At 45.6% G+C, this 133,313-nt stretch overlaps 6 protein-coding genes and 1 long non-coding RNA gene across 14 annotated transcripts in view; 3 read left to right on the top strand and 4 right to left on the bottom strand.

Moving 5' to 3' along the window:
• LOC142055521 (uncharacterized) overlaps nucleotides 1-14,440 on the top strand; it is a 17,360-nt gene extending 2,920 nt beyond the window's left edge. Inside the window, exons 2-5 of one of the 2 annotated variants that reach the window (XR_012659964.1) lie at nucleotides 622-2,633; nucleotides 11,928-12,190; nucleotides 12,466-12,641; nucleotides 13,160-14,440. This is a non-coding gene — a long non-coding RNA (uncharacterized LOC142055521). Of the gene's footprint in view, nucleotides 2,634-11,927; nucleotides 12,191-12,465; nucleotides 12,642-13,159 lie in introns of both variants that reach the window. The other variant, XR_012659963.1, reaches the window with a different exon arrangement.
• Nucleotides 14,441-30,735: 16,295 nt separating this feature from the next.
• PSMB1 (proteasome 20S subunit beta 1) lies at nucleotides 30,736-37,646 on the bottom strand. The gene is made up of 6 exons (XM_075089547.1): nucleotides 37,393-37,646; nucleotides 36,250-36,357; nucleotides 34,717-34,798; nucleotides 34,154-34,283; nucleotides 32,483-32,589; nucleotides 30,736-31,002 (listed from the first exon to the last, which is right to left on the bottom strand). The coding sequence occupies exons 1-6, from the start codon at nucleotides 37,521-37,523 to the stop codon at nucleotides 30,817-30,819; spliced, it is 744 nt and encodes a 247-aa protein (XP_074945648.1). The 5' UTR covers nucleotides 37,524-37,646; the 3' UTR covers nucleotides 30,736-30,816.
• A 249-nt stretch (nucleotides 37,647-37,895) lies between these two features.
• Nucleotides 37,896-48,241, top strand: TBP (TATA-box binding protein). Of its 4 annotated transcripts, none has more exons than XM_075089543.1 (8): nucleotides 37,896-38,032; nucleotides 40,111-40,354; nucleotides 40,977-41,308; nucleotides 42,711-42,798; nucleotides 44,842-44,933; nucleotides 46,128-46,295; nucleotides 46,587-46,681; nucleotides 47,576-48,241. In XM_075089543.1, exons 2-8 carry the CDS (start codon nucleotides 40,301-40,303, stop codon nucleotides 47,653-47,655), a joined length of 909 nt encoding a protein of 302 aa, XP_074945644.1. In that variant the 5' UTR covers nucleotides 37,896-38,032; nucleotides 40,111-40,300; the 3' UTR covers nucleotides 47,656-48,241. The 4 variants fall into 4 exon arrangements, with proteins under 4 accessions (XP_074945644.1, XP_074945646.1, XP_074945647.1 ...); XM_075089545.1 differs by lacking the exon at nucleotides 37,896-38,032 and adding an exon at nucleotides 38,376-38,458; XM_075089546.1 differs by lacking the exon at nucleotides 37,896-38,032 and adding an exon at nucleotides 38,946-39,093.
• Nucleotides 48,242-50,209: 1,968 nt separating this feature from the next.
• Nucleotides 50,210-55,921, bottom strand: PDCD2 (programmed cell death 2). The gene is made up of 6 exons (XM_075089542.1): nucleotides 55,597-55,921; nucleotides 55,262-55,513; nucleotides 53,758-53,943; nucleotides 52,598-52,713; nucleotides 51,272-51,388; nucleotides 50,210-50,609 (listed from the first exon to the last, which is right to left on the bottom strand). The coding sequence occupies exons 1-6, from the start codon at nucleotides 55,892-55,894 to the stop codon at nucleotides 50,412-50,414; spliced, it is 1,167 nt and encodes a 388-aa protein (XP_074945643.1). The 5' UTR covers nucleotides 55,895-55,921; the 3' UTR covers nucleotides 50,210-50,411.
• A 352-nt stretch (nucleotides 55,922-56,273) lies between these two features.
• GNPAT (glyceronephosphate O-acyltransferase) lies at nucleotides 56,274-79,940 on the bottom strand. Of its 3 annotated transcripts, none has more exons than XM_075089538.1 (16): nucleotides 79,511-79,940; nucleotides 75,863-76,054; nucleotides 73,232-73,408; nucleotides 72,265-72,394; nucleotides 69,556-69,683; nucleotides 69,027-69,102; nucleotides 68,285-68,436; nucleotides 68,063-68,193; nucleotides 67,165-67,388; nucleotides 64,427-64,672; nucleotides 63,660-63,739; nucleotides 61,008-61,148; nucleotides 59,410-59,509; nucleotides 59,225-59,318; nucleotides 57,049-57,110; nucleotides 56,274-56,749 (listed from the first exon to the last, which is right to left on the bottom strand). In XM_075089538.1, exons 1-16 carry the CDS (start codon nucleotides 79,922-79,924, stop codon nucleotides 56,706-56,708), a joined length of 2,391 nt encoding a protein of 796 aa, XP_074945639.1. In that variant the 5' UTR covers nucleotides 79,925-79,940; the 3' UTR covers nucleotides 56,274-56,705. The 3 variants fall into 3 exon arrangements, with proteins under 3 accessions (XP_074945639.1, XP_074945641.1, XP_074945642.1); XM_075089540.1 differs by having other exon boundaries at nucleotides 75,863-76,051; XM_075089541.1 differs by lacking the exon at nucleotides 79,511-79,940 and adding an exon at nucleotides 78,391-78,628.
• Nucleotides 79,898-87,280, top strand: FSAF1 (40S small subunit processome assembly factor 1). The gene is made up of 6 exons (XM_075089548.1): nucleotides 79,898-80,032; nucleotides 82,801-82,857; nucleotides 84,361-84,456; nucleotides 85,160-85,246; nucleotides 86,237-86,286; nucleotides 86,940-87,280. Exons 1-6 carry the CDS (start codon nucleotides 80,015-80,017, stop codon nucleotides 87,067-87,069), a joined length of 438 nt encoding a protein of 145 aa, XP_074945649.1. The 5' UTR covers nucleotides 79,898-80,014; the 3' UTR covers nucleotides 87,070-87,280.
• Nucleotides 87,281-95,196: 7,916 nt separating this feature from the next.
• TRIM67 (tripartite motif containing 67) lies at nucleotides 95,197-131,316 on the bottom strand. 2 transcript variants are annotated; one of them, XM_075089537.1, is made up of 10 exons: nucleotides 130,106-131,316; nucleotides 123,743-123,838; nucleotides 120,094-120,216; nucleotides 118,673-118,783; nucleotides 116,271-116,430; nucleotides 109,524-109,669; nucleotides 106,493-106,631; nucleotides 105,130-105,433; nucleotides 99,004-99,166; nucleotides 95,197-97,702 (listed from the first exon to the last, which is right to left on the bottom strand). In XM_075089537.1, exons 1-10 carry the CDS (start codon nucleotides 131,009-131,011, stop codon nucleotides 97,637-97,639), a joined length of 2,214 nt encoding a protein of 737 aa, XP_074945638.1. In that variant the 5' UTR covers nucleotides 131,012-131,316; the 3' UTR covers nucleotides 95,197-97,636. The 2 variants fall into 2 exon arrangements, with proteins under 2 accessions (XP_074945638.1, XP_074945637.1); XM_075089536.1 differs by having other exon boundaries at nucleotides 116,277-116,430; nucleotides 130,106-131,044.
• Nucleotides 131,317-133,313: the final 1,997 nt, after the last annotated feature.

Raw genomic sequence — 133,313 nt, 5'->3', positions numbered from 1 at the left:
CATCTCCGTACAAGCACAAAGTACCTTGTCACACTGTCTCATAAAGATTTGAAAGATGGTTTTGGTACTTGAAACTTCCTCTGTCTTCAAAGAACAACAAGGCTTCGAGACAGATACGTGGGAATTCGCTTAGCCAAGTATTGCAATTTTAGTTCATCTGCAACAATCTGCAAACCACAGACTCTGAAACGAGCAAGGGGTTATGTGAATGTTCCGTATAATATTTATTTTTATTTTCTTTAGCAGAAGCTGTCAAATAAAGCATCTCCTGCCCTTCAGAGCTTTTGCAGTCTGTGCAGAGCTTCTGCAAGCCAGGGCTTTGCTTAGTACACTTAATTAGAGTTTGCTTATTATAACAGTGCAAGATACAAGCTGGTTTTACTCTGGGAATTAAATTTTGCTGCATTTTCTTCTCGGTTAGCGTCAGTTGCTTCCTAGTATTGGCAAGGATGCTCATGAAATCTGGGCATGTCTGGTGCAGGAAAGGTTAGTAGATTTAACAAGGAGGCATTAAAAACTGATTTAATAGAGTAGTAGCCTGGACTTCAGTATGTAGCATAATTTCAGCATTGCTCCAGGGTAAGTATTAAATTTTGACTTTTTTTTTTTTTTTCGTTCCAGATTAAATGAAACAGATGCCTCACTGTAGTCCTGTGTACCACTTCTTTGGTAAACAGGCGCTGAGAATCTTCCATCCAATTGTAAGTGATTATATGGCTAAAAATGCAGTCTGTAATAGAGAAAACAGATGCAGAGATAATTATGCCAGTGCCCTGCATATCAAACATTCACTATTGGTGGTGGAAAAAGAGAGGCTGAAGTCAAAACAAAGTGGCATTTGCTGCACCAGGGCAGACTACCAGTTCAGGCTGCCTGAGACTATCTTTAGATATGGGCTGAGCTTGATAATTTATAAAGAAATCGGGAATGCTTCTTTATAACATTGCAAAGAATGTATAATGCTTCTTAGGTTCTCTATCGGTTGTTTGCATCTCATTCTTGCTAGTCAGGCATGGAACTCAGAGGGTCTTGGGGCTTCCAATTATAATTATTTGAGTATTTTAAATCTACAACCTGAATTTTCCATGCAGTTTTACTTCCCCCAAAACCAGTAGCCAGCTGTGCTCTGTCTTCAGTAATACGGGAATTGAAATGCCTTGATAGGAAGTTTGAGGTTGGATCACTGAAACAAGTTTTGCCTGTGGCTGTTGCGGAAAATTCCATGTGGATGTGCAAGCTTATCTTCTGGTCTTCCAAGCTGCTGGTGAGTATAGCAGTAGCCAGAGCAACCAGCGTGTATGCGAGACCTTAGCCCAGGCTGGAAGGTTTAGTCCTTTGACTAAAATCATTGCAGCTGTTTCTGATTGCTCTTGTTTTGCCATCACATAGCTAAAGATGATTCCGTTTCAAAATACGTGTCCAATAAATAGCCTGCAATATGATCTAACCTCTTCTGCTATTTCTTTCTGATTCTTTTTAAAAGGGTTTCAATACTGAAAATGTGAAACTCCTCTTTGAAGCTGACAAAGGTATTCGGCCCAGATTCCCGTCAACTAACTGGAGGCATCAAACCGAGGATGCCTGAGGGCACTCACCCAGCATTAGCTGTCTGAAAGCTGGGCTGCGGCAGACCCAAGCTGATGGTCTGCCTTCCTTCACTTGCCAGTCAGGACATGACAGAGGGCTGTTCAGCCCCTCCTAAAACAGGTGGGAGAATTGTCTCCCACAGGTACCTGTTTTCTCTCTGGCTGTAAAGGGAGCCCAAAGTGCTGACACGAGCCAGAAGCCTGATTTTTGGTGGCTTGTTTACCTGAGGTGAGCGTTACTCCAGTTAGCCCCATCGTTCCCTTCACTTCTGCTCAAGATAGAGGAATGGCAGTCTCTACCAGAGGGTTATTCAGTTCACATGAGACTCAAATCTGCCCTTGGGAAGTGCTGTTTTTCCTTTGAAATGGCAGCTGAGAGAGTGTTATTTTGAAGCCAGATTGTCTTTTCCTGCAGTCTTATTCTGGAGGAGAGGGAGAGGGGGCTTGTTGCAGAGCCCCGGAACTCTGCCAGTTCACGGGAAATCTCTCTGGGACCTGTTGCTTTTCCGAATAAGGAAGCCTGTAAGTGTTACCATCTATGGGACACAAATGCCTTACCAAAAACTTTTGACTTACCAAGCTGGTTTTCTTCATGAAGTGAAGATATGTGCTAGAAAATAGTCTGCTGTGACATCTGAACATGGACGTTTACGCCTGTGAACTCAACAAAGCGGGCTGCCTTTATTTGGAGAGCTAAATATAACAATAAATTGTCACTTGCTAGCACATTGCTCCATAGAAGTGGCCTTGCTCATGTTAGTCCTAGTCACGTTAACACAACTTAGAAGTATGTGCCACCATCTTTTGATGTACAGATGGATATGTTCATCTCATCCAGTTGTCCTAAAAGGTTGGGAAATCAGATGAAGCTGCTGTGCTAAGCCTGTTACTTCAGTTCCTCCTGAGCTGGTCCAGCTTTGGTCAGAAGCACGCTTGTGGGATGGACTCACTGACTACTGGAGTAGAGAGGCACGACTCTGTAACGCAAGGTAGCCAGAGGCTGGTGGTTCAAAGAGGAAACTAATGTAAACTGCGTCTCATTGACAGGTGGGTAAACTTTAGAAACCGGTGAACTCACCTGTGTGAAATGTATGAGAAATAGGTCAAGGCCATGCTGTCTGTTGACTTGCTTATAATCTCCACCAGGGCACAGCAATTTATCATCTTTCCGAAGTGAAAGCCCTGCTCAGTACAGAGGAATGGGCTGAAGTTCCATGGACGCTTAGGACACACAAGTGTTCAGCTCAGAAAAATCTAATGGGCTTCCTGGGTTTGAAATATGCCTGTCTAGATACGGTTTGTTCCGATTATGTTTGATTCTACATATGTCAAATATACTTACAGGATGGTCTTCTAAGGGATGTTGTGGGGTCAGAAGAGGCTTGGTTTTTTGCAAAACTCTCCTAAAGTTGGAAAAAAATACTTAGAAATATCCTCTGATCCAGGAGAAAGGTGTGATATGTTAATGTGAAAAGCCATGTACCCTGCTCTTGTTATAGAGGGAAGACGAGAGAGAGGGGGGCTGTTGGCAGCTGAAGGCAGCTCCCAGGGCACAGCTGAGGCCAGGTCAGGCTGGACCCGCACACAAGACCCTTCTCTGCATTCTCCTGCACCGTGCGCTGAGCAGCAGCAGGAGCAGTCAGGGCTTTGCTTCGGCAGTAATCACTGGCTGGCCTTTCATTAGTGCCTGACACTAATTAATATGCCATGTGCTCTTTCAAGAGCACCAGATAAGTACTCACAGCTTTTGCTGGGCAGATGGTAACTTTCATGACTTGACCAGATTTGCTGATCTCCTGTTAGATATCTCAGCCCTTGCACAGCTCTGCGGCCATACTGTGTCAGGCTGCTGAGAGTTGTCAGCACAAACAAGAAGGATCCTGTTTGATTTTGAAAGCCTTGGCCTGGGTAAAGTCCCTTTGCTCTTTTCTGATACATCTTCTACCGACATCAACTTTTTGCCTGATTTTTGCCTGAGTACAGAAGAATAAGCTGCAGGTTTAAGCTCACTGTGGGCTGCCAATTCCCTCCCTCATCTGAAAAGCCTTTTGTTTTTCCACAACTTCGTAGCATCTTTTAGGTCTCGGGAGGGGAATTACAAGTTGTAAATTTCTTTACGTGTCCTCCTTTCACACTCCTAGGAGCGAAAAATAAAATGCTGCCCAGCGAGGCCATCCCTCTGCCTCTGAATAAACATTTGTGTGAGGGCTCCCATTCTTGCCAAGGTGTTAAGATAACATTCTCATGCTGATTCTTCTGCCCTCCTTCAGCATCCCAGTGCTGGAGGTCCATTTCCGAGGCTTTGAAATGGCCATGCTCTCACCTCATCTCATACACATGGAAATCAGATCACCAGAAGGATCGAGCTTGTAAATCCCACCGAAGCCAACAGGGCAGTTTAGGAAATTATGACCTTTACTATATTAACGGTTGAGTGAAGAGCTCCGTGCAGCCAAAGAGGCTGCAATGAAAATGGAGGAGACGGGGTTGGTAGGTGGGTGAGGGCACAGCTGAAGGACCCTTCAAAGGGTCTCTCATCGTTAGCAGCTCCTGGTGTAAGGGTTCAGAAACCACAGCTGATAGGGGAGCCCTGTTGTACCAGGCACCACACATGCCCAGATTGCCCTTGCCACAGACTTGACCGACAAGAGACAGAGGGCTACAGCATACGAGTGGCGTGGGTATTGCAGCAACACATTTCTGGCAAGACGGGCCAGTGCCATCAACCACAAGACCAACATGTCTCCTCAGTAGCTGTATAAGGCACGGAGGGGGGGCTGACGGGGTGTACAAACATCTCCTGCTTCTGCTGCTTCTAATTAACCAGAGGAACTTGCTGCCGTGTGGTGCCAGGGAGGCAGATGATAACTCCTGCGACAGCACAGCGAGGAGAGCAAGGCTTTGTCTGTGCCTCAGAGGGGATCTTGGTGTAGTTATTCCCCGAACCGTGTTTGCAAGCCCTTCAGCTCCTGCCTGTCGTGTCCTCTGGCTGGTATTGATCCTGTTAATTTTCTGAGCAGAATTAGCGATGAACATTTCTGCTGGTTTAGTTGTACCTAAACAAGGGCTTTTCCTGGCAAAATGGTGGTGGTAAGAGAAGGAATATTCTCCAATGCCTGGCTGCCATAGCTGGTCTAGGAGGAGCTTCCAGTGCAGACCTGGAAACAGGTCTGCAGGCAGCAGAGTTGTGTCGGGCCTCAAGTTTCACAGCTGGGATCCAGAAACAATTTTCCTCTTTGTTAGCTAATTGCACAGGTAGCTTAATTTGTGGAAGGGATCTTTCTTGTTTCTTTCATTTAAATTTCCTTCACTTGTGCACTTCAACCACGTCCAGGGAAGCACCTAGACTTTGGTTTGGTTGCAATGTCAGTGCCGCTGTTTTGTTTTCTGTAGATGCAAAGCAGCTCAGAAGGAGCTTATGTGTGAACAGATAAGTGCATCGCGAAACCCACACCTCTGAGAGCTTAACTGAACACTTCTGTTCGCTCCTGACCTGTAACCCAGAGTGAGTAACTCAGGTTTGAAGTGTCTCTCTGGTGACAGTAGATAAGGTCAGCCTTGCTTGTTTAGGGTAAGGCAAATCAGGGACAGTGAAAGGCCTGAAGGGAAGGAGGGAAGGCTATTGTGAGAAAGACAATACATTCAGAATTGTTCTGTCCCCCGTAAAAGAGAAAGGGAACAGCGACCAAAGCCCTGATCTAGATTAGATCCAGAGGTCTTCTTGGGACTGCAATAAGGTCATCTTCAAAGCTAACTTAAGTATTTGTTTTCTGATCTCGAGTAGGAGCTGGTTTGAGGATACTGCTTCAGGCACATCTTGAATACAAAATACCCTGAAATTCATATTTATCAATGATGAAAGAAACAGATAGAAATAAGCTGATTTGGACTTTAACCAACACTGAAAGAAATCATACAGAAATCCCAAGGTTAGTCGAGTAGGGTATCTTAACATACTTTAACACGGTTAAATGCCTATTAGTGTGGACCTTTGGAACAAGTCTCTTGGAAAAAAATCAGCAAAGGAACAGTTCTCATGGCTCTTTGAAAAACTCCTGGTTTTTTAAAGCTGAAGTAAGAGTTGGATTTCTGCCTGAAATCCTGTATGACAGACTGCGTCTCCCAGGTGAAACTGTGTTGAAAGATAAACATGTGCACACCTTTGCTATACCCAAGCCCTTTATGGTTATGGATTATTTGTTTTAGAGGTCCCTGAGGACTTTTAAGTCATTTTCTTATAATCAGGGGGACACAGTGAAGCATGTGCAACAGCACTCAAAATGGGAGTGTTCCTCATTCTGTATTAGCTGTCACACTCCTTCCGAGGGGCATCTGGTTTGGGCTGTAGGGTTTTTTCTAGTTCGTGTTTGTAGAGCTGTCTTACATCAAAAGAGAACCAAGAGAAAAGGGAACAAAATCTTAAAACCGTTCTCTTTCCTCTGCCACTACCGTGAAATATGCTCCCAAGAATGAGAGCAGGTCAAATTATTCAGCGTTGGTATATAAGTGTTTTGGGAAGGGTTGCTAGGGCATTTCCATTATTTGCTGTGGTTGTTTGGTGGTTGTGACATTTAGAGGGTACTTTGAAGAAACTAGCCCGGCTGGTAAATGACAGCAGAGAAAGGGGAAGGAAAGCAAATGGAGAGGAGGGAAGTTCACAGAGATTTCCTGACAAGATGAAAGGGTAAAGAAAACCCAGTGAGTTTTTATTCAAAAACCATTTTGGTGGCCTCTGTTTGAATGAGAGAACAGTTTCTTAATGTGCTTAACAACTACTTGGTCCTGTCCAGGAGTACACTTCACCAAATGTCTGCTGTGTTTAACACCACAGTCAACTTCATAATGTGTGATGAGAATTATTTTTACAGCTGAGCTTCTTAAGGGGCCCACATGTGGTGTGTAAATCCTGGTGGGTTTTAACACACCTCGGTTGCAGTAAAGAAGGAAATGCTGACCTTCACTGGAATTAATAAGGTACACAAAAGTATTAGCATACAATGTTTAAACCAAATGAAAAGCAGCCTGGGAACCTTGTGTCCTCTACAGGGAACCCAGGGTGAGCATAAGGGGGGACAGGGACAATAACAGGACTTTCCCTGCTGATTCTTAGCATGGTTTTGGTCATGTCATCTTTCCTATATGCCCTCTAGTGTCACGGCCTGCAGAGGAGACAATATAGTGACCGCTACTCCAGAAGGACCCAGTGATAATTCAGTGTTTGCTCACGGCTTTAATGAAAGGTTCAGTAAGTCTCAGTGCTTTGGTATCAGGTAAAGGCACAAATATTGTTAGGTACTTAGCTAAAAATGATTGAGCTTGAGGATAAAGTATTAGTCTAGCATGAGAGGGAGTCTCGTGGGGGAGCACATTTCTATTTTGAGTGTGATCTTGGGAAAATTGCTTAACCTGTCCTCTGTGTCTTTATTGCCCAGCTCTAAGCCGGAGTTGATACGTTACTGCCTTGTTTGCAGGATTGCATGAGCAAATTAATCAGCCTCTGAGAGACACTCAGCTACTACAGTGATATAAATACAGCTGGGCATGAAACTCGTCTCAGATCCTTCAACTTTATTGCACATCAAGATAAAACAATCTTTCAAAGGTTAATGGCTGGATTGCTAATTGAAACAAATACCTACATAAAGCAGACATCATTTTGGTGGTGAGCATGCTTCTATGGGATGTGGCCTCACATTCAAATTGCCATTAACTCATTTCATAGATGGCCTTGATCATGGGGCTTTCCTTCCCTGGAAAACTGTTCAGAAGTGGGGGGTTTGGTTAAAAAAAGCTGTTGGTGTTGAAAAAAAAAAAAAAGAGGAAAAATTGACTGGCTCTGCACATAGTAAGAACAGGAGGAATGTTATGCAGAAGTGCAAAATTTAAATATGGACCAATTCTTATAGAGAAAGCAAGGCATGAGGGGGACAAAGAGAAGAAAAAACAAAGAGAATATAAAAAGGCCTGCATATCTATCACCAAATGTGCCTTTTTCAAAACATGTGGAAAAAAGCATCGCGAAGAGTGCAACACAGCAGGCGAGGTGTAGACTGAATGCATAAACCTGTTCCCAAAGTACTGAATAGCTCAACGATATGGGATCGTGAGGTGTGAAACAGGGCAAATTTAGAGAAAGGAGAGCTACGTCAGCAGCAGCATCAAAACGTAGAGACTAACATAGCCTTGTTTAAGAGAAATTAGAGGCTGGGAGAGAGGGGAGGGAGAAAGTGTTGATGCACTATAAGATTATCACACATTTCTAAAAAGGTCTGAAAGAGCTGCCTTCCTGCTGTGGGGTTCCTCTCATATTGGTGTGAACAAGCATTGCACCATCACCTGCAAAGTCTTTAAGTGCAAGTGGTGACACTTCAGTATTCACAGCCTGCCTTAGAAAATCCAAGGGAAGCAAAAGAAAGATGAAAACCATGCAAGTCAAAAGGATGCTGCTCCCATTGTTCCTCTTGCTGCTTGGTTAACTGGGAATCCCTTTGAGCAACAGAGAGGTCACATCTCCCCAGGTGCGCTCTGCCCATATCCTAGGGCAGGGCAGCGCTGCCAGTGTGGAAGCAGCTCCCCACGAACAACTTTCATGGTAACAATACAATGAAATCACCCTGCTAGGCAGGACACAAGCTCTCACTATGAAAGCCTGGTTTTAGCAGAATATATATCCGCAAGCACAACCACCAGTGGAAGGTGATTACCCTGTGACATGGCAGCACAGCCCCTTTTACAGAAGAGGCAGGACTGAAACCCCTCAGGACTGTCTTGAACTGAACTAGGACTTTGTGGGTGCTTGAGACTGGGTCTGACTTACCAAAGGCAAAAATGGATGCATTTAGACCCTCTCCAGCTATATCCTCGGGGATGACTGCCGCGTCCCCCAGCCATGAGGTCCTGCTGGTGCCGGCCCACTGGCTCGAGGACTGAATGTGCTGTCGAGTACATGAAAACCTGAAGCTGAACGAAGCCACTGTAGCTGTGACAGGAAGGAGTGGGAGCTTCACAGACAAGTATAATAGAAATGAACAGGTCATGCACCAGAAACTGAGGGGAAACGAAAATTAGCCTGAGTTTCTGATACCAGGTAAAATGGTCAATGTGGTCGCTGGAGGACCATGCTGGACTCAAGCAAGATGTTAGGCATGTCCGTGTGCTTTGCTTAATGAGTTTTATACCTCTCCGGAGGAGAGGCTCAAGGGGCTCTCTGCTATCTCCAGCATGAAGCAACGGATTGCAGTGCAGGCTTGTTGTACTGCATTACAAATGTGCAACGAGACCCTGGAAAAAATGGGGCTAATCAAAGTCCTTTATTTAGATGATACAATAGGAATAATGAAGCCTGGCTTATTTTCCAGGAAGGGATATGTGGGAGGGTTTATTTCGGGGGTAGGGGGCGTGTGCTCTGAGTATGCTTGTCTGGTTTTAATGCTTATTTCTTGTTTGGATAACCTCACTCATTTGATGTCCGGTCCTATAAAAAGGGCACAAATAAGGATGAGAACTAACTTTCTGATCTGCAACCCTACAACATCCCACAGGCATTTTCAGCAGTGAAGAAGCTGTTCATGTTCTTGATTCCTTGTGGGAGACACGACTTTGTCTATAACCACCACCAAAAAGACCTAAGCAAACTGCAAATGCTTTATTTTTCACTATTCTTAACCCTCCTCAGCAAGTCAATCTATTTCTCTCTTGAAACAGTGAGGTAGTGTTACTGGCTCACACATACTTGATCTTGCCTTCCCGCATTTCAAGAAAAAGTTTTTTTTTCTCCTTTTAATGAAAATTCACTTTTTTTTTTGTCCTCCTGTATTCCTTTATTTTTGTGGCCTTCCACCTCTGTTAACTGTGGGAAAAGGCTTCACTTTGCTAGGGTACAGCACGCATTGTAAAAGTAATTCAATTTTACACCATAGCAATGACATGATCAAGGGAACTTTGAGCAGGCTTTGTGACCAAGAGCATTTAACAAGTATGTGAAAAGCTTCCAAAGGGCCTTCATGAAAGAAAGAAAGGTTATAACAATAGGAGAGGTAGTTTGATAGCGGTAAATTAAGAGTCATAGGAGTGACTCTAATCAGGTTAGACTTTAAAGAAAGAGAAGCACCTTTATACCTCTCCGGTATAGGCCTGAGTGCATTAAGAACTGTTGGATTTGTGTTGGGAAGTACACAAATAAATCCCTGTGGCACTCAGCACTTGCTCCTCCTTGGGCCGAAGAATTCAGCTCTGCAAGGACAAAGACTTCCTAGGCAAAATAAATAAAATTGCAGATCTGGGCCAAGTACCCTGGAAGAATCTGTTGGATCTCTGTTGGGTTTAGTCAATATCTAACCTCTTTAGAGGTTGTTATCTTCCATTCTGCTCCCTGTGGAAACCTCTTGGCAGTTCCAGTGCAAGCATGGAAACAGTCTTGTATTTTCCATAAAGGCAATGATGAGCCACTCACGCGTGTTACTAGTTTATAAGGTCTTGCAGCCTGAGCCAGATTCTCCTGAGCTATACCCCAGTGAAGTACATCAAGCACCACCTGCAAGAAAGGCCGTGCAAATACCAAATAATTATATATACTGTGCGTATTTGTATGCGCGCTAGGGAGACCGGTTCTGGGCATATCACTAAAACTTAGGGTTGGTAAGGAACTTGTATAGAGATTAATGTATTCAAGGAGAATCCAGCTATCTAAAAAGGCAACACATATACAAACAGCCTATCAAGCCGTTAGGGCTGGTTTTGTTGTTTCTCACAGGTGGCTTAATCGACACCTTTTGTATATGTGTTACTGTGAAAAATGGTCAGAGTTTATTTTGCACAGGAAAAAGGTTATAAGTTGTCTTTTTTTCTGTCAGTGAAAAATAAGCAACAAAAAAGTTGGGCCTGCCTCGTTTTTGCAATCGACAGGGACACCTACAGGAAGACAAAATTAACACATTGGCATATTGGGTGTTTTCTGCTTTATTTGTTCACAGCTTGAGCCTATTACCTAATAGAGACACAAGAAAATGGCCCATCTGTTTGCAGTGGGCAAATGTGTGAGTACTACTCTCTGGGGCTGCATGGGAGAAGGGTTGCTTTTCAAGAACGTATTTACTTTACTCTCTGTTTTCTTAACGGTGTGTATAACTCAATACTAAAAGGCTAATTTGTTTAAGAAAACCAAACCTGACTTCTTCAGTTAATTGCTTACAGAAAAGCTGTAGGTATTGCATGGGTTCTGTGTGCTTTGCTGAGTGCGCTGGAGTGGCCTCTGCTACGCGACCAGCGAGGAAGCAGAAAAGCCAGCTCGATGGCAGCAAACCGCTCATTGTTCCCAGCCTGCTTGCTCTGGCGGGGCTGCAGCTCTTGGGAAAGATCAAGGATGTGTAAGGAGTGGGAGAGAGATGAAAGTCTGTCTATCAAGGAATGGGGAAGAGGCAGCTGGGAGGGAAAGCCTGCTCAGGGGCACGTGGGATTTGAGATATGATTAATGCTTTGGCAACACGTTAATGAGAACAGGATCTGGCAACTGAGAGGAAATGCCTATGTGTTTGCTTGCCACCAGCCTTGAGCCGGAATAGGAGCCTACGCTCGCGCCAAAGTGAACCCAAGCTTTTGCATGTACATGTGTGGAATCAGGCTGTTACAGAACAATGTGGAATTTGGAGACCTTGATCCTGCAGGGCCCATTCCATCAGTGGGAGCTGGGTCTGCTTTGTAGCCTCTTTTATCAGCAGAGGGACAGGGGTCGTTTTGGTAAACAGCAGCACGCTCTCTAAACAACGTCAGCGGTCACTGCGTCTTCTCCCCAGCTCCCTTGCTGCTCAGGCTTTTAAAACAATCTTGAAAACTCCTAGACTCAAACCCAGTGATGACAGAGGTAGCCTTCACTTCTCTATAGTCTGCAGGGACAGAACTGCTTGAAGGTATTAGCTATGCTAAGCCTCTTAAATAACTATTAAACACATAAAACTCTTAAATGCACACAAATCCTGTGTAACAAATGGCAAACAATAAGGAAAAGCTGATCAACCATTATACAGCAATTTAATCTATGCAATTTGCATAATTTTGTCTAACAGAAGGAGGCTATAGCAGAACTGCTTTCTTAAGAAAGGCAGAGATGTTGTACAAAACAGGTAAACAATTGGCAATGAGGATTTTGCAAGTCCTCGGCAAATTCTTGGCATACGGACAAAGGGAGTGTGATATAATTGCAAGGGATGCGATGTAGATGGATTGGAAGAGACAAAAGACAACTTGGGAGCATGAAAAAAGGTCAGTTTTGCAACCAAATTGGGAAATTTAGAGCAAAGATTGAATATGTACCTTTAACTCTGCCCCTCTGTATCATTTCAGTAGACTTGTGTGTCAGCATCCGGTACCTGAGCTACAGTACTCTTTACTACGACAGGCAAACTGCAGTTACCTGCAACGTTTGTGCACGTGTAGCACCTTCGCCTTTGGAGAGATCAAAGAGTGGTGACTTCTGAGCAGCCCGTTTTACAGATGGCCACAAGGCAAACGAGCCACTGGTACCAGGACTCGGGGCTGCTCCGTGAAATAGCCTGTGCCTCCTCTGGGGCTCTTACAGAAGCAGTTTCTTCCAGTTTACAGGCTGCAAGGTGGGCCCATATTTCTGGAAATACACCTAGCACATTGTGGACTCTGTAACACTAAACTCGCATACTAAGGATGGAGGTATTTCAGGGTCAGGAGCCATACAACCTACTCATAAGTAGGTAACTGGGGGCTGCCTGACACTGCAGAGCCACCTGCTTAGGTACAGCCCCTGCACCCTACGAATTTACACCAGGAGCTCATTAACAACTTAGTGCTGGGCTGCAAAGTGTCTTTTTTTTCCTCCCCCGCTCAGGAATGTCCTCTATTATGTTCCCAGCAATCTGGTGGCCATCAACACCTTGCTGATAAACTGGAAATCTTCGCCTTCTTCCATCCTCACCTCTCAAACGACCCATGAAAGAGTCTCGGAGATCAAAGAAATCCCCTTCCATCCTTATCCTTCTGACAGAGAGACTGATGGGATTTAGCACCCATGTGGGAATATGAGCATTGGTAAGTAGGGAGTGGTAAGGGTGGAAAATGACTGGGGAGGGTGGAAGAGCCCAGAAGATAAATTACCTGGGGAGGAGGTGCATACTGAATTGTGGTCTCCATAGCAAGTGTGAGAAGATAGAAGAGACATGACTTCCTCTGCCCCAAATAAAGATCAAGGAGTATTTGCATTCAAAGGGGTCGGATTTTGCACATATCTGATCTCTTCGGTCACTTTCTTTTAACTGGAAATCCTCACTAATTAATTGTTCTGCAAATTCTGCTCCTGCACATCATATATCTGAAGAGCTTGCTTGTTTCTCCAGTGCTGACTGCCTGTGTTCCTTGCCCTCGTGTTTTGCTGTCCAAAACCAAATAAAAATCAGAAAGGCGTTAGAATGAGGGGATTCTATGAGATTTTTTGAAAAGATCCTGCAATTCCACTATGTTAAAATATAGGCCTATATGCTACAGATAACCAAACAGAATAGCCAGTGAGAGTTATCCATTATTTATCCTATTTTTTTCAACAATTTCAGGCTTTATCTTGAATTTATGTTAGCAAACTCAGCAACCTGGGGGCTCTTCACAGCACCTTAAGCAGACTGAAGTGGAGCTGATGAATAATCAGTGATGGAACAGCTGTTATCCAGAGATAACAGAGGACTTCAGGCTGCAGATGTGCATGGGGTCAAGGGAGACAATGTTGTGCATGAAAAAGTCATACAATGGAGTTCTGTGTATTTTCTTCAGAGTTGAAGAACAAAGAGGCAACGACCTTTTGTCTGCTGCTGTCATTCCCTGCTTCACCATTAAGGTAGTTTTCTTTTTTCCCCCCCCTCTAATGGCAAGTATTTTGAAATAGACCCCTGTCAATCATGCCCTGAAAAAATGAGCCCATCCATGAGCAGAATCCTTTTTAGAAGTTTAAATAGTCTGGATGTCAAAACATGTGGTGGTCAGGTTAACGCAGCGCTTTGGATACCTGTGATTTGGATATATTTGTTTCAATGGCAGGTTCATTTTTAATCAGCGAGTATGCCAGGTTTCAAAGGGCAAATGAAAAATACAAGAAAAACAAGGCTATACTTATGGGTTCAGTAAAGATCTTTCCAGCCTGGTATCCAGCCTCCAACAGCGGTCAACAGCGGTGTGTAAGAACAGGCTAGCAAAGAGAGACAATTCTTTTTGTGTATCCTGAGAGGTGGTAGGCTGTGATTTAAGATCTTTTGAGTTGAGGTTGTATCTATGTCTTTGTGTTGAATTGTATTTATGGACTATTCTAAACAGATTTGTCTTGATTTTTTATTTTTTTTATTTGTTTGGAGTTTTTTGGTGGGGTTTTTTGTTTGGGTTTTTTTGTTGTTGTTGTTGTTTTTTGTTAATCAATCCAGAGTTTCATAATTGGTACTTTATAGGAAGAGGTACTTCCTCTGTTTGTTTTGAACTTGTCATCAGATCATTTCAGGCGAAGCCCATTAATATTTGTATTGTGAGAAATAGTGCATAACCGTTCCCTTGATGCCTCTCCATATCCTTCACAATGTTGCCTGTTGCTCTTGTTCCTCAGTTAGAGTCTTCATCTGCTTAATCTCTCCTTCCTCAGAAATCATGTCCTGCGTTTAAGCATCTTTGCACAGTATGTCACCTGGCTTCCAGCAAGCTTAGAGCAAGCGCTGTGCTGCACCGCCGTCCTGCAGCACGTGCCGAGCTCGCCTCGGCCGTGCCAGGTCCCCGGCCCCCGGAGGGGAGCAGGCGGCTCCTCCCAGACCCCGCTGCGGAGGTGCCCGAACCTCTGAGGCACTGCCATGCCAGGGGAAGGCGGGCAGGGACGAACCCTGTATAGCGGTGGCTCATGGGGCCAGCTTGCCAGGAAAGTCAGCGTGCCTCGCCTGAGGCTGAGCGCAAACCTCGTCCTCCTGGCGGGAGCAGAGCTGTGAGAGGACGGGAGCCCCGGGGTGGAGCTCCGTGCCAGATGCGTGCCCGGGAGCAGGGCGTGCTGCCGCCTGCCACCACCCCGGCCCAACCGTCGCCCGCGGAGCTGGCGGCAGCCAGCAGGCTGCATCGCGTGTTTGGCTGCGGGTTCCTGCCCTGCATGCCCACCGTGGGGACGTTATTTATTCCTCACCCGAGAGCCTTAATCAACTGACTACGGTCGTTACGGACACTTAGCTGTTGGGATTTTTTTTTTAAGGAAGGTGAGTGTTCGCAGATCATCCTCTCTGCAGCATCCCTCGCATTCAGCAGAGAGAGTTGTGTCGGGGTTAGGCGAGAAATGCGAGTGAGAGCACGCCGCAGTTATGCTCCCAGCCCAGCTTGTTATTTTTTTATGGTTCCCATCCCCAACAGAGGACAATGGCTTCTGTTGCTCTTACAGTCCATGGGAGGCTGGTGTTCGACAGTACACTCCCAACGGTTCTGTTTTGTTTTTCTGTTTGGGTTTTTATTTTGCTGTTGAAGTTAGGATTTTAGCTCTTTTTTGTTGTTGGCCTTTTTTTTTTTTTTACTTGCTTTCTCCCCTCCTCCACACATCATTCTTTTGGCATAGGGCTGCCACTCACCAGCTGTTCACAATTCCTTCAGCCCTTCTGTTTTTCAGTACCACACAACCACAACATAGACTCAAAGGACAATTTCTTCCTTGCAGGAGGCTTCCCATGCCCATTGAATACATTTAATAAAAATACTTTTCTCTCTCTTTTCTACCTTGGAGGAAACTTATTATATCTGTACTCCTCACATAATACAGATTGGCTAGTCTGTCATCCTCAGATTTCCTGAGCTTGATTCCTCAACTGTTTGTAGATCCTAGGATGACTGATCTTCCTCTCTCCTTGATAGAGCAAGCTCGTCCACAAAGTCACTACTCAATAATTACTTTTCAACAAAAAGTTCACTCATCAACTCATAAATCTGGTCTTTTCTCCCCTGCCCTTTTCATTTTGTTTTGTGTAGTTAGATTTTTTTTTTTTTCCCTAGTCTGAAACGTAACCAAAAATCAGCACATTCCCACATATGAGTGAATGGTCCCCAAAAGAGGCAAACTGGAATGACGTTGTGAAGCAAGTGGTTACAGCAGAGTCATCTTCTGAAGGGAGGGAGAACAGCTATCGCTAGGCGAGGGGCAGAGCATGGCAACTCCCACTGTCGCTGATGGGAGAAAGGGCTGCTGAGCTCCTCTCAGGAATGTGCTATTTAATTTCTAATTGAGTTACTTGTTCACTTGTTAAAGAGCTCATCTCTTCGGGCAGTGACTCTCAAAGGCAATAATAGTGGCCGCGTGCAGCCACCAGGGAATTCATTGCAGCCACAAGACAAAAACTTGCTCTCATTCTTCAGTTCTGTTTTGACTTAAACTGTCAAAACCGTGGCCACCATTAATTTACTGTGATGGCACATGTCACAGCTGCGTGTCTGAGAGTTACTGGTTAGTCCTGTCTCTCTTGTAGGCACTTGGAGCAGGAGTTCCCAAGCTGCAGCCTAATGGACCATGACAAGTAGTCTGCAAAGCCGTACTAACATTGCACATTGGCATTGCCTCTCCAATGTTTCAGGTAAAAGCACTTTGAGGAGTGTGACAGGCTGCAGGAAACACCAGGGTGCTCTGTGGCTTTGGAGGAAACAAGGACCATCAAACTGACAGGTTAGGTTTGCCCTCAGAGCGCCTCTGCCAGTCTCCACTCCCAGGTAACCAGTGCCTTCTGCTGGCCAGGCTCCCTGTCCCTGGCTTGTGTCTTCCAGATCTATCCTTTGCCTGTGGAGCAACCTCACAGGCATCAACCCAACCCCAAAACCTGTTTTCCTAAGAAACCGGCCATGCATTGTGCATAAAAAAAGATGCCCCCAAAGGCTTCTAATCCAAAAGCCTCTCTCAGCCAGATTGGCTCAAACTCAATCCCCTCCAAAAAAAAGATCCTACTGATGAGATGGCTTGCTGGTAGGCCAGGACAAAATTAAACAGATCAAACATGCTTGGTTTCCAAAGGCAAAGCTGCAAAATGTCGCACAAAAGATATACTATATCCATCACTTGTACTACTTCTACTACCTTCCCTTCTCGTCTTTTTTCCCTTCTCGTCTTTTTTCCCTTCTCGTCTTTTTTCCCTTCTCGTCTTTTTTCCCTTCTCGTCTTTTTTCCCTTCTCGTCTTTTTTCCCTTCTCGTCTTTTTTCCCTTCTCGTCTTTTTTCCCTTCTCGTCTTTTTTCCCTTCTCGTCTTTTTTCCCTTGGTCCTTATCCAGCTTCTGGAGGAGCTGTTGTGCAGGGAGAATCAAGAGCAGATTTCAGTGGTAGGAAGTAAAGGACAAAATTTGCACTGTTTTATTGCATAATATACTATACTGTTCCCTTACTATAAAACCTTTTATGAGGATACTGTTCCTCATATGAAACAGTTTTCTCTCCTGTAAATGATGAGCTTAGTATTTTGTATTTTTTAAAAATTATTTATCAACATAGCATCAAACCCCTTGTTTCAACACCCTCCCCCTAAAGCCCAGCTTTACAGAAGTATTTGCTTGTACAGCTTAGGACAGTACCTGCATGTGCTTCAGGGCTTGCAAAAAATAACCGAAAAGAGCAAAAGAAACTCGAGTGCTTTGGCTTTAAGGAAAAACATTGGCCGTGGACAAATGTTAGTAATATCCTAACCATGAGATAAGAAGGTATTGATTTGCTATTGATGGTCTATATGAGAACTGCTTGCCAAAGGTAAATAGGGGACCCCTGAAATTCCTGAGACGTGCCCAAGCAATCGGTTAGAAATACTTCTTACAAAACGCTGCCGTGCGAGCAGAGCGGGGTCATCCAGGAAAGGCTGCAGGTCAGCTGAGTAACTGCTGGCCACGGGAAGTCAGCAGCGACCCAGGTAGGTCAAGAGCAGCAGTGGGAAGCAGCGTCTGCTCCTGGCGTTGGGTCTCTCCCCAGGGAGAAGCTGGGCTAGACTCCCTGTAGCCCTGCAGAAGAGGTGATAGCTCAGGACTGGTGAAGCTTGGATGAGGAGACACCAAAGGCTGGCGTATGAGTTACTTTGTTTTATGAACAGATTTGACCTTTCTGGCCATGTGAGCCCTTTCAGTAACTCTGTATCTCTATATCTGACTACCTCTATACAGTCAGGGTATGTGTGCATGACCTGCGTAGGACACGTGCAGGGTGCTGGATATGCTCTCCATCCACAGACCTGCGGTGTAGCACGAAGGCTATGTCTGTTGCTGCTTGAACTTCTCTTTGTCTTCTGCATGAATGCTGGGGAGTCTCCAGGGGTATGTGCGGTGAAGGTACCTGGGTCTGCAGCATCTGCAGTGGCTGGTGGAGGTTACTGTCCTGCCTACGAGCTATGAAATGCTCGTGGTCTGCCTGAGCAAAACTCCTGGGAAAAAGAGGTGGTGTGTCTATGGCAGATGCTCTCGTTTGCCAGTGAGGGAGGAACACGCTGCTGGCACCAGGCTGCTGCGCCTGTCCCCGGCTGCTGACAGATCCCCTCGTCTGCTGCCTCTGGTTCCTCTCAGATCAGTATGAGTAAAATACACAGTGGTGTAAGTCCCTCAAAGCCTTACTTACTCCTCCCTCACGTGTAGAGGCTGGGTTCAAGAGGTCCAAGAAGCTGCCTGTAGCCAGCTGGGACTGAGAGCGTGGAGCCGTTCCAGGGATGGGGAAGGCAGTCCTTCCCTCTCCTTCACTCTCTCAAGCAAAACAAAACCCAGGGCTTACTCTTTTTAAGGGTCATTCTGGCACTCTCACTGAGGCAGCCCACCCAGTTGTGTCTGGCACTGTAAATTATGCAAAGAAATTTAGGCACTTCTAAGATAAGGCAGCAGGTAAGTATGTGGTTTGGGGTTTTTTCCGGTCATTACTTTGGGATTTTTTTTTTTAATGCAGGTGCCTGTTTTCCCTAAGTCAAAACCTGTTCCAGTTCACGTCCCTCCCCCACCCCAAACACAATGTAATAAAATCAAGCTGGCTCAAAATACCTATGTAATACTCCCTAAAATGCCAGTAAGACCCCATGTCTTCTATGGCAAGCCACGTTCAAGGCAGAGACATATACCTGTTTTGCGCGATGCTGTGGGCTAGCATGTGACGGGTGCATGCATCCATGGGCGTGGAGCTGCAAGGTCAGAGCGCGTATCTTCCAGCTAAGCAAGTTCACCTTTATCCAGAACAGCTCCTGCCTTCAGCAATGAGGGCAGCTTACCTACTGTGAAACCGTTGAAGGAAACCGAAAACCTAGAGGGTGTTTTTCCCTAATAGAAATTAAGTTTGAACGTGTACCAAGCCAGCAGCGGCATGAGGGCATAGAGCAGCAGCACGTGAATGCAGCACGGGGAGTTCTCAACTGCAAAATAATTTGGAGGACAAAAAGTCTTCTCTTTCAGAAAGGATGAAGGCTTCTGACATTTTAAGCCCAAATCTGATCTTACTTAATCTGTTTCACCACAAATTTACTTTTTTGCGTCTATTTCTAGCTTGTATATGACACGCCGATTAGAAGAGACAGCTGTGCTGGAGAAACCAAGCTGCAAAGTGACCGTGTCAGCTGCCTAACGCCGAGCACAAGGGAGAGGCATGGTAGCTTGTTTCTGAGCTTATCCTAAATCCTTCACTCCCTTAGAAGTGCAGGGGGGCAAAGCTGGGACCCCTCCAGGTGAGGGGGGCATCGGGGAGCGGGCCAGGTCTGCAGCGACTCTGCCATTCCAGGTGAGGGAGGAAACCGGGGGTGCAGCCTCAGAGCTTGTGAATCCGTAGCTGTGCGCCAGCAGTTTGTGCTTCTGTGGCACGTCTGATATGATCAGCTTTGTTTTCAAGGGCTGCTGTGGAGATTTGTCATCAACTCCTTCGGCGCGTCGTCACGCTGTCCTCCCCTCCCCTCCCCTCCCTGCCCTCCACCCCCTTATCGGTGCCCCCTCCACCCTCCCCCTGCTCGATCGCACTCAACAAGACAGTCTGAATTTTCCATATCTACTTTTTTTTTTCTTTTTTTTCTTTTCCCCCCTCTTTTGTCTTCTGGTAACAGCGTTTGGCATTTCCCGGACAGCCCGTACTCCATAAGGCCTCAGTGTCTGAATACGAGGACGGCTTGAACGTTGCCTGCTGAGACTGAAGAAGAACTTGAGTGAAAATAATCCTCTCTTTTGTTCCGCTTGGGTTGCTTTTTGTTTGCCTGACAGATGTTCGGCCCCTGTGCGTGTGCACGGAGCGGCTCCTCCGCCGGGCCCTCTGATCCGCCAGCTTATTGATTTCTGCCTATCTGTGCGGCTTGTCTCCGGCCCTTACAGATGCGAGGGCTGCGGCCCCGGCGGCAGCCCCTCTCCTTTGCACACAAATAGGGTGATCCTCTATTGTGAGGGGGCCGGCGGAGGAGAGCTGGCCTCGCTCCCTCTTGAGCCGTTGTGACAAACTCGAGCGGGTTTGGGGGGCAGAGGGGAGATGGGCATCAGGCGCTGAGCTGCGATGTTGTGTTGTGACATGTCGTGACGTGCTGTCGCCCAGGTGCCCAAGTAAATGGGAAGGAAGAGGCTGTGGGCAGAAAGGCCTCGGAGCCTTGCATCGTGCCTGCGTGTTGGCTCAGGTTCGTATTTCAGTCACTTGACTGATGGACATAAGGATCAAAGCTGTCGCCGGGGAAAGCCTCGTAAACCACAGTACTTGCTATTGCCCCGCTCCGCCTCCATGCCATCGCTGCCCGCTGCTCCGAGTTTCGCTGACTGGCCCGGCCACGCAGTCGCTGCGTCCCAGACTTTCATCTTGCAATTAACAGACCTGTAAAGCCACTTGTAAAGCTTTTCTTCAGTCTTGCTTTTTTTTGTTGGTTTTGGTTTGGTTTTTTTGGGGGGTTGATTTTCTGTCTGCTGAGCATCGGCACAAGAACACTGTCAGCAGAAAGGTGTCGGGGTGCTCTGCGAGGGAGGCACGCTGCAGACCTGCGGCTGCTTTTTGGCATACAGTTGGAGGCTTACTTTGTTGCTGACAGCAGTTTGGCTTTTATTTGCCCCCTGACATATGTCTGGCAGAGGCCTGACCTGCCGCTGGCCCCAGTGCTCTGGATGGAGTGTGGAAAACGAGGCGGTGGTCTTGCTGCTCTCGGCTGTCTCCCCTCCGTCAGCCCGTGCCCCTAGAGAGCAGTCGTTGCGCGCTGCCCACTGCATCCCCGTGACGGCAGCTCTTCGCTGGTGTCTGTAAGGCACGTGCGGAGCAGAGGGACTCTCAAGGTGCGTCCCTTTGGGGCTGGGACAAGGGCTACAGGGGCAGCTCCGGGGCGGGTAGCTCCCACCCTGCAAACGAGTTACATGCCTTGCACCTACGGTGAGCTTGCTTTCTGCAGACCAGCTTTTCTGCTCTGTATCGCATTGCCCTGCCTCACGTCCCCTCTCCCTAAAGCGTATCACGTATCGCCGTGCTCGCCAGAGCCTCCAGAGCTATGACTGCGTGGTGCCTAGGAGAGGGACGTGCTTTGACTTCACTGATGCTATTAGGCATTGGGTTGTCATTTAATACCACAGTAGTTGGGCACCAGCTTATTGAAAACTTGGCTAGCTGTGTGTTAATGACCTGTTGCTTGACAGGATATTTTTACCCCAGAGAAACAAATACGGGCACGTTTATAGTGCTGCAGAGTTCATCTGTTCTTTTCTTGAAGTGTTGCTCTTCGCTTGCAAGGGTTGGGGTAGCTTGGTTTGGACTTGTTAATGCAGAACTCCCACTGACATGCAGTAGTCTGTTGGATCTTCCCGAGAGGCTGTCAGAGCTGGCAGCAATACTTCACGTGGTGTCAAGTGATTTATAAAGCAGGCAGGGAGGGAAACTGAGTTTGCAGCCTGTGGTGGCCTGCGTTGCAGCTCCAGCTGCGTTACGGTTACTGGCTCTGAGGCTGAAACCACAGTATGGTGCCTCCCAGTCCTCAGTGGTTGCTTCCTATCAACAGCTTACTGGGACAGTCAGAGCTGATGGCAAAGGAGATGTCTCTGGGTAATATTTCTTTGAACAGCATTTAGCAGTAGGCTGGGAAAGACTCGGACAGCATCTGTAGGGCAGAGCAGATGTTCCACGCAGCTGCTGCCTGCATCTCTCTCAGAGCACTATGGAAGCACCATAATGGTTGCCTTCACTTTCATGGGAAAGAGAAATAACTGCTCCTCTCAGCGTCAGCTCAGGTGTTGAGAGTTCCTTCTCTGCTGCACGTGTCAGGCAGTTCAAGCAGGGATGTGTGTATGGGTCTTTTATTTTAGGGGAAATAACATTGACAAGCCACGGCAGTATCAGTAGCCAGGAGCTTTCGTTACCCTCGGTGTCAGTCTTGGACCTTCCTTGACACAGACGTAAAAAGGAGCAAAAGGGGCTCATGTGGAAAGGAGAAGAGCTCTGTAAAATGCTCTCTGCTTTGACAAGTGGGGCCTTGCTGAGCCTGCTGGACCTTGGCCTCTCTTTTGGTCAAAAGAAGAGGACTGTAACTGAGAATCACTTAATGCGAAGGGAATTTTGTCCTGGGAGTGTCACCCGAACACTCTGTTAGCTGGCTTGTGGCTTGGTGACATTTAAGGTGTCGAGCTCAATCTGGGAAAACCAGGGGTTTGGGGCTAGGCAGTCACAGAGCTTACCTGTAGCCGGTTGTGGGGATGCCCAGCCTCCCAGTTCAAGCCAGGAGGGACTGTGGGTGATGTATGAATGATTCCTGACTGGAGGATGAAGGGGAGAAAAGAATTCCCAAATCCACATCTATTGATCCTCTGAAGTCGGGGCGGGGGGGTCGAGAAAACTTGCTCCAGTTTTGGGGTAGGAAATGCCTTGTGGGTGTGGGAGGATCAGTGAATGCAGCCCTGGGCATCAGTCGGTACCTGCAGGACCACGTAATGCGCTGCCTGGCACAAGTGATTTGGTACATGCGTGTTTTTTTGCAAAAGCCACGTTATAACTCTCTGTAGGTACCATTAAACCAATACAGTGGGAGTTACCTAAAGCAGTTATACTCCGAGGTGGTACCTGAAACCCAAGCTGCACCCATGCTGAGTGTTAGAAAGGGAAAAATCAGTATTTGGATTAATTCCTTTGACTTGTCTTGTTTCTGCCTTTCCTCTCACAGCCCTTCCCCTTGCTCTGCACAGCCTGTGGGTGATGTTGTTGTTTGCAGGGCTGCGTGCGAGCTATTCTGTGACTTTTCTTTTAAAGCAGTTCTTTGGAATTCTGCTGCTTCTGTAATGGGGTTTGAGCGCGCTTGCGTCACTGTTGTGACGGTCTGTCAAGCCATCTAATTGGGTTGTCTCATTAAAACTTACAATTAGCACTTATAAGGCAGCAGTCCTGTAGTCCAACACTGTAGCTAGAGCCACACTGGCTGACCAAGCGCCTGCTCGTGGGTTGGGATGTGGATGCAGAGGTCGACGGGAACCTGCGTCTCTCCGAACTCATCCCACATCTTCTAAGATGAAGCTTGAATGTACCGGACAGCCTCCGACTTTACCTTCTCTGCGATGAGACTAACTGGAGCAATTCAGTTAAAAATCAACAAATAGGTGGGTTTTAGTCTCCAGTTCAGAGACAAGACTACTGGGATCTCAAACGGGATGCTCAAGGACCATCCCGCGACTCTCTGCTGGATAACTTGGCCATGATGTCTCTTTTTGTTAGCAAGACTATGAGGAAGAAATGGTGCAAGAAAAAGCCAGATCTGTGTAGTGGCTAATAGAAACTAAATTCTTGGAGTAGCTCCAAAATACATTTTGGCTTTGAAGAGAAACAGTTTATGAACCTATGCAGGTCAAGATATTAGCTACACCGCTGCAACCGCATTCTCTTATGCGAGGTCGTGTTTTCTTTTGTGTTTTGTTTTTTTAAAAAAATCTGAGCCAACTGGGACAAAGGCCCTCACTTATTTCAGGAGCCTGATTCACTGACCTTTTTTAACTGCAATAATGACTTCTAGCACCATAGTTGAACACAACTGGGAGCATGAGTTGGAGCTCAGAGCTCCAGGTCTGGGCACAGAGTGAAAATGAAAGCAGCTTTCCTGCCAACACCAGACTTACTTAAACTGAACATGGTGTTTAAACTAAACTGCTAGAAACCACTCTTAAATGTTCATGCAGGAGTTTTATGGGTTAAATTAGGCATGTGAATGCCTGCATGTAGGTGCTGCTTTGGCCACTGTCACGCCCCAGATGCTCAGAGAAAAGAGTGTCTCGGCTATTTAGTGCTTCATTAAGTTTGATGCCGTGTCTCTTTGATAGAGAAGCATCATCACTAAAGCATCATCACCAACAGAGGTGAAGGGCACTGCAGCCCCTGACTCATAGAGCCAAAAAAAATACATTTGATGGTTTAGATTTAATAGCCTGCATGGAACCAAGACCTTGGACTGCATGTCCGAGGCCATAAGCTCAACAGCTCTGCACTAAGGGTCTGGAGAAATGAGTGGGAATTGTATTCCTGCAGAAATGCTTTTGGCTGTGACCAAGTACATGCCCTGGCTGAACCAGGACAGCAGGCCAGCAGAAATGCGATGCCTTTAGAAAGTTAAGGAGTGTTGATAAACTTTGTTATGCATCAGGCTAACAAATGTGTAGCCCAGACTGAGCCATGTATCACACCGGTCTTCACGTAAACTTCTGTGAATTCTGTTCAGCATCACTTACCATGCAAAAGGGTGTGGATAGCAAAGTTTTCCTTTGCCTACCTTACGTGGTGATCCCCATAGAATCACAGCATCCCAGAGTGGCGGGGGTTGGGAGGCACCTCTGGAGCTCATCCCGTCCCACCCCTGCTGGAGCAGGCACCCCCAGAGCAGGGGCACAGGGCCGCGTCCAGGCGGGGGGTGAATGTCTCCAGGGAAGGGACCCCACAGCCTCTCTGGGCAGCCTGTGCCCCTGCTCTGGCACCCGCACAGGGAAGGGGTTTGTCCTCATGTTCAGGTGGAGCTTCCCGTGTTCCAGCTTGTGCCCGTGGCCCCTTGGCCTGGCGTTGGGCACCGCTGAAAAGAGCCCGGCCCCATCCCCCTGACACCCGCCCTTCAGGTATTTACAGGCATTGATGAGATCCCCCCTCCAACTCCATGTTGGAGTTGTATGAGAAAAATCTAAGTGCCACCACTGAAATCGTGTTTGGTTGTGTTTTTTAAAGAACAGTTTAATGTAAAAGCCTCACTAAGTACCAGATGAAAACACTTTGCATAACTCTTTAAAATGTTTTGACTTCAGATTTTTTGGGTTAGCTCTGGGTGAGCGCTTCTCTTGGCTTTTGTGAAAAGCCATAAAACCCAAACTTTGTGGCTTATTTTAAATCGGAGAATGAAAACACACTGCACGGCGCTTCCAAAGACAAATTATCTTTCATTTTTAAAAATCCCATCTAAGTGTCATTACTCAAGCCATCCCCTGCACTAATACGACGGAGGCGGGGAATGGAATGCCATTCCGGCTCGGGCAGCTGTTGCGCGTGTCAACCAGTTTCAAAACGTTTGGCAAAAGTTGTAAATGCAGTTCTAATGAGATCGCCTTGTCTGCAGCTAGCAAACAAATACCAGCCGCACCAAAATGTTTGTTTGCCGTGGGACTCAATGGAGATTGTGTTAACCGTTCTGCATTCAAGGGTACGTGTCAAGGAAAGTTCAGATCAAGCATAAGGCAGTGACACTGGAATGCAGCTTTCTCCAAAATGGTTGCATATATAAGACCTGAGGAAAAGCCTCCCTCTTCTCTTGTTTTCCTCACCTACCACCCATCAGGCCTCTTAACTTTCTGCTATCTCAGTGCATGAGGTTCTTTGCAAAGGCTGCATGAACGAGCTACAAGCAGAAATACTTTTCCTACTGGCATATTTAAGGATGGGCTCCCGGTAGGGGACAGGCTTCTGAGGCACTCTGCAGCACCTCTCACCTCCCAGGTACCCCTAGCTGGGTACAGCTCCATCAGCAGCCCAGGTTGGTTGTGGAGGAGAAGAGGCACCCAGCTGAGGCACCCAAGGCCTCCAGTACAAGAGCAAAACGTCGAGAGACCAATAAACAGCTTGATCACCCACCGGACCCAACTGCCAAGCTGACTACGGACGGTTTCCACAAAGCCTGGTTAAACAGAGCATTGCTCCAGTGGGGTTGTAATCCTGTTCGGCCAAGCCACCCTAGTGGGCCGGGCGCTGCAGGTGCCACGTACCCACACCTGGGTGAGCACCAAGTAACTCAGCACATCAGTGACTTCTCGTAGAACCACCAAGGAGATCACCAAACTTGCGTGGCTGGAGAAAGCCAAGCAATGGAAATACCTAAATTTCAGGGAAGTCGGGTCTCAGGTAAGCTGAAAGCACTTTACCCCGATCACGATCTGTAACCCTGCAGTACAACTTGCAGTCCTCCACACCTCATTCCTCTTCCTCAGCAAAAAAATGGGAATCCTGGGTTTTAATTTTCCTTGTAGCTCTTTGATCTGAAGTGCAGAGGACTGGTTGAATTTTTGGTGCCGTGACTACTCTCTTGCCAGTACCCCTTTAATGTGTGTCGTGTGCCAAAGAATATTAATTATTGTAGGCTACAGCGAAGTCCATCCCTGCCCCCACTTGAGCCTCTGGAATGAACAGTGAAGTTGAACTTTGCCAGCAACTGTTAGGAAAAGGGCCAAGAACAGCCTAACAGGGATGATACTGAGCATTTTTTTGTTTTTCTGCGAAACCATGTTTCTGTAATTATGAATACTTTGTTGAAACTGCTTAGAAAAGGAAGAGCACATAAAACGGTCCATAGAATTAAACTAAGTACACATTAGAGTTGAAAGACTGTAAGGCTGGTCTCACTCTGTTGCATTCACACAGACAAAACCTCTTCTCAAAAGGAATTTGGCTTGAGAAGGCAAATCTGGAGACAAATCTTGGTTAACTTCAGGCCCATGTGCCATATTGTCTGGTTTACGACTGCCCCAAACGGCCTGAAAGCAAAGGACATTCACACTACACAAAAGCAACGGCTGAAAGGAAGAGAAGGAAGAATCGGAAAGCTGTCATTTCCAAACCCCTTCTACTTAAAAGTTGGTTCCTGAGTCTAGATCAGAAACCCTGAACAAGACAGCAGTTACTTTATGCTCCTAAAACTATCTTCTGCTGGACCGAGGAGAAAGAGGACTACTTTGTTTTGCTCAGATTCACACCAATGCTGCTTTAATCAGTCCCCACTTGCTCCCACCCGTCAAGCTTAGGTTTGTAAAATCCTGAATTGCTAAACTGAGATCACTCCCCAAGGCAGCTTCCTCTTGCTTTCCAGGATAGATGATGCTGGGGTATCAAAGTTTTTCAAGTAGGGAACAAAGTTGTAATTTCCCGCAAGGAAATAAATAATGTAAAAGGAGTAAGTTGCAGTAGGACCATTTCAACTGCTGTACTTCAAATAGTGTTTTATAATTTCTATTTAAATCGTTTTCTCTAGGAAACGGCAATAAAACAGAAGCTGCCCGGCCCCGACTCCCAGCACACGGTGGCATAGGTGGTGTTACAGGCATATCTCACTGTAAGAGGAAAAATGTCACCCTAGAGTGAGAAACCTCAGTATTTCCTTTATAAAACAACATTTTATGATTCAGCCTTAAGAAAGTCTTGGGTTTAGTTAAAGGAAAATTAAGCTTATCCTTGACTGATATAGCGAATGATATAGTGAACTAAACTTTCAGAAGCATATACGCAATAGATATGTCCTGTTAAGCACTTTCACTTTCCCTAGTAACAACCCCCCTCCCCTGTACACAAAATGGATTTGATGCATAAACAATATAGCTGAAAACATGTCCAAAAATAAAGCAAGGTCTACTTTATTACAAACCTAGTTTTTAAGGCCGATTCTGACCTTATACGGTCCCATATATGAGCAAGAGTATGCTGCCGTTTGGCTGAGATCAAAATAAAGCCTCCCATCTCCTCAATAAACAGTACGGCAAAGCACATTGTAGTGGGAAACTGGTAACGCGTGTATGACTATTTTTACCCAGACCGTGTGTAACGGTGTTGAAGCCGGTGATGGCAACTAACTATTGCCATCTCACGGTGGCCCTTGGAACGGCTGCAGATGACGTCGAGCTAGCTGTTGCTGCTGCTCTGCCCTGTTCTTGTCGCATACCCGCCACCTGCAAGTTCTTGAAGGAGGTGGTAGAGAAGTGCCCGCGCCAAGGTCAGTCAAATCCTGCAGCGCACCTCGCTTTTGAAATACACAGGTAACGTGTTTAGTATTAAGAGAAAGTATTGCAAGGTAAACATTTTCCCTCTCCCTCCTTTCTCTTACATACAATTGTATTAAAGACATCTAATCCCTGGCCAAGTAGATCTGCCAAACCCAGACCCCTGCCTCTAAGAGCCCTACATAGTGGTGTTGCACGTGTTTTGCCTAGCTGCGCCTCTGTAGCCTTCCTGCCTAGACAGTTCTGTAACCAGATAGTGCTCAAAGTGCTTCATAAACTATTAATTTACATTGCAGAGACGGTGCGAGATGACTACAGACCTGATTTATACATAGGAAGTACAGGAACCAAGGAGAGTTGCGGGCAAGCAGGCCATTCCTACCTTCCAGCCCTGGGTGACAACAATCTTCGCAAACAAAGCTACGTAACGTGGTGGATTAAAAGACAAACCAAACCCTCTTGGTGCCTTTTATCTGTAAGACACATCTGACATCTCTAATTTTGGAACGTTTTAATGCTAATTAGCAAGAACGTAACTTCTAGCTGGGCAGCCCGTGAACGCTTCTGTACTCGCACATCATCTGTCACTCCTGCACCTCCTGACTCGGAGCACGAGTGGTGATGTCATCAGGGAAGGGCATAAACGGGAAGTTAAAAACAAATTGGGCAACAAAACTGCCACGTTACTGGTCCCAAACCCAACCAGAGAGGGAGTGAATGCAATGCTACCTTCTGTAAAAGAAATTTGGTGTTTTCAGCCCAAAGGGCCTGTGAAAATGCTGCCACTCCCTGCTGGTTCTTCAGCCAGGCGTACTCTGCAGGGAAATGGAAAACTGAAACGGATACAAAAATGGCCATCTCAAATGCAGGAGTGCTCCAACAGGACAGCGCCGACACACGGCGGCAGGAGAACCTGCACCCTTGGTACCTGCCCTTACATCTCTTCTGAGATTGCAAGTGAGACCTGAACGCTCTCATCACCGTCTATTTCTCCTAAAACAACTTACAGAGGCAGGCCTAGATGCCTCAACCTATGCCTCATTCCTAAAACCTGGTGGACGTGCATTGACTTTGGATGTCAGATTTAGCCTTAAATATAAAAGCATCCAAATTTATCAAAATTTTTTCTTAAATCAAATCAATGCAACTGTCCTACACACTTGGCATCCTGTAAGAACATTAAACTAATCCCGGTACAAATTAGATTGCTCCCCTTGTTTGTTGCCCTTCCCTTCACCGTCTAGACCTCGCACGCTGCCAGCAGACCCGTCCCAAAGGCAGGCACGTCAGGCCCGTTCCCCTCAGCTGCTTTTCTTTGCAACTTAAATTCTACTCAGTTTCACCGGACTTCACATGGCTACACGGTTTAGGAGGCATGCTGGTGTTGGGGAGACGCTTGGACGCGATGATCTTGGAGGTCTTTTCCAACTGTAATGATTCTATGATTCTAACAATCTATTGTGAAACGCTTGAGCAATTCAACAAAACCTGGTATCACAGACAGCCGAGCTTGAAGTGCTTTAATTGACTTCTATAGACGTTGCAGGGCACGTTTTCAATTTGGCGTTGCTGATTTGTACTTTAAACATACACAAGCTTTCTGTTCTTACAATTATTGCACCATGTGCAGTTTGCTCAGTACAGAACAGCGCGTAGCTACAATCCTTCGTACAACTAACCTCGTCCACATAAGATGACTTTTGTAAATAATGTTATTCGTCGCCTTAAGCTACCCGAACCTGTCTGGAAGTTCCGACTCGCGTAACCAAGTGACTTCGGCCGCGGTGTTACTCCGAGCGGGACGCCGTGCTCCTGCCGTACTGCCTCACCACCCCGGGATGAGGCGCTCCCTCCATGCTCTGCCCAACAGTGGCACCCAGCGGTCAAGCGTTTTCATGAACACTTTGGGAAACCTAAGCACAGCCAGAGTCAGTTTAAAAGCGCTAGCTGTTTGAGGTTCAAAACGCTACCCGCTATTTAAACTGTCTAGAAAGCCTGAGACTGGTGAAGACTAACCAGAGCTAGGAAAAACACGCAGCACCTGAAATGCTGCGCAGAAGGCAGTCAGCCACGTCCAAACAGGAGACAAGGTTACTCTACGGTCAAACACATGAGCAAAAGTGTTCATTTTAAAAAACAAGTATGCCACCTCAAGCAACAAGGTATTTTATATGCCCTTTTCTAAATAGCTCCAGACTGTGAAAGGATTCCTGGGCAAGAGAAGATTATTTTGCCCTTGATGATGCAGCTCTGCTTTTCTAAAGGTCCTAGTACTCAAGCCAATTTCCAGGAGCGCTATATAGGACATCAGACAAACAGCCTACACTTGATGCAATTTCCTAAAAATCAAAAGCAGTAGTAGGGCTAACAAAGCCCCCAGACATTAACAGGCATTCAGGAATCTCCGTACTAATTTATTTTCCATCAGTAGCCAGAAAAAGGATGATGCTTCAGATTTGGGGCATTAACCGAATAGAAACACGTAGAGGTGAGCCCCGAAGCAGAGCCCAGGACTAAACTCTGGAAGATTCCATTTAACATTCTTCCCTCTGACACAGAGAAACTGGTTTCAGGTGACTCATATTTTAGTCTCTGTAAGTAAGTACAGGGAGGTCAAATGCCAGGACAGCGTGTCAGAGAGATAAAGGAGAAGACAGGAAAAGCAAGCTATGAAGAGCAGAGCAGGCAGCAGGAACACAACAAATGCTTTTCTCACTAAACCAAGGCAGAACTGAAAGCATTATCAGAAAAGCCTGTGAACCTAAATTTTAACAAGTTTAAACTCCTCTATATTGTAGCATAAGGGACTGCAAGACGGGGATTAAACTGACATTGGAATTAGACTGAGCAATAGATTAAGACAAGATGAACGAAACTCACTTGTAACTCTTCGCCGCTTCCTTACCATGAACTGCTCTGATTTCTAAAACACTCTATCGCTTCTAACAAAGGTAAAAAATATTCAGCATTAGTCAAGTTTCTTGAAAAAATTTAATAAGCGTATTCACAACACAAGTAAATTGTACATGACAGATTATGCCTTTAGAAGTGAACTGAATTAGTCTTTTCGTAACTGGACAGTTTCCTCTTTAATTCCATCTTTTGAGACAATGCAAATCTTAAGCGCGTCCCCAGTGTACACGTCTCTCTCAGCAGCAGACGTAAAGACATCCTTAACCAGCTGCAAAGCCTTCTCCAGGGTCAGAGGTACATGCTCCACGTTTTGCATATTCTTGAAGCCAATCTAATAAAAGACAAAAATGCATTTTAAAGGAAGTACGGCCCATCTAGCACAAAAGCCGTTTCAGTCTCTGCACGAGAACGAGCAGATTTAGACAACTTCAAAAGAAGAAATGGTTGGTCTGCTTTAGAAACCCAAAGCTGGCAAAAGTACTCCGCCACACAGTTTACAGCTGCGTGATCAGAACTTTGCCAATGCTGATCCTCTTACAAAAGTAACTAGCCGCAGGCGCAGTACAGAGCCAGCACGGCTCCCTGCACCCAGTCAGCACATACAAGATCGCAATGAACACACAGGTCTGAACTGATCTAATTCTTCATAAACTTCTCACCGGGTGAGCAGTACCAGAACTGCACACAAGCCTTTTCTCTAGTCATTCTGTAGTCAGGAACATCTCTTAAATGCAAATGTTCCTAAACATACCTAGGATTCAAAAATAACAGTCTATACTGGAGCATATCCGGGTCCTATCAAATAATGTATTTTAGCTGATAACCTGAAGCGTCCAGTTAAGCATCAGAACTGGAAAAGGAGGGGAAGAGTCACTTACTATGCCTCAAACTTGTAAGTGTTAAAAAGGCACCTTATGACAACTTTGTTCCTGCAGAAGATATTTTCTTCAGTTAAGAGAGTTCAAAACTAAGTGAAAGCTGAGAACCTGGAGTTGTTTTTTTTTTAAAAAAAAAAAAAAAAAAAAGGAAAGACTGTTCCTTTCTCAGCTGATAAGAACTAAGAGTGCTTGTGGCTTTTTAAGCACAAAAGCTGTGCTGACACCAGGCTCAACTGACTAAATAATAGTTTAGTGTAAACAGTGCCAATATGGGAGAATGAGAGAAATACCACAGCACGCTTTACTCATTCAGCAATTAACACCTTCAATTAAATATGAAATATTCTTAAGTATTTTTAGACAGATTTAGTTGAATAAGTTTCCAGCAGTTTTATGTAAGAACATTCTCAGAAAATGGTTGTACAAAACCTTTGTATACGGAGTTGTACAAACTCTAAGACTTTTAAACAAGTGTATGTTAAGTGATAGAATTAGTAGGTGTATGTAATGCATTTTATCTTCTTAATTTAGTACAACTTCATGCTAAGTGACAGGCATATTTATGTTATCAGCTGGCGGGGGGGGGGAACCAAACAGGGAAAAAAAAAAAAAAACCCCAAACAGCTTCTATGGGAAATGTAATTCCCTGATGAAAACATTTACCTATACTTTAAACAGGCAGTCCACTGTTTGTAGCATATTAAAAACCTGAAGTGATTCTAAAGCAGAACTTTGATTTCTCCTGAGAAGGTAGAGCCACACAATTTATAAAATGTATGGATTAACAGTCCTACCTGTAATACATTTAAAATTCTCTCAAAAGTAATATTCCCCAAAAGTCGAGCTACTTTATTTTGAATGTCAGAAATATTTGCTGAGATCATTAAAAATACAAAAAAGAGAGAGAACAAAAAAACCAAAGAATTATTTCACCTGGTTATCAAGCAAGGGCTGCAGCATGGCACTTGCTGATCCACCTGCTTTGAATGAATCTCTCTGGTATGAGCCCACTGGATCAAAGCTATACACTGCTCCCTTCCCTGAAAAAAAAAAAAAAAAGTAGTATGCAATCACAATCCAGAAGGATTCTCAGCACAGGTAAGCATTTAAATCAAAAACTAGCTTTTTCCATAAGTGGTCTCTGGAGCACCAGAGAACCCAGCAAACCTTTACCAGATAATACTGCAGTATGTTCAGACAACGCTTTGCACAGTAGGCTCGCTATGGTTGCGGCCTGGTACTACACGCAAGGTTATTTTTGATATCTAAGCTATAACCATACTCTAACAGACGTTTTCTACAGTACTTACCGCAGAAAAAGCACTGATGCAGAATAATCAAAGCAGGAGAATGTGCTAGAGTGCAGTGCTGCACAAAGAGCTCTGCTGGTTCTAAAGCTAGCACAAAGAGGCAGTCCAGCCATCGTTCTTGAACAACACAGTTCTTGAACTGCCTCCAGAGAATGTGCTTGGATGCCTCTGCATCGCCCTCCCAGAACCAGGGATGATGCTCTCATCTCTGACACGCTTCTCTCTGGAGTCAGGCCAGGTTGTGCAAAGCTTTTAGCTCACGCCAGCATCAGAGACACAGGCATACAGTACCTCTGAAGCATCAGCATTTGATGGGGACATACTAGTCAAAACGCAGCACCTGGCCAAGCTCAGCCTTTCTGTTGAGACAGGCTGCAGCTGATTTACTAAACTGGCCAGGGCACTTGGTGGCACAGCACAGGTAACTGAGCAGCCTTTAGAAAGCCAGCAGAGATTCAGGAAGTAACACTAAATCAGAACAAATCAATCTTGCTGCACCCAAATTAAGCCCCTGCACGCAAGCCTGCACTCTTATCAACTTCTACAGCACCCTCATAATCTGAGATTTGCCATTATTCAGGGCAGACTAATCCCTTTCCAGACTCTACATATCATAGACATGTCTTAGCAAGACTGGGAAAGCAGTATAACTTAATGGTAAAAACAAACTGTGGGGAACGGTTGAAATTATCCAAACAAGGCCACCTCTGAGCTCCTGCTCAAAGCCAGAGAACACAGTATTTTAGCAACCCAACCAAACCATTGGACAAGAGCCCAGTAAGCCCTGGAAGGGCTACACGTTAAACTACAGCTTCCATGTAGAAGTCATGATTTTCATTAGAGATTAGTTAATGATTCAAAACCTCTTTGTAGAAACCTGTCTCTTCATATTTAATAACCTCCACCACACTGACAGGCTAGAGTAAAATATATGCAACTTTACTGCTAATGTCTCCTTTAAAGACACAAATAATAACTCCAGCAAAGCTGTTTTAAAGTGCTCCAGTCTACAGTGAAGTATGAAGGGTAAGCGTTAGCAGATTTCACTTGTAATCAAATAATTGTAACATAGTTTTTAGACTTTCAGACCTTCAGAAATGGAAGATCGAGTTAGTAGCAGAAACTAGGAAACAAGTCAGATGCATTTAACCTGTGTAAGTACCTTAATGCCTAAAGGTAGGTGTTAGGAATAGGAGAACAGACTGTGTTACTCCATCAGTACACCCCAGATGTAAAACAATAGCTATTTACCTACAGAAATTTAGCCCCTCTTATTTTTTGTTTAAAGTCTTACCTTCTTCATCAAGCCCACCAATTATGTTGTAAACGTAGTAAGGAAAGAAACGTCGAGAATACAGAATTGTAGAGAGCATTGCTGCAATAGCCCCAGTAGTCATGGTCTTGTTGTTGGAATGCTTGTACATCTGCAAATGGTACCGCGTGGCCAAGAAGAGAGTCAAACGCTACATTTTACACTCAATCAGAATTACATTTTCTGCAACCTTACTACAGTAGAATCTGACGCTAGACAAGATTATTAAATAGCATGATCACTGAAAACACACTGGTCTAAAAGTAAAGCCTTCTTACAAGCCAAAAATAAACATTTCCCCAAAGTTTTGCAAAGAATATATGTTGCCTCATTAACATTACCCTCTTTACATTTGTGATGTTACACTTAGTAAGAACACAGCATCGATTTCCCCCTCCTGACCTTTCCCTAGTAATACAGCCATAGTTATGATACAAACACTTGAAGAAAACCAGTGAATATTACATTTAAAACATATCAAATTATTGGTCTCAAATGCAATACTAAGAATATAAGTTTCTACATAGAACAAGATAGTTAGCTACCTTTAATCTTGCTTCAATAATTTTAGTAAGGGTAAGGCAGTCACCATGGAAACCACTGCATCCAATGACCGTTTGTTCTGTTCTGTAAAACGTAAAGTTTTGTTGTGATTTTAGATTTAGTATGAACTATACCACTTTGTTACACAGTAGATTATTAAGAAAACACCAAATGTATTTTCAGTTTCTCTAATGCTATCAGAAAGAGCTGTCTAAAAGATATTAACAGATATTTTGTGTACAAAAGATAACTGCAACCTACATTTTGGAGAGGGGTTGTTAAGTGCAGGACCACGCAGATGTCTGTCTTTAATGCACTGACTTCCACAGCAAGACTGACAAAAAGGAATTCTTCATCTCTTCATGCACCCCTAACTCTAGCTATCACCATTCAATCTTGCTAGAGGACCTGTTCTGAGATGGGGAGGCTGTTACATCTCATCGCTCAGCCCAGTTTTACTCCACCTGGGCAAAGAACTGCGTTAAGATTGTATGATGGTCACATAAAATTTATGCTGCAGGTGGTTTTCTGTGTCTGCACAACAGAAGTTACCTGGATGCGGATGCATCATAGAAGGTTAGCTCTTTACTCAGTTTCAAAACATTTCAAGAACACTAACTACAGGAACCCACGTTTGAAATTTAAATTCTATTAAATTAGTGAGAGTCTACAACCATTCACACATACTTCTAGATTAACACAAAGCAGTAATTTGGAAAACAATTTAAATTGAAATGTTCTGTCATTAGGATTACACAAAGCCATCATGTGCAGTCTGCAGATTGTACCACGGTAATTTCCATTTGGACAGTATCATAGAGTCAAAGATATTCTAAGGAGTTAGCCAGGAGAAAGTAAGTTCACATGAAGTTGTGTCATCAACTCAAGAAAAAAACAAAACAAAAAAACCAAGCCCCTAAACAAAAAAATTGTTGGCAGCCTCCTAGGTAAGCACCTGCTACAGTCAAAAGAATGTAAACAATATGTATTTTTAAACCAAGGGGCTGCTATCTAGGTCAGTCAAGATAAGCATACAATGAGCATAAAAAGTTCAATAACGGAACTACTGACAGGTTTCCCTCTCCTAAAACAAACACCTCGTCCAAGTGCCAGACGGTTGACTAGAGAGACACAGGACAACTGGCAGCAGCGGGCACACTTATGTACTAACACCAGGTGTCCTGATGAAGCAGAACGAGTTACCACAGGATTAAGTTTTGCTACAGTTAAGACAAAAGTTCTTCTCACTATCCAGCCAAGAAACCACCTAGCTTACATGAAGTCTTGTATCACACTACAAATGCTCTGTTATCAGCTACCTGCAAGAGCACGCAATGAGAAATCTGGCTGTGTTTACCACATCACATCTTGCATTACAGCAAGAGTCACCACTGACTCCAAAATCAACTTCGTTACTATCCTTTTTTTCTGAGAATTCTGCTTAAAGAAAGCGATACATCATTCCAGGTTGATGACATGCTTGTCAATATAAAAAATCTTTCATGTGTATCAATTCTTACAAGATCTGGACTTACAGTTTGTAGCATTTTGGACTGTCCCGGCAGTGAATTGCATAACCTTCACTCAGTCGTGTGTCAGAGGCAACAATAGAAAAGTCTTCTCCAGCAATCGCCAACACAGTCCTTAAAGAAGGGTATTCATATAATCATGACTTTTAGCACAAATATTTTCTTAGGCAACAGAGGAACAGACTAGACAGTAGTTCTATATCCAGACTCACGTTTTGCCAAATATGTTATATTCCTTGCTACGTTTCCCACTACACGCATCCCTACACGTGACTCAAGATTGGAGGAAGATACTAAACTCGCTAAAAAAAATACATGACTCTCTATTTTGATTTAAAACTGTGTAAACTTGGTAAAACAAAGTTTCTATATAATGCAAAAAGCAGACTCAATGGACCAGCAATTTTAGATGCCTGCTAATGAAAGATTCACCCTTCTGAAACAGTTTGGCTCTCCAGGCAAAGACACTCCAGCCAAATACTAAGCACTAGTATCATTATACTTAAATTATCATTGCTTTTTTAATCTGATGTTATCCTACGTTACTTACTTCCAAATAGCTTGTTTTGCAATTGTCACATACATGCTACTATTAAGTAACAAACAGATGTCCTCTAAAAAGCAGTTAGGCATTATAAAAAACACAAAAATATCTGAATAACACTATCCTGGCCAGATCCTGTCACCAACTCAGAGCAAGAATCTGTAAAACACTGCCTACCTTCAACAGTTATGACAAGGTAGTTTTCACCTCAGTTACAGGTTTAAAAGCTAGTAATATGTCATTTTTCCTGAGTCACTATAAAGAAACAACGCTGCAGGGAAGGGAAGGGGCTTATTTTGACCCGTAAAAGTTCAGGGAGCCCAAGCGTGACAAAAAACCACACAGACATACAAGAACCCCCCGAAAGCTACAAGGACCCGCTGGACGCTCAGCTCAGGGCAAGGTCGAGCCCAACTGTCCCCCATACTGCCCCCTCCCCTTTCTCTACAAAGAGGCGCTCGCAAAGAGACAAACCCTCCCAAATGGCCAGGGGGAGGCACGAGTAAGAGGAGGAAGACTCAGCCCTACCACCGCCCCCCTCAGGGCCCCCTCCACCGGGAAGTGGGTGCCTCAGCCCACCCCACTCCCTGCCTACGACTCCTCACCCTCCATTAAAGGCGTAGGGCGAGAAGCGGTGCTCCACGGGGGCGCCGAGCTCGTAGCCGCCGAGCTCGTAGCCGCCGAGCTCGTAACCCATCTCGGGCTCGGAGCCCGCGTAAGCAGCAGTAGACAACATCCCAGCAGGGTACAGCAGAACGGCCCAGCTCGCTGCTGTCTCACGGCAAAATGGCGGCACCGGAGCCGGAAGTGCCGACACACCGCTCTAGGAAAGCGGCCACCCTCTCTCGCCTGCTCTGGAGGACGGTTGAGCCCCGCGCGTGGGCGGTGGTGGGTGCTGGCGGTCGTTGGGCGCTGCGGTGCCGGGTACCCGGCTCCCACCGACCCTCTACCCTCCCGCCGCTCCCCGCCGGGCTGCGGGCTCTGCGCGATCCCGCGGGGCCCTTCCCCGCCTGGGCTTGGCGGGGCTCCCCCGGCACGGCGCGCAGCACCGGCACCGGCGTTCGCCCGCTCCAGGCGCTGTCAGCCCCTGCTGCTGCGGGCCCGGTCTCGGAGGCAGAGCGGGTCGATAGCGGCTGTGGTGGGGGGACCAAAGACCACCCTCCGTGTATTTGAGCTGGCGGGGAACGGAGCGGCTACTGCTCTGGGATAAGGGGAGCACCCTGAGAAACGCTATGAGGAGCGAGGGTGAGGAGAGGCGCGGGTCCTCGGGGTGGGTCGGGGGGCGCGGCACCGGCAGGAACCGGCGGCGGGGAGGGGCTGGCGTGGCGGCACGCCCGGGGAGCGGGGGGGGCTGCAGGGGACGCGCTCCTCCGCCGAGCGAGGGGCGGCGATTTGCACAGCTAGGAAATGGGGAACGACCTTCCGGCACCGGAGCCGGTGGCCAGGCCCGGCGCAGGAGCCACGCGTGCTAACGCCGGGCGCTGCCGGGGAACGGCGACCCCGGCTCCGCGGTCCGTGGGCTCGAGGGCGGCCGCCTCCCCACGCCCTCACTCAAGATGGTGGTGGGGGAGGCGGTGCGGGGCGCGCGGCGGAAGTGACGCGCTCGGGGCGCGCCGGCGGCGCAGCTTGGCTCCTGCGGGCGCTGTGAGGCGGCGGCGGCGGGAGCGGCAGGTACCGTCCGCGCCCCCCCCGCTCCTCCCCGGGGCCGCTGCCTGAGGAAGGGGCGACGGGTGCTAGCGATGGCCGAGCCTGGACGGGATGGCGGGGGCTTTGCGCGGGGCCGGGCTCGCTCTGCACTTCCCTGCCTCCGGCGCCGCCGCAGGGCCGGGGCCCTCCGGGCCGGCCTGAGCCGCGGGGGAAGCGGGGAGGGGCACCCGCCTCAGCGGCGCTCCGGCGCCTCCCGGGGGCGAGCAGCGGCCGGCGGGGCTGGGGGTGGGTCGGCCGCGGCGGTCACCGCGTTCCCCGGGGTGGGGGGGTGCGGTGCTGCGGCTGGCCTTGGGGCGGGTGAGGGGCGCGGAGGCGCAGGAGGGGGTCGCCTCATGCCGAAAGTGGCTCTTTGCGAGGCTGGCTGTGTGTTGCGGGGAGTCGGGGCCTTCTCCGGGGCGTCTCTTGCCTCCGGGCTCGGTTTCCTCGAGAAAAAACGTTCCCCGGCGTTCGTAGCGGAGAGGCGAGCAAGCCACGGTTAGGCGGTTGCAAGATGGACCTCTGCGTAGGTGGCGTCCTGACGACGGGTCCTGGCATGCCTGGTGTCTGGGCTTCCTACTGAACAGCCGGGCTGTCGAGGAGTTGACTTTGTTTCTTCTGGGGTAACGTTTAGGCTTGTATTTTACCCCTGTCTCCAGGTTGTAAGAGCTGGGTGCTTTGTTTGATGCCTTCAGTAAAGATAATATTATTTTATGGGCATGTGGAAGAAAAGCATGTTTTTTCAGCTGCAGTGTAAATATTAATGTAACTTTGAGTTGTCATACCTTAAAAAAAAACAAAAACAAAAACAAAAAAGCTGAATAGGCTTTCTAAAAATTTTGAGGTGGTCTACCTCTGGTCTAAAAATGACTGTATTTCTGGGCAATATGTATCTAGCTAAGAAAGCTGTAATCTAATGGAAAAATATTCACTGTCAAGGTGTAAATTCTCTACTTGCGGTGTTTAAATTCTCCACTTGTGGTGTTTATTTCCATACCACAAGAGAGGTATAGTTAAAAAAAAAAACAATTAAAAAATTGCATGCATTTCACTTCTGTACCTGAAATTGGCTTTCACATATTTCTTTTTTCCACCCTAAAGTACATGTCATTGTTGTTTGAAACGTGTTAGTGCTTTGTTATGGAGGTGGATGGAAGAGGGTTACCTAGTTCTGATTTGACCAGCGATACTTTTCCCATAGAAGACTAAATACTTTTGGAAGCCCAAGCCTTAAAATGGCCAGGAAGAGGCTTACAAGTAGTGTGTCCGTGAGCTTGTTGGTTAGTACTCAGTGGAATTCAATTTTTAAAAAAAAAAAATCATCAGTGTTTTTCCAGCTAAAGCGAAGCTTGGAGTAGAATGAGCATTAGTAGCTTGACTTGTTTGTGCAGGATGGTTTGGTTAGGTAGAGGCCTGCTCATGTGAGTCTGGTTACCCGCCAGGGATTTCAACAGAAGCATGCTGCAAAGATTCCATAGAGCGTGCCTGAAAAGGGTTATTTTTATGGACTGTGCACGTGTGTGTGTGTGAATGTTCATATATATATTTGTATGTGGGTGTCTCTTATCTAACTCGGCTGCTGATAGGATTGGTTTTGTGTTTAGATATTATTCTCAAGATACTACTTTTTCTTTTTTCAGGCTTTGATTAGTATTTTAGACTCATAACACACATTTCTCTGGAGCTGATGTTTTCCTAAAGCTTTCAGCTTGGCTTTAAAAGCTACTTTGCTGGAATGTTTTAAAGGGTTAAAAACCCTCTAGGGTTTGAAGTTAATTTAAATTAATTGAAGGAAGTACTTCTGGCCTCACCAAAGAAATAACTGGAATCATGGATCAGAACAACAGCTTGCCACCCTACGCTCAAGGCTTGGCCTCCCCTCAGGTAAAAAATGATTTAATATGCAACTGTGATCTGAATTTCTTTGTGAAAGTGTTTCCATTTCTTGCATGTAATTTCAGGTTTTTTGCTCACGGATCTGAAAAATTCTGCTACTTATAGAATAATACTAATATAAAGCAGAATTTTAAAACTGTTGATTTGTATCTCCAGATAGCTGGGATTACTTTAAGTTGAAACGTGACTGACAAGTTGGAAATATTAATTTAGTTTTGGTGGTTGCCCTTTAACTTATATGTAATGGACCATCGCTGTGCTATGAACGTGTTTGGTACGATGGGCACAGTCTTTGTTCAAACAAATGCAAGTTAAATTGTGGGTCAAAGTTGAGAAGAGCTTGCAAGATAGTATGAGAAGCGTATCGGCATCACTGGCTGGAGGTGAACAGTGCTAGAATTGACACATCCCTAGAGGTACTATTTTATTCTATAGAAGAACTGGATTTCCAAGGGCTTTCTCTTTTTAGCGAGTTACTACTATGTGCCTCAGGTTTGATATGATCAACTTACATTGTTTTATTTTTAGACTCCTCCTGAAAACTTTTTGTCTTAAAACCAAACTGGAGTCACTGGGATCTGTGGTTTCTATTTCACGCTTTCTTCTGTAGGGTGCAATGACTCCAGGAATGCCAATTTTTAGCCCGATGATGCCATATGGCACAGGACTGACACCACAGCCTGTCCAGAGCACCAACAGTCTGTCCATCCTAGAGGAACAGCAGCGGCAGCAGCAGCAGCAGCAGGCAGCGCAGCAGTCTACATCACAGCAAGCGACGCAGGGAACGTCTGGTCAAACTCCCCAGCTCTTCCACTCACAGACTCTTACCACAGCCCCTTTACCGGGAACCACACCTCTGTACCCCTCTCCAATGACGCCGATGACTCCGATAACTCCTGCGACACCGGCGTCAGAGAGCTCTGGGATAGTCCCGCAGCTACAGTGAGTGTCCTGCGTGTTAGTGCATCACATCCTTTCTTAGACAGCCCTTTAAAGCCCTTTAAAGACCAAAGCCGCGTCAGGAATTGGGTACTGCATTTTGGTGGAAAGGGAGGCCCTGAGAATTTATGGGCCTCCTCTAGCGATATGAGTAATTTTTGCTTTTATTTTTAGCTTAGCTTCATTGCTAAACCACTTAGGAATATAAACAGTTTCTTAATGATCTGTCATCTGTACATCTTTTAAGCATACCAGTGGAGGATGTTATATATACATCTTCATTTAGCACCACCGTACCTTTTACATCTGTGCACTTTAGGAGTTCGTCATGCTTTAGCTATGAAGTAGCCTGGGTTGATAATCTGGTAGTTCAAAATATGTATACCTTGAAACATATTCTCATTTGTGATTTACTTGGATACTTGTGGCCGGTTCACAGAAAAGCAAATGGCTCCACTTTGCGAACAGCTCCACTTTGCTGTGCGTAGAATGTTGTTAGTGCGGTGCCAAAGCAGAATGCGGGAACTGTCACAGCTGAAAGGGAATTAGAAGGGTAAAGGGGAAGAAACTAGTTGCCAGTCTGGGAGCTAGAGCTGAGCTGTACTTAATGTTCCACATTCCCTTCTCTAACTCATGGCTACAGCTGAGTTTGTGATAAGGGGGAAAAAACCCTATAACTAGGTCTAGGTTTAGGTATGGAAGTATTTGCACCAAACTTTAGTTTTAAACAGACTTCTAAGCAATTTACAGAAGGCCTGAAGACAAATGGCTGATAATGTGAATTTTGCACTGAAAGAGTAGTTCCTCTTATTTCTTTTTTTTCCTCCCCATTGAGGACCTTCAGATTTCAGGGTTTTCCCAGAAAATGAGTTTCCAAGGAAATTTTGCATCTAGAAATGTCTCTTAAACTTTCTAGAGACTTGCTTTTCTATCGCCTGGCAATAGGTTTACCTCCTGGGTCATTCCCACTTAGTCCGGCACCTCTTCTTCCTCCTTGAAGGGCATACTGAGGAGAATTTCAGGTGGTACTATTGCTACCTCATTTTCTCCTGTTCCCAGCAACTTCCCCAATTTTGGTGGGGGCTCTCAGCATGAAGAATTTTTCCTGCCAAACTGAAATAGAGATTCTTCTCATGAGACGCTTTTCATAATAGCTGGCAGATAAGGAGGAATCAGCAATCATGCCTTAGGAGCTACTGCCCTACAGAAGGAGGTTCCTGAGCCAAAACACTGCTCAGTGCTCCTGTCAGTAGGAAAGTAATTCAAACTCACTGGGAGAAATAAGTTTAAAAGAAAAGCACAAAAAAACGCCAAACCAATAAAATTAATCAAGCATGGTTGAAAATGAGGAACGTACATGAATTCTTTATTGTCTTTTTAATGTATTTCTCTCAACTATCTTCAGGAATATTGTGTCCACGGTGAATCTTGGTTGCAAACTTGACCTAAAAACTATTGCGCTTCGTGCCCGAAATGCTGAATATAATCCCAAGGTAAGAGAAATGTATTAGTGTGCATCCTATAACAGATAGGTCAAAGGCACAGGTTGTGAGTGTAGTTTGCTGTAATAGATTGAAAAACCTTTTTACTATAGATGCAGTTTTACACTGTAGTTAAAAAAGAAATGTTTAAGAAACTTAGAACATTCCGTCAAACTAGTCAAAAGCATTTTCACGCTGGTGTAGGTGTGTTTTACACCAGGTTGTAATTTGGCAGATTTGGGAAGAGCACAGCATGTTTAGGAAGAACCCAACCAACAGTGTAATATGCTGCCAAAGTTTTCTGTTGTAGAGCTGGCCTTTGCTATCACGCATGCGGGCGTGTGTGTTCGTAGTGCTCAGAAAGTTTCTTTTTCATGTTACTGTGAAATGTCTGATGAAGAAGCCGCCTTCCCTGTCTCCCAATGAGGAGAAAGGAAGGAGGAATTCAACCCCCGGGCTCCTGCCGGAGCCACAGTTGTTCTGTACGTGCTGTGGCTTCCTCCACCTGGCTGCTCCCCTGGAATTCGTGTGGTCGCGGCGCAGTCACTGGGTGTTTTTACAGTCTTGCTTCCCCTCTGAGCTCCATTTCTACATGACACCCCTCAGTACTCCGCCATCCTCTCGCTCCCAATGGCTAGGTTTGGTGGAACAGCAAAATGAAATAGATTTTTTTTTTTTTCTTGTCAACTTCTAAGTTGCCTGCTGCTTCTAAATAGCAGTTTGTTAAACCGTAGGGTTTTTTTCTAGCTCAGGAAACTTTGAACAACAGCAGAGGACCTGGAGTGTTGTATCAAGAAAATTACGTCACTCCAGTTTTCATTTGGGTGGCTCCTCTTGGAAATGTTATCTTTGCCACCACGATAGTTGGACGCCATTTCTAATAAAAGTTTAGAGGTTGTGTAGGTGAATTGACTTGCCTTGGGAAGGTTTCCGTTTTCCTGGGGTGTGCGTTTTTTGTTGTTGTTTTAGTATTTGGGATTTTGCTACAGTTTACCTGGACTCTGCCCTTTAAAGATTAAAGCACGCACGCAGGCACGTGTGATAAATAGCTGTGGCTGTACGTTTATATCAGTGATGCTCTTACGTAATTGCATGTGAGTAGGATATAGTGCAGCAAAAATGTGAGCGTGCCATGGTAACTCTCGAGGTAGGTGGCTGTGTAAAACCTGTAGGCTAGAAAAATCAAAACGAAATGCCATTTTCCACAGCGGAGAGAAAGAAGGGTTATGTAACACACTCCTACTTTTAGTCAGTCCGTTCCTCTATCAATGAAAGATGTTGCTCAGCTGTATGATTTAAGCCATAGTTTGACAAACGTGCTGTTGGGTAACCCACGCTACTGCCTTGGTTGGGTCACCAGAGCGGTTTATGGGATCACATGGTGATCCAAGTTAAATAAAACAGGCAAACGGGGGTTTGTGTGTGTGCCCACATCGGTTTCCATTAAGTTTTGCTTCAAAGAGTTTAAGAATATTTGGAAATGCAGGCAGAGATGTTACAGTACTTAGAATAAAAAGCTAGAGCTAACCAGGCTGCTGTGTTCCGCTGTGGTAGTTGAGGTGACTGCTGTTTACACAGGACTTTGATCTCCAGCTGTTCTGTTCACAGGTGTTCCAACACTGTCCAATTTTTTAAGACACAGAAACAAAACAGATGGTAAAATATTTGCAGATAGATAGTCTTCCGTCCTGCTTGTAACAGATCACATTTCAAGACGTGGAGGAAATGTTGTTTGTTTAAGATGGTCTCTATTGCTCTGTTGCAAAAGTTAGCAATATTTATATGTTGCATTATGGTAATGAGAGATGAGCTTAGTAAACCAGGAATGCAACGGTAAATATCCTTCCTGTCTGACTCTACCATTTGGGCTGTGTGTGTGTGTTTGAAGCTACTTAAGATTTCAGCATTTCAAGTGAAATTTGAGTGGTCCATAAGTACACTTGAATTTAGTATTTCTTTGCGATATGGTGTAAATTGCTACTTATTATGCAAACGTTGTTTTAATGTAATGATTACAGCAATATATCGCTAATAGTTTCAACACTCACATTTCAGCGTTTTGCTGCTGTTATTATGAGAATAAGAGAACCACGGACTACTGCACTTATATTCAGCTCTGGAAAAATGGTGTGCACAGGAGCGAAAAGGTATGTTTAGGCATTACAAGCAAACTAATTCAGGCTGGTTTTTCTGTTGTAGTAGAAGTAGTATTACTTGTATGCAGTATTTTTATATATACAACAAACTTGTACAGTTATATATACAAAAAATTTTTATATATATAAAAAAGGTATGACTAAGGTTGCCTCCCAGTTATTTCAAATCGGCTAATATACATTTCTCCATAGAATCTTTCTGTGACTGAAAGGACTTCCTTACAAAAGGGGAAATGGTAGTTCTGTTTCTGAAGCTCTTTCACGCAGTCTGATAAACTGGTTTGCGGATGTTGTTATATTCACTTTTTTGGCTTTGTGGTTATATATTTTTTTCTAATAATTAAAAATGTTTAACTCTGCACTGGAACTGCTTAAACCATAGTGGCAGTGGCAGGGGAAGAGTGATTTTATATTTGAATAGTTTCATTCACCACAGGCCAAGAGCTCCAAGTCTCTGGTCCCTGTAGCCTGATCTGTTCGTAACATGATCATTGAAGCGTAAGAATCGAAAGCTAAACATAAGCTTAACTCCAGTGGGCAGGAGAGAAATTCTGCTCTGAAGAAGTCTGTTTGGAATCCAGAAGGAATAAGCTAATGAGCAGACATGAAAGAAGAGAGCCGTAAAGAAGTGCTTTCTTTGCCCTGTGACATTTGAAGTTCAAGTTGTCTTGCTCTGTGTTAGGAGCAACCAGATCCTCAGCGGTTCACAAAAGTGAAGCAAACTGAGTTCTGCAGCAGCGTGTAAGGCTGTGCAGTCGCGTTAAACCCAGGTTTGAATGCCTGGGCTGGCTCGAGCGGAGAGGTTTGGCAGTTTACAGATTTTTATGGAAATACGCATTTTTTTAGCAGTAGTTCAAAGTTTTCTTCACCGAAACAATTTTCATCCCTCATTAGAGGGATGCAGGTCGATATTTTAGGAGTGTGAAATATGTGGATTTATAGTTTACTGTTTTCTGCCTCATGAACAGCGAGTACAATGCTAATGGTGGTCAGGATCCTAGTACCAAACTCAGTGTGCAAACCAGTGCTAGATGTTAATTTTGGCTGTGAAGATTTTGCATGTGACCTTGCCCTCCCCCTCAACACAGACATTTTTTTTTTTCCTCATTAAGTAGTTGTGGTTTAATGCTATTTGTTTCAGTTAATAACTGAGGAAATAATATGGATATTCTTCTCTCACTTCAGCGAGGAGCAATCCAGACTGGCAGCAAGGAAGTATGCAAGAGTTGTTCAGAAACTGGGTTTTCCTGCAAAATTTTTGGATTTTAAAATTCAGAACATGGTGGGCAGCTGTGATGTGAAGTTTCCCATCAGATTAGAAGGATTGGTACTCACACACCAGCAGTTCAGCAGGTAAAAACAAAAGGCTTCCTTTCGTTTCATTCTTGCTGCATACGGCCTTAGAGTGAGGCCTGTTTAGATTATTCCCTTGCACCAGAGGGAAACCTGCATCTTTGTTCCCATCACTGCTCTGCCTCAGCTGTAACGTGAGGTCGCTGAGTATCAACCCAACAAAGTGATCTTCCCTGCTACTCTCCAGATTTCAGTGAGGTCTACATCTGCTCTGCCTGTTCCTGCAGTCCTGCAGATGAAAGACTGGAACATGTGCCTGCAAGCATGTTTAAACACTGTCTTCTCTTACAGCTATGAGCCGGAACTCTTTCCTGGCTTAATCTACAGAATGATCAAGCCAAGAATTGTTCTCCTTATTTTTGTTTCTGGAAAAGTGGTTTTAACTGGTAAGTGAAGGCGGCGTCTTACGCCAGTAGGTGAGATGTAGACTGTTACAGAGAACACAATACCAGAGGTGTGCAAGTTGCTAGGTGCTTTCCTTTAGAGGAGACAGTACTAAGAACAGATAGCTCAGTATCCTGTGGATGAGAGCACACAAAGCAAACCACACGTTTGGCTAAATCCATATAAGCAGTGATTGTGAATCCTAATCAAGTGTGCAGGTGCCCAAGAAGCTGTAAGAGCGCAGGTAATGCTTCTGGCAAAATCTGAAAGTCTGTGCGTGCTCCAGCTCGGCTGGAGGCTGCTGCTGTTCTCCTCTGACACAACCGCCAAAGAAGGCGACATACCTGAGGCTCTGGGACCTCCTCAGCCTCAGGCACCCCTCCTACACCCATCCTTTTCCCTTCCTGCTGAGTCTTACTATGGAGAAAAAAGCCCACAAGGCTCACAGGCAAAAGAAGGAGCATGTCCCTGCAGCATGACAAGCGGCCAGTGGGGCTCTGTTGCGGTCTCCATCACCAGGCGGTGCTCCCCAGGTGTTCCCACTCTCAAAAACAGCTCCCCCAGTTAGTTAGGCCTTTCTGCAGGGACACCCTGCAGGGCTGTGCTTTGCAGCTGGGTCCCCTGCAGAATCTATGCATAGAAAAATCCCGTTTGCAAGTACAGCGTAAGCACAGAGCTGCTAATGAAAGTTTTACCAGTTATCAGAATAAACGTGAGAAGGCTGGTAACGTGTGCTCTATATGAAATGGGTATTTAAAAAAAAAACAGATTGCATATCCATAAACCCCTATTTTTACATAGGTTTTATATAGTCACATTCAAATAAACGTTCTAAAAGCTGAAATCAAGTATTTGGCGAAAGGTACAAACTAACTCAATTCCCGCTCTTTCTCTAGGTGCTAAAGTACGAGCAGAGATCTATGAAGCATTTGAAAACATCTATCCTATTTTAAAGGGATTCAGAAAGACAACGTAACAGTTTCTCCATCTTTCAGAGAAATCGGGGGTATATTTTAAAGGTACTGCGTATGGCACAGCAGTGACAGGAGATGGACTTCCAGTGAAACTGCAACACCAGGACTTGGACTCTTTCCCAGTTAGTGCCTACTTCCCTGACGCTCAAGGGGAACCGCGTTATTGGTTATGTCTACTGAGTTACTGTGAGTTGCTTTACTGGGCTGTTCCTGGAGCAGTCTCTCCAAGTTTTATTTATATTCTAGCTTTTAAATAGTTTTAATGCCAGTTCTATTAATAGAAAATCCATAAGTTGGTTTAAAAGACATGCAACTGTGTCACTCAGTGTATAAACCACTTAAATTGCCATGTATATATGTTTTAACTTTCTTCCGTAAGACCATGGTTTTTATAATTTTCAGAACTTAAGCTTTTAAATTTTTTCAATTTTAAATTTCTTTGGTGCCAGACACATTCCCTCTTTCCAGTATTAAGCAAGACAGAATAAATTTATTAATGAAAATGGCTCACTGTACATATATATATAATATATACCTTTCTTCTTTCTTCCTTCCGCTCCACATGTACAATAAACCCTGTTTATACAATTACGGGAACTGTCTTAATGAATTTTAAAATTACCCAGCTGGTAGAGTGACATACATCGAAAACTTCTTTATTTTCCCCATTTCATCTGGATTTTTCGGTAGCACATGCAGTGCTGGAAGGGACCTGTCATTTTGAGAGACTCTCAGCACTGCTCTGGCTTGCTTACCAGCAGTCACATCCTTGGCATCATCTAGCTTGAGTGTTTCTAGTATGTTAAAGCAAAAGAGATGACTGGTTAAAGAAGGTTGTGTTCAAGTATGTCTTGCCTCGTGTTCAATAGCTGGGATTTATTCAAGTCTTAAATAACGACACTTGACTGAATTGGAACAAAAGGTCCCTGCTTAGCTTCTAGAATTTCTTTAAATTACTACTTTTGTATTTTACCAACTATGCCAGTCTCACTATATTAGTGTTCCTGTAAAATGTCAAAGCCCTTCCAACTAGAGTCAGTGTGTACATAATCTTCCCTCTGAACTGTGCTTGAAGCTTAACGGGCAGAGAACTGAAAATAAACTCTTTTTTTTTTTTCTCCAGTGAGTTTCCAGTAATAGTAACCTCCTTTCTCTGACTTGCACATTCTTTCAAACAGCTTTTATCTAAAACTAACCCCAGCGTAATGGTGGTCTCAACACCATGGTTGGTGTTTCATTCCAGACACAATGAAGTTTTGGCTGGCTTTGCTACTGCTCCATGTGCAGATTCTGAGTGACTTTAATCCTTAGTCCTCTCCCCTCCCCCTGTAGCAGTGTACACCAGTGTTTCTCCAGGCGTTTTAATAACTGGCTTCACGAATCTTACCAAAAAGCTGCTGTTTAATAATGTAGCTTTGCCAGGGTGAGTTCAAGATACCAAACACTGCACTGCCCTCACTGTGCTGTGAGCTAATGAACATTCCTGGGTGCTCTTGACCATAATTATGGCTGCCCGTGCTTTTGCAGGACCCTGAACTATTACCAACTTACCTGCAGAACTCCTCACTCTGCAGGAAAACTTGGGCCTTTAAGTAACTGTGGGATGGTTTTCAATAAAATCAGTTGAGCTGCACTATAGTCATTTAAGATACAGCAAACAGTATCATGACACGTAGCAAGGCTTAAAACCACCCTTTTAGAAATCAAGGTCTGTGATGACCAAACAGCTTGTACTCAAATGAGCAGGCAAGGAATGCTTTATGTATGTGCAGCATCTAAATTAATCCCAAAAAAACTCAACAGTGGGCCTAGGGCTTTCATAAAATCACCTTCAAAATCACTGCTAAGCAGCCATGAATGGTTTGAGCAGGATAAGGGAATATGCAACTGAAGTAAATTCTATACTGAGATGTTCCACCCACTCCTCCCCCCTCCAAAAAAAGCCCAGCCCACCACCGCTACCAAAGGTAGCTATAGCCACAGGAGCAGTTAAGTGACTACGCCAGTAAATCACCGTTATGGTTTCATGTTTCTCTTGCCTCAGCTATATGGCAGCCAAACAGCAGAAGAATCCCTGCAGAGGGGATTTATTTTTTCAACTTCACCAAAGTTGGCAGAGTTGAGGTACAATTCAGCTTGAAAATCTGCTGCTCCAGGCAGCGAGTAACAAAACAAACATGAATTCTGGTATGGCTGGCTCTGTTTAAGCTGCTTCTGCACCAGATAGTTCCATGCAGAAATAGTTTAACTCAGTTAATAGTTTTAAGTTAGATAAAACAATTTTTGTGCATTTTATCTTGAATAAGGACTCAGTCAGAATACGTAACAAATGCCAAGTTAGCGTCAGTGTGCGTTTTGAGAAAGAGAAGCAGATTTCAATTCCACAGTGAAAGGCTACACAGCTTTGCCTTAGCTATGACTTCTGTACGCCTCCTGAGCTCAAGCACTCAAGTGGTCTTACAGCAGCCTGCTTTTCTCAGTGAATTAATGTTAATTTGTGAGTAGCACAAAGAAAATCCTGACAGTTCAGTCACCAACAGAAGGTACTTTCACCAATCGAAAAAAATATTTCATCTTTATTTAAATATCTAGAATGAAATTCACTGAGCAAATGCATCTGGCTTCATTACCAGGTTGAAGTAAAAGCCCCTGTGGAGCACTTCCAGTAGTTCTATCACTGTTAGAAGGCACACAGGTATCGGTGCCTTCAATTACCTGTTTGCAACATGCAGAGATGCACTGAAACAAGGCAGGTGTTCTATTTAGATGACTCCGCGTAGTAACTTGATGGAAGTTCAATAGAGCCTGCAGAGAAGTCTTGTTTCCATATGAACTCTTCCCGGTATTCACTCCCCTCACCGCAGCTGTCCGCACAAGTGTACGCCACCAGCGTTCCCCAGTCAATGCTCTCTCCAAGGCTGTCAACCTGAAGGTGGTTCAGGAGCTGTGGCATAATCTTCAAGGAGAAACAAGGGTTTAGAGGCAGGCCGCCACTCACTACCCTCTCCGTGTCTCTTCCCAAAGAAGGGTCCTGCTTTCATCTTCTCTTACACCAAAATCCCAGTCAAAGCCAGTAACTCATCAGCGCAGATAAAATACATCTGGAATTCCCAGAACAGTGGAGTAGATGCACAGGGAATGAAAGGCGTGGCCCTACTTGTTCTGTCTACAGAAGTTTTATTTGACTAAGCGTTGCCTCCTGCAATCTGAAGTTACCTTCATAACTATGCATCTTTGCATGACGTTAAGTGTATTCACTGTACACATGCTTCTAGCATCCAAAATTCTACATCTGAATGCTTCCAATGGGAATTGCCAATTCACAGCATAAAGGCTTTTTTTTTAAAAACACATACAATACTTAAGAGATGGTTCCATATTCACAAATGCATCATTTTATGGATGGTGCAAAATATCAGCTGGGAACCTACCTTCTGTATGTGAAAGTCTGTAGGAAAAAGCAGTTATATAACAGTGTAAGAGTGCTCTACACTTTAGCATAGTCACTTTGTAACAACTTGAACTACCTCACTCTAATTACAAACCAACACCTACGCAATTCAAGCCTGTTAAGTCTGAACGACATTACCTATATTATCTTTAAATGAATTTACGTACCTGGAATTCAAAAATCCTTTTGGCACCACATGAGCAATTTGGGATATCCTTTTCTTCAGGAATATTTTCACCTGATACCCAGATTGGGCCTTCTCCTCCTCTGCAGTATCTAATAATCTGAAATAGAGCGGAAGTTTAAGTTCTCAAGACTGTCTTTTCATCTTGGTATAAAATTGGTATTTACTGACATAGAGTGGTAAGATGGTGCAGAAAAAGAACGGTTTCTTTAAGTAATACCCATGGCGATGTCTGTCAGTCGCAAATGCAGTACTCTAAATAAGAGAGGTTCTTTATTTAAGTTTTCTTAGCACCTTTTTCAATGATCCAGGGATAAATTGCAAAGATTTGGTTTCTGTAATTAAGGGACCCAGAAATGCTAGATCAGGCATTTTACAGCCTTAGGATGGAGGAAGAGCAGATACAAGTGTATAGAAAAGCCAGGAATGCAACCCAGCTCCTTCCCTTCCATTTGCAGCTCTGCGTCCAAAGGCAAGGGGAGTGTCCTAATGCCCAAGGAGGAGGCATTTTCAGACACTGATATCCTCTATTGCTGTTACTATCTACTTACACAGCAAAGCCGGCATTATGAGCAAGAGGACCCTTATGCAGATCAGTCAGCATGGGGATGGTCAGAGAGGGAGGTGATGCACCTACCCCAGAGGAGGGAACAGAGTCTACATCTCCTGCTTTCTGGATATATACCCTCACCCCTCAGCCACGAGGTAAAACATGGAGAGGATTTCTTCTTCCTCCACCACCTTCACGGATTTAGGCCTGTGTTTCCTTTGGCTGGAATCAGGAACTGTTTTTGTTTGACAATGTGGCTTTTTTCAGCCTCTTGTGTTAGCAGGAGATAGCATGGGGGAGATCTCTGGTGTACACAGGTGAAATTTTAAAGCCATCACTAATTTCTTCAACCTTAAAAAAAGCCCAACCAACCCCTGCCCCATGCAGCTGGTGACTGACAGAGCTCCCCTCTCAAGTTTTGCTTCTGCCGAGGAGGAAAGCCAACAGGGCAAAGGTGGGGAGCAGAGCGATGGTTCACCACCTCCTCTGGTTAGAAGCACTTCACAGCGCGGCAGGGCCTCCCCGCCTCCTCATCCTGACCAATTTCTGTCCGAGATAGACGAGCAGGTGCTAAATTCTTACTCCAGCATGAATCAAGTTCTGCACATAAGGAAGACTGGGGCATATGGTTGGGGTGTGTACAGGATGAGGGGGCATCCTCATTGCCATTTCTAACCGCAGGCATGAAAGGCAGTGAACCATTTTGCAGGTGCAGCTGTGCCAGAACCTCCAAGTTCTATGGCTGCCCCATCTTCTGACCTGCTCTGGTTCAGCAGCTATTCGCTCTTTAAACATTTGGAAGATCTTGTCTTCTTTGGTCTCATGTTTTGCCATTGCTTCCAATGTCTCTTCATCCAAGGACTGAAATGCTTCACCTAACAAGAAAAAAAAACCCCAAAGGTTAAAGGCTAATACAAGATAGCCAAAAGTTAAAACCAATATTGTACCTGTAAGTGCATTTTGCTCTCAAGAACCATTTGCAGGATAAATCACCAAGACTACTTCTTTTTGTGATATATTACAATTCAGCCACACACAGATCCATTTACTAGTTTTATTTGCATTTTAAACACAGATGTCAGTAGTAGAACGCTGGAAAGGGAAGGAGTCAATCTACCACAGTTTATGGCTCCCAGCGGGGATCACCAAGGTTGCTGAACCTTCAGAACGTGACATCTGGAAAAGGCCACCCGTGCCATGCACGTACACATGCCAGACTTCAGTTTCTAGCACTGAAGAGTTTATCTGTTACACTCCCGCGTTCACATCAACCCAGCAGCCTCGAGACACCTTTAGACCACAGCAAGGGAGAGCTGGGAGGCCAGCGGCCTTCCCCTGTCACAAACACCACAAGCTCCCCAACCCAGGTGTGTGCAAAGCTGGTGTGGTGAGCTGCAAACGCATCGCGAAGCTGGCAGGGAAGAGGTGCCTGCACTTGGACTGCTTAATTCAAGGTCAATCAAATTAGCCCCAGAACAGTTTTCTATCATCACAGACAGATTTGTTACATATTTTCCGTAAATTAAGACAAATTGAACCAAGTCAAGGGGAGGCCATCTAACCCCGTCTCCTGACTCCAACAGTGTCCAGCAGCAGGTGCTCAGGGCCCTGTTTTTCTCACTTGGTTGCTCCTCACCTGTGGAAGCTCACGGGCACACAGCGTAACTCCCAGCTACTCGCAGCTTTGCTGCAGCAACAGCCACCCCAACAGCTCCTGGGGCTGGGGCTTAGTAACTCTCTTCCCTAAAAGCAACTTATAATATGGGATGTATACAGAAAACTTGCATCACAAATGACTGTAGATTCAGCCTTTTGTCACCAGGAGTTAACAATGAACACTTGAAAATCACAGTATTATATTTTAAAGATGTAACACCAGCTTCATTAGGAAGAACTACAGACAGCATCTTATTTCTTACCTGCACTGCCCGTAGCTCCAAGTTCCTCCGGTTCTTTCGGGTCCTTTGATGTATCTACAGCTCCTTGTTCATCACTGGGATCTACACTGCTGTCAGCAGGAAATTCTGGTTCCTCAGGTTCTATCAAAATTTCATATTCTGGAAAAAGGAACTCATTATGCTCCGGAATTGCATCCACTGAGTCATCTACAAAACAGAAAATAGGTACCACTTCACAACGTCATCTCACGTTGCGCGTCCTTCCCCCCAAAAGCTACACAGCAAACTATGTACCAAAAATACAGCACAAGCATCACATGAGCAAGAGTGATTTACATCCCTGCTAGACCTGATTTAGGGATAAGGAAGACTTAATATTAAGCACGGTAGAAAACTACGACAGGTGATGCGTTGCTTTGAATCTTTTAAAATCTGAGACACAGAAGACAGACTAAACAGCACCGGCAGCTGCATTTTAAAAACCCAAACCTGCAGTCCGACCGCTCGGTGCGATCTCATTCTGACTAGTGCACACACACAAGTCACGCGTGCATCAGGTGCCCTGAGGCCATACAGGTTTTTATTATTTTTACTTTGCATACTGTGAGTAGGCAAAGTTTCCACAAGCGCATCCAGTAACACCCTCTGTAGTGACGGCACTGACTACGTGCTGGTACATTTCAGGTTTTTGCTCCTTCAATTAAATGTTTCAAACATCTGACCCATAACTGGATTTGCACAAATCAACTTTTAACGTTCTGCTTATTTCCACTTCCTACAATCGAAGTCTTTAGGACTAGCATCCCACACCGTGCGATGGGAGATACCTCCCACACACCACGCTCCATTGCGCCGTTAATAATGTGATACTTCTGAAGGCTAAAAAAAAGACTAACTTTAAATGCTCTGTACTTGTCCTTTTAACAACCAGCAAACAAGCGTATGAATAAGACAGCAGGAGAGAGGATGGTTTAAGAAAAGGGTCTCTAAAATAGGACACTCGTGGAAACTACTCTTTTCATCTACTGACCTCCGCAATACCCTGTGGCTGCAACGCCTTGGTATATCCTTCTACAATTTATGACTAAGCCATCTTAAAAGTAACCTGCAAAAGGAAAAAACTGCTCTACATCCTTTCAGCTTTTTGTGACGTAAGGCGGACAGCAAGAGGTCTTTGAAAGAGACCAAAGGCAGGCCTTAAATTTATTAGCCTTCCAGGAAGAACAAAGATCCCACATTCTTATGTCAGATTAAGTAAACATCTAGGAGAAACAAAAGCGCCTGAGAAAATTGCTGACGGTTCCCTTGCAAGTCACAAAACACCACCAAAGCCATGCCCTTTTTTCTCTCCCCTGCAGGCCCTCGCCCCACCAGCAAGTGAGCCCGGCACGCTGAAGGGACCGCGGGCTTTGCAACAGCAACGCTTCCCGGCGAGCAGCGGCCGTCAGAGCGTGTGACCCCACGGCTCGCAAGCGCCGGCGCCAGCGGCACCCCGGCAGCGGCCGCCCCACCCGCGGCCCCGCACCTCCGCCGGCGTGCTGCCCGCAGGCCCGCCGGTGTCCCCACCGCCAGTCCAGCGCCTGGTGCTCGGGGCCGCAGTAGGCGGCGCGGCGGCAGCGCCCGCAGGCGCGGGGCCCCAGGCAGCCGCAGACGCGGCAGAGAGCGGCGCCGCCGCCCAGCCGGCGGGGGGGCGCGGCGGCAGCGCCCGGCGGCGGCTCCTCGGGGGGCGGCTCCTCGGGGTAGGTGCCGTTCCGCCGCGGCAGCTGGTTCCGGAACACTGCGGGGGAGGAGAGCCGGCGGTCAGCGGGGCGACGGGCGGCGGCCCTCTCCCCCTACCGTGGCCGCCGCCCCCCGCCTCACCGCAGAGCGGCCCCCGCGGGCCCGGTAGACGGTAGCAGGCGGCGCGGCGGCAGGCGAAGACGAAGAGGGTGCGGTGGAAGGCGTCGGGGCGGCCGGGCAGCGGCGCGTACAGCTGGAGCAGGAAGGCGCAGGGCTGCTGGCAGCGGCCGCAGCGCAGGGCGGCGGGACCCGGCAGCCCGGCCTCCCCCAGCCACGCCGGCCGCCCGCCGACCTTGCTGGGGAAGTAGGGGCTGCGCAGCCGCCAGGCCTCGCCCGGCCCCGCCGCCGCCGCGAAACCCAGCTCCACGCCGGCCGCCATGCTGCCGCCGGAAAGGGAGCGGGGCGGGCCTCGTCTCGCGCCCGGCCCCCTCAGCCACCGCCCCCAACGGCCGCCACGCGCCCGGCCCCCAACGGCCAACGGCCGCCTCGCGCCCGCCCCTCGGGTTGTGCGAGGGCGGGAACAGAGGCGGCAGTCAGCGAGGGGGGGGAGAGATGACAGACACGTTAGCGACGCTGCTTTAATTCAGCCTTTAAATGTAACGTTCATTAAGTAATTAAAGTAATGCCAAGTTGCCTTTAAAAAAAAAACACCACCACCACAAACCCCAACTCAGTTAGCATTTCTGGTTATTGTCCAAGATTAGAGGTGTGGTCTTTGTTCATAACGGCCTTACCGTACATTTAGCCAGCCAGCAACGTATTTTTCTAAATATTAATTTTAATAGCAAGTACTTTAATTCCCTGTTACATTTTCACAGCCATGAAGTATTTGAAAACAATCACATTCCTTGTTACAAGCATAGAAAAATGTACTTAAGTAGCCATTACTGTGCACGTCTCTTTAAATATTTACCCAAAAAAAAGAATAACCAAAACCATGTTTAATCTGTTTCAAAAGAAAAAAAACAAACAAAACACAGAGAAGATACAAATACAACTCTAACCCTCGGCAGCAACAGTTTCTAAGCAGTAATGGCAAGCTGCCCCGGCTGAAGAACAGCTCTCAGCCCCCACGGCCCCAGGCTGGCTGAGCAAGAGGGGAACCTCGCCTTCTTCCATCCCTGCTCTGGCCAGGCGGTGGTCAGTGCTCTCAGCAAGCACTGACATCCAGTTACACCATCAGGAAGCACTCAGAGTCGTGCAGCCACAGGCTTCTGTACAGGTATCCTAGCATCTAACAAGGGGGGAAAAAAAAAAGTAAACATCATCAAAATGCTGTAAATACCACTCCATTAAACTACTTTTTGCTTTATTTTCCTTGGTCATTGGGTTACACGGTATTTCAAATAAAGAAGGGAGATTCAAAGCTGCAGTAAAAGACATCAGAAAAAGTAACGTAAGAAAAATATCATTAGGATTTTTATACAGATAAATCTAAGGAATTAGCAGGGAAAAAACTCTACATCTAACGTATGTGCCTGTCCAAAGTGATCTGTAACTTGAGAAGCTCTCTTTATATTGGAGAACACTTACCAAACATGTCCAAGATTTTATTAACAGCCTCTTGATTTACATTGTAAGTTAATCCATTGGACCTACAGTTAAAAGAAAAAACCCTGTTTCTTCAATGAATTTCTTATTCCAGTCATTTCTATACAAATAAACTGAATTGAACATTTTCCTAATTACATCATATTTTTCATTCTACCAGCACTCATATTCATTTTAAGGACATGGCAGATTTCTGAGCAGATTGTACTCAAGGATGGTAACGGTTTCTTTATCCCTCCTCCTGTTCACAGTCCCCATGTCTCTCTCTTCCTTTCAATTTTATTAGGGACAACCACAGGAAGAGAACATTTGTTTGTTTTCAGTCATATAATTTCCACAACCATATCTCACACTGAACCACATCTTCAGCTGATGTCAATTTCTGTTGCACAAAATGGATTTATTCCTTCTATTTGAAGGGGGAATTTAGCTATAAACATCAGTTTAGCACAGGTGCACTCTCCAAGGGCACTATAAGCCTTAACCAATTTATTTCCTGAACAGAGGCATACGAAAATAGCTCAGGGTCATCGGCTGCCAGCTACGTTCTGTGAAGTACTCAAGACAATATGGGGACTTGTTGTATCAGGGACTTCCAGAGTTATACTTTTAAGTACAGTAAGAAGCACCACAACACAAATTAATTTGTTAACAGGAAATACATGTCACAATAGTTTTGTATAACAACAGCTGGTTTTTAAACTTAGGTCTATAAACCATGAACCGTGTGAAAAGCCCTTGACTAAGCTTTCAGTTAAATTGATTTGAGATGTCAGTGCTGAATCCCCCCAAAATTAGTAGTATTCCTAATTATTGCTTACATTGCCTGATGAGGCTTATTGTTACCCACAGAGTAACTCCTCTATTAAAAATAAGCAGGACTGTTCTCTTTGCTTATCAACGCATTGGGCAAAACTCTGAAAACCAAAAGGTAAAGGGAGTCAGAGGAATCATAGAGGTCTTTTCCAACCTTAATGATTCTAAGACCATCAAGTCCAACCATCAACCCAACAACCTTATGGCTCTAAACATACCCTGAAGTGCCGCATCTATATGTTTTTGAACACCTCATGGGATGGTGACCCCCCCACCTCTCTGGGCAGCCTGTGCCAATGCCTGACCACTCTTGCAGTGAAGAAATCTTTCCTAATATCCAATCTAAACCTCCCCTGATGCAGCTCGAGGCCGTTTCCTCTCGTCCTGTCACTAATGACCTGGGAGCAGAGACCAGCCCCCCCCTCACTCCAGCCCCTTTCAGGCAGCTGCAGAGAGCGAGAAGGGCTCCCCTCAGCCCCCTCTTCTCCAGGCTAAACCCCCCCAGCCCCCTCAGCCGCCCCCCAGCACACTTGTGCTCCAGACCCTGCCCCAGCCCCGCTGCCCTTCTCTGGACACGCTCCAGCCCCTCAAGGGCCTCCTTGTCCCGAGGGGCCCAAACCTGAGCCCAGCACTCGAGGTGGGGCCTCCCCAGGGCCGAGCACAGGGGCCCCAGCCCTGCCCGGCTCCTGCTGGCCACACCAGGGCTGACACAAGCCCGGGGGCTGGTGGCCTCCTTGGCCACCTGGGCACTGCTGGCTCATGCCCAGCCGGCTGTCAGCCAGCACCCCCAGGGCCTTCTCCGCCGGGCACTTCCCAGCCCCTCTGCCCCAGGCCTGCAGCGCTGCCTGGGGTTGGTGTGACCCAAGGGCAGGACCCGGCACTTGGCCTTGTTAAACCTCACACAATTGGCCTCGGCCCATCAATCCAGCCTGTCCAGGTCTCTCTGCAGAGCCTTCCTACCCTCGAGCAAAACGACACTCTCGCCCAACTTGGTGTCATCTGCAAAGTTACTGAGGGTGTACTTGATCCCCTTGTCCAGATCCTTGATAAAGATCAAATATGTAAGATGAAGAAGCCCGCTAGTGAGTTAATGAATTTTGTTGCTGGGTCCCAAGGAGTGTTCTCACTACAAGGGCGTGCCGCTCTGCTTCTACAATGTGCGCAGAAAAGGAACTACCAGGGTCTTCACCAGAATTCGGGTAAATCCAATCACCCTTCAGTTGCCTGGTGCTCAGGCAGCCAGGGTTCTGCTCTTCTGCTTCATACTACCAGCTCAGTCTTTAAGAATCGCCAGTAAGACCACACACTGTCCTCTACACACCACAATGCCAATCTTGCTTACATTTTCTTCTTCTTCACTGCACCCAGTTGCACAAGAGCTGCTAAGGCGTTTTTCTGCATGTCGGAAGACAGCGCTTCATAACACTGCGTATTCCCTACAGAGAAAGCAGAAACACAATTAAGTTTTGTTACCAGCCATTAACAGGCTACGCTTGTAAAATCATATTGCATAACGGCGGTACGCACCCTTCTCAAGAAGTTGGAAAACAAAGTTGCGGACTCCAGGTATAAACTGCTTCTCGGTAAAGGCTTCTTTTGCTTCCTTTGAGAGGTATCTGAAAATTAACTAACATTTAAAAAGAAATTAGCACATCTTTCCTTTTCACTGTCAGCGTGTTATGAATTACAGACGTGTCCTCATAAGTAATACTGTTACTCTCTTGACAAGCGTAGGAGAGGAACTCAAAAGGTATCATTACATAGAGCACCTGAAATTTTTATTACTCTTTAACAGGCATGAGAATCCTAATATTAAAATAAGATTAATTATTACTATGATAGTTACCGTAGACATCAATTTAGCATTCTTGTTCTCACAATCAAAAACAGTATAATTATTTTATGTCGTGGTTCAGCCCCAGTCAGCAACTAAACACCGCGCAGCCACTCGCTCACTGCTCCCACCCCTGCGGGATGGGGGAGAGAATCAGAAGTGCAAAAGCACAAAAAAATAAACTTGTGGGTTGAGATAAGAACAGTTTAATAATTAAAATAATAATAATAATGATTATAATAATAATAACAATAATGATAATATAATAAAATGGAAAAGGGAAAAAGGGAAAAAAACAAAACCACAAGCGATACAACCGCTCACCACCCACCGACCGACGCTGCCCGTCCCCGAGCCGCGATTGCTGCCAGTCCCCCTGGCCAGCTCCCCCCCCAGTTACCATACTGGGCATGATGTTACATGATATGGAATATCCCTTTGGCCAGTTTGGATCAGCTCTCGTGGCTGTGCCCCCTCCCCTCCCGGCTCCTTGTGCCCCCGGCAGAGCACGGGAGGCTGGAAAAGTCCCTGACTAGCACAAGCTCTGCCCAGCAACAACCAAACCATCGGTGTGTTATCAACATTATTTCCATACTAAGCCCAAAGCACAGCACTGCACCAGCTGCAGTGAAGAAAATTAACTCTGTCCCAGCTAAAACCATGACAAGGCAATACCTGTTTTACAGATGGGAAAAAGTGGGCAAATGAGCACAGTTCAGCCCATCATACACCAGCTCATCAACAGATTCCCCTAGGTTCAAACGTCTACAGTCCCACCAATCTTTCGCTGACATACCTGAGATTTTAGCCTCCTGCTTTTGCCTACATTGCTTATTACAGGAATGTAAGTGTTTAGTCTTATTAAAACCTTGGAAAAACAAAAGAATTTAAAGAAATACGGATGCAGTGACTCCCAAAAAAGCTACCAGATATGAAATGCAAACTCATTTCCACACCTGGCAGCACAGCCAACACAAAATGAATTAAGCAAGAGCTCCTCGTAAGAACCTGGTAGCTGCACACTCGCCGTGAAGCTTATAAACCCACAACACGCCATCCCCTTACAAGGTAGTTACTGCTTTAGTCAGCTGGCAAAGTCTGAGCCAAAAGCTGAAATCAGGATCTCAGGAGGAGGGTGATACTTAAGGTATTTATTACTGCGATTTCTCAACTCTTGCACTCCCCCGCCATGAAAACAGCCACTATTGTATTGCAGAAGTATCACAGCTCTCCTAGTTTCCCCTATAAAAGGAGAAAAAAAAAAAAGATAATTTTCTGAAGAACAACATACCTGATAACCTTCCACAAAAGGTCTGAACATAGCTGACAAGAAAGACACTGTAACACTTCCTTTGTCGGTAGGGTAGATTTCCTGCTGACTTGTTTGAATGGCATCGCATTTTGTGAGCAGAAAACATCCTTCCTCAAAATCCTAGGAGAGAGAAGCATAACTGAAATTTTAACATCTACAGTAAGCGCAGCTACATTTCCCCACAAAATCAACAACAAAACCCACAGAACAGGGCACCACTTCCACTTCTGAACTCAGTTTTCAAGAGACTTGAACCTAAATCTTCCTATATACCAGCAATACCCTATAGAACATGGGAACATGTTCTCAAACACAGCAGTATCTCGATGCACAACAGGCCTAGGAGCAAAGAGAGCAGCTGTGCTGCTCTTGTGACCGCCAGCCAGAGCTCCCTCAGGATTTTGTCAGAATAGGGTCAGGCTGTCTGGTTTGGGTTTTTTGTTTGTTTGTTTGTTTTTGGTGGGTGTTTTTTATTTATTTATTTTTAAAGTTGGGGATTGCCTTTATCTCACATCCACTGTTTGCGATAAACGATACCATAGTTCACTGACCTGCCCTCTACAAGAGGCAATACAATGGCCAAAAGTTACAAGTTATGGAAACGTCAATGCCAAGAGCCTTTTACTGCCGATATTAGTGTAAGGGGAAGGGGGGACAGGACACACACACACACACACACACACACAGAGGATGCGAGGGGATGGGACACAGATGTGACAGCCACATGGATGACTAGAGGGGTGGGGTACTAAGAGACCCCTTAACATTACAGCAGTTATAGGAATTTGACTCCAGTAAAGTCAGTCATAGCCAGTCTGTTCCCTGCTTGGTTTTGGTACTTAAAAAAAAGCTGTAAGAAGCAACAATTGCTAACAATGAAAACAAAACATAACTGTGCTATTCAGCCTTCTAAAAAAGGCCCAATTCTCTTCAATACAAAAATCTATGAGATTTTAATATAGTCACAAGACTTGACTATTCTTACGAAAATTACTTATCTCTTTTTTTAATGCAGGAAATGTCACAAGTATCACCATCTGACATTTGGCCTTAGCACTGATAAAAATCACATTTAATCAGTTTTAAATCCAAATAAAAACTACACGAGGACTTACCAGTTTATGTTGGGTATGACGCTGAACCAGTTTTTTTAACTAATAAACTTGTGCTCGCCTGCCTTTCGAGCTGGCTGGACTAGAGCCCGCTCCGACCCAGCAGGATGTGCACAAACCAACACGGCAAGACCCGCAGAGAGCAAGGCGCTGCCCGCAGCTTTCACAGCTTGCCTGTGTCCAGCTGTGTTAGGAGAGCACGCAGACATACCCAGCCCTGTAATAAGGCAGTAGGCAGGAACAACACTGGCTTTGTCTGAGTAATGGTTGTACGGGTCTGGGGGCTGAAACGAGGGGAAACTCTCTTCAAGCACATCGGATGCGACTAAAGCTTCCATAAGACTCTGCAAGGAACACTGTTACATCATTAAGAAAGTTCCCACTTTCAAAACCTTCACAGGCTGCATCGCCTCAACTCTGTAGAAGATTTTTGGCTGCAGAAATCTGAATCAGGCTTTACTACAAGCACTTCCCGCATAGTGCTGGCAAGGTACTATTTGAATCTACACAAGATCAGTGCCAGTAATAAAAAGCTAAAAGGGCTCAACCACGAACCACCAAAACACTAAAAAAACCCCAATGTTTCCTAATGCACAGGAACATCGAAACCTTTGAAATTGGAGGAATAAGAGGAACGTTAGCCATTGTATGAACACCACAGAGCAGATACCGCCATGCTGTGCCGTCACGGAGAGGTGGGTACAGAGGTGTACTTTAACAGCTGAGGCACCGGGCGTTGGCACAGTCGTCTGGCAGCCCTGCCATCACAGAGCGCACACACAGAGCTACACAGAACAACTGATCGCAGCTGCACTAAAGGAGTATAAGCAACGAAAGGACAATAGGTACTTAAATTTAGAAATGCGTACTCTATTTGTCAGAGGTAATAAGGGCATACAATGGTTGATCATCAACTGGTATAATACCTATAGTTTAACTTTCCGAAAGAGCAGCCGTGCCCCTCTGCTACAGAGTCTGCAAGAGCTTTTAGGAGAAATTATCCTGGTGTACCCTCAGTGAGAACTCCTGTTTTGTGACAGAACATACCCGCTCTGTGATAGAATTCAGTTAAGCCTACATTAACACTTTTTCCTTTGCAGCCTAAGGTCTCTTTTGTAACTGCAGAGCAAGAGAACAGTATTTATACTTCATTTAAAAGACTGCTTTACATATATATTTTATATCTGTGCTGGAAGACTGGTAGGTCTATGCAAAAAAGCCAAACTTCTGCTACAGTTCTTTTTAATAGTTCAGAACTGGACAGTTTCGGGATTTTTAGGTTTTTTGCTGGAAGAGGGGCAGGGGGAAGGATTGCACACGCAACCTTGCGGATTCGGACAATGTTTTGCAACTAACCAAATGACTCTCTTTTAGGTTCTCCCTCCTGCTTACAGATCAAGTTGATATCACTGTAGGTGTTTACCAGAAAGCGCTCATTCTGCAGAGCTCTGAAATCAGATGCTATTTTAGTTGGCTGTGTTACTGACTATCAGTATTTTTGTATAAAGGATGTTTTTACCTTCAATGAAATGCCAGGAAAGAAGATGAACTCATGAGAAAAAACATCTCTCAAGAAGCTGAAGCAGCTGTAGACTTCCTCTGAAAAAAATTTTGTAAAGTACTGCTGTTTAAAAATATAATTTAAAACATGCAAGTGAAATGCCATTTCAGGAAGAGTACCTACTTTGAACACAATTGGGACTTGACATTAAAAGCATACATACATATACAGTAAAAACCACCACAACAGAACAGCAAGTACTCAAAGCACTTGATTCAATCGTTACCAAAAGAGAAGAGCAGGGGGTTGCAGCTTCTCAGAACGTGCATTAAATACCACATTATCAGATGCTGCACAGAACTAAGGCATGAATTCTGAAAAGTTTCTTTAAAAGCCAAGTATTGGAAAACAGTCACTGAACGACTTCAGAAGCAGTAGTGCGAAGAGGACAAAGACAGAACTGGCTGCACTGTATGCAAGTGTGAGCTGGGTGTAATTTGTAACCTAAACACCAAAGTAAGACACTTAGGAACAGGGCAGCTCATCTTAACCCTGCCCTCTCAGAAGAACACAGCTCTTTTCAAAAGAATCAAAGGGTAAACGAACAAAAAAGGCAAGCAAAAATACCCTTGTCCCCTCCCAACACACCCACCTTATGCCATGGGACCTTACGTGGAGTGTAACAGTCTCAGATAGCTCCCACTATCATAGGAACCTCGTGCTCCTCTCACAGCCGACAGTGCAAGGAGCAAAGCCAGCAGGCTCTCAGAGCTACCCAAACGTACCTTTTCTGAAGCTGCGTGTCATCTGCAAGGCAACTGCCACCAGAGACGGCCGCACAAACACGTTCAGCAGCTGGTTTCTGTAGGTGGCACACATGAGGGTGGCCAGAGCACGCTTAAAGACGATCTCCCCTATGGCTCCATCTTCCACCGCTTTGTCATTCAGGACCACATGGCCATCAACGAGGCGAGCTACGTTGGAATGCAGGGTGAGGCCAGCCATGACGGCTTTTTTGGCACACAGGTTATCTAGCGGGAAAACGCACTGCTCAGGAAGATGCAAAAGGGAACATAACTGTATTGAAACAGCCTAAAATGCACCAGTATTTAATGGAGTTTTATCACTGAAGACCAATTATTACAGCAAACACTCAGAGAGGCTTTCTAAACCAATCCCTACCAGGAACTGGCAGCCTAGGCATAGTATGAGATGGAGATAACAAATTTCTGTAATTAAAGCACTTTAAATTCTTCCACTTGCTAACGATGACAAATACTTCTTTTGTCTCTGGAACCAGTGTTCTGAGCCTCCAAATAAAAGGGGATAGATGTGGTCGACGGATGCATTCATTGGTAAGGAAGTGGAGACCATCCTTTTGCTCAGGCATTTCTGACACTACAAGCTTTGAATCAGATGCACAAGTCTCTGTAATGTTTTTCCTCAAGCCTCATATACACTGAAGGCCTCATCCCAAATTAAGTTTAAAGAAAACCTAATAAAAGTATCATTACATAATATATCTGCTCAAAGAGAAACCAGAATGTACTTAAACCCAACTCTCTTCTTGATACGTAAGACAATCCTTTTAAAATGCCTAAAGCAAGGAACTGTGTGGTTTTGGCTTTGGGTTTTTTTTGCTTGTTTGTTTTGAGTTTCACAAACCTGTGGGCTTTGGTTAAGCTTTTTTGTCAGTGTGACACACTGCGAACTTTATTTGGATAGAGAGCAGCATCTCAGGTCTTGAAAATACACTCACCTTTTGAGAATACCTTACATTTTAAACATGACCAAAACATTCCCTGCATCGAATGTGAACTCTTTGGCAAGCAAGGAAAGAAGTAATAAAAACTTCTTACTGAACACTAAAAATACACTTTACGTGCTCATGGCACCAGAAGCATATCAAATCAATATAGCCCCTGACAGAAAAAAAATAATATTCTTTCCCCTTAACACAGATCTCATGTATAATCTCCTTGCATCTGATTTGCTCCTTCAGCCTACTTTGTTCCAGTTTTGCTAGGGGTCCCCAGTTTCTCGGTGCAATAAGAAGCAGAAGCCTGAGCAAGTAATTTTGCAGTTCCTGTTTTAAATATAAAATTTCTAACAGCCAAGCAAAAGTTCTGCCTGTAACAACAACCGGCGTAGCAAAGGCAGAAACAACTAGCTGTTTGGACAGAAGAACGGACAGGGTACACGTAGTTGCTAACTTGGCGACGTTACCAAATTAGCCTTTAATATATACTTATTCTTTCAAATCATTGACAAACCAAACCAAAACAACGAACCCTGTTTCTATGCAACGGCTGCCTAGAGCGGGGCCAGCACACTCCGACAAACCCCGCTCAGCTGTTGTCATTCCTGTTTCATTACCATGCCTTTTGCTATTCCCTGACTGCCTCACAACTCTACTAACACAAAAGCTTATTCATTGTTGCTAAGAAAACAATCAAAATAAATACGCAAACCTGACTGTGGTATGCCTTTCATTTTACTGTGCAGTAAGATTCTAGATTATGCTCAAATATTGCCATGAAATTCTTCCTTTTACCAGTCTGGCAGGAGCAGACCTTGCCCGCATTCACTGCGGCGCAGATCCCTGAAAGTAGAAGTGGTTTTCTTCCAGAAACGACAGAGTTCTGTTAGAACAGTAGCCCACTCCTATTTCTTTATTGCCATACTGAGAGGGATCCTTGGTTATACACATGACTACAAAAGCAAAGATCCATGGTTTAAGTCTACCTACAGTGAAAAGGTAAATGTACTTGCACTACACATTTTTTCTTGGCTAGGTTTACCACTTACGTCCTGAGGCTCTGAAATTAATTACCTGTGTCACCTTGGCTCACAGAGAGAAATTTAAAACAATTGTTCAGAAAGTTAGGAAGGAGAATCAACCTTTTAGCAGCCAATATATACATATACATTATATGTATTAAAAAAAAAAAGTGCGTTTGTGCATAAATATATAAATAAAACTACCAAAGAAGCCTTTTCCCCAAAACTCATCACTGTTTCTGGGGATGAAGTGAAATTCAAAGACAAATAGGACAACTTGCAGTTTTGTTTTCCTCTCGCTCGTTTGTTTCTGCTAGTTCTTCGCCACAGAAACAACTTGTACTGTGGTTGGTATCGAGCAATAAACACAGCATCACACCAAGTTAACTTGCTGCGGATCAGGTAACTGTCTGTGACTTACACAGGGTTCAGAAAGAGACACTAGGCAAATCTCAGTACTCTAATACAAGTACCTTACAATTTCCCCTTCATTCCACACTTCAGGTTGTAACAGTAAAATTCTGTTCTGCTTCCACCTAACTGTTTTTCAAAGTATTATCTTCTACAGGCTAAGTCAAAACCTATTGGATTTTAGCATAATTTTTAGCACATCCTAAAATCCACTTACAGCTCTGAGGAAAACATTCTGTGAAGTTGTCACTGTACACTGCTTCCACACAAACATCATTTATCCTTCGCAAGCAACAAAAGGAATAGAAATAATAACACTTTTTCTGCATACCAGGCCATTCAATGAATCCTCCAAAAGTCTGTGTTAAGCCTTTAAGCCACAGGGTCTTTTCTATTAGAAGTTCAAAATCCACGGCTGGCAAATTCTGCAGCAGGACAGCAGCAACTAGCACCCACGGGCTCAAAACCATGTTCTCTATCTGCAGGAGCTCCATTTTATAAGCTACGTCACTGACAAATTCTTGGATATCCTCAGATGGCTTTTGGGGAAGATGCCTGAGAAGAACAATGCAGTTCAAGGTAAAGAGCTCCAAAAACTGGAATATATATCACACCTTTTTCTTCTGTATTGCTCTCAGATCCGTAACTACTTTATAGCACCTAACGCCTGGAGGGCAATTATATCTATGTGATATATAGAACAGAAGTACAGAGCAAAACCATCCGTAGCTTCACGATAGTATTTGAAACACAGATCTCTGTATTGATGCTGTACCCTTGCTGTCTTCAAGAAACATTCAAAAGCATTTCGTTTTATATAACAAACTGCAAAAGCTGCCCAATCCAGTCATGGCTACAGCTCTCTGGCTCATGATCACGTAACAGTCGGCAGTAACATGAAGGGAGAGAAGGGCAGAATCTTTAAGAGGCAAAACCATCGAATTCTTGGAAAACAGAGCTTTGCCTGGCTCATGCATCATCATTCATTCTTAAAATGGCACCTTCCCGACACAGTACAAAGCTATGCAAGTAAAAACCTGTTTCAGAAACCCCCAATCGCAAGCACGATAAGGCCCTCCTGAGACAAAACAGGTTCAGCGGTCTAAATAGTCAGATGGAGGGGAGATGAGAGAAGTTGAAAACAAAGTACAGGAGAACATCATTATTTTACACGGGTGAGGACTAAACAAATGCCTTCCCCGTGCATACACCACGGAAAGATGTGGTACCTGGGAACCAAATTGTAGGGGCACCGGTTGATTCTCCCAGATGCCAAGGTTCTAAGCGATACTGGCTGGCCAACATAGATGTGTATGGTGCCAAAATTGTCACTGAGGATTCTTCTGGCTTTTAACAACCCCTAAGAAAAACGGGAAGAGCAAAACTCAAATTTTGGTGCTACAGGGTGCGTATACATCCACCTTTGTTCTGTTCTTAAGGAATTTACATACAGATGTAGATTCCTTGGGCTTTGGGACTCCGAGGAGTTCATATGCATAGAGAGATTCTTCTAATATCCTCTCATAGCTGATGCTGATAGGAACAAGGTACGTGTCAAAGACTTCACGTTTAAAAAATGGTTCCATCACAATGCTGAGAAGACCTGCAAATTGGAGGGGAAAAAAAGGTGAATCGCCTGTCTTTTTCAAGGAGGGAAAAGTAACTGCAGGTTAACTTTAAAAAAGGTATCTTCAGATTTTAGAAGCTGCTAATATGTGTGCACTGTGCTCATTCTCTCTTCAGGCAAGCAGAAGCACAGGCATTGCCAAGCTCTAAAACAGCAGGTGAATGTAAGCAGTGCGTTTGGACAACTATTTGTGCTCTTCCCAGCAGCACTGCTCTGCACTCGCACGGCATCTTCCTTCTAAAGACTCCCCATTACTTTTACAGTTAGCTTACAGTATTTCTTTGCTGGTAAGGGGATGCCTATTTTCTAGAAAGAAAATGGGGAAGAGTTACACAATTAAGTACAAAATGGGGCAAAGGGAGAGACAGCAGCAGAGTGCAAGAGACATGTACTGCCGTTCTTTGTATGGCCTCGGAACTCTAACCACAGCATTCGCTGTTCTGACAGACCTCACCGATTTGCCCACCACTTTAACGTCCCTTCCTGTCTGAAGAACTTAAGAAGCCCAGAGCCACTAACGAAAACGCTAATAATCATTAAAAGTTCCAGGTTTTCAACAAACCTACCAAACTTTGGAGTCAGAGTCTTGGCGGTGCGGCTTCTAGTCCCTTCAAGAAAAAATTCAACTGGGGCATAGCCAGTCTTCAGAAGTAAAACAAACAAACAAAGCTCGTCAGAAAAATAAAAACATTTCTTTACTGCCCACAAGTTTTCAGTAGTTAAAATGTAAATTTTTTTGTAATGGAAGCCATGCATGTCTAACTTCAGTCACCTCTAATTCACCGTGCATTCATCCATTGTATTTGCCACACAGTTAAATTAACAAAAATATTGTCATGACATATGGGCACATGATCCAAAGCAACTGAGGAGCAGCAATTTGTTTACCATCTACTGCTGAATTATAAGAACAACTATAACAACAATGGAGCACACGCAAGCCCTTCACCTACAGAAATTCTGAGGTAAAACGCATTTAATCAGACCAGTGAAGACTTTCAATCACACAGCTGTAACGTCATGCATATTTCACACGAATCATTCCTACAGAGTATTTCTTAAGCATACATTTTGAGAGGTCAGTAACTTATTTACCCTTAACATCGTTTTTACATATTCAGCAAACACTGCCCAGTAGAGTCTGTTCCCACCGAAGGAACGTCGCATGAAAAAGGCACCTGCCCTTCGCAGCAGCTCACCAACTATTTTCATTCCTAGGAAATCTGAAAAACAATCAAACAAAAACCAAAAAACACACACAAAAAAATTTATTAATATCAGCCAGAAGAATCAACCACTTTCTCTAATACACTGATTCAATTACAACAATAAAGGAAATCTCTCTCAAGGATTCTGTTGTTGCAAATACCTTTATTTGTTTTCAGATAATCTAGCAAGACTTATGTACACAGGAATGGCATATTATAATATGCTTTCCATTTTTTTTTTTTGGTAAGTAGCATTCACTTTGAGAGATTTATTTTCACAACTTAGATCGCCAGAGTTTAGCCATAATAAAGACTAAGTTTTTGAAGTACATTGTCTCACTCATCACCACAAAGATCAGTTACACTGAGTGTATCCTAGAAGACACAGAAATTAACAGACAATTATATTAAACCATTTATGATCCTGACTCATCACTTTGGGAGGTGTACACCAAACCAGCTAAAATTTTTTATAGTTCTCTAGTTTTAAGCAATGACAGTCAATGCTTAACTTGTCAAAACCAGGAAACACAATGTCAACAAATTTCTTAGGGAAGCATTTAAAATGATTCTACACAGCAGCTGGCCATGTGCCACTTCAACTTCCTTGCCACCTCAATCCATGAAACACTTCAGATCAGATATTCACTCAGTAAAATAAATTCACATTTCCAGCTGCAACGCTGACAACGACTGCCTTGAAGATGTCGTATGTCACACACACACATATATGCAAGAGACAAACAGAGCTATCCAAGAAAAAACAGATAAAATGAAATTGGCTACAGGACCCTGGGCAGCAATAGCAGCTCTCAGAGCTTCCCATGTGCAGAGGTCCACCTTTTTCCCTTACTCTCCCACTACCCACCCGCTCTCACCACTACACAGCCTCTATCCCCTCCCTCACCTCCGCCCTCCTGCCGCATACTCAACCCCCTAGCCAGGATGCTGGCTGTATGCCCAACGCCTCTCCCCATCGCACACTGCCACCCCGCAAACTGGGACTGAAACGCGTCCTTTCACGTACCTCAAGCCCACACCTCACCAGCTCGATGCCTCCAACCTGACTTGCCCCCCAGACCTGAGATAAAAACGCAGTCCCAGCACCAGCTAGATTCCCGCTCATGTTCTGTATGAGCGTGTACTCTAGTGTTACTGGCAACTGTTTACCTTCCCTTAGCTAATCCCCATAGATCTATCCATATGCTACTTGAAGCCAAGCAGTAACTAACAAAGCAGAGGCACTTACCACCTCTTACAGGACAGCATCTCTCCACTCAGCACAAGTATCACTTTCAGAGCAAGTTTGTAGACCACATCTTGTGAACCTCTAACACAATATGTAGTAAATACAACTACAACCATAGAGAAATGTGCTTTCTCCAGAGGAATTTAAAGAATACACACATGCAGAAGTGTAATCAAGCTGCAAGCCCCTAATTCTGAAGAACTTTGACCCTAAAACACTTTAAAAAAAAGTTAATCACTTAAAAAAATCCCTCTTAGCTAAACTAATAATATCTTAAGGTACTGTTTCAAGGCCCAAAACTCAAGAAGGCTCTAATCCAAAAGTCAGCAAAGGATTACACCAATACCCATGACAGCACATGAGCAGATTCTGAACAATACAGGACAGATAAGCAGCTGCTTATCAAGTCAAGGCAGATATGATACATCGACTTCGGAATTCACCAGAATCTAACCTGTATCGCCCAGAGGCAAGATACCACTAACTCAAAGACAAGCAGAATCTCATCTTCCCTAGCAAGTACATTCTCCCAGCATCTGCTATTTCCTACTGGTCTTCCTAACCTCTTGACTGGAAAAGCAGACTACGGTAAAGTAGAAGGTTCACAGATCTTTGCTAGCTTGCCTGTGCGCATTACAGCGCTGCACCAGACCGGAGGCTGTTGTCTGCCTGCTTAGAACACCTCGATGATACCCAAGACTTCCAAGATCAGGTTTCTCAGTAAATTTCTGCCAGAGTCCAGATTTTCAAAAATCACATTAACTCAGAAGATATTTACTGTTAAAGTCTTAAATAATATACTGGCTTCATCTGCTTTAGAATTAAGTATGTCCAAAACTGTGACCTCTGATGTGAAATTTTGTCTCCCAGCCAGCTCTGCTCTCAGAACGCCACATAACAGCGCCCTGCCAAGGCTTCAAGGGAATTGGTCACATCAGCAACAAGCACGAGGTGGCTGGCACTTCATATCTGGCTACTATGACTGCATTTAAAACTGTATGATCACAAGAGGTTCTGCATACAGGGTAGCCCTTTAGCAAGTTTTCACCTGTTCCCAGACAAAAAAAAAAATCAGTATGGAAGTCTTCCTCACAACACCTATCTTTGCCCCAGCCTTGGGTCTAGAGATGGGGTACTTCAGGCCAAACTTGCTAGGAAAAAATTCATCTTTGATTGGACTCGGCACCAATGAGAAGCTTTATGACACTATAAACAACTCACCCTAGGAGGTTTTAACAAGGCATATTTGGAACAGAAGTTAAACACAACTACTTATAGTAGCAGCTACAAGACCCCTTGTTACCAATTCTCTGAGTCCTGAAAACACTGTTAAAAGAAGATACTTGCCTATTCCTGCAGCAATGACAGGCAAAGCCAAGTCATACGTATATAGCAAATAAGACAGCATGAGAAAGTCTACATAGCTTCGGTGACTGGGCAGCAGCACGACTGGATGCTCCTGAATGGCGTGTTGCAACTGAAGGAAAAAAAAAGGCACAAACAATATTGTACCAATATTTACACACTGTTGAAATTTGCAGATACAGACCATCACAGGGCTTAAGGCAAATGGAACTGGTTTCTCTGTCCATATACTCCACACCTTTTTCAGCATGGAACCATAGGAAATTTGGAGCAGTAGTTTCCAGACTAGCAACCTGTGGTTCGCAAGCATCCCAGGACTCAAAATCCAGCGCCACCTCATTATGTGATAGTCTAATTCAAATCACTTTTAATGGGGACGGGAAACCCAATGGGGGCTGGAAGGGCTGACGTTGCTGTCTTCCAGGGAATGCGCTGCACCCTCCAGAACAGCAGCATCCTGCAATGGAACCAGGGGGAAAAACAGCTCCCCAGGGAACTGGGGCAAACTTCAAGAATCTCCTGCCTCAGAGGCGCACAGTGTTTCACCACTCTTAGCTGTGCAAAGGTTTTGCAGGAGAGCCAACCCGCTCAGCCACATAACATTGGGTTTTCACCCCCAATTGTGCTAAATGCATTATTAAATTTACAGTACCGGTTAGAAAAACTCTCTCAGTGATCCTAACGGAATCAATTTCACATGACTGCAAGTATTCCTTTCCGGAGGAAACATTTGGAAAATGTACAAGAAGTCCTGCTGACAGTTTGCCTCTAAAATATAATCTGTCTTTTCCCCCCACTTATTAAGAAACGCAGCAATAAACACAAGTGCAGTCTTTTTTTTTTTTTAAAAAAAGGTATTTTTCATATTTGTTACTTGGAGCAAAGATTAAAGTCTTCGTCCAAGTGACTGGTATGAAAATATTGTAATTTTTCTTCCTCCCCTCCTTACTCTTTGCATTCCTTCTTCATTCACACAAACTCTCTGGAAAAGCCGTTTAAATATTTTGCTCAGAGTAAAGGCAAAAAATCTGACAGCTCCTAATTGCATACTGTGGCCCATCTCATCCAGGATTTCCGTGGCTTCTTCTTGAATAATATCAGGTGATTCTCCCATCTCTTTTGCTAACTAAAGAGAAACAAAACAAAAAAAAGTCAGTCAGGTGCTGCTCCCTTCTCCTGGCCCATGCACACCATTCTATGTGCCGCAACAATTACGGCAGAACTCCTGCAATAGTCAGCAAGATTTGTTTATGATAGGCATGCGTCTAATCATGCACAATCTGTTCGGTGTCAGCCCATACGAGAAAGTCAAGTTAAAGGTCTTCAAAATCAAGAATAACCTTAGATATCAATGGAGGGGTGGGAGGGTAGACGTGCAACAATTTCCCACTCCAAACACGCCACCTGAATGTCTTAACCTGCAGCATCTTCAGAGGAGATGTAAGTTCGAAGAATATTTCCTATATTATCAGCCTGAAGGAGGCTGTATACAATTTTCTTTGACAAGTAGAACAAAACCTATTGTTTGCAGAAAGACTCACAGTGTAAATCTTTAGAGTGCATTTGGGCTGGATTTTAAGACTTGGCTGAAGAACCTCAGCCCTATCACGCCTGCATTTCTTTGTAATGTGTTACTTTGGCAATGGCTAGCTGAAACGTGTACAAAGCACTGTCTCTACCGGCTTTGCATATCAATGATCTTTCTGTTGCTATGCGCATTCCCTTTTGAAGTTTCTTAAAACAGACTTTAAATAATGGTCATCCCTCCTATTTGATACTTTGAATCTAGAAATATTTAATTGAAACATTAGTCTTTTACTGTTATGGAACGAGGAACATGCCTTTTACTGAACACAGAGGAAAGAGGAGGAATGGCAGAAGAGACAGCCTCAAAAAAATCATGGCTCTGTTCAAAGGGCAGCACTACTTACCCATTGTTTCTATTTTGTGACATATGAGAAAACCCAACTCCTCCAATCTACTTCCATATACCACCTTACCATCATATCTACTGGTTCAGTCATGTTTTAATATATGCACGTTATCCTTCATCCTGCGTATTTCCACATGTAGCTACAACTGATTATTTTAACCACTTAAAGAAGCCAAACACGGCTTCCACTTGAGCCTGAGAAAATCAATCTCTTAGAAAGCCAAAAAGTTATTCTCATTATTGACTAGAGGAAGAGATACTGTTGTCATTCACCAGTAAAAGGCTTACCACACAGTTGGTGTGGTAAGCCTGTGTGAATTAAGTACACATCCACTATAGAGCTAAGCACTTACTCCCCAAAACCAGGAATAAAAAAAAAAAAAAGCCAGACCAGTCATACATAGCAAGCTAAAACAAACGCACTTAATTTCACATACTGAACATTAGTAACCTCAGCAATTTGTCACAAGAACAAATTCTAGTGTGCCTCTGTAAAGCTGTGTAAACTCCGCCCGGGCAGGAGGCACACTAATCACAGGCTGTTGGGCATATTGCCCAAACTGGCCCCAGCTGGATACTTTCAGTAATCTCTAGTGCAAAACTGCTAACTCGGTTGCAATGGCAGCTCTGCTAATCCCCTTCGACCACTTGACACTAGCCAGGAAAATATCCCTCAAAATCATTTTCCATCAAAAAAGCAGCACTTCAGAAGAAAACATCACACAAATGTCTTTCTGTCAAATCCTCTGTAAAATATTTTCTTTCAGTAAATGTTTTAGCATTTCTAAAGTTGAAAGATTGAATTTTATTATTTCACGCTACTTCGCGATTCATGACGGCAACAGGGCTACTTTGGATATAGTTTAGTTTGTCACATCGTAACAAGTTTTGATATATCATAGGTAACATTGACCATTTTAAAAAAAATATAAAATTTTTATGGTAACTCACTCAGGACTAACCAAAACGTCTTATATACTTCTGTTGGCCTCGAATTATTTTTGAAAATAGTTACTCTGCTAACACAAACTCTTATTTCAGCCATTTCAACCCAATGTAAATTATGAGCCAGTTTGAATATAAAATATTTCATCCATAAGAAAGTAGGAGCTGCTCTCCATGTTAAAACAAAAATACTGTTACATCTTAGACAGTGTTTCTAAGTCAAAGAATTCTCTGTGAAATATAACTCCCATTTTAGCAAACGTAGCATTTATGACTGCTTCATAAATACATCACTGGCCTATAAAATTCCTACAAGGCATGCACAAAGAACAACAACATCTACTAAGAAGGAGAGTGCTTTTGTCTTTCACAATGCTGCTCTGTGGCATGGACAGCGGAGGAGGGAAGAAGAGGTACTCAAGCACACTGGGTAAGTTAGATGGTCAAGGGTCATACATGCAAAATCAAAACACTATTTCACGAACAAGCTCACAACTTTAGTGGGAACTCAGTGGTAAATTAGTATTTGTTTTTCCGGCCAAAAGAGTATGGCTCTCAAGTTACTGATGTGTTGGACCATCTTTCAAACTACAGCTATCGTGTTTGGCAAGGTCAGCAATAATCTTTTTTTTTCCCCGGCTGCTACACAAGGTTTGGCTGTGTTCGACCTACTTCGTTTTACAGCTCAGCATCCAGCCTCACCTGCTTGATAACATACTGAACTTGCTCTGACTGGAGAACAGCACTTTTAATAGCATTTGGCTTGCAAGGTGAAAGTCCCTTGTAGATCACAGGAGTGTAACATTTCATTGCGTATCTCAAGTCGCTGGACAATCGTCTTTCCTCCAAGATATCTTCAAACTCATCTCTTTTCTTTGACGTGAGCTCTTTCTGCTGGGAACATACAAATAAAGAATGAGACACTGTCTCAAGCCACTCAGTGGTCTGCTTGGCTACAGTACCAGAATACTGACGTGCAATACTTTTGCAATGTTTGGGGTTCTTTTAGCTTTCTGTATGGTCTGCATTCCACACTCTGAGTGCATGAACAAATCTACCTGCTTGGAAAAACGCAGCAAGTAGAAAGTAACTAAAAAGGAAAAAAAAAAACCAACAAACCAAAACCACACAACCGAACCCCAACAAAACAACTCAACCCTTTCCAACTGCAAAGATCCCCAAATCACCCTATGCAACAGTACTTAATTCTGGCCAACAGGAAGAAGCTGAGAGAACACCTGGGCTTTGAAAGCTGAAGTGCCTCTCCATGATTAACAGGCATTAACTAAAACATTTTCAATTCCAACTCTCACAGCTGTACGAAGACAATGCCATGAACGACATTATAAAAACAAAATAATCAACACAAAAAAAATAATCCCTGCTACTTTAAGTTGCATCTGGGACCTTCGTGATTTGGGGGGCCTTCATCAAGCTTGGGCACAGGGTACGTAAACCACAGCCAGGCAGGAACAAACAACAACAACAAAAGTCGTATCAGCCGCATGAAGACCAAAATGCAGTATGGTGCACACGTAGTTAAAAAGAGAGCACAGGCTCTGAGTAATCAGCACCACTGCTAAGCAGGAAAACAAACTGTACATCAACAACTGATTGTGGATCCATCCCGCTGCAGAAATCTCAGTGACAAAGCTTTGTCCTTGAGTCAGTAGGCATCCCCTGCGCTGGAGGGAGATGTCTCCTATTATCTCCTATAACACCACAGGCCGCGTGAATGACACCTCCGTCTTTCCAAAACCAAAACCGCGTTTCTCTAAACTTCAAACCAGCAGCAACAGCCACCAGACAAGCAAGGTAACGGGAGCAAGCCTCTGTGAAACACAAATATAAGCGTATTGGTTCTGATCAAGCGTATTTATTAGAAGAAGATACTAAAATAATAGTGCTTATGTGTTCTTTTACAGCACCACTGGTGGGGTAGCACCAGCAACCCTTTCATTCATTCTGCCTCCTCCCCCTATACACAACCTGTGCAGAACCAGTCTGACAATGAAGGATAAAACATGTTGTTTCATGGGCTCTTACAGGGCCCTTTTCCCATGTTGAGAGGAAAGCCAGCAAACACCCGGGAGAGTGCCAGGAACAGATAAGCCAAACGCCCAGCAGTGGTGTCCGGCTTTTCAACCTTGGGAGAGGGAGTCAGGTTTTGCTGCCAGCTGACCGCAGCCACATCAGCAACACTATCAAAAACAGTTGACATTTAAAGTAAGTAGAGAGCAAACATTTAGTTCCTGTCCATCCATCAATACAAGACAATTTGGCAGAACAAAAACAAAAACCCAAGGTCAGGAATAATTCCATTTCAGAACCACAAAAGAGTCCTTCAAAGCCTCAACTGGATCAAAAGCCACTTTCATTTTATCAGAGAACACAAATCCTACTATAATTTTTGACCTTCTCATTCTTTTCCCCACTCAGCAGAGTCAAATTTGGATACCATAGATCATCTAACATCTCTCTCCACTACTGTGGTTTAGAGAGTTGTCCCACAGTAACTGCAGAACCGACTCTCCAAGGACTTTTAAAACAATCCTAATCAAGGTATTAAACCCAGGCCCATATTAATTTACATCTTTCAGGGCTTTTTTTTTTTTTTGCTTGTATGGTTTAGCATTACAGTTTTCAATCTTTCTTCTTCCACAGCCTTCAACCAGTTGGTATTTTGCAAGAACCGAGTAAGCTAAGAACTGTTAAGAAGACTGGAAATAGTTCGTATTAGCCATTTGTTGCCATTGACACCTTATATCAACTGTCTTGATTAAAAATAAAACAGGAAAAAAAACCTTATACCCTGTAATAACAAAAAAGATAGCCAAGAATAGCATCAGAAACCATTAGTTGGCTTTAAGTAGTTGCATACTCATCTAAGTAGGTGTAAAGTCATTGCTCAAAAAATCTAGGCAACTTTTATTTCAATTACCAGAGTTTAGGTCCTGCAGCGTGTAACTACACGAAACCCAGACGAGGAAACCCAGCATCAGGCTCGGGTATCACCAGCCACATCAGCAGTCACTGCGCTGCTACAGCCATTCCCCCGCACGGCTCTGGTGAGCGCAGTTTTGCAAAGGCCACAGCCAACTGAAAAGTCACCTCTCTGGCACTGCTCCTCATTTCACATTTCCAGAGTTGAAGAGCAACCGATTTCTCTCCATGGCAATATTCACACCCTGCCCCAAAGTAGCGCTGAGGGAGCCAAAACACACATTTACCAACCACTGAAGAACAGAAATGCCGCTTTTACATGTTACAGCCAAGCTGGTTTTCCCGCTTCAGTTGTCGACCGGTAGAGAACACATTTAGAAAATACACTGTTGGAAGCCTCGACATCAGACAATTCAGTAACGTGCGCAGTTACTGCGACATTGGTGAAGTACAACAGCGAAACAGCGGGAGCCTGGAACTTCGCTTCCATATAACCTCTGAAAGCAACAAAACAGGAGCGCTCATGAGGCAGTTGGGATACCAGCATACAGCCAAAGCTACAGAAGAGAAGTTTGAGAATCTCTGCTGAAACCAGGAGCTGTTTCCCTCTCCCCCAGCCCCCTCCTCTAAATCCAAGTAGGGAGAGGGGTTTAGCACCCCACACCCAAATGTCCTTGTGTGAGGCTGCCATAGGAGCTGCAGGGAAAAAAGCAAGGTCAATGAAGTAATTTCCACTGTGTAGCACAGGAAAACCTGCTTCAGCCACTCCATCTCCATGACAATTTTCTAGCGCTGAATTTGTCATCACCAGCAGGTTTCTGTCCCGCACGACAGCCTTGTGATGTGCCCGGTGCTCCGACACCTGCCATCCTCCGCCCAGCCGGGCTGCGGGGCAGCTCTAAAGAGGAGCCCGAGCCCCCTCCGACCCTTCTTAAGCCCGGCTGGTGTTTCACAGCATATCTGAGGGGAGAAGAGGCGATCGGGAGCTCTGACTGTCGCGACTGAGACGACAGGTACCGGAGAAGCAGGTGGGGAGGAGAAAAGGGCTTGGGGCCCGCGGCGGCGGGGGAAGGCGAATTTGTGAGGGGAAACGTCCGGGTTCCCGCTTGGCCGCCCTCCGTCCCCGCTGGGGCCCGGGAGAGGCCTGGTCCCCGCCCGAGCCCCACAGAGTGCAGCCCCCGCCGCCCCGCGGAGGGGGTAGGGCCGGGAAGCCGAGCGCGGCAGCAGAGGCCCCGGAAACCTCCCTCCGGACCGCGGACCCCGCGCCTCCCCCGGGGCACGGCTAGTTGCACCAAGCACCGCCACTCCGCTCCAGAGTGAGCGGCACCGCCGCGGCGCGGGGGTGAGGCGGGAAGCCCCTTCCTCAGCAGTACCGAGTCCCGTTCCCCGCGCCCCGCCGCCACCTACCGAGTACATGGGCGCCCCACGCCGCGCCCGGGCGGGCGCTGCCGCCGCTGCCGCTGCCATGGTCCTGCGAGTCCCGCCGCGCCGCCCCGCGCCCCGTTCGCCCACCCTAGCCCGCCGCGGTGGCTTCACCCCCGCCACCGCCGCCTCCCGCGGCGCCCATGGCCCCGCGCCGCCCCGGCTCGGCTGCCCGGCGCGCTGCGGCGGGCGCGGGGGAGGGCGGGGGCGCCGTGCGATGGGCGGCGCCATCTTGGGGGCGACGGAAGCCGCTTGGGAGCAAACCGCCCTCCGTTCTTCCTCACGCCGCCGCCACCGCCATGGGGTCGCGGGAGCCGTGCCGTCGGCTGGAGGCGGTGCTCGGCGCCCTCTACGACCTGGGTGGGTGAGCGAGTGGGGCCGTGCCCCTGCAGGCTGCATCGTGGCTTCCGTGGGGACCGGGGAAGGGAAAAGGGTTGGGCGTTCACTCTGAAGCGGAGCGACGGCGGCCGCGCACGGCTGACCGGGGGCATGTGTTCCGGCACGCAGGTGAGGAGCCCGGCGCTCGGGGCGCCGCGGAGGACAGTGAGGCGGCGGCGGCGGCGGCGGCGGTGGAGGAGGAGAGCCGGGGACTGCAGCCGGCAGTGGGAAATGCCGGCGGGGCGGCGGGCGGGCGGCGCGGAGCCCGCGGCTTCTTCGGGGAGCTGCGGGCCGAGCTGGGCGCTGCTGCCGCCGCCCCGCCGCCCCCCGCCCCCCCGCCGGCCGTGGAGGTCGTCGTGTTCCGCGGGAGGAAGAAGAAGGGTCGGCCCAGCCCCGCGGTGGCACCCGCCGGCAGCGCCCAGGTAGGGCCAGGCCTGGCCGTGGGCCTCGGTGCGACGGGGCGCGCTCCCGGGATACGGCACCGGTAACAGTAGCTCAGTTCTCCAAAGCACCGGTTTGGGTTTTTTAAAGCCACACCAGAGACTTTACAGTGAGCAGGGACTGGACTGGGTTGCCCTTTTCTGGTGACAGCTCAAACCAAACAAAACCCTCGGCGTGTTTGGGGTGTGTGGGGGGATGTCTCTCTCCCCAGACTCTCCCCATAAATTGCAAGATACCTGCTCTAATTCCCCCCCCCCCCAGTTTCTTCCCCCTTGCTGATACAACTGCCTGTAAATCCAGGATCCTTCGGCCGCCTGTATGTTCAGTTTGATGGCATCCAGCCCTTCTGATTCCCAACAGGGCTGCAGGCAGGATTTGAAGGCTCTTTTTTATCCCAATTTCAGAAGATCTTTGGATAAATATCCTGTATTTGCAATAGGCGTATCCCAACAAAATAAGCTGATCTGCAGATAGGAGTGTCGAGATGGCAAGCAGTGAATGAAACGGAAAGCAAAGCTTCTCTGCATAAGCGCTTTTGCGTTCATGTGAATAGGTGTGGATGTGAGGTGCCAAAGCTTCCTTCTCTTCCCTGGCGTCGCAGCAGCGCTTGGCTGTTCACGAGCAGTGTGCATCTTGGAGGACCAGTGTTGGGTGGTTGATGGGGGACGGCATGACAGCATTAGATCTCAGTCCTCTGGCTTGGTTTGTGGGTGCTAAATTCCCTTGTGCTACCAAAAACTATAGCCGAGTGGCTTCAACAGAGAGGCCCGGATTAGGTTTGGCTGGAAGCAGAGATGCCTTCCATGCTAACCAGAAGGTCCCTTGGTCACTGGTTGGTCTCCAGATCTTATAGGTTCTCTGGTTGTTTTCTTTGAGTCATTTTTATGGCTGTAATGTCAGAAGCACAATTCTAAAATAAGCTCTGATGGGCCAACACGTGGCCGTCTTGAATTAACAGAGACTTACTGGTATCTGAGGTTTGACTGCTTGGAATTGGGAAGTTCAAGAGTCTGACCAAGCAGTTGGTTGAATTGATAAACTTTTGTGCTTTTTTCCAGCATGTTTTCCTCTAAAAATTGCCCATGATGTTTATTTTCTTATCCTTTTTACAACTTAAATTTTTCTGCCTGAAAAGACTGGTGTTAGGCTTGTTAGTAAAAAGCTCTGAAAATAACCAGGTTTATTTCTGGTTGAGACAGACAATTTTGTGTAGAAGCTTTTGCAGAGTTGAGACAAGTTTGGGTTTGGCTCTGGTGGATGCAGAAGGAAGCCCTGATGTAACCCTGGACCTGAACCTGTGACTCGACTTGACTTAACATCCTGGAGATGTGAAAAAGAAACGCATTAAAAGCATTCAGGTTCAGTTTAAATACATATGTGTATTACTCTTGCGTCCTCAGAGGGGAAAGAGTGCCGTTGAGAGTAAACAGAAAAAGATAAGGGGGTGCTACTCTGGTTTCCCTGCAGTGCTGACTGCCTGCACCCGCACGCCTGGGAGCAGGCAGAGCACCCGCTCAGAGAGGTGGTTCAGCACGTCCTTCCCAATATCAAGAGTCGGACACAAACTAAAATAACTCGGGGAGATCTGTTACCGCTCTGAAGTGTCCCATGTGGGACACTCCCGTAGCAAGCAGGAGTGGAGCTCTTCCTGGGAATTTTGCACTTCTTTTTCATCCTAGGATACAATCTGTTCCCCGCCCAACTGAGAACTGCCGATGGAGGGTGTCTGTGTAAATAGTGGAGTAAAAAAGATGTAGTTTTTGCTGATCTCATTTTGAGCAAGTAATTTCTTTAAACAGCATTAAGTGGGGTGTGCCGTTTGCTGACAGTGCTTCCTTTGGAGTATTTTCTCTTGCATTAGTTAAGCTGGATATGTGCACTAATATATGTCCATACAGTTACGAATTAAGCTTGTTCTGCGTGTTGCCACCAGCTATCAGAACATGCACTATTATCACTGTGTTCTCTCTCTCAAACAAAATGACTTAAAATTCGTGTCCTATCCTGTGTTAGCAGTTTGGTATGGATTTGGAAGTGGAAATATGCGTGACGTTTAGCTCACATGTGGCAGTTTTGATCTTATAAGATGTAACTTATACTTGAAGGTATAAAAATTAATTGCAGCTATTAATATCTTTCTGAATTCTGAAAGTCTTTCTAAGTGTTAGCAGAAGATCCGGGCAAGAAAATGCAGGATAAAGCTGTATGCACTGTGCTATAATGGTACCCTATAAATTGTGGAAGGTTGTTCCACTAAGACCCTATAATATCCACACAGCAAAAATGCTCTTTTAATAAATCCAGGTGATAAAGCTAGAAAAATACACTGCTGGAAAGCTGTATACTCCCTACAACTCATTTTACATTTCACTGCTTTCCAAAAACACTATTACAATCAGCATTTACACTGGTGTTACTTGTTATATTAATTTGAAATGTTCTGTTTTTCTTTATAGACCAAAATAGTGAATGAAGAGAAAAATGCAAATGAACAAGAATTTAACTTTGAAAAAGTAAGTCAGCAGACTTATCTCACTATTTTAGCATGCACGGGTGTGTATTTATATCCTTGGGAAAGCTACAGTGGGACCAATGGGAAACGCTTCCAGAAAAGGTTATCCCTTGTAGGTGAGGATTTCCAAAGAGGTAATTCTGGCTGCATGCCGTGCCCAAAGGAGGAGCGTGCTGGCTGTTGCCAGCTGCTCTGTGTGAAGGGAGGTGTGTAACAACTCTGTGGCCTTTCTTTCTCATCTTCCAGTGAGAATTTGAGGAGTGTCACTGTATGTTAGCTGTGTAAAGCTGTGTGACTACCCGAAAGGTATCGCCTAGCTCTTTCACGCCCAGGGTGGTAATACTGGATTCCTGATCTCGTGTGGGAGGGGAAGTAAAAAAGCATGTTGGCATCTATTTTGGAAACAGCAGACGACTTTTTTCCATTTGTCTTTTTGTTCTCATCTGTTCTTATATGAGTGTAAGTAGCATTGGCTGCCTTAGATACTGATCCATTTACAGATCCGTGCAAGTTGTATTACATGCCCGATCTCTGCTCAGGGACATGCTGTGATCCAGTGAAGTCTCTCACTGGAGATTCTGCCTGGAGCTCTGTACTGCTGAGAACAGTGGAGATTTAACCACTGCCTTTAAAAAGGTTATAAATTCACCACTGGTTTTGCCAGAGTATTCTTGTATAGCGTCAACTATACGTGTGTATGTGTGTGGTCAAACCACCTCACCATCTGCCCATCCATGTTTTCTCACTGGTTAAGTGCTCTGCAGCCAAGGAATTAAGATGCTTTGTAAACATTGGGTGCTGTGGGTAGCATGTTTCCTTGTTCTTTGTGCAGCATGGCATGATTCATTTTTTATCCAGAGGAGATCCGTTCCATGTGTAGTTTTCTGTGAAATCAGGAGAATCGAAAATTGTCCCCCTGTCAGTCCTCATTGTCCAGAGATTAGACGGACAGTGGCTAACTGTTCTGCAGTATAGCTCCAAACTCAGTTAGTTTTGTTTTATAGCACAGCCTGATTTTTTCAGCCCGGAAAAGAGAAGACTGAGGGGGGATCTCATCACTGCTTATAAATATCTGAAGGGCGGGTGTCAGGACGATGGGACTGGACTCTTTTCAGTGGTGCCCAACGCCAGGCCAAGGGGCAACGGGCACAAGCTGGAACACGGGAAGCTCCACCTGAACATGAGGACAAACCCCTTCCCTGTGTGGGTGCCAGAGCCGGGGCGCAGGCTGCCCAGAGAGGCTGTGGGGTCCCTTCCCTGGAGACATTCACCCCCCACCTGGACATGGCCCTGTGCCCCTGCTCTGGGGGTGCCTGCTCACAACAGGGGTGGGACGGGATGAGCTCCAGAGGGCCCTTCCAACCCCTACCATTCTGGGATTCTGTGATTTCAGGTATTAGCCAGGGTTTCTTTGGGAGTATGACTTTTTTTGTGGTCTGTCAAGTGTTATTTTACAACAGGTTGGACAAATTACAAGTGCTGGCAATTTTCTGTAATGATGTAGGCTCGCCTGGAAGTGCACAAGTTTGGAATCACGGGCTACAGGAAGCAGGAGCAACGTGTATGGGAACAGGAGCGTGCTGTCATGCTGGGAGCCAAGGTAACTGTTGCTTCGTTTGTGCTGGGTGATCACCCAGCTGTTACAGCCCAGGAAAGCGGTAAAAAACACTGAGGAGGGGTTTGGCACTACTTTTTTAAAACACAATATTCCCTGCCCTGACCCTTCTCCCACTTCATTCTTACTTCTACATTTTCTATGCTGTCTTGTCTATCTTCTGTAGACGTTTGGAAAATTAGTATAGTTGTGTTATCAGAGATGTTATATCGATGAAATATGACTGAGGTGGAAAACAACATATACTAATTTTTAATCAGTCCATTCAAAGCTAAATTGTTGGAGGGAGGGGCTTGCTTTTTAAAGCTTCACTCTCCCAGTGAGTTAAAGATGGACAAAATTTTTCAGTTTTATTTATCATCAATAGTGTAAAAGAAAATAATTGTGTAGGTCTTTTTGGAGGGGGGAGGGATATGGTTTTCTTTCTAACTCACTGTGTATGTGGAAACCTTGTAGGACTGATACAGAGCATCAACATCCCTCTCTGCTGTCTCTACGAAGAAAGATACGGTCTTTATGGGTCTACCTTACACCAATTAAGTCCCTTCCTCTCACCGGAAAGGAAATAAACGTTTTCTAATGTTTCCCCACCACCACCTGAAAAATACTGTCCATGCAAGCGTGTGAATATATTTTTGAACCCATTTGAAAATTTCCTCAGTGGCATCCCTCCCAATCTTTATTGCAGCCCCCCAAAAAGGAACACATGAACTACAAGACTTACCAAGAGAAAATGAAAGAGAAAAAAGCAGCGAAGGATGATGATAAGGGAAAGGTTTGTGTGAAATTTTCTCTCTATTAAGACAGCATGTAAGAGCTAGCCCAAGAGCCTGACAGACAATGCCTCAGGCACAGGAGGAGTGCCCGAGCTTGATGCCCGCTGCTCCCCATGGAATGGTTTCCTGGCTCCAGTGGGACTAATCTCATCAGTAAAAGCTGACTGTGCGCAGTATGAAAGGCACAGAGTTAGGCTTCTGTTCTGGTGGGTTTCACTGCCTCATCCTTTGAGGCTGATAGACTGATGACATAAAATCAGCAGGTTTGTGGGTTTCTTTTTTTTTTTCCCCCTTGCCTCTTAAGGGAAAAAAAAAACGGCCCTCCATTGAAGTTTGCATGTTGTCTAACCACAGAGAGCTGGATCTTCAGCTGGTTTTATATCAGCACAATTCCATCTAGGATCTTGCTTATTATTTACAGCCAGGGTGAGGCTTCTGTTGCATCCGTCCTCCAGCATGGCCCATCTGGCTCCAAGCCTACTCCCTGCCTCCCCATGGAGTCTTGTAGGTGGGAGCAGGCTGCGGCGCAGGTAATTGCTCTATCAGCCTGTTTCCTGCCACCCTCTTCTCCAGGGGACCTACTTCTCCTCTGTCATGTGGCCCAAAGAGCATCCAGTGCATGACCAGGCACGGTTGAACCCTGTTATTTGACAGGTACACTCAGTCAGGTGACTGGGCACACCTGCCTGGTAGCAAGTCCATCTTTTGGCCCAAGGATCTGTCACACGCCCAAGAAGCAAACCTCTCTCCTCGTGTGGCTGGGTTTGTGCCTCCTCACGTGGCAGGGGCAGCATGTTGGTCGTGAGAGGTGACAGGAAGGGCTCTGAGTACTCCTAGCAGTGCTTCCGTAATGCGTTGCATCACTCCTGACCTGCTTTAAATGCCTGCTGCTCCGTGAAGCAAAGGCTACCACGTGCTTTGTGTGCAGATGGTTGTTTACCCGAGATGCTCTGTTCCTTTTCCATTAAAATATGTATCTTTAAAAACAGGAACATAAAGGTGATTCTCTTAAGAAGAAGAAGAAAGAACAGAAGGAGAGGTGAGCTGTTTTTAAAGTCGTTAAAATTGACTTGCTTTTGTATCGCCTCCCCAGTGTATTTCCCCTGCATAACTATGCGTAGTCTTATACCAGAAGTCACAGTGGAAGGAACTTCAACTGCAGAACAACTCGGTCACAGACTGGTGAACTTGCTCTGTGCCTGGCAATTTCAGAGGCTTTAGTTACACAGCTTAACTGAAAATATGTCAGTTCTGCCCCAACGTGTCTGAGACTGCAGCTGGAGGCGAGATGCGTGGAAGTCCCTGTGTGCGGACTCAGGACATGCCACTTACTCTGAGCATTTGCCCTGAGAAATGATTTCTGCGAAACACGAGCTCCAGTACACAGAGGCTTGAAAGGCGAAGTGGTGTTCTTCATCACAGTGTAGCAGTTTCACTGAAATGTACTCTTTTAACTTCCTTCTCTAGCCAAAAGTCTTTCTGTTTCTAAATTTTAAAAATGTAAATAAATGTGCTGCAAATTTTCAATGGCTATGCAGGTAATAAATGTTCTGGGGCCATTACCTGCTATGATTTGATATTCCATAATACCAAACTCTGATTGCATAAACAGGTGATATTTTTCACCATATTAATCGTTTTCATGAGTTTCTGTTGTTTCTCTTAATTCTTCCCCCCCGCTTCCTATTTCAGGAAGGCCAAAAGGAAGAAATCAGTGCCTAGCATTTGGACTGCAGGACAAGTTGGAAAATTCAGAGATGGGACCTTGATTCTGCAAAGCCATGACATAAAGAAAATTAAATCATCTAAAGTTATCAAATAAACTTATGATACAGAGTGAAATGGACAATACGCATAAGATAGAATTCACGTTGCTACCAACACAGACTAATGGAGCCTCTTGCCTTCCCACCATATCCTTTTTTTACCTTACTTGTTGTTGAAGGATTTTTTTATATTCCATTCTGCCTTGGGAAGAACATGAGAATTTACCATTTAGTAAATAAAAATAAGACTTTTTATTAAGAATGCTACACAGGCTATTTTAGTAGTCAATACGTGCTAAAGAAAGCATTTCACTTTCTAGAATCAGCTCGTTGGCTATAAGTAAAACATTCATTTCATCCATTAATTAATGGATTAAAATATATAGGTCTTCGCTTTCATCTGGAAGGAATATGGAAAAAGCAATACCTTACTTGCTCTGAACCTGAAGCAGGTATTCCCAGACACTTACTGGGCAAACATCTGTTTCTGTATCCTTATGATCTGTTAGTGGATAGTGGAACTGCACAACAGTTTTCCGGTCCAGCATAACCTCTTAAGGTTTCAAAATTATCTGCTTTGGAATGAAAATGAGATTCTCTGAAGTTTTGTCTCAGGTAAGAGTTAGGGACTCAACTTGTATATCCCTGCAGAGATCTCCAAATAAGCACTGTTTCAAATGGTGGTTTAGTGGCTTGGTTTGTTTGTTTTTAAAAACAAAACCATGTAAGACTGAGCCAAATGAGACGCAGACACTTAGTAGCTACTGGGTGTTTGTGTTTAACTCATGTTTGTTTTGATCAGTGTTCCAATGCTCCAATGGAGTTAAATCCAGTTGGTGGCCGGTCACGAGCGGGATTCCCCAGGGCTCAGTGTTGGGGCCAGTTCTGTTTAATATCTTTATCAAGGATCTGGACGAGGGGACTGAGTGCACCCTCAGTAACTCTGCAGATGACACCAAGTTGGGCGAGAGTGTTGTTCTGCTCGAGGGTAGGAAGGCTCTGCAGAGAGACCTGGACAGGCTGGATCGATGGGCCGAGGCCAATTGTGTGAGGTTTAACAAGGCCAAGTGCCGGGTCCTGCCCTTGGGTCACACCAACCCCAGGCAGCGCTGCAGGCCTGGGGCAGAGGGGCTGGGAAGTGCCCGGCGGAGAAGGCCCTGGGGGTGCTGGCTGACAGCCGGCTGGGCATGAGCCAGCAGTGCCCGGGTGGCCAAGGAGGCCACCAGCCCCCGGGCTTGTGTCAGCCCTGGTGTGGCCAGCAGGAGCCGGGCAGGGATGGGGCCCCTGTGCTCGGCCCTGGGGAGGCCCCACCTCGAATGCTGGGCTCAGGTTTGGGCCCCTCGGGACAAGGAGGCCCTTGAGGGGCTGGAGCGTGTCCAGAGAAGGGCAGCGGGGCTGGGGCAGGGTCTGGAGCACAAGTGTGCTGGGGGGCGGCTGAGGGAGCTGGGGGGGTTTAGCCTGGGGAAGAGGGGGCTGAGGGGAGCCCTTCTCGCTCTCTGCATCTGCCTGAAAGGAGGTTGTGGTGAGGTGGGGGTTGGTCTCTTCTCCCAGGTCATTAGTGACAGGACGAGAGGAAACGGCCTCGAGCTGTGTCAGGGGAGGTTTATAGAGTGTGGTCAGGCCCTGGCACAGGCTGCCCAGAGAGGTGGGGGAGTCACCATCCCTGGGCGTATTTAAAAGGCGTGCAGACGTGGCCCTTCAGGGCATGGTTTATGAACCATGGTAGCGTTGGGTTAATGGTTGGGACTTGATGGTCTTAGAGGTCTTTTCCAACCTTAATGATTCTATGCCTTGTAAGGCTTTTCTCTGAAATCTTTTTCAAAACTGAAGTTTTAGTGCTATTTGGGTTTCAGCGATTTGGTGTTTCTGAAAGAACAGTTTTGTTCTCTGTACCTAAATATTTTTTTGGTTTTAAGGTTGTGTTTCCATTAGAAATGGCAATACTTGGTAACCTTCCAAAATGTCCTCTCCGTTCTACCTCAAGCTAAAGAAACTTGAATATTTTAGAGGGAGGCAAAAATAAAGTTAACTGTTAAATGACAGAAGAAAAAGTTCCTGCTGTGTTGTTCATATGTAAGGTTATCTGGAGCTTGTTTGAACAGCTCTGGCAGTGAAACAGGTGTATCCAAGAACGAAAACAGCCCTTACTGGGGAAAATTCTGGGTGTATTGGTGAAATTCAGGGTACCCCTCGGCGGGGAGGGAGCAAAGCACGCTGCCTGGCTGCCGCCTGGGAGCCTGAGTAAGGCGCGCTCTAACCCTGAGCGAGCAGCGAGGTCTGTGCCAGCCTGCAGCTGGCAAGGAGGACACCCCAAACAGCAGCATCGGAGGCTGCCCCCTTCACAGGAGAGGAAAGTATTCTGGGGGGGAGCCACACCACAGAAGGGGATGCTTCCTGGCATGCTCCTTCCCCCAGACCTTCCGCCTTACTTTCAGGTCCTAGAGAAGTGTCCTGCCAGCACAGAGAGGACTAAGAGGAGGGAGAGGGCCCGGAGGGAACAAGAGCTGGGCAAAAAGGGGAAGGGAGTGTTTCTGGAGCCATGTGGGAAGAGCAGGGTGGTGCAGAGTTGGGTTGCTAAGTACTGTTATCACGTTTCGTAATTGTATCATTTAATTTCTTCCTATTCAGTATTGGTTGCAGATTCATACCAGAATTAACAATCCTGTCTGGTTACATACTTAGAGAAATGTCAAATCATGATTGCGTGTGAAGGTGTGATCGCTAACCAGAGCTGAGTACAGAGCATCGAGGCTTGTTGAGGCAACGGATGGGCTTTGGATGTTGTGGCATAACCTCTATTTTTTAATTCCTGGTTAATCCTCGAACTCGGTTTTTCACTACTCGCTTCTAGATAAAGTTTTGTTCAGCTGGCTTTGGGTGTAACGTGTTGTGGGAGTTTATGTCCTCAATCAGCGTTGGTAATTTAAAGGGTTCATTTTCCACCCCCACAGCTCTCAAAAGCTATATAGGAATGAAACTTGGTCAGAATGGAGCGCCTAATTTTTGCAGTCCTGGTCTCAAGCTTGTAAGCTCTGTTAAAGAATAGTTGAAAAAAAAATTCCGTTCTTAAAATAAAAAGCTGAAAACTGAAATGCCAAGCTGACAGCGGAACGTTAAACTTGCGGAAAAAAAATAAAAGCTTATTTAAAAATTCGCATTTTCTCACTCATTTAACATTGGCGTGTATGCATTATGAAAACGTTCTGTCGTATGGTGGTAGGTTCCCTTTTTTTACTTTTTAATATATCAAATCCCCACAGCGGATTGAGCCGGCCATGCTACATCCTTGTAGGATGCTGTTCTCAGATAAACACGGTACCTTCAGTCCTGTTTTGTTACTAGATGCGTTAACAAAAATGGTGACAACTGACATTTGGCTAACAAATCTGAGAACCTGTTATGCACCTAGTGTTCCTCTGGACTGGCGTGTGCTATTAATTACCCAAGTAATTAACAGATTATGTAAGCGTATGTTCAGGCAGCAGGCTGCATTGCTTTTGGAGCATGTACTGATACACGAAAGCCAGTGTTGACTGAATAACTGATTGATTATGGGCAAGGGAGAGCAGGGACTATTTTATTTTGCCTTCTACCTGCATCGAATAGAGGCACGAGGGATAAAGGAAGAAGGCAAGAATTTCTCCTTACCTGCTCTCTTTTGCATGCCCTTTCCTGTGACGGTTAGCTCTGTTCCCATCTCCTCATATGCCAAAACCATGGTGATTATCCTTCCTCCCAGTCAAACACTTTGCCGTGAAGGAGTTGATGCCAAGGTGTTGTTGTCTCTTACAGGGAAAAAAAAAAACCCAAAAGGCCATGATGGATGGTGTCTCCCCACTCCTGCCTGTATTCGCTCTGATTGTTTCGGCCGGGTTTCTGTTTCGTACCGTGGCACTGCTGTCCGTGTGTCGCCATGCCCTATTCTGCTTTAGGAACAGACATTTATGAAGGTTGCGTAGCTGCAGCGAGTGCCGTTTTGCAGGGGCTGAGGGTGCTGCCTCTCTAGCATGGCTCAGTCTCTCACAAGGCACCCGCTTGATAGAGGTGTGCAGCTCCAAGACGGTATGTCATTTTAAACCATCCCACAAAGTTTCGTCTTCCCTGCCCTGACAGGCTTTCTGCCCAGTTTGACTTTTACACCTTCCCAAAGGCCTTTCCAGGCAGATCCTACCGGTGCCAGTTATTTCCAGGCTCTGCTGACTCCAGTGTTGGAAATTTCTGGAGACTGGGAAATCACCCAAAGTGTCTAAGATGGGTTGGAGCTAAATAACACATCCCCAGGTACTCTGTAACCAACCTGAGCCAGAGCTAATGGAGCGGTGCTGAGAAAGGGAGGTGCTTCACGCCACTGAATCCAGGGGATGTCTGAAGCTGAGGCACAGATGGTTGCTCTGACGGAGGACTCGGCTTTCTCCAGCTACTGGATTATTCTCGACTGTGGTAACAAAGCAGGTATCAACAGTTAGAGTTAGGTGTGCATCTTGCACGAGTGCCTCATCTACAGTACGACAAAAAACTTCTTATAATAATTTGTAATAATAAATAGGGTACAGATGCTGAATTTGTTGGCAATGTTTTAAGAATTTATTTAGAAACTGTAAAACAGCATAAACTCATATGTCAGGTTTTCCAAAAGGGTGGTAATAATAATAATAATACACAAAGTTTTAGTCAGACCAAAAGACAAAAAGCAGTTTGTTTCCAATTCAAAAAATACAAACGTTTGCTACAGGTACAAAATTATAAAAAGTTTGTATTTTCCTCTTGATCTGGTGACACACACATGCCACATACGGAAGAGATGTATATTTCACCAGCTCCAAATTCATATAAGCTGTGGGAAAGGACGGTAAAGAAAAAAATAATGTAGTGGTTAAGAAGAAAACAGAAACAACTTCTCGTCTTTCATTTACCAGAAGTGAATGCCGTTTCTCTTATTCCTTTGCACTTTTTTGGTTGCCAACATTTAGTGTTATTCATGCTTCATATAACAATCAGAAATAACAGCGGGTTTACCTCATGCATTTATTTTTTATATTCATCACATAATGTCTTCTCACCATGCTACCTAGAAAGGTTAGTGTTTTTTATTGACAACATTTAAGGGAGGTGGAGGATGAAGGAATGCAGCTGGGATCCAGGAATATTTCTATCTACGGCTTCACAAGAAAATGTTAGAAATCCTTCAATCAGCGTAAAAAATAATTTTGTAATTAATTCTGGTTGGATCTGTTTGCAATAACAAAGGTAACAAAAACGTCGCTTAACAGAAGGGGAAAGTGCTGCTGAGTGCCTCTGTCAGTAAGACGCACATCTGTCTCCTGTATTGTGCAAAGATGCAGGAGCCCCGCACATCTAGTCCCTGTGGCTTGCGCATGGGCTTCCGCGCGTAGGAAGACTGTGTGCGTCTTATGATGGATTTGTGCTTTAGGCTGCCGCTGCAGCCGGTTGTGTGTGTGCAGCGTTCAGGAGCGCTGGGCAGAGGAATCGCCAGAAATGTTGTCAGGAAAAGCTAGAAGCAGCTCACTTAAAAAAAAAAATCAAAACCAAAAGACTCTCCATCTTTGTTCGGTAATTTTCAGTGACAAGTGCCCTTTACATTTGCAGTGTGGATGATTTGTTACTGTAACCTGTTGAAGGGCTTGAAACGGTAATCTCCCTTCCAAAGCTGATCTAGCCAAGATGCTTGGGGTTTTCATATCATCTTGCCTGGTTCAAAGTTGAATTCTTGAACTTCGCTATTTAAGCAGAATGCTGCAAAGCTGGTAAGGCCTGAGATCACATCTAACTACTCTCTTTCCTCATCCTTCTGCCCGTGAGCAAAGGACATGCTACTACACGGCACCAGAAAGCTGCTGTTACCAGGTTGTTGGTACTTTGCATCCCTTCTCACAGGAACGGGTAATCTGAATAATGGTCCAAAAATGCACCGCCTCTTGTTGGCAGGCGCAAGCACGGTGTTTTTCGTACAGGGGCAGTGGCAGCTTAGCCTTGATCTCGCCTCTCTCTCACCTTGCTGAAGAAATATTATTATGTAAGAAAGAAAAAAAAAAAGCTGCGTCTTGCATATCTTCTTGCTCTAGAACAACTCAGAAACCAGAGCACTGGGTGCTCTCTGCCATCTTTACTGACTACACTTTGGGGGGGGAAAAAATCCCCAAAACCAAAACGAAAAGCTTACAGAGCACTACGACAGAACTCTACCACCAGCCAAGAACAAACTACAGCAATACACTATCATGGTATTATTTACAGCACGATGGAACATTTTGCATATAATAAATTACATTTAATACTTTTCCTCTTAAGCTCTGATATATGTAAGCTCATGCTTTTTAAATTTTATTTATTTTGTTCAGTCCAATGTATTTTCCCCTATGTATCTTAGCTGAAGAGGCAAGTACACAGGTGACAATGCTGTTTGCCTCTTTTCTATGTTTTTAGAAGCCAAATTGCTTTCCAAATTCATGATACATCACAGTACGCTACTGTCCTCACTGACGTTTACTTTACAGCACATACCTTTCCATAGCAGAAGTAATAGGGGATTGTCAACTAGGCCTGTGCTCAGACTGACATTAAGCCTTAGTAAGAGATCTTCTTGTGAGCTCTGTTTGAGTTGATGAGGGGAAAAGATGGGAGTGGAAATTGTGCAGCATTGCGTGCTTTGGGAAGTCTGGCGATGCTCCTGATGGCGCGCTGCTTCTCTTTGTTCCCACTAAACTTAACCGGGAAGTTTGCAGAGGAAAGAGCTGGGAGGAAGGTTCACAAACGCGAAGGTTGGTGTTCGCAGGGGTAGATGAAAACCGAGAGTCCCTTGTTGCTCTGCAGGGCAGAAAGTTTGCCTGCTGTATTCACTGAGCAGCTGTGCAGAGGTTCCAAATCGCTGTATGCAGAAGTCAAGCTTCGTTATGTTTATTTGAGGAGGGCTGGTTTGGTTGTGCTTTGTTTGTGATTTGTTTTTGGTTTGTTTTTTTTAAAAACCATTAAGTCCATTCACAGCTACCTTGTGTGGGCTCTGTACCAGAGTGGATGGGATTCACCCCAGTGCGAAAGGCTCTGCTCTGCTGCTTACAAGGAGCAGCCTGGCCTCTAGGAGCCCCTTGAAAGGCAGCTCTGTGCGGGCCCAGGTGCTGGGGGAGCTTGGAGTCTCAGAGCTGTGCAAATACCCCAAGGAATCAAAAGGAAGCAAGAGCACCCACAGCTGTCCCCTTGGGTATCTATGGTACTCTTCAGCCCCCTGGGTTCTCCCTAGGCAGTCAACAACACAGTTTCTGCAAGGACTATAGCACTAAAGGCTGGCTCCTTCCTAAAGAAGGGATTTGGAGGAAACAAAAACCGGTATGAGAGATGCTGTAGACAAAGAACGTGCAAACTGCTGGGTTTATAACGAGATGGACCTCGGGGGAGTTACCTGCAGAGAAGCAAACTACCTCCAGCCTGAGCAGAGAGGTGGAAGCGCCCTACGTCTCCCCACCCGATGCTGTCCTGCAAAGGGAAAATTCTGCTCTGGCTGTGTTCAGATGGCCACAGCCGTCTGGATGCTCTGCATAAATATTCACGTGTGGAGTAATTAGTTTCCTAGTGTAATTCTAACTACTTACGCATTATTTCTGTTAATCAAACTACCAAAATGTATTCAGCTGAAGTCATGAGACTACGCTCTACTGGGGTAATTGGTTTATTGCTACGGGCCATGCCAAACCCAAGTCCTTGAATGTGTACACACAGACACGCACAACCACTTTGTTTAGCTTTTGACCTAGGCTAAATTAGTCTTACTAATGTAGGTTACCTACTTCTAACCGTATTCCTTTTATTTTATTTGCATTTCCTCTAGGTTAAAAAGAGGCTGTAATGGTAGCTAGTCTGTACCCTACTTTTTTGAATGTTAGAATGTGTAGAGGATAACAAGAGAGCTTCTCTACAGCACTGAAGCATCTCCCTACCTACTGTCAGTACTTCCATTAGAAATTAGTAGCCCGTATCACTCACCGTGTTCTACCCAAGGTATAACACACCAGGAACCAATACCAAAGCAGCTATGAAAACCAAAACCGAGTACTGCAAACACTTCCAAAACCCAGTCAGAATTAATCTTAAACATCTGGTGATGGTTAAAGGTTGGAAAGGTGTAAATTCGTTTGAGTTGCATTCACAGAAGTTGGGGGTAAAGGCAAAGGTTCGGTCCCAAAACAAACAATGCCGTTTTGGCTTTAATACAAGTGAAAGTGGAGTGCCTTCTGTATTAAAATTATTACGGGATGTGTCCCAATATAAAAAACTATGTGCAACTTATGTACAGTATTCCCATACACTGCCCTGGCTGGCAATACTCAAAGCCAATGCTATGATTACAGCTGTTAGGTACATAGAAGAGCACACTCAAGAGGAAATTCAGGGTCCGGTAGCATTCTAGCTGAGGTAGGTTAAAACAGACCCACTAATTAGAAAATCCTGCACGAGTTCATATGGTATTAAACAAAAGCGAAAATTATAACACAGTTGGTCTCTGCTATTCTTTAAGAAACCAAGACGAGCGTAGCACAGTTATTCCAATGTCTACAGATTTACTAATACAATCCATTCCAGACTTTGAAGAAAGTACCGTTGCTTTCCCACTTAAAAACTTGTTATCTTCTCCCATCGGTTTTATTCCCTATTTCAGTCTTGACATCACTGAAGGTGCGCTGCTGTTCTGCAGAAGAGATGGGCTGCGGGATGCTTGGTTGGTTACAGGCAGCATGGTGGCAGATTGCCTTTTGTCTGTGCAATAGCCCGGGACTGTTTCGTCCTGGGCTGCCTCCCCTTCCCCGCAACGGCTGCGAGGGGGGGTGACCCCAGGGAGGCTCCTGGCTGCTCCACCACAGGGAAGCCCTGCCGTCGCTCAGCACTACCTGAGCGATGTGCTCCGGCCAGAGACCAGAAGTGGACCTGCAGCAGGATGCTTGGGGGCTGGCAGGCTGCCCGGAGGCAGGCCTGGGCTGTTTGTCCTATGGCTGTTGTTTAACGCAAGGCAGTAAGCTGGATTTCGGTTAGAATATTTGTTTTCAGGCTTAATTATTACATGTCTAATAACATATATGCATATTATTACACAATAAGTGTGCGTCTACATATGCGTGGAGAGAAAAATTTGTATAAGCAGCAGGATTTAAAAACAGGAACTAGTACATCGATGGGATTTAAGAGTTTATGCTTTTTAGGTTTGACAGCACCACGCTTAACGTGGGGTTAGAGTGACAGAGTCTGAGTCGTGATGGGCTCACGCAGCCTGCTGCATCTTGTCCTTACCCGTTGCCGCTATACGCGCACACTTGCATACGTTAACTGGGGCCAGAGGAAAAGAAGCGCACACACAGATCAATGTGTTTTCTGACAACAGTGTGCAGGTGATAGTGCCACGACTGGGAAAAGTTCCCTGTCAGTCAGACTCCAGTTGTCACAGGCAGCGCCTGAAACGGCTGCTTGTTTTCATGGGAGATGCCAGACACAATTAAGTCTTGCAAAAGATTTATGTCCCAATCCAGAAAAATTCTTAGGGACAGATTTCACATGAATGCTATGAATCTCCCTTGCTCAAGTGCCTCATTGGGATCAAAACATTAATTAGCTCATGTTAATCTAATAGAAAATTAAGGCTTCTGATCTCAAAGCTACATTGGAACTAGAGCTGCCCAGGGCTTATCAGGATCAAGGCTGGAAAGCAGCATTTCTCTGCATGGGATAGTCTGCATGTGCTATATTTAAAAAATTTCTTATTAATTCAATTCGAAGGGATTTCCCCTGCACCATTTTTCAAGAGTTGTGCTGATAACCACAATCAGCTCTGTATGTGATTGATAGTCTCCACAATTACACCTAAATAACAAACACTAAACCACACCAAGGGTGTTTTTCTCTCTGCTTTTTGTATCTGAATTCTGCACGTATCATGGTGTTAGCTAAAATGAGTGCAACTGTTACGTGGCAGTGTTCGGAAACCAATCTTATTGAAGATAACGAGGTAAGTTCTGCCACTGAATTCTAGGGGAACGTTACCCCATAGCTTACTGCAGTCTAGAGCCACAAGGAATAATTAATGGTCATTTCAGCCCTGAATGTAATGGACAACCAGGAATTCTTGAGCACACAGCCTCCAATTCAGCTGGCAAAACATATGCTTTCTTGATTTAAGGGCTTCAGGTGGCAAGGGAATCCAGTTCACCTACTGGTAAACTGCTCCAACAGCCCTTGTCCCTCAGACTTAGTCCTACCCATTTTTTCCAGCATCCCTACCAACTTTTAAGCACAAATCCAGCCATGAGAGAGAGAAAATACACTCTTTAACCTTTTGCTTTATAAATGTACGTGTGTATATGTGCACATATGTATGCAATGCAGTGTAAATATATGTTCAGGTACGCACCTGCAATCGAGCGCCAGTTCAGTGGGTATGCCTGCTACAGCTGTTAAATTAAGAAAGGAGTGGGCTAGCTGTAACTAGCGGATTAGTCGGTGAGCAACACGCTGTACGATGTTTTAAGTCAGGGAAGAGAATGCGTTTATACTGACTTACTGAAAAGTGCCAAATCACACTGAGAAAGCTTACAGAATCCAGCACAGGGTCGGGCAGCGGCTTCACTAGTTGTTGGGTAACTTGGGCTGTTTCATGCATTGCGGCACCTCCAGTCCTGTGTGCAGCGTCACCTGCGCAAAGAAGAAATAACATGTAGATTCAAAAGTGGGACGTCCTCAGCAGAAAACGTTTGAGAAGGCCAAGAGCAAGTAAATGACAGGGGAAGGGCTGTAGGACTTCAGGTCTCCAGGTTTAAGTCACTGAGAATATTAATGGCGGTGATACTGAGCCCCTGAAATAAGCAAGTCTCCTTCCCCCTTCCCTCCTGAACACCTTGGGGGCTAGGAGCCAGGTGTCTGTATCTCTGCCCAAATCCAGCCATGGGTTGTAGGTGTCCAGCTGTGCTGCTCGCTACACACAAGGCGGATGGCGTCTTTGTGTGAGGGACTGTGAGTACCTCGGGACAGGGATCACACAGTGGAGCCCATGGAGCAAATATTTTTATCTTTGCTGTCCTGGCAGGATGGAGCACAGGACATTTTTGTGCTCCTTCCGTAACCTGGGATCCCTACAAGATCAGGGTTCCCACACAGACGTACCGAAGCACCACTCAACAGCAATCACAAGTCTCAAGAGTTCCCCCCCGCCACCACCTTGTTGGCCACACTTTGCCGTAACTCAGTTGTGGTAAATGTTCGTGTACTAATAAGGCCACGCGAGGTTTCTGGTTTCACTTTGGGTGTTTTAAATGATGAGTGTTCCACCCTGGCTGCACTGGTCTTGCCTGACCTAAGCTGACATCCTTCGGTCCTCAGGCTCCTGGGCGTTTCCATAGGTTCTCCCTTACACTACATCCTGTTTCTAGCCATATACAGTGGTCTCGAAGTAAAAAATGCATTCAAGAGGAGATCCTCTTGAAAACGGGGAGCAATCTCCAAAATTCAGAAGGAGCAGGAGTGATGTGCTGACTGGGTCTTCTCTGTTGCAATAACTCCCTGACCTACGTTGTCTTTCTTCTCCTTACCACTGTGCTGCTCACATTTCTGTCTCTTGCCAACATTAATAATCTCCAAACATGAGACCTAAAAGGAATTAGGATACTCATGTTTTTTAGTCAAACTGGCAGAGGAAGCCTTAGCACCGCTGCTTTCCGAACGGAGCGTTGCAGCAAAATAAGTGCAGGAATTAGTGCGCGCAAGTACTTTTACTTGTTTTTACAGCCTCACTCCTCGCATCTGTGAGGCCAGGCCAGAAGGTCAGATGCAGTTTTCCAGCAAGTGTTAGTAGCCTAGGTGTCAGTCTGAGAAGGGAAGAGCCCCTGTCCATACTGACCACCTACAGGGGACGTTATCAGCCCCCGCAGCAATGGCCGGTAGCGTACATTCTCCTTTAGATGAGACGGGTAAGTGGGACCGAACTGCGGAAGAGTTACCTGGACGTTTCGGTTGAGGCTCAGTGCAGGCATGAAGACGCCCTCGATGTTTTCAAACGCTGGCGGCCCTTGCTGCTGCCCGTTTATATAAAAGGTCAGGTTGTGCTTATTCAGGTCCAGGAGAATGCCAACGGTGGCACCTTTAGAAACTCCTCCTTCCGTCCTAAGGTATAAAAGCGACCACACCGTTGGTGAAGGCAGAGTGCTACACCGCCACTGCTCTCTCTAGGACAAGCCCGTCTTAGTAAGCAAAGGGAGAGGGGAGCAGCACGGTGACATGATTATCCCCACGGCATTTGGCAATGATGGATCCGCACCTTTATCTGAAGCACATGTAACATTCGTGGGAGCTTAATGGGGGGATCCTAAAGCAAAATTAGGTCCATCTGTCCTCCAACTGCAATCTCAGAGCTGAAAATGGGGTCCAGAGCCAACAGGTCCCCTCAACTGATGAGAGACACGGAGGGGAGCAGGTCAGGTCCCTACCGAGTGTGCGGGACAGGAGTCATGGCGACACGGCTCCTCAGCGCACCCCTGCTATAGCGAAGTGATGCACAGCAGGGAGTGAAAGAGCAGAAAGCTGAGCTCCTAATCAGAATTCCATTCTAGTCCTTATTCGTGCTAAAAGCTCGAGACTCGGACTTCCAGTTTGAGTACTCACCTTGGCATCCCCTAAGGGGACGCAGCTTTCCAGAAACCAGGGAGCCAGCACGGGTACACCAGATAGTGGTTTTGGGGAAGAAGGGAAGGTGGGGCTGGTTAGGGATAAGCGCAGCTCCCTGGCTGACAGGGTGCTCAGCTATAGGGCTGGGAGCTGTCTCAAGCGCGCAGGCACAGTTATTAATACCAGTGAGAATTGGTTGTGTCAGGAGCAGCTGCTGAGAGCTACCGTGGTATCAGAGCTTGCCAGGACAGACTCTGCCGGCCATTACACGCTTGAGCGATTTGATGTTAATGCACTTTGATTTGGGGGTTAGTCAAACCCAGTATTACTTTAAAGAGCACTGAGCAAAAACATCTACTAGATATGCAGATTGGCCACAGGCACTGCTACTCTGCTAACATCATGGGGGCTCTGCGATGGATTTACAGCCTGACACAATTTGTTCAGGGTAAATCAGAGTTCAAATAATTTGCAGTAGGAAAGGAAGCGGCTGTCTTTTGTCCCACGCGCTCCCCTCAGGCACACAACATTCACAAGATTAATGCAATTTTAATGTAAAATTTATCACAATAAGTAGGCAAAACATAAAAAAAAAAAAGGGGGAGGGGAGGGATCAAGATATTATTAGGGAGAATATAGTGCAGGGTAAGAAATTTTCATGTTGTCCACTAGGTGTCATAAAGAGGTTACCTTTGGACTAAACGTGGCACATGGCATTTCCTCTGAAGGTAAAGGGAGTTTTATCTGTGCCATAATACTGTCGAATGCTATTCTGACTTCTCTAAAGTTCTTCCAACAATAGTATAGCTGAGAATCACGACTGGCTCTGAGATGCATTAGACTTCAGACTTCACCGTTCTCAAGTTCCTCTTATTTGCTTTCTGGTCCTATAAGCATTAATTTGTTTCTCTTTAAGCTCTTTTTCAAAACCATAAAGTAAATTCTTTTTTCAACAAAAGTTAAGATGCTTACCTATCCTCAGTATCTCAGTACCTAAACTGTTTTATTAAAAGCACTCAATCATAAAACCCATGATGAGATTGAGGGAAGCAAGAGTGCTACGATCTACAGCTATTCACACATAGATTACTTCTATCTTTTTTCTCTGTTTAGGAGCAGCTTTGATTGTAGGGCACTATGGTTTATATCCTGCAGTGTTTTAAAATAGATTTTTATGACATCCTTTTAAATGACATTGATTCTCCTAGGGAACCAGAAACAGCAACTTTGCCTTTTTGAGATTATTATGCTCTTTCCTATATGATAAGCTAATTTGCTTCTTGTGGACTAATTAGCTGTGCTGCACAGCGACATTGAGTGACCCCTCTGCAGCCCCCGGGGACACCCCGCTGAAGAGCAGATAGACGCTGCCTGCAGAGCCCAGCCGAGGCAAGCGCAGGACCCAGCTGAGGCCCCTCCAGGAGCCACGAGGGTGCGGGGACCAAGCAGAGGGACGGGGACCCTCTCCCTTCCTCGCTGCCACAAGCCTTGCAGGACTTCGGTGGGTAGATTGCCCCGTACCTCAGCTGCCGCCTCCCCACAATGAGCAACCAGCTCCAGCAGCATGAAGCCAGAGCAAAAGCAAGCAGGGGCACTTCACCATGCTGCTGCCAGGGCAGGGAGGCTGGGCTTTTGCTGAGGCTGACCAGCTGCTCTTCCCGAGCACCCCATGATTTCCTTGGGAACAGCACTTCGAGGACTCCTGTGCTTTCTGGACTAATGTCATGGTCGTTTCCTTTAGGAGGAGAGGTGGGAGAGTCAAAGTTTCATGAGCAAACTTACGCAAGGCATTTCCTCACTCTCATGACTTAGGCATCACCTAGTACACCATTTAGACATGCTTTTAATACATCATTCAGTATTACAGGATAATTTTTTCTAATAAATGCCTTAGCTGCAATAAAAGAAGCCAGCTAGCTCAAGAGACTCAAACTGATGTTGCTCTCTCCTGGAACACTTCTCCGGCAGCATGTAAAAAAGCTGCTGCTTTACTGTAATGCATTTTTTAAACTACTTAACAACAATTATACCATAGGCCTCTAGTAATCTGCAGGCCATGTAAAAGGAAAATACAGCTGTTTGTTACAATACTTCAATAAATACTTAGCATTCATTAAATGATAATCCTGTTTTGAAGATATGCACCCCTCGCTATTTCAAGTAAATCCCACTTCTCACACCTCTTTTCTCACAGTCCGGCATATTTTCATTTCTGTGAGCGACGATAAGCCCTGAGCATTGAAGTGCTGTGCGGAAGCCTGGAAGGTTGCAGTGCAGACAGGGGAATTTGGCTACCATGAAAAATGCCGTTGCCTGTGGCAGTGGAGGCTGCTACTCTAAGATGCTTTCAGCAGCAGCTTGGACGATGTGCAGAACAGAACTGCAGGGAACGGTTTGAGGAATTAAGAAAAATAATAAGTTTCACTATTACTGAAAAATAAAGCTTAATGATTTATGAACACTTTAATAAACGGAAGAATTAGTTTAACTCTCCGTTGACATTATTTTAATCGTGAGCTTTACAGTAACTTAACAACTTTACCATATCTATTGTCAAGGACGGTATTTTTCAGTCAGTTGTAACATTTTTGTGTGGTGAAAACCTGATCGTGAGATCTCTGAAGTCAGTGCAGAGACTCTTCTGATCGCAGGGGGCTTAAGACTACACTCCAAATTGTCTAGATTTTGGCTACCCACTGTCTTTCAGTACAAAACTTTTCAGTGCAACTTCCACCTCTTTCTTTACCTAACCACGTAGCGGCTAGAGCATCGCCTATAGCACCAGGTACTCCCGCTCTCGGGAACTTTGACAAGGAATGGATCTATTGCAATGAATGCCTGCGCCTCTTAGCAATGAGCATACAGCACCTCTGGTGTGAACTGATTATTTCCAGGAACTACGAGGCTGAAAGGTACCTCACAAAGCTACACCCCTGCCCAAAAGCATTTTGTAAACCAGTTTGCTCAAACTATTCTCGAAGGTTCCCTCTGTTTCTGATAGCATTACAGTCTTCTGTTCATGCCTCTTCTTCCAGCATTACAGAAGTCACGCTAGTTTTTAAGGATGTGGACAGGTATGATTTTGCATGCTGTGAGTGAAAGGACAGGAAAGTACTCTAAGCGTGACCGGTCCCATGAATAGGTCTTTCAAGCTCCACCTCAGCTTATCCCTGAAGCTAGTCATTTATTTATTGCCCTAATTTATTCCCATGAAGATTAGGATGCATGAAATGATTACCAAGATGTAACCTCCATCACAATAACATCCGAGAGGCTAGAAGCTGACAATAAATTGCCGTTGGACTGTGATACTGTGCTCTCATGCCCTTGTCTCCAGTGGGGAAAAACAGCTAGGCAGCAATAACTGTTTCCACAGGACTATTACAGCTAATGAGTTAAGAAAGTGACCTACTTGACTGTCACGGTTAAAAATATAATGCCTGGACCTAATTTCATTGAAGCGCATGTGATTTCATAAGACTACATGCCCTTTACGAGTGTACTTCACTTGATCAGATATTGCATGGGTCTACCCATCCCTTGGACGTCCTTGCAAAGCCTTTGTGTTTTATCTAGTAAAAACTGGGAAACTATCATCAACAGAAAGCACTTTGATTTCCTGTTTAAGCAGGATGATTGGAAATCCAAAATGTTTCCACTGTGCTTCCCAGAGAAAAAGCTTTTGCTTAGCTCGTGTGTTGCTTGCCGGGAGGAGCATGCCAAGGACCACATCCATAAAATAGGTTTCTGGGACAGTAGTACGCAGAATGGTTGCCAGCTTTTTTTCCAGAAAACATAAGCTGTTCCACAGAGCATTAAAATTAATACAGCTTAACATTACTTCCGCCCTAAATCGAATCAAGATGTTAAAGGGACAGAGAACCTTTGGATGTATTCGTTATACGGATGTAATTTTACTCTATATTTTCTCAGGGCATGATCTGAGGTCTTTGGAGCCATGGAAAATATTCCAGTTGACTTCAGATAGCTTTTGATCCAGCTCCAAGGTTCTTCCACCTGTCTGTAACGAACTGCAAAACCAAACTATGCTTCAAACAAGAATTCCCAGCAATTGCAGTATACTTACTTAAAATAGAAGTATGCTTTAGAGTATAAATGACCGTTCAACAGGAGACGCTACCACCAGCTTTAGGATGCAGTGCATGTTGGCATGAACTTATCTCTTTAAGGAGACAATACCTGCATTTGAGCATTTTAAAAATCACTGCAAGCCTTTCTTTAACCATTTGGTATAACAAAAACAACACCTGAGCTAGTGAGTGTGGAAGACCTGCTGGGACAGTCAGTAGAAAACTAAATTGAAACTGATTCCTGCTCTGCCACAGACCTACTACATATCCTTGGTCGGTCACTTTATGTGTACGTCACTCTCCCCTCATGGTAGCGTAGGCATACAAATACACCATTTCCAGAACAAGCAAGGGACGTAGGATCCTGAATCGCACTCTTCAGTGGAGATCTTCTCAAGGGTCTCAGTTCCCGAAGTACCCAGCTGACCTTCAGCTCGGGCTGACCCTCTCATGGGACACGGAGAGAGCAGTGCAGTTCTGCTCTGGTGATAGCCCAGGGAGCTTCAAGCGAAGTTGCCCATGTCTTCCCTACACAGCCCAGCGTCGCAGCAAGGCAACACAGCCGGCGCTAGGCAGAGGTAACCATCACGAGCGCTGAAAGCCATGCAACCGCGTCAGCACAAACTGGATCTATGCCGATCCGCGTTGTCTCTCTGTGATCGGTCCCTGGAGGTCACTCCAGTTAGAACATGTCTCCCCGCCGCTCTTGCACAGAGCACCCAGAGCCTCTGAGTGGTGGGAGAAAGAGGGGTTTGGTAACGATGGGTCAAGGGCATTCTGAAATCCTCCTTTGTGTAAGTTGGTTGTACTAGTTGAGACACTTTTCAAAGCTCTTCAGTACAACGGCTCCGTTGGATGGAAGCTGTCACTTAGCCCTCCATGCCAAACAGTCCCTTGTGTCCAGATCACCCTAGGTGTGACCTTCAGCATTACCTTTAATGAGCTTTCAGGACTGGCAATAAACACCTGCATTTTGGACAGGTGATCACCAGTGCTTTGCCTAGTAATTGTGCAACCCTGCAGTCAAGATTCCTCCTAAGGAAGGGAACCAACCGTCTTTCTCCCCACGCTCCTCCAGCAATGAGAGAGAAATCCTCCATCCCAGCGTGCTGCAGGTGGGACGTGCAATAACGGGCTTAAATCACAGCAGGGCGGGATTTGGGCTATAGCTCAGGAAAAAATCTGCTAACAATGAGGATAACAAACACCAACACAGACTTCTAAGGTGCAATTGCCGTCACCAGTGATTTTTAAGAAGGAATAAAGTACATTTAGCGGGGAGATGGACTAGATGGCTTGCTGAGCCCCCTTCCTCTGATGCAAAGCAGAAAAAACAATCGGTAATGAGAAAAGCATGCAAGCGGTGCTTACCGATTGGTGTGAGAATTGCAATGCATGAACCAGCTGCGGTTGTTGTCAACGTACATGGCCCACGCCTTGTCGTCCTTGCCTAGCATCATGTCCTTGACGACATTAATCCTGGCAATACCAAAGGCTGGATCCGGATGGTTGTCATAGCGGTCCACGTGCAGTTCCCAGTAATGCACGCCCTTGGAGAAGGCTGCTGTGCCAAGAACAACCCGGTCATCGTAGCTGTTGCAGGTGGCGGTCTGGTTGTCATTCGACAGCACTATGTCTCTGTGAGCTGAGGAGGGGTCGAAGGTGAACCACGCCACTGTGTAAGGGGAAAAGGAAAGGCAGGATTATGGCAGAACGGGCTGTGTTCAAGTGTTGTCTGCTTTACTTCAACTAGGAGAATGAGATTCTGCCTTCCCAAAGACCCCACTGCACTTTCAAATAATAAAGACAATCTTTCCTCGTTACTGTAGGCAGCTACACAAGATTGCTTTGAGCCGGTACCCTGCTGTTTTTCAGTTCAGAAGTGCCTTCTATTATCTGTGCTTGTTCCTCTGAACGTGAGCTGCTATGGGCAGCGACTTTCTGTTCTCACACAGTAACAAGGAAGTCACTGAGGAGACAAAGGCTTCTCCATGATATGGAAACTGCTCACATAGGTAAATTGGTTCAGGATCACCTTTAATGGAAATGGAGTTCCACTGTGTTAGGTGGTTAGGACTGGCTGGCTAGGACTGACTTCACTGGTTTATCAAAGGAGGAAAAAAAAAAGGAAAAAAAATAAAACCAGAAAAAGCTCTTAAAGTATAAATATTTTATACTGGCCTATTTTGGCAACACAGCATAGAAGTGGAAGTGATAATAGCATGCACTTCTCGATTCATTACAATATCATTAATGAAGATGAACTTCTTGTAATGCCTGTATGGATGTCAGGTATAATTACAGAGGAAGAAGCATGAATTCCCATCTCTGTATTATCAAAGCTTGCTGTGAAATTGAAGCAGTAGTGAAGAAAAAGGCAAATTCCAAAGATTTATGGAGAAGTGGAGACAGAGTGACACAAAAACATCCCGTGTGTTGCATAACTGCTTCTGTACACTTAAGCAAATAAGAATCTTAGTTAGACCCCAGACTTCTACAGCCAAATAAAATTGCATTATTTGAAATCTGAAGTGTTACTGATAATGGAAAATCCCCACAAGTCCTGGGAGGAGAGGTCAGTCCCTGTGCACACTTGATTCCTGGCCTCCCTGCTGGGATCCAAAATCTCCATGCCCGTAAGCACCAAAGACATTAGAGGGTATAAAGGGATGCAAGTGTCCGGCCACTGAGACCTGCAGCTTTTCACTTAGAAACAGTCAAAAACCCAACTCACCATCTGACGTCTGTAAGATAACTGTCTTGCTGTAAGGACCAACTCCTGATGAGTTGAAAGCTTTGACTCTTGCATTATAAGTACTGTTGAAATGAAGGCCATCGATGGTGCAGAGAGTCTCCTTGCCAACATATACTTCCTAAACACCCCCCCCCCAAAAAAAAAAGAGAAAGAGAAAGAGGGACATAGTTTAATTGGTTCTCTGTGCCTTGTGATCACATGTGAAGACTTCTATTTAGAAGCCACAAGCAAACAGCTTCCTATTGCTACCCAGGATGTAGAACTTATGCTGTTATAGCCCGGACAGCCACAGCAGTGGAGGCATCTAGGATGGTTAGCAGCAGAGACACTAAGGTGAAGATGAAGCTGGAAGAGTACAGCAAAAATGGGCAACACAGAAAGATCTTAAATTTTGTCATTTTCTCCTCTAAAACACCATTTTGGGTAGCAGTCCCAGTGTCTGACCCACTATGGCCGTTCTTATATTTATGTGGGACCAAAAAACCTGAGTAAATACAGTTTTATCCTGACGGAAAGGTTGCTTCATGCCTGTGTTAAAATATAATTTTGAAACCTGCAAACACAGAGCTAGAAGAAACTGACCTCCTAAAGATTAGGATCACATGCATCACATGATGAAATGGCAACTAGACAACAGAGACATCATAAAAGTCTGCAAAGATTTATTAAACTGCAAGCACTTGTGTAATGTGAAATATTTCAGGAGGAGGAACATCTAGGCAGACTTCTGAAGAGGATCAGTCAGATTATAGGGTCTATGGTGAACTAAAAGAAGCCTAGAAACCCCATGTTTGTTGGAAAACTGAACAGAAAGTGACCAGAAAAGTAAAAAAAATCCTGTTTTGGCAGCGGGTTGAAAGCCACAATTCCTTTCCTCCTCTGATTTCTCTCAGTCTGTGAAATCCATAGATTTATGGTAGCAAATGCCCTCAAGACGGCTGTGACTAAGCAGACCACTCAGGCTCCGGTTCAGTTAAGACACTTAGGTATATGCCCAAGAGTAGTCCTGTTAATTACGGCTCTTTGATATGAACCCAAAGTGAATTATGTGATGAATAAGAAAGGAATTACTTAAGTTTACAGCACGCCATGTGTTTGTCCACTTTGCTACCATGGAGGCTGCTACAAATATCAAAATCTCTTGGGTCCTGAGTTAGCTGATGATCTTTAATGGAAAGAAAGAAGAGTTTTAATAGAACAGCTTAATTTATCTCCACGTTATAACATATGCTGTCTGTGCAAAAAGTAGTATTTGTAGGACAACTCTCATATTTTCTAATCCATTTCATATCTTTACCACTGTTCACTGCTTGTGTTTATTCAGATTGATGCTTTCTGCTATGAAGGCAGACAAAAATGGTTCTTTAAATTCACTCATGGAATGCTGATAAAGTGCAGTCAGTGTCATTGCTTTCAGGTATATAACGCTTCATGAAAAGGGTCAGCAAACTCTTATTGAAAAGGCATTACTGAGAAGCCTGCAGTTTATCCTTCAGTGGGTAAAGCTGAGGGTTCTTCTACCACAGCAGGCAAAAAGTTCCCCTGAGAAGCTAGATTGCTAAGGACTGAGATGGTTTTGTAGCTTTTCCAATCCAAAATCTTGACACAGCAGCACTGGCAGTCCTAAAACCTTTGCCAGCTGCAAAACACCCCACACAACTGAGCTTGGATACGCACCAGCCTGAAATCTTGTTTAATCACAAGTATATATTAAGATGCAAATAGCACTTGAAAAGGTTTATCCAAGAGACTGGAATTTGTAACACCTTGTTCCTAAGTCTTCATTCATCATGCACTGATAACACTCTTACCTACTAGAACTAACTGTACTGGCAGTTCACAAAGGTACCTTTTCACTCTTTCACTAGTGGAGACCAGCCTCTTAAAACCCATGTGAAATTGTACTTGTACCAAAGAACGGAGACCTTCCAGAAACACAGTGCCCTCTTCAAAATGTCCTGCCAAAATCGCTGTCTCTTCTAATGAGGGCATCCAAATCAGGTGCTTTTGCTGGCTATGGGTGTAGCAGTTGGGCTCAGGGAGGCAGTTCCTCAGGTGGACCCGTGCCAGGCCATTTTCTGCTTGAGGAACCTTTAGGTTTCCAGCGAGAAGCCAGTTTGCAGCTCCTGAAGAATTGCCATCACATTTTTTTTGGCAAAATTTCCCATTTGTGAAGAGAGCAGCTGTACTCCACAGTGACCTCCAGATGCTTTCAAGGCCCCAGCCCCTAGGGAATGCACTGGCCCATCCTGGTCCTGGAGCAAGAGGAGCATGAAGCCTGCCAGAGGAGGAAGGGCCACAGCTTCCAGCAGGACATGGCTGGCAGAAGGCTGATTGAATTATTTCTGTAGTTTGTTTATCGCGATGTGGCAAGAAGGGATGGGAACATCTAAGTACCCTGCACCTGCAGCCTGGAGCAAGCAGTTGTGGTGTTACCCTGAGGTCTGGAAGGACAGCACTCGGGATGCCTTCCCATATTTACCAACCCCATCGCAGCAGGTCTGTGGAAAGCTTCCACCAGCCTGGTCTCATCCACTCTCAGAGACAAGATTTAGAAATCCCGTAGTTTTTATGTAGGATCCCATTTTTTACGCAGAAAACGAGGAAAAATTGGGGTGCATTTCTGGACCAAGAATCTCAGCTGTTGAAAGAGCGCTATGGACAGATGAGAGTAGGGGCTTCAAAGAAATACCAGTTTTGTGGAATGAATCACTTTTAGCTTCTGTAGGCTAGTATGGGATTTTCTGCTCTGGTATGCTCCAGGGGGACCTCAAGGCCCTCTTTGCCAGAGCCCTGAGAATAACTTCAGCCAAAATTCCTACGCAAGCTGGGGGTCCTTCTAATAAGCAGCATCTGCACTGCTTTCTACATCCATGCAATGGAAGCAGGGATGTTTTCACAACCCATATTTTCCCTACCCCCTGTCCCCACCCTCGGACAGACACAAATCCGTATCCTGAGGAAACTCACATACGAAGAAACACAAATAAATGCTGAATGAAATTCTCACTCGGAATTGGCCACCGTCTCCATCATCAAGTTCCAAGATATAACCCTCCACCGGGTTGTGGCTCAAAGGTGGCATCCTCCAGGCCAGTGTCACACTGTTGTTCCTGGTACAACACTTCTCCAGCTGCAGTAATGGGACGGGTGGCACTGTAACAGGAACTGGGTACAGATTAGTGTAACTCCACCCTACCCCATTAGTCTGTGCCGCGAGCAGTAAGGCAGCTACTCGTCTCCTCCCTCCCCTCACCGGGGAGTCAGTATTCGTTGGGAAGAGGGTCTGTTCCCTTCCTTGAAAAAAAAGCAGTAAAAATGATATAACAAAATTTTGCTGCTGGGTTAGACAAATCGTTTGGCTGAAATGTGTAAACAGAAACACATCCAGACATGCTTCTGGTGCCTCGTAAGAACTACAGTCTGGGGACCCCACGTCTGGATTCCTTCCCGGGGGTCGCTGGCTGGAAGAGGTTTTTTCCTCACTCCAGAGCACTTTGCCCCTGCTGTCCTCCAAAGGAGAGAGAGCAGTGGGGGGCAGGGGCCATGGGGCAGCATGGGAGACACAGTGCTGCCAGGAAGTCCAGCTCATTAATGAAGACTTGGGTTATTAACCAGGAGAGCAGCCACTCCTCCCAGCACGGCGACAAGATAGAGCCTGAACCCCACCAACAGCAGGAAAACAATTCTTCACAATAGGGGTTTGGGTTTCTTTTAAATCTAATGTAACACACCACCCCTCAGCCAGTTTTTCATCAAAACCACCTTGGATATGTTATCTTTATGGCAGCCACCCTTAAAAGAAACTGTTGAAGAAAATTGTTCCATCTGCAAATGTTACCTAAATCCCTTGGTTCAGGCAGCAAAAAAGAACTTCTGCACCACAGGAGACTGCTTGTGGCTCTCCCCTCTCAGAAATTACAGGCACGAAGTTATCTACCAACATGCCTGTTTAGTGACTTGCTCAGGAGAAGCACGAAGAGACTGTTGACCAGACCAGCCTCTTAAAAATAAAAACAGAGCAAAACATTCAGCCATGCCTCTGTGGTAAAGAGGCCTCCACCACACCTTCTCTGCTAAACACAACTAAACTCTCACCGTTCACGCTTTGCTGGACATTATAAAGTGAAAATTTGGTCTTCTGGAGAGACCTGGCATGTATCTTACACACTGTTGAAATCGCACGGGTTAAGTGGGATGTACGTGGTGCATAGACCCTGCCTGGTCTTCTGCCCAAGGCTGAATTTCTCTGTTCAGGCTCATTTCTGCAGAGCTCAGCCACATCTTACAAGGAGCTGAGTGCTCTGCACACTCATTGACTTAGCTCTTAACAATGTCAGTTTGCTCTTCTATCTGCTCTGCTCTGAGCCTCTAGTTTATTTTCCTCCCGCTGTCTGCGTGAGAGCTAAGCCCTCGAGCTGTTCCTTTTGTCCTATTTTACCTCTTCAGATAAAAGAGGACTGTGTTTTGTGTACCAAGCAGTCTGTGGGAAAATGGACGCTACTGTGTGACGGGGCTAAGGCTTCACCCCCACTTTGGAAGTGACGCAAAAGTCAACATCACACTTGTGCTAAGCACTGCAGAAGCTACCGTGGCTTTCCGCTGGCATTATCCATCACTGCAGTGAACGTGGATGGTTGGTAGCCCAGAAGAATGACTGTGGTCTGAAACGAAAGAGCTTTATAAATTAGCTCTTGAAGGTTTTTCTGTGAAAAGAGAGAGAAAAAAAAAGCTTTGTTCCTATTCCTTGATATTTAAGGATGATTCAGAGGCTGTCACAAATAAAAACCTGCTTGTTTTTTCACACGGAAAGTTCAGACTTTTCTCTAGGAGACACTGCGTCTGGAGAAGTAACAGAAATGTGACATTACAAGAGTCAAAAACCTGAAAACAAGGAATTCAGAGGTAATGGGATTTTTTAAGTGAACCATTTTAAGTTCAGGGTTTTGTCTGTGTTTGTTAGCCTGGGTACTTCCAGTGACTGATGAGCCTGGGAGAAGGCAGGGCTGTATCAGCAGCCCACACTTCTGTCACTTCAGCTAACTGGTTAACCCTCTCAGGAGGCATTCGCTGGGTCTTCCCCACTTCTGAGACTCGCCCTGGCAAAACTGGATGAAAACCTGATTCCTGAGGTTTATAAAGTGCAAAACAGACAACACACCCCCCACCTCTGAATAAATCACTAACCTCTCCAACCCCCTGGAAAGATCTCCTGGGAACACTGATGGGAGGCTTTCGGGGCCTGGTCATGTAATGCACAATGCTGAAAAAAAAAGAGCAGAATTTTTGGGGGAGGGTGTTTTTTATGAGTCCCTTTTAATAGTGGAAACAGGAATGCCATCTAGGATTAGAATATGTTTCCATACAGTAAAGTGCCGCTGTTCCTACTTCCCAGGGGCAGTGTGAATTTTGGCCCTGCCTGTGAGTCACACATACTATGGGAAGTGTCTGGGCTTCTTTACTGTGTCACTGGACATTTAAGGTTTGTGAGTAATCCTTATCAGCCTCCCATGCCCTTTGGGCCAAACTATGGCCTGAACTGCACAACCTACACTAGCTGAACGAGAGGTAAGAAGCTCCCACCAAGGGGCTGCGCAGCTTTACTGGATGACGCTCGTCGCTGTGCCTGCCCTCCTGCCTCCTCCCCTGGGTGTGGATGGGCAGAGATGTGCCTTGACCTCACATTCCCTCTGGGAGGGGAAAAGGCCAACAGTTATTGTAAAAGTCATAGGGAAGTGCAAAGTGAGATGAATAATCAGGATGCTGGGATATACTTCATAGTGAAGAGCAATGGGACAGCACTAGGAAAAGAAAAGTATAGGCTAAGTGTCAGAAAAACAAGAAGACTCAGATGTTAAATTACACCACCGTCCCACTTCTTGTTCAACTTAAAGTCCCCCAGAGAGTTTTTGAAGGAAAATATTAAAAATATAAAGGGAGAATTGACACTGCATTCATACAGCAAGACCTATTAATGAGTCTGAATGATGTCCTGCTATTTTAAAAGTGCTTCACGCAGGTCACATTTAGCTAAAAAATGGGATACTGATGTCTCATGTCAACTCAGCAGTTTCAAAAACACATTGCTCAATGTATCTCGCAGCTGATCTCCTCTCAGGGTGGAGTAGGGCTGCTCTAAGATGTTGTCTGTTATTTGTCCTCTTGACGAGCAAGCTGTGCAATGATGCCCTCCACCTTCCCAGATTAATTTTTATAGGACTAAATGCCGTGAAAGAGCAGGACCCTCAGAAACACGAAAACTTCAACCTCCTCCAAAACCGCAGTACAGCCCCGTAATAGCCTGAGTCACTGCTGTAGCAAGTGCCCTACTAACAGTGTTACCGAGAGAGAAGTAAAGACCACAGGCAAAGACCTGGGTCCATGATGCAGAGCAGAGAGAACCGGGGATAAAGCCTACGATGAAACAGTTACTCTTTCATCATCAGGGCTGTGCAGCTCAAGGCTGGAGGAGGAGAGAAGAGCTGTGCCAGGAGATGTGTCTGGGGAGTCTTCATGGACTTGGTTTGCAGAAGGAAGGAGTCACTCCTGACAAGGAGAAGGGGCATATGAGTAAGTATTCAGAGTACAGAAGAGTAGAGAGCAGCTATATTTTTTCCTATTTTGCACCTAGTCTCCCATTTACAGCAAACCAAGACTGCATGGCAGTCCTAGCTGTTTGAACAAAACAAACCTGGAACACGTATTTGCCTGTGCCCATAGCTTGCACTGAGGAAATGTGATATACGCATTGAGCCAGTCATCAAAGAGGACAGGAATTTTGTGCAGAGGCACTCAAAAAGAGAAACAGAGAGAAGAAAACATGGACAGAGGAAAGGGATCTGGGAAGCTTTGAATTCCTAGAGCTGTGAGTGTGTCTCAGCAGGTCAGCTAGCTTGGGGAGCTATCAGTGAGAGCCTTCGGTCAACACGACTGCTTAAGCATTACTTCTGCACCTATCACATCTCTGCACATTTAATTTGTTACCAAATTGCTTTTTCTTTCTGTAAAAAGAAAAAACACCCCCTGATCTTTATTTATCGAGATTAGCTTTAGATATGGGCTTACACAGAGTCTACCAGTAAGGTACATGAACAAGTTATCAAAGCAAATGTAATGTGATTTGTTCTCATTTTCATTTTTCTTTGTCTAGTGAATCAATGTTTACTTACAAGCATGCTTTCACTCTAAATGACCCTTGCAAGCTCACTGAGGTTGAATGAGGCCAGAGTTCGAAAAAAATGTAGAAATTCAGTCATGCACTAAGCATCGATAACAGTAGCACAGAGCAGTACACACTGCAAAGCTTTCGGAATAAAACCACTTGCAGTTGGAAAAGCCACGCTGGCCCCGTTCTCCTAGGTTTCCCCCAAACCCCCTTTACAGATCGTCTCTGATGTCTTTAATGCGTCTACTCTTGTCAGATCAACCAGTATAGTGACTTAATAACACTCCCCTCAACACCAGCGTTTGGCAAAGACTGATCACTTGTTGGTGCGTTGGGGTAGGTCGGATTGGAGAAAGAGGAGCAGACATGAAGAGACACATGGATTGCTCTTTTGTGAAATTGGAGGCTCCGAAATACACAACTCCTGATGGTGATAAATAGCAAAACATCGCCCTGCAACACCAGCTTCTCCACACAGTCAGCGAAGCGGTGTTCCCAGTAAGTCTGGGTGCTCACTGCTGAAAGTACTCTGCGGTACCTGTATTTCTAGATGCAAGACCACTGTGCAGGAGAAGATAACGCAGAGCCCGTTGAGGTCACGAAGGTAAATTTCAGAAAAAAAAAAAGGCCAAAGTGTCAGACTGAGCAGTTCAAGTGCAAATAGATTTGCAGTCACAAACTGAAAAATATAAATACACCTCTATATACTAAACAATCCTCAACACCTATGAACGCTAGCTTGGGACCAGTCGGTGGCTTGTACTGCTTGGGCACACAGAGGTGCAAAGAGGAATAGTGCAGTCCCTTGTGAAGGAATGGTGGCCAGGATAAACGGCGTTTCCACCATTCTTTGCATGGCATGTACATGGTGAGGCCAGCTGTGCTGACCAACCTGATGGGACCTGCGGCAGCTACTCCTTGGTCAAGGCCAAGACAGCTCAAGGAATAACCCTTCCTGAGGTCTCACAGTTAAGGTGCGCCTGGGGAGCAAAGCCCAAGGGTGTCTGTAAGCTCTGCGCAGGTTTGGGCAGAAGCAGTCCTGTCCTCTTTGCTTCTCAGACCGTGTCTAGCTCAGTAGCAGAGCTTCACTGCGATTGCATGATAAATGAGAGCATCAGCAGACAGCACTATCTTTCATAAAGCTCGAGTGAATCTGGCTCGATTAAAATCTCTCAGTCTTCAAACTTAAAGCTAGATGAATGTCCCAAAGCCAGATACCTAAACTGCTGTCACCTCAAGTGACCTGTGGTTAATTAGCAATCTAAGTTGAGAGTTTAACTAAATTCTTTATATGTTTGTGAAGGAGAGTGGCAGAAGATTAGTATGAAATATATTGAACAATAACTATGGCCAGCGTTAAATACAAACCGATTTAAACAGACAATTGCAGAGAGTATTCAGAGAAGTTTTATCAGTGATACTCTTTCTTGACTCCACTTTCCTGGCCGGTACCATTTCACAGGAGCAGTTCACAGGTATTTTCCGAGTAACTTTAATGCAGTCTGTTTACACCGATGCAAACCATTCCTGGTGAGCAGACTTTGGCCTCTGACTGTTTATTGTCATATCTTCACATACTTATCTGCAATTTATCCACCCTAATTACTTCGTCTTGGGTCTCTTAGGTTCAGAATTAGTCCCAGAGAGGACAGATAAACAGAAAAGAAACCTTTGTGCTTGCTTAGAGTCAAAAAAAAAAGCACATCCGGCAACACGACACGATTACCCTTAACTCATTCATTGACTTCTGGCAGCCTCTACCCTGTCACCCACATGTATAATTAGGGCTTGAATTACCACTGAGGGAAGCTAATGGCATCATTCCCAGGGACCACACTGGCTTTCAAATCTAGCTGGTCTAAGGATCTACCTAATTCTGATGCAGCTCTCATCCTGCTCCATATAAACCAAGCTCATTACAAGTGCATGGTGGTTTGTTTGTTGGGGTTTTTTTGTCCAATAGCATCTACTGTTCATCAGATTCTGCTTTTAAATACTTTTTTAAACCTCCTTTCCCTTTAGTGTGTCCCTTAGGACTATTTAGATACCTGGAATCAAGGAAGGGTATAGCCATAGTGCTACTTTCCCCCTGTGAATCTCTGCCTCACTATTTTTTTTAAGCTGGGCACTGTTCGCAGCACAGTCCAGATATAAGTCAAAGGGCTTTTTTTTTTCCCCCCATTCAAGTATATGTGGAGGGGTGGAATTTACTACTTCAGCTGTTCCTGACAAGATAGGGGTAATTGGTATTTTGAATTAACTATGTTAAATCTAGGAATGCTGTAAAATGGCATGAAGTTACATGCAGCTAATGTATTTTTAATCTTCAAATCTTCAAAGCTGATAGATAGCCCTACTCTGAAGAATTTATCTTTTCAAATCTTTAGCTGCACCTTCTCTCTCTGTCTGAGCTTGCTCAGGTCACCGCATGTGAGGTGAGCGCACCTTTCTAGGAAATACCCAGTAATCTGAATTTGCTTGAAAACCTTTTAAAGCAATTTCAAGTCATTCCTCTTTCCTCCCTCCATGTCCCCTTCTTCCCAGCACTGTTTCAACACATGTATGAAAAATAGAAAAACAGAAGAAGCTCACCCCTACATTTCATCTGAATAAAATCCAGCTGGTGAATCGACTGCAGTAATGGTTCGCTATCCAGAGTCAAGTCAAACTCAGCAGACACTTTTGGCTCCAAGGCTCCTTTGACCCACTGTTCCTGAGATACCTGAACACGCTTGATTAAAGCATCCGAAATCTGAAAGACAGTGTCAGGCTTATGATGAAACTGCAGCTGAGAAGTGACAGAATGCCTGTGGGATAGACACAGCTCAGTGAAGCTGGGAGTATGACAGCACAGCTGAGACAGGGTCTGGTCATTTTGGAGTGAGTTCCATTTATGTTGCATCCTTTTGTCTCGTCTTTCCAAAACAAATCTCATCTTACGGAAGGAACGTAAAAATCACATTTATAAAGCCTGTTAAGATTATGTTATGTATCATGCCTCTGAATGACACATATACTTCTGCATTCTGTTCTTTGACATGCACAGTCTGGTTTTGCTCTCCCATTTAAAAAGCAGTTGCCCAAAGACAGGCTTAAATGTCAGAGGGTCTTCCCATTCAGCAGAGATGATTCGGTGGATGAAAGCTGAAAGAAATTAAAAAATCAAATGGGAAGGAAGGTGTATATTTCTTACAGCGAGGGTGATAAGTTTTAAGGTAGATTTCCAAAGAATATGGGGGATTTTCTACCATTACATCAGAACTGAATTTCATTTTTAAAGCTTTGCTCTAGCTCAGCCCACAGACGGTTAAGCCAAAAGTCAGACTAAGCTGATCACAATGGACTCGTCTAGAAGTGAAATAGTGGCTCTGCGGAAATCAATGAACTCAACTGTCCTTGAGTTCAGTGAAGCTGCCGTTTGGATATCTGGAGTCCCTGCCAGTGAGCTTCCCGTAACTCACTGGGAGCAGAATTTTCCTCTGGATAGGTCAGAGAGAGTTTTTCTTTACCACAGGAGTTCAGATACCTTTCCTCATTACTGTTATTGAAGACACTCCTGTCTGAGCCCCTGCATCGACAGCTCCTAATCAGTCTGTGCAGGAAGTGGAGAAGCATCTTATGGCCTTCCTACAACCTTGGAGTCACTTCTGGGATGCTGGATCCCTTGGCTGTGTTTCAATGGCCTGGCTGCAGAAGTAGTTGCTCCAAGTAATGCAGTGTCTCAGTGTTTGCTGGTTGCCTTGAAAGCATCGTTAGATAAACCATGAAAACGTAAAACCAGAAGTATGTTTTTTACAAAAGGTACTGCAAAGAATGAAGCCACAAAGGTTACAGGAAAAATAAGCTGAAATGAAAGCGAAGCATGTATCTAGCGAGCACGTAGATAAGACCTAAAGGCTTCGTTTATCCCACAGTATCCAACCGACAGCCTGCTAAAATCTGTGCAGTCTTGAGATTACTATACACCACACATGCCCCACTCTTGCTTGAGACCAGACGCGACAGTAACAATCAATCTGGAGTGCTAATAAGTTTAAGTTGCCTAATTCTCATCCTGTTTTTTAGGGTTACTGTGACAGCCCGTGACACTCCATGCATTCCTGTGTGCAGCGTGCCCTGTTCAGCTGACAGCCACAGGCAGATCACTTTGTTTGATATGCTTTTCTTCTTAGGCAATTAATAAAGCAATAAAAATAACAGGGCAAAAGAAAATAATTAATAAAAATAATAGGATTAATTAGGAAAAATAATTAATTGGGTAATAAAACTGTTACATTTTATCTCATCAATAGACACTTTCACTGCTTGCACCTACGAAACAATATCGCGCAAATTAAGGCAATTGTTGGCTAGGCCATACTGTGCAAAGGGGGGGCACCTGGATCCTTCAGCTAAAGACAGGTCTTGTAGCCCTGTGAGGTGCAACAACCTGAGCGAAGCAAAGCTACACGCAAGCCCTCAAGGCTGGATTTCCTTACGGGGGAGATGTTGAAAGGACTCTTTCACATGGGAAAGAGTAATGCAAAGGGGAGAAGCAAAAAGGGGAGAAGCAAAAAGGGGAGAAGCAAAAAGGGGAGAAATACTACTCTGCTGAGTCAAAGACCTTTCCAAATTGAGCAGAAAGCTCCGTGAGGCCCTGTGTTGGGTTTCTCAGACGAGAACAAAATAATATTCCACAGAAAGTTATCTTTAACTGTATAGCATCTCTCTTTCAGCCCAGAGGGGTGGCTGGCAAAAGGAAAGACATCAGCAGTCCGGGAAGTGCTGTGACCACTGACTCCCACACCTGGGTCAGAGTGCGGCTGTTCAAAGCCCTCCCTTTGCTGGGACATGCATGCAGTCACCAGGCTAGCTTAGCTTTTAGGCGGTACTAAGAGGAGTGAAGGTGAACCTGCCTCGGAGGTGGAAGAGGCTATTTAGCAAAGCCATCCATTTTTAGATTTAACTTTAACATCTTTTTTTTTTTTTCCCCAGAACACTGGAAAGAAAAATACCTGTAAAAACCCAGAGGGATCATTTTCTTTGATAACTTCTAGGCAGTACTCCATAAGCCCCGTTGACTGGCGCAGCTTCAGCGTACAGTGATTTATCTGGTCCCAAACAACCTGGAAAACAAGCATCAGTACAGTTCTGATGACTGCCTCAGCTTACAGTGAATTGTACAAGATTATTTCAGAAGAGACAACGGATGGAAAAGCGTGTTAAAGTTAAGCTTAATTTAGATGCCATATGGCCGTTGCCATATCTCCATCAGCTACGCTCGCTTGTTCTGTATTGTAAATACCGATAATTAGCTTGGCAAAATGTTGTGTACAGGGAATCTCAATTTTCAGAGCAGATTAATTGCTCAAAGATCAGGCTTGCTCGGGGCAGAAAGAGCACAGAACATGTTTCAGCGTTTGCAGTGTTCACGTTTACAATCACACACTAAAATCTGAGTTTTTAAAAAATCCATCACTTAAAAGGCAAATATTATAGAGGATAATTGCAGAAGTGGTTTCTTGCAGATTATACCCCACCATTCTCTTCACAATTCACCATTGATCCTGCTCTGCTTAAGAACATATTCTGTGATTAAGAAATAAAAAAGCTGCAACTCATTTTTCCGGACTTTTGGACTTGGTTCTGCTGTCACATGGCTGGAGGCTAGGCCTAGCAGCACTGTGTCCGACAGCACAACTCCGGAGGTACAGCAGCCGGAGAGGCACAAACTGCAGGATTAGCTGTGCTGTTAGCAGTATGTCCTGAGTGTTGGTTCTTGTTAAGCATGGGTTTTTTTTAATGCTGATCTCAGGTAGATTTTATTCATTGTTTGCCATGTTACACTTTTCACTTCATTCTTCCTTCTGCCTTAGATACTGTTAATGTTTCTGGCACTATGATACCTCAAAAAATCACATATGCAGTTTGAGCTTTCAAGAAATGTGTCTAAACATTTCTTGACTGCCACTTTGTTCAACCATTTATAGCTTTCTTCTCCCACCCCCCTCTACTGCATTTCTTTAATATCTTTTGGGTAAGCACATGGAATTCTGGGGGTGGCTTGCCTGAATTTCAAAGCATTGAAGAGACACCAAAATCCCAATGTTTTACCTGGGCAGAAGGGCTTTCTTGCATTTGGAAGGTCCCAGAATCCAAACCACACAGGTTTCACTGACAAGCACCTCTTCCAAGCCAGCCCAAACCCATCAAATAAATAAAGACTGATGGCCTGATTCAACAAACTGCTGAAATATTTGCCTCATTTTAAGTGTATAAGCACAGTTCCACCAAACGGCTGAACTGGAACCTGCTGAAGGACTTTAAGACTTGGTCAGTAGAAGTTTTCATGCTGTAAAGGGCTGGGGACTTAACAAAATGCACAGTAATGCCAGGTATTCAAGAGCCGTGCTCGGCTGATGACAGTTGTGCTCACCTTCAGCTTGTGCTCACGTTCTTTGGTCACCTTTGTGAGCAGTTTTGCCTTTTGTCGCGTTAACGCATCAACCAAGGCATCACACTGAGCGACAAGACAGGCTTCATAATCCAACCCATTCTCCTAGAAGAAGGCGAGAGTCATACTCGTCAAAGAAAGCATATTTTACACCTTAAGTTATTGTTCATTCTTACCGGGTTTTCCATTCAGAAAAAGATTTCCTTTCAAGGCTTCGGCATTTCTGTTGCCTTTCTGAATTTATTATAGCTGTACCAGTAATAGCTGCATGCTATAAAATGAAAGAGTAAGATGCTATGCCACAAAATAGGCTTATTTAAAACCCTGATTTACTGGCACTTTCTGGACAACAGCTGTAGTACAATATCATGTAAAATACGAACCTAACATACACAGTGCATACATATACATAAGAGGTTTATGCCCCACTCTGTTTTAATTATCCAACTGTAGCAACTTTGAAATCACTGGCTCTACACCGCAGCAATTAGAAGACAATTACGGACCAGAATCTGGTCTGCAGCTTATTACAAGGAAATTAATCAGGTGCAGATCCCTGAGATTTTGTGTATCGCTTAGCCTTACAGAAACCCCATCCTGTCAGTGGGGAACAAACCCTGCTACCACAGAATCCCACTGCAGCTATAGAAATCTGAGTAGATGGTACCACAAGGTTCCGAGCTGCTCCTCCTCCTGGGGGGTGGCTTTCCCTGGTGTTGGAACTGATGCTGTAGCACCCATTCAAAGGGAGACTCTCCCTTGCTTCCCCTGCTCATCAGACTAGAAGAAGGAGAAAGCTTTCAAGCTCCTTTTCCCAGGAGATGTTCAGTTGTCCCATCAGCTTCCCTCCCAATCCCCCAAGTTTAAAAAAAAAAAAAAAAGCAGCAGCATTAAATGTGAGAAGATCTTAAACATGTGCTGAAGGAGAAGCATCTCCACGGAAAGCCATCACACACCCCTAAGCCATTGCTACCCCTTAGCTCTTTTGTTTATGCTTTTCTCTGCTTTTCTGCTCATTGCTTTGTCTTCCTTCATTTGAGAGCAAAATTTTCAGCACCGTTTTCCCTTCCCTCACTGCAATCCATGCATCCCCTTCGCCAGCTGAGGGATATAAGGTCCCTCTTCCCTGAGAGGCCCCCGCCGCAGTCCTAGACCTGCCAGCAAGATGCGTGGGGGTAGAGACACCAGGCGGCTCAGTTACTGTTCACAGGTTTGTCTCAGACTCTTCCTGTTTGCATCTCTCCCTCCTCGGCTTATATCACACCCGACTCCCTCTTAAGCCCATTTCCATCCAGCCACTCCTGAAGTGCTGGTTTGTGTACAAAGCCTGCATCCGTCGACGGCTGTAGTGCATCATTTCTCTCCTCATTTTCTGTTCACACATCAAACGGGGTGTTTGGCGCTATGCCTCTCTCAAGTGAGAAAGGAGGAAATTGTTACAGCAGATAGGAAAATGTGAAAATCAGATAATGACAGCAACAAGCAGGAGCAAGGAAGGAACAGGCAGTTTCTGAAAAGAAGAGACCACCACGACATGTAAAAATTACCTCAGAAAGGAGAAGGGAAGGAAAAAAGATGGGCAAACAAGAGATCTGCAAATCAGGGAAAAGAAAATTAGATTATGAATTTGCAGGCTGCCCCAGGCAACGTAAAAGCACAGCTCCTAGTAGCTCTAGCACACTCAGAGAGGAGATAAAGGGTGCAGATGGCTGTCCAGTCTGCTGTGCATTGAGACAGCAGGATAAAATGTACAAATTGCCCACTGCTTTGTGTAAGAATACATTTTAAAGACATTTTTGCTGAAGGGTAAATGTCTGTATGTCTGTGTGTGGCAACCATCGTAAGACTTCTGTTAGAAATAACCTGCCCTGAGATCCATGGTTCTGGGTATAAATCTACGCACAAAGGCTACATCTATTCCCCCCGCAAACAACAGTCCAAGAACTGGTTTTTTGGTCCAGATGCTAAAAGGCACAGATCAGCTCACGACACATCTAAACCCTTTCCCCTAAAATAGCGTGGCTGTACCAAACCTGGCTACCAGGAGTGCTCCCTGGCATGCACTATCACCAAACGCTGCTCAGGCATCACCTGGGGAGAGTGCAATCTGCCACGAGACAAAACCATGCCAGGGAGCTCGTTAAGGGTTAAACTCTGTGGGTGATCATCCTTTAGCACTCAGAGTTATGCCCTAGCCTTGTTTTACTTATGAATACATATGCAGCTGATTAGTCCTGCTGTATTGGTTTGCTGAAATTTGATGTCCTCACTCAGACTCATGCTGGAGACTGACTCAACACGTGAGGTTCGGATCCAGCTTTGTGCCCAGGCATGCCTAAATATTAGAAGGTGATTGCTGGATACAATTTCCTCTTCTGAGTTCTCCTCTAGCGTTTTAAGCAATGAGCAGCATCGAAGAAATGGCTTGGTCCTTGGATCTAACTGTAGCAGCTCCCTTACGCAGAGCAATTTGGCAGTGATTTTATTGAAACGCATTAAATGATTTTACAGCATAGTCATAAATAGTCATAATAGGCCACCTTTAGCTTTCAGAAGGGAAAAATACATTTTTAATGGAGTTAGGTGACTCAGGAAAAGATTGTTGACAGACTACTGTTTTAGATGAGTTATCCCATCCTAAAATAGCTGTTCACACCTATGGGAAGAACCACTCTCTAGAGGTGCCTGTCCTTCTCCTCGGACAATGAAAGAAGCCCTAATGGCTAGGTTGGATGAGCTAAATTCTAAACTAAATACAGATTTTCAAAACTCTGCTTTGGCTTTCTGTCAGTAACGGGCACAGGACTTGCTTGCTGATGAAAGATGAGCAAGCAGCAGAGCGGGCATATCGCAGAGCAGATGATGTCTATCCCAGAGAAGACCCACCACCGCAGAGCACTGCTGCTACAGATAACAAGTGTCCCGTCCCGGGCGCTGTGAAGCTCAAACTACGGCAGCACATTTCCAGCCACACTCTGCAGGGTGAGAGGACCTTGAGGATCATCTGACCTCCAGCACTGACAAGTCTAAATTTGGTTGAAAAAGGGACTTGTTTCGTTTTGGGTTTGTGCCCTCAATTACTGCACTCACCATGAGCCCTCTTCTGACTATTAAAGCTGGGCAACTATAGGCATGAAAATACCTTCTGCTTCAATAAATGACCATATTAATTTAGCAGCATTTGTTTCTTCTTTTTTTTGACTTCCTACAAATACTCTAATAAACAGGTTGACTGGATTTGGTCCAGAAACAAGTACATTTTTAGAAAATGTAAGATGAAAACAAGTAGTAAATTTCAAATGTGTTAAAATGAGAACTTCTATATGCCCAGCTGAAGCAATCGCAGTCAGGAAGGAGCCCAGAAGCATGATTCAATCAAATACCCATCACCACAGCTCAGATGTCCAGTATTGAGTATCAGCTTCTTGCAATAAACAGCAAACGATCTAGAAGCTAAGAGGGGCTTGCAGGCATTATCTGATGAATTATTTTGCCTAGCAAATCCATTCAAAAAGGGTTAGATGATTCCAGGAAAGACAAGAACAGCACAGGAGACAAAGTCATCAAATAAATTATTCACTCAGTTCAATTGATTACTGTATTATCAAAACAGCTAATATTCTACAATTACCTGGATCTGCTGCAATAAATTTTTCAGCTGAACAAGAAATTCTTTAGCTTCCTTTGCTTTATCTGAAACACCATTTAAAGCCTGAGACAGCTGTGCCTGCAAGAAGAAAAAAGGGGGGAAAAAAGGAAAAATCAGAGATAAAATGCAAATCTGTTTCTTACTAATCCTTGGTTTTGATGATTAATAATGTGCTAAAAGGCTTACTTGCTGTCACATGTATTCTTACACACACAGAGTGTTTGTGCTAGAAAAGAATAGTTAAGATTTTCATTGTAATAAGATTTAATAAAGGTGAAATATGCATGTGGGGGCAGTCAAGTATTGTGTCTGCGCATTCCACTTTCTTGCAGTGACTTGGTAAGTCAAAATACCTTTTTTTAAGACAGCTGCCCACATATATTAGGAAATAACAGTCTTACACTTACACTGTAGCATCTGTCATGCTGAAAAAATCCCCAAGTGCTTTCCAAAATGGCACTTTTTTTTAATCAAAGCCTAATATTTTTTTTTTTTAACAAATGTGGCCAATTCTACCAAATCTGAGATACACTAGGACTTCAAAGACAAATTTTCAGACTTCACAGTAATGTCCCTTTGGGGCTCCAGTTTCCCATGCTCCAACCCAACAAAGGGGTGAATATTTCTGGAGAAGTTGGAAAAAACCCCTTTCTCTAACTTTTGACTGATGAGAGATAAGGGCTATATCTATTTTAAGTCTACGCTGAAGACCCAACATTCTCTTTGCTCACCTGGTACCTGAGATCTCTAAAATGAGCAAGCAGCTTCTTGATGGGCTTCCAAGACGGGAGGGAAATGGTGGTTCTGCCCCCGGGCAGACCCAGAACCGCCACGGTCTGAGCAGAGCAGCCCCGGCGCAGCTTCCCTGGAAGCGTGGCCGGGATTACAGAAATCATATTGCTCTGCTTGTGAGCCCACGGCAAGCCCAGGTCCAGCACTACTTGTCTGTGCAGACATCACACAGAGTGACCAGATAGGTCCCACCGTGAGCATCCTGCAGGTTAGACACTCTCTTCGTGGGCCTACGCCTCAGGCAGACTTGGCAACTACCAGATTGCCAATACTTAATTAATTATCCTCACCAAACAGATAAGACAACTGACATCAGGAAATGGGAGCAAAGTATCTTTGCTAACGTCAGGCTTTCAGAAGGTTAATTCCTCTTCTTGATTCCTTAGGACGAGAGTGTGCCTTGAGACAGAGCCTTGTAGGGAGGCACAAACATTATGAGCTTCTAAGAGGAGACCTAACTGAAATTTGGGAAGTCACCACCCGTTCTCTGCTTCCCTCTTGCTCCTGGAGGGAAGAAAACCACTCCATCCCTGAAAAGGGCAGAGCTCACTTCTTTAGGCTGCCAAAGTTCTGAGCTTACCTCCTGCCTGAACGTCTCCAACTCCTCCTCCCCTTGCCCTCGCTCATTCGCACAGGACAGCAAAGAGCAGACCCCGGCAGCTCCTTCTGGGCGCTTCACAGCCCAGCTCCAGGGCAGGCAGCCGCAGGCAGGCAGAGGCACCTGCCTAACCCCGCACAGCTCCGCGGGAAGTGGGTACAAACCCTGACCGGGAGCTGGGACTGAGTTATAGAGGAAGAAGCCATCCTAGGCTCTTTCCCTCACGTTCGTAGAATCACAGAATCATTAAGGTTGGAAAAGACCTCTAAAATCATCAAGTCCGACTGTTTACCCAACACCACCATGTCTCCTAAACCATGCCCTAAAATGCCATGTCTGCACGTCTTTTAAATACCTCCAGGGATGGCGACTCCCCCACCTCTCTGGGCAGCCTGTGCCAATGCCTGACCAATTTTTCAGTGAACAAATTTTCCCTAATATCCAATCTAAACCTCCCCTGATGCAGCTTGAAGCTGTTTCCTCTCATCCTATCACCAGTAACTTGGGAGAAGAGACCAACCCCCACCTCGCTACAATTCACACATCCTTTTCCTTTTAGCCCAGTTGTAGGTATTACATAGTGCTAAATTTGAAAATAATATATGCTTTACCACAACCCATTTGGAGAAATTGTAATGGGAATACACATTATTGTGTATGTTTCTCAATATTTGAACATTTAATATTCCCTTACACAAACTCCTGTCACTTCACAAAAATTCAAAGCGACGATGTTTGATACAAACGGTACTTGAGGTCACAGAACCAAACTCTAAGTCCTTGAAAGTGTCCCTATTTTCTGCCAGATCAGACCATCAGGATTTCAGATCAGCTCTCCATGGGCTGATCACGGTTGACAGAATTTTTGGTTGCACATCCACAAGGCAGCACGTTTGAGCCTTTGGTTTGTCAAGCTGCTGCAGGACAAGATGAAAGCAGCATATGACCAAGCATCTGGGGAAGAAGTAAGGAAGAAATAGGTGGGAAAAGCATGGTATGGTCTGCCATCAACAGGCCCAACCAGATTTTCCCAGGGAGGCAAGTGCTCCTTCCTTTCAAATCAAAACCAAAGGTTGGTCCCAACAAAAGTAAACCTTCCACTTTTCCAACAACTGCCCTGGCTCTCAAATCATCTCAAAGCGCATTTTGCAAGATAAGAAAAGCCACAAGCCATATGTGGGCATCACAGCCACCACAGAAAACTGATTCAATGCAGACAAATTGTGACCAGCATATGTACGATGGCAATTAGCGCAGTCACTCCTGGCTCCCAGCAGGCTCCCGTTGCAAAGAGCTGCAATAGAAACTCAACGACGTCATTGTTCAAAGGGCTTGTAAGAGAAATGCCGTGTTCATTAAAACCTGTGGTTGCATTAACGCAACTGCAGCAGGAAACCAAGGAGGAGATCAGATCTCCATTTGTGAAACCCACTTAGAGATAATAGCCTTGTTTTTCCAAGCATTTGTAAAGGACACCTTACAAAGCAGTGGAATTTAGTCATGTGCTTCCCATTAAAATCAAACGGAGCTACATGACTAAGCCCTCAGTAAACCAACCAAGCCATAAAAAAATGCACTGTACACTCAGAGCAATCTTTTGTGCTACAGAAACATTTACTGGAAGCCAAACTGAAATGTTACAAGCTCCATTGGCTGCGACGATTAATAATTCCCGACAAACGGTATTCTACCTGGCGTTATCTTTACTTGAATACCTGGTCTTGCAACCAAAAATGTGGACGCTGGAGATGGATACTAAGTTTCTACTTCTATCAAATTCAGGAACAGAGAGATAATGAGGGTGAGTAATTAAACCCAGATGGGCATGGAAGGCTGATGCTTCCTTTGATTTTAGAAAATGAACCAGATAATGCCAACATCCTTTTTCAACTGAACGGTTCATGCTCATTTAATTTGTTTTCCCTCCATCTCTCCTTAGCAGCAGATTAACTATTGATTAGATAAGCTTACCCTGGCGCTGAATTCTGAAACAGCCCTCATGTTTTTGGGAACACAACTCTTTAGGCTGGCAAATGAACGCAGGCGTTCAGGCTCTGATACTTCCTTTTGACCACGTGCTTGCTTGTCCGTCACAGACCTGTCCAGCTGTGGCTTTTTTCCTTCTTCAACATTCTGATGTATGTGTATATATATATATTTAACCATTCAGAATGGGCAGAGCTGAAATGTGTCCACCACCATTCCTCATATTAGTAGGTCAAAACAACCTAAATCTGACAGCAGTGTCACTGTTCTTGTTATGAAGACCTAAAAGGACTTTGCTTTGGCAGCAGACTAAGCCAGTTTTACTTCATGAACTTCAACTGTTGGCCTAGATGCACGGTTCATGCAAGTGAATATAATACAGTCCAGTTAAGTCAGTGGATTTACACTGATTTATGCCATTGGGCCCCTGTTTTCATTGTACACAACTTTCAGTTTCTCTGAAGAAGTTACATACAGCAGCGTAAAGGGGAAACCTGAACCATTAACAGGGCCAACCAGCTTTCGTGCCAGCAGTACAGCTGAGGGTAAACACACATTTCATTGCGCGGTCTGAAGCACCGTGCGGACAAGGTTATACACTCTATTTGCCACTGGTCACCATATAAGGCCCAGACAAAGGAGTAGGCAAACAGGCTGAGCAAAAGGCTGATACAGAAGCGGAACGGGAACGGATTCTGAAGCTGAAGGCACACAAGGCCTCTGGAAAAGCGGTTCTACAAGTCAGTCGAAAAAATGGTTCAAGTTTGCTGGTGTGGGGTGAGCTGTGAGAGGTGGGGAGATGGCTCTGGCAGCCCTCCTTAGGCGAAGAATGCCAGCCACTGGCCTTAGGAGGAGATAAGCAGGTGCTTATCAGCAGATGGTGAACAACTGTCAGTCTGTCCAGTTTACTGGGCTGAGAACTCTTACAGACAAGCCCTTCCACCTGCCTCTACTGGCTACGCCTGGAGCACCTCGAGAGAACACATAAAACTTGAATTGCATTTGGCAATTTAACGTAAGTAATTTATGGTTTGGCCAAAGTAACGACAGGTAACAAACTTGCAGAAATTGCTGTATCTGAGAACTATTTCTAAGCAGAACTATCTAATTACAAAACAATTTATCTGAATGAATATAAGCTGATGATTTAGGCTGCCTGGCTATATGGTTCCCTTATATTTATTTTCCACCAAGCTCATTGTTCTGTGAAAAATAATATTCCCAAGAGCACAATTTGTGAGCCCACAAATTAGTTAATTTTGAGTATTTTTTTCCTTTCACTAGAATTGTCACATCAATTGAGTCTGTAAATCAAGAGAAAATCACCCTCTGCGATACCTTCCTTCCAGAAAAAAAATGCAGTGAAAATGCAAACCCCCAGGGTGTTGGTCTTTCTTTCGACAATATTTGATGGTAGGAAGGAAAGAAATGACTGACTGTGCACTTTCATCACACCAGAGTTTATCACATTGTTCAAAAGGCATCAAATGGTTTTAACTCGAGATAGACCATAATACAGCACAAGCTGGTCCCTCACACTCCAAAACATCAGCCGCACTTGAACACTGAACTTAGTCCCTACTCACTAAGGTAATTCTGCTCCGAAGCGGATCCTGCCATTCGCACGAGTAGCAATAGTTGTAACCTGCTCCTTCTGAGCCGGGAGAACATCCCACCTGCACAAACACCCGCCACGTTAGGGCGGAGATGGCTGAGCCCTTGGCACAGACCGAAACACATACTGAAGAAGTGTCTTTCTCAGACGGCCAAGCCATGCAGACCACCCCAAGGGGCATCTTTTTTGAATCCTAAAATCAAAAGTCAATTTTTTTCCTTGCCAAATGCCTTAGTCGAGCTTGTGCTCAACCCCTCCATGGCTGAGGGATGGTGACACCAGTCATGATTTTGTCCTCTCCTGCAGTGTCTGAAGGGATCTCTCTGTGCTTCCTCTACTGCTAACTGCAGCAGAAGGTGGGAAGAAGGGAATCCTGCAGCCAGCAGAGCTGGCCAAGTGCTCTTTGCACAGCTGTGGCAGAAGTCCTTTCCCCCAGTACAGCGGGACGCTCCAAAGGACTGCTCTCATCATGCAGGTATTAAAGTCCCCTCTGTACGTTCTGACCCAGCAGCTCTACTAGAACTCGGCAAACTGCCTGTGCTGCAGAGTGGCTGGCTCTGAGGTCTTCCCACAGGGGCTCCAGGGAGGGCTAAGGAGCATCGCTTGCAGGGAAGCATGAATCAGACCGCAACATTATGTGAACCAGAAAAAGCTTTACTTGTCCCCAGACCCCGTCCGTCCTACTCTTCCTTACTCTTTTTTGTGTCATGAAGGTCCCTCAAGCCATTCCTTCCGACCGCTTGGGAACTGAGAGGGAGGAGAGGCCTCTTTGAGGCCCAGGAGGCAACGCGATGTCCCGCGATCCTCCCTATCACGCTTTCCTGTCTAAAGCATTTGGGTGGCTCCGGGCCACCCTCCCTCACTGACACAACGGCAGGGAGGAGGACGTGGCGGGAAATGGTTGTGGCAGCTCCTGCTGAGCCCCAGGTGAAAGGGAGGAATGACCATCCTGTCTACTGCTGCTCCGCACAGGCGGCTGCTGCCACCCGCGAGAGGACGGGACGGCCAGAGACGCTGTGAAAGGCAAACAAGTTTGTGAGGCAGACTCGCGACTCCCAGGTGCCTCCGGGGACCTGGTTTAGCCTGAGATTTGCCGGCTGAGGCAAGGCGAGGCCAATGCGGGAGGGAGCCTGTGTGTTTTCTAACCCCGAGCAGCGGCTACGGAGTCGCTGGGCAGTCGGGAAGGACCGGAGACCCAAAAGCACCGTGGCAAGGGGAAAAAAGTCTGGGAGGATGATGGACGTGAAGCGTCCTCGAGTCCCGCAAACTCCAGCCCGACGTCACGGCATTGGGATGGCCAAACCCCAGCGCCGAGCACCGCCTCGGCTCCTCCCGGCCGGCTGACGGGACTCACCTTGTGCTGCTTCCACATGGCGCCCAGGGCCTTCACGTCGTGCTTGCCGTGCTTGCCCTCCTCCAGGCACTGGTAGCACACGGGGCTGCGGCAGCTCACGCAGTACATGCTGTAGTTCTCCAGGTCGTGCTCGGCGCACGTCGGCGGCTTGCGGCCTCCGCCCGCCCCCTTCCCGCCGCCGCCGCCGTCGCCGCCGCCGCCGCCGCCGGGGGCGCCCGGGTGTGCGGGCGGCGGCGCCAGGCGGTGCTTGGCGAAGGGCCCGCGGGCCGGGTGGCAGCGGAGCTGGCAGGAGGCGCAGTACAGCACCTCGCACTGCTCGCACAGCACCGCCGCCGCCTCGGGAGGGCTGCGGTCGCACAGCTGGCACTTGGCGGCGGCGGCGGCGGCGGCGCGGCCCTGCTCGTAGCGCTGCACGATGGCCTCCAGCAGCCGGTTGCGCTGGAAGCCGCGGAGGCCGCGCTGGTCCAGGGAGGCGCTGCGGTGGCACTGCGGGCAGGTGAGGGACGAGCTGGCGGCACCGGCGCCCCGCGGAGCCGCCGCCGCTCCCGGGGGCGCCGGCACCAGCGGCAGCACCCGCACGCCGTTGGGGGACTTGAGGCTGGGGGTGTAGGAGCCGTAGCCGCTGTCGGTCTCGCTGTGCAGGCTCAGCTTGTCCGCGTGGTCCCCGCCGCCCGCCGCGCACTCCGGGTCCAGGCAGGCGGCGGAGGCGGCGGCCGCTCCCGCTCCCGGCCCCGCGGCGGCGGCGGGGCCCCGCGGGTGGAGCAGGGCCGGCAGGTGCTGCTCGCTCTCCGGTGTCTGCACGGCGATGGTGCGGGCGCAGGGCAGGCAGACATTGTGCGAGCAGGGCAGGATGATGGGCTCCCGGAAGAGCGAGCCGCACACCGGGCACTTCAGCTCCTCTTCCATGGCCGCGGCGCGGCTTTTGTGTGCGGGGCGCGGGCGGGCTCAGGGGGGCGGCGCGGGGTCGCCGCCGCCGGCTCCCCCCATCCCCCGCGGCGCCCTTCGCCGCCTACCTCGGCTCCGGGCGCCGGGGCGAGGCCGGGAGGGCTCCGGGCGCCGCTGCCGCCGCGGGCGGTTCAGCACCGCCGGGGACAGACAGCTCCGCCCGGCGCGGCGGGGCCGGGGCCGGAGGGGCCGGAGGGGCCGCCCGGCGGCTGCCTGGGGCGAGGGAGAGGCTGGCTCGGGCCGGCAGCGCGGTGGGGCTGTTTTAACGTTGGTGGCATAGAGTAATAATATATGGGGAGGGGAGGCGGGGGGAGGAGGGAGGGCAGGAGTAGGAAGGGGCGGGAGGAGCCCTTTCCAGCAAATAAGTGATCGCTCGCTCTACGGCTGGGGACGGCGAAAACATTTTTTAAAGGATCTCTCTCTGCAGCGATGTCTTTAGCTGTTTAAATAAAGCCATTGTTTGGGTAGCGGATTGCACGCAGGCGGGGTTTGGGTGTCCCTCGTAGCCCTCCCTCCCCGAGCAAAGGGGGAAGGAGGACGCTTTCCAACAAACTAAGCGTGTTTCGCCGTCGTACGCACCTCGCCGTGCTGGAGCACGACCCAGATGCCCAACATGTCAGGCAGTGTTCGAGGGAAGAATGGAAAAGGGGTTACAGGAGAAGCGCGGACCCCGGTTACGAATGCTGCGGCTGGAAGGGGCGGAAGAGTGTGGGCAGCGGGGAGAGCTGCCGCCTCGCCCAAGCTCCGGCAGTGCAACCCCAACAGAAATTCGCTGGGAAGATAAATCAGGGATGACAGCTGAGAGTTTACGAACAGAAAATAACCATCCGTCGAAGAAAGAAACCAGCAGTGGGAAATCCTCCATCTGTTTTGTTTATTCTACATATGCTTAGCGTGGAGGTAGCAGTGGTTTATTTCCATAGCGAAGCGATTATACGTGCGAGTGATTTCAGTGTGGGTTTTTTAATCATCATTATTATTATTCGTCCGTCTTGTTTAAAAGCCACTTCTGTATCGACTTCAGATCCATAAGCAGATCCTAATTTTTTTTTGTTTCTTTCAAAATGTGAGCGGGTTGTTTCAGAGCAGCTATTTAAAAATGCAGCACTAACTGGTGTCAAATGAAAAAAAAGGGCAGAGAGAACACATTAAATGCATCGCCTCCCATCATAATGTTTTTTAATACATGATGAGCATTTTGTGACACTGGGTAGGAAAGGATTTTCTAGTCTCAGGTTTTGCTTTCGCCAGGTTATTAAAACTGTTGATGCGTAGAAAAGGAGGAGTGGGGACTGAGAGTAGGAATATATTAAAGCTTCCAGTTTTTTCAGTCTTTCCTTTCTGCAGTTTTCCTTCCTGTGTCTTGCCTAGCCTCTCTCATGACAAGCTGAGGGGGAAAAAGTCCTGAGGGATTTAAAGCTTTGTAGTTCCCCAGTTCAAGGTGGACAGGGGCAGGTTTGTCCTCTGGCACATAAAAGAAACAGCCGTAACCCACATAAACCTGCCTATCTTCTGGCTCGGCAGCTTCCTCTTTTACGTGACCTCTGTGCCGAGATTGAGAGTTTCCAGACTGACTGTGTGTTTGGGCTACCTCCAGCCAGAAACCTCAGCGGTGCAAGAAACGTTCCGAAACGCCACTGATTTCGCAGCTACCTTATGCTACTACATCGCAAGAAAAAGCTGTGGGTGAAATGCTGTTATCTTCACAGTCTCTGCTCTCTGCTCTACCATCTGTCGGCGGCGGGAGTGGATGTATGCTAAAGATTTCTTGCAGACCTGTAGGTGAATCCAAGTCACAAATTTCAAGCCGATGTTGGAAGCCATAATCCCAAAGGTAATGAGGAAGGCACGGTATCATTTTTTCCTGGACTTTTGCTTTCTTTCTTCACCCATCTTGTGTGGAAGGTGCCAGCGATCGTAACATGCGATGGTAGCAGCAGGTCTGAGACACGTGAGCAAAACTGGATGTACCAGTCAGGAAGTGGTGGAAATGCAAAGGTGTGAACATCAAACACGACCAGCTCCCCTTCAGAGCTGCTTTTTAGCCAGGGCTTGCAAGTTCCAGAATTTTGCATTTCCATTTTGACCATTCCTCTAGAGTTTACATAAAATCCTAGCATTGTTTGTGCTTTCTACAGCGGGAAATGGCAAGAAACAAACCATCTCTGAAGTACAACCACCCTCTTTCAACCTGAACTTTTCTCCTCCTCTCCACAAACCTGATCTGGCCTTAGAGCGTATTTCCATAACAGATGATGACTTT

This window comes from Phalacrocorax aristotelis, chromosome 3, assembly GCF_949628215.1.
Source record: "Phalacrocorax aristotelis chromosome 3, bGulAri2.1, whole genome shotgun sequence".
In the NCBI taxonomy this organism is placed as follows: domain Eukaryota; kingdom Metazoa; phylum Chordata; class Aves; order Suliformes; family Phalacrocoracidae; genus Phalacrocorax; species Phalacrocorax aristotelis.
This window is presented reverse-complemented; position numbering and strand designations above follow the sequence as displayed.

Coding starts and splice junctions, on each gene's coding strand:
- PSMB1 (XM_075089547.1), bottom strand. CDS start 37,523: ATGTTGTCTACTGCTGCTTACGCGGGCTCCGAGCCCGAGATGGGTTAC. Junction 36,358..37,392: donor CCCTACGCCTTTAATGGAGG/GTGAGGAGTCGT, acceptor CCCTTCTTTAAG/GACTGTGTTGGCGATTGCTG. Junction 32,590..34,153: donor TGGTGGGCTTGATGAAGAAG/GTAAGACTTTAA, acceptor TTTTTTTTTCAG/GGAAGGGAGCAGTGTATAGC.
- TBP (XM_075089543.1), top strand. CDS start 40,301: ATGGATCAGAACAACAGCTTGCCACCCTACGCTCAAGGCTTGGCCTCC. Junction 40,355..40,976: donor AAGGCTTGGCCTCCCCTCAG/GTAAAAAATGAT, acceptor TTTCTTCTGTAG/GGTGCAATGACTCCAGGAAT. Junction 46,682..47,575: donor TGGAAAAGTGGTTTTAACTG/GTAAGTGAAGGC, acceptor CTCTTTCTCTAG/GTGCTAAAGTACGAGCAGAG.
- PDCD2 (XM_075089542.1), bottom strand. CDS start 55,894: ATGGCGGCCGGCGTGGAGCTGGGTTTCGCGGCGGCGGCGGGGCCGGGC. Junction 55,514..55,596: donor CCCGCGGGGGCCGCTCTGCG/GTGAGGCGGGGG, acceptor CCTCCCCCGCAG/TGTTCCGGAACCAGCTGCCG. Junction 50,610..51,271: donor AAAGGATTTTTGAATTCCAG/GTACGTAAATTC, acceptor TTCTCCTTGAAG/ATTATGCCACAGCTCCTGAA.
- GNPAT (XM_075089538.1), bottom strand. CDS start 79,924: ATGCAGCCTGCAGGGGCACGGCCCCACTCGCTCACCCACCCAGGTCGT. Junction 76,055..79,510: donor GTGGGGCGCCCATGTACTCG/GTAGGTGGCGGC, acceptor GTATGTTCCCAG/CAGAAAGAGCTCACGTCAAA. Junction 59,319..59,409: donor TTTCCAACTTCTTGAGAAGG/GTGCGTACCGCC, acceptor CTTTCTCTGTAG/GGAATACGCAGTGTTATGAA.
- FSAF1 (XM_075089548.1), top strand. Junction 84,457..85,159: donor CTGTCATGCTGGGAGCCAAG/GTAACTGTTGCT, acceptor TCTTTATTGCAG/CCCCCCAAAAAGGAACACAT. Junction 85,247..86,236: donor AGGATGATGATAAGGGAAAG/GTTTGTGTGAAA, acceptor CTTTAAAAACAG/GAACATAAAGGTGATTCTCT.
- TRIM67 (XM_075089537.1), bottom strand. CDS start 131,011: ATGGAAGAGGAGCTGAAGTGCCCGGTGTGCGGCTCGCTCTTCCGGGAG. Junction 118,784..120,093: donor AACGTGAGCACAAGCTGAAG/GTGAGCACAACT, acceptor CTTGTTTTCCAG/GTTGTTTGGGACCAGATAAA. Junction 116,431..118,672: donor ATCCCTCTGGGTTTTTACAG/GTATTTTTCTTT, acceptor ACTGTCTTTCAG/ATTTCGGATGCTTTAATCAA.